General features: G+C 44.2%; 7 protein-coding genes across 8 annotated transcripts in view; 5 read left to right on the top strand and 2 right to left on the bottom strand.

Moving 5' to 3' along the window:
- The window catches only part of LOC311106102 (uncharacterized protein), a 23878-nt gene extending 17547 nt beyond the window's left edge, over positions 1-6331 (top strand). Inside the window, 6 exon segments of the mRNA XM_084148414.1 lie at positions 1-76; positions 4066-4180; positions 4508-4792; positions 4953-5025; positions 5165-5287; positions 5384-6331. The exon segment at positions 1-76 is cut by the window's left edge and continues 32 nt beyond it. Of these exon segments, the coding sequence (XP_084004540.1) occupies positions 1-76; positions 4066-4180; positions 4508-4792; positions 4953-5025; positions 5165-5287; positions 5384-5480 (769 nt within the window). The 3' untranslated portion in view covers positions 5481-6331.
- A 293-nt stretch (positions 6332-6624) lies between these two features.
- LOC311106074 (SID1 transmembrane family member 2-like) lies at positions 6625-27744 on the bottom strand. 2 transcript variants are annotated; one of them, XM_084148369.1, is made up of 25 exons: positions 26956-27744; positions 26465-26589; positions 22604-22768; positions 22253-22298; positions 21836-21937; positions 19151-19234; positions 18829-18994; positions 18478-18571; positions 18311-18369; positions 17304-17351; positions 16829-16903; positions 15974-16092; positions 15775-15848; positions 15350-15416; positions 15101-15174; positions 14877-15000; positions 11762-11879; positions 11359-11495; positions 10866-10974; positions 10537-10613; positions 9939-9985; positions 9258-9363; positions 7973-8083; positions 7604-7717; positions 6625-7367 (listed from the first exon to the last, which is right to left on the bottom strand). In XM_084148369.1, the coding sequence occupies exons 1-25, from the start codon at positions 27175-27177 to the stop codon at positions 7305-7307; spliced, it is 2526 nt and encodes an 841-aa protein (XP_084004495.1). In that variant the 5' UTR covers positions 27178-27744; the 3' UTR covers positions 6625-7304. The 2 variants fall into 2 exon arrangements, with proteins under 2 accessions (XP_084004495.1, XP_084004496.1); XM_084148370.1 differs by lacking the exon at positions 18311-18369 and having other exon boundaries at positions 18449-18571; positions 26956-27705.
- Positions 27745-35154: 7410 nt separating this feature from the next.
- Positions 35155-82740, top strand: LOC311105817 (serine/threonine-protein kinase SIK3 homolog). The gene is given in 26 exon segments (XM_084148021.1): positions 35155-35535; positions 56464-56580; positions 56815-56878; positions 57159-57173; positions 57176-57319; positions 57455-57579; positions 58050-58173; positions 58288-58406; positions 58572-58682; positions 58821-58955; positions 62674-62751; positions 63481-63590; positions 63743-63899; positions 64012-64161; positions 64729-64802; positions 65301-65435; positions 66671-66812; positions 75119-75238; positions 75423-75481; positions 75733-75836; positions 76019-76316; positions 77785-78485; positions 78690-78856; positions 79135-79264; positions 79837-79963; positions 80540-82740. Coding segments are annotated over 25 exon segments (3867 nt in total). The 5' UTR covers positions 35155-35169; the 3' UTR covers positions 79959-79963; positions 80540-82740.
- Positions 82741-85039: 2299 nt separating this feature from the next.
- Positions 85040-89388, top strand: tmem25 (transmembrane protein 25; the record flags this gene model as incomplete). The annotated part of the gene is made up of 8 exons (XM_084147999.1): positions 85040-85115; positions 85306-85659; positions 85955-86245; positions 86461-86595; positions 86702-86735; positions 87157-87260; positions 87463-87543; positions 89315-89388. 8 exons carry the CDS (start codon positions 85040-85042, stop codon positions 89386-89388), a joined length of 1149 nt encoding a protein of 382 aa, XP_084004125.1.
- Positions 89389-91795: 2407 nt separating this feature from the next.
- Positions 91796-98063, top strand: LOC311105666 (T-cell surface glycoprotein CD3 delta chain). The gene is made up of 7 exons (XM_084147881.1): positions 91796-91881; positions 92276-92352; positions 92560-92580; positions 95817-95990; positions 96193-96333; positions 96562-96629; positions 96850-98063. The coding sequence occupies exons 2-7, from the start codon at positions 92301-92303 to the stop codon at positions 96907-96909; spliced, it is 516 nt and encodes a 171-aa protein (XP_084004007.1). The 5' UTR covers positions 91796-91881; positions 92276-92300; the 3' UTR covers positions 96910-98063.
- A 2211-nt stretch (positions 98064-100274) lies between these two features.
- On the bottom strand, positions 100275-105731 carry LOC311105975 (T-cell surface glycoprotein CD3 epsilon chain-like). Its single transcript, XM_084148219.1, has 5 exons — positions 105497-105731; positions 102275-102490; positions 102036-102173; positions 101733-101788; positions 100275-101427 (listed from the first exon to the last, which is right to left on the bottom strand). Exons 1-5 carry the CDS (start codon positions 105567-105569, stop codon positions 101371-101373), a joined length of 540 nt encoding a protein of 179 aa, XP_084004345.1. The 5' UTR covers positions 105570-105731; the 3' UTR covers positions 100275-101370.
- Positions 105732-108820: 3089 nt separating this feature from the next.
- Positions 108821-139088, top strand: LOC311105974 (myelin protein zero-like protein 2). Its single transcript, XM_084148218.1, has 4 exons — positions 108821-109098; positions 137116-137285; positions 137597-137807; positions 138119-139088. The coding sequence occupies exons 1-4, from the start codon at positions 108972-108974 to the stop codon at positions 138292-138294; spliced, it is 684 nt and encodes a 227-aa protein (XP_084004344.1). The 5' UTR covers positions 108821-108971; the 3' UTR covers positions 138295-139088.
- Positions 139089-144179: the final 5091 nt, after the last annotated feature.

Below are 144179 nucleotides of genomic sequence, written 5' to 3'. Positions count from 1 at the left end.
TGTACAGAGGGGGAACTCGTTGCTACGCAGGAAGGAGGAGAGACTGCAACAGCTAGAGAGCTCTGTAGCTGAAGAGGTGCTTTATTACTACACCATAAAACCTTTATATACCACATATCCTGTCCCCTGTACACCACCTATACTACAGTTGAAGTCGGAAGTTTACATACACCTTAGCCAAATATATTTAAACTCAGTTTTTCACAATTCCTGACATTTAATCCTAGTAAAAATTCCCTGTTTTCGGTCAGTTAGGATCACCACTTTATTTTAAGAATGTGAAATGTCAGAATAATAGTAGAGAGAATGATTTATTTCAGCTTTTATTTCTTTCATCACATTCCCAGTGGGTCAGAAGTTTACATACACTCAATTAGTATTTGGTAGCATTGCCTTTAAAATAGTTTAACTTGGGTTAAACGTTTCGGGTAGCCTTCCACAAGCTTCCCACAATTAGTTGGGTGAATTTTGGCCCATTCCTCCTGACAGAGCTGGTGTAACTGAGTCAGGTTTGTAGGCCTCCTTGCTCGCACACGCTTTTTCAGTTCTGCCAACAAATGTTCTATAGGATTAAGGTCAGGGCTTTGTGATGGCCACTCCAATACCTTGACTTTGTTGTCCTTAAGCCATTTTGCCACAACTTTGGAAGTATGCTTGGGGTCATTGTCCATTTGGAAGACCCAAGTTTTAACTTCCTGACTGATGTCTTGAGATGTTGCTTCAATATATCCACATAATTTTCCTTCCTCATGATGCCATCTATTTTGTGAAGTGCACCAGTCCCTCCTGCAGCAAAGCACCCCCACAGCATGATGCTGCCACCCCCGTGCTTCACAGTTGGGATGGTGTTCTTCAGCTTGCAAGCAACCCCCTTTTTCCTCCAAACATAACGATGGTCATTATGGCCAAACAGTTCTATTTTTGTTTCATCAGACCAGAGGACATTTCTCCAAAAAGTACGATCTTTGTCCCTGTGTGCAGTTGCAAACCGTCGTCTGGCTTTTTAATGGCGGTTTTGGAGCAGTGGCTTCTTCCTTGCTGAACGGCCTTTCAGGTTATGTCGATATAGGACTCGTTTTACCTGTTTCCTCCAGCATCTTCACAAGGTCCTTTGCTGTTGTTCTGGGAATGATTTGCACTTTTCGCACCAAAGTACGTTCATCTCTAGGAGACAGGACGTGTCTCCTTCCTGAGCGGTATGACGGCTGCGTGGTCCCATGGTGTTTATACTTGCGTACTATTGTTTGTACAGATGAACGTGGTACCTTCAGGCATTTGGACATTTCTCCCAAGGATTAACCAGACTTGTGGAGGTCTACAATTTTTTTTCTGAGGTCTTGGCTGATTTCTTTTGATTTTCCCATGATGTCAAGCAAAGAGGCACAGAGTTTGAAGGTAGGCCTTGAAATACATCCACAGGTACACCTCCAATTGACTCAAATGATGTCAATTAGCCTATTAGAAGCTTCTAAAGCCATGACATCATTTTCTAGAATTTTCCAAGCTGTTTAAAGGCACAGTCAATTTAGTGTATGTAAACTTCTGACCCACTGGAATTGTGATACAGTGAATTTCAGTGGGGGAAAAAAGTATTTAGTCAGCCACCAATTGTGGAAATTCTCCCACTTAAAAAGATGAGAGAGGCCTGTAATTTTCATCATAGGTACACGTCAACTATGACAGACAAATTGAGATTTTTTTTCTCCAGAAAATCACATTGTAGGATTTTTAATGAATTTATTTGCAAATTATGGTGGAAAATAAGTATTTGGTCACCTACAAACAAGCAAGATTTCTGGCTCTCACAGACCTGTAACTTCTTCTTTAAGAGGCTCCTCTGTCCTCCACTCGTTACCTGTATTAATGGCACCTGTTTGAACTTGTTATCAGTATAAAAGACACCTGTCCACAACCTCAAACAGTCACACTCCAAACTCCACTATGGCCAAGACCAAAGAGCTGTCAAAGGACACCAGAAACAAAATGGTAGACCTGCACCAGGCTGGGAAGACTGAATCTGCAATAGGTAAGCAGCTTGGTTTGAAGAAATCAACTGTGGGAGCAATTATTAGGAAATGGAAGACATACAAGACCACTGATAATCTCCCTCGATCTGGGGCTCCACGCAAGATCTCACCCCGTGGGGTCAAAATGATCACAAGAACGGTGAGCAAAAATCCCAGAACCACACGGGGTGACCTAGTGAATGTCCTGCAGAGAGCTGGGACCAAAGTAACAAAGCCTACCATCAGTAACACACTACGCCACCAGGGACTCAAATCCTGCAGTGCCAGACGTGTCCCCCTGCTTAAGCCAGTACATGTCCAGGCCCGTCTGAAGTTTGCTAGAGTGCATTTGGATGATCCAGAAAAGGATTGGGAGAATGTCATATGGTCAGATGAAACCAAAGCAGAACTCTTTGGTCAAAACTCAACTCGTCGTGTTTTGGAGGACAAAGAATGCAGAGTTGCATCCAAAGAACACCATACCTACTGTGAAGCATGGGGGTGGAAACATCATGCTTTGGGGCTGTTTTTCTGCAAAGGGACCGGGACGACTGATCCGTGTAAAGGAAAGAATGAATGGGGCCATGTATCGTGAGATTTTGAGTGAAAACCTCCTTCCATCAGCAAGGGCATTGAAGATGAAACGTGGCTGGGTCTTTCAGCATGACAATGATCCCAAACACACCGCCCGGGCAACGAAGGAGTGGCTTCGTAAGAAGCATTTCAAGGTCCTGGAGTGGCCTAGCCAGTCTCCAGATCTCAACCCCTTAGAAAATCTTTGGAGGGAGTTGAAAGTCCGTGTTGCCCAGCGACAGCCCCAAAACATCACTGCTCTAGAGGAGATCTGCATGGAGGAATGGGCCAAAATAACAGCAACAGTGTGTGAAAACCTTGTGAAGACTTACAGAAAACGTTTGACCTGTGTCATTGCCAACAAAGGGTATATAACAAAGTATTGAGAAACTTTTGTTATTGACCAAATACTTATTTTCCACCATAATTTGCAAATAAATTCATTAAAAATCCTACAATGTGATTTTCTGGATTTTTTTTTCTTCTCATTTTGTCTGTCATAGTTGACGTGTACCTATGATGAAAATTACAGGCCTCTCTCATCTTTTTAAGTGGGAGAACTTGCACAATTGGTGGCTGACTAAATACTTTTTTCCCCCACTGTATAAGTGAAATAATCTGTCTGTAAACAATTGTTGGAAAAATTACTTGTGTCATGCACAAAGTAGATGTCCTAACCGACTTGCCAAAACTATAGTTTGTTAACAAGAAATGTGTGGAGTGGTTGAAAAACGAGTTTTAATGACTCCAACCTAAGTGTATGTAAACTTCCGACTTCAACTGTATATACCATGCACATAACGTTATACATACTGGAATAGATTGCTAATAAACAACACACTATACACTGAGTGGACAAAACGTCTTTCCATGACATTATCCCTTATTGATGTCACTTGTTAAATCCACTTCAATCAGTGTAGATGAAGGGGAGGAGACAGGTTAAAGAAGGATTTTTAAGCCTTGAGACATTTGAGACATGGATTGTGTATGTGTGCCATTAAGAGGGTGAATGGGCAAGACAAAATATTTAAGTGCCTTTGAATGGGTTATGGTAGTAGGTGCCAGGCGCACCGGTTTGAGTGTGTCAAGAACTGCAACGCTGCTGGGTTTTTCACACTTAACAGTTTCCCGTGTGTATCAAGAATGGTTCACCACCCAAAGGACATCCAGCCAACTTGACACAACTGTGGGAAGCATTGGAGTCAACATGGGTCAGCATCCCTGTAGAACGCTTTCGACACCTTGTAGAGTCCATGCCCCAATGAATTGAGGCTGTTGTCAGGGAAGAAGGGGGTGCAGAGCGAGTTGCAGTCAGTGCATTCAACTTAAGGTAGATAGCTAAGACAATCATTGTAAGTAAAACGTTCCTCAATAAAGCAGTTATCAGCTAAATCAGTGATAGTAAGAGAAGACAAGTGTTAGTGTTGGAAAGGGAAGTACAAAAGTATGGAGTTTGTTTTTTCTCTTGCTTTCCCTTGCCCAGGTCTCCCATCATCACTACTATGATGACCAGGACAGACTAGCGGCTGATAGGAAGTTGACCTTTGATGTGACTGAATCAGATATGACCAGCGTCAGCAACGGGCATGATGGCCCAGGTGAGAGAGACAGACATACGGGAATATTCATTCCTTACACACTCATAACAGGAAGGCCTGTACTCCTCTTCTGCCATATCCTTATCATAGTCTCTCTCCCCCTTCATTGTTCCTCCTTTTTTTCCCTTTCGCCCACTCTTTCCTTCCTTCCTTCCTTCCTTCCTTCCTTCCTTCCTTCCTTCCTTCCTTCCTTCCTTCCTTCCTTCCTCTCTTTCACACCTCATCACTTGCTTTTCTCCCTATTTCTTCTCGTTTTCTGACATTCGCTCCCTTTCTCTCTTGCGCTCTCTCTTCCTTTCTCTTTCCCTCTCTATTTCTCCTCTCCAGGTGGGGAGCCCACAGTGCCAGCTAAGGTGCAGCACTTAGCCGAGTCGCTTCAGCACATCTCTGGCCAGCTCAACACAGTCCTGGGTGCCCTGGGCTCCCTGACCCAACGCCAGACCCCTTACCAGCCTCTCCCCCTACCTCTGCCCCTCTCCCAGCCCCGCACCCCCACCTCAATGCCTCTTTCACAGCTCTCCATGCCTCTGTCTGGGCCCCTCCACAGCACCTCCACCCAGCCACTGAGTTCTGAGAACCTGCTCAACAGCCGCTGGGCCAAGCTCTTCCCTGGTACATCTGAACCAAAGAGATACAATATCATATATAAATATGTTATATTAAATATGCGTTTTATTTAATTCTGTGGTCTGAAGAACTCTCTGTTCAGTGTTGTCTGTGTAGTTTCAGGTAGGGTGAGTTGTTGGTCACTTCTTTGTCCCTTCTTCCATAGGGGCTGCTATTGAACCCATAGCCACCAGTTCCTTGAGGACCAATGCGCTTTATTCAGGGTACAGTCCTGCAAGGTAAATATGAAAATAACCAAACATTAAAATGATGGAAACACCTCTTTAAAAATAAAATCTCAACTGTCACTCATCCCTTTCACAGTAGTCTATCTTGTTGAATGAAGGTAGTAAAGACATGTGTGTTTGTGTGTGTTAGTGAGCAGGCTCGTAGTCTGTCCTCCATGCAACCTAAGTCAGTGGAGATGGATGGCCAGAGGCTACAGAGTCTGATAGACGGCAACAAGAGATGGCTGGAGACGCGCAGGAAAGACCCCAGTGTGTATCCTTCTGTAAACATGCTCACACACACCACATTGCACAACTTATAATGGAGCTTGGTTCAGTCTTGTACATTTCCTTAAGAGGCTTTCATCAGACCTCTGTTCACGCGTTATCGGACCCCTCCAACTATGAGTGGATTGGTCCAGCTGAGCCTGGATGACAACAACCAGATTAAAGTGTACCATTACTAAAGGGGGGGGGGGGGGGGGGGGGGGTGAAGTTACATACAGAGCAAGGATCAACACAAGCCGATAAAGATGTACTGTTACTGAAAAAGGCCTAAGGACAGATGGGTTTTTAAAATTCACTTTGAGTAATGCAGGGATCCCTCTAGCTCTGGTCCAGGACGTTACTAGAGGAACCCCCCTCGACTATGTGTGGACCAAAGGAACGCACTAACGCCCTGGACCAGAGCTAGATTTACATATCAGATTACTGTAAGAAACATTTTTAAGACACTCTCCTCTGGTGAACTCCTCGTCCTCAGGTTTAGCTGTGATTGTGTGACAGAAGAGTGAGAGGACACTAGGGCTGTTTCAGTGGTCTCTGTAATTTCATTCCATTGGCATGCAAGGGTGAATAGCTTGGGAGTATGGAGACAATAGCCCGGTAGTCAACAAATCAGTTTGTTTCCCAATTTCTTGCCTCTAGCTCTTTAAATGTTTCAAAAGCATAATGCAGAGTTGTTACATATACAGTAGGTGCTTCACTTTATTAGGAGACATCTTGAGGTTTATGAGTGAGATACTGTTGATATCTTACATTTAAGCCTCATATCTGATGTGAGGTGATAAGTGACTAAAGATCATTGTCATGGTATCAGGTTGTATAAGAGATGTTGTATCACTAATTCCACTGTATGAGAAGTTCAAGCCATACCATAATAACCACTACAAGGGCAAGACAATGACTTGTTAAGCATTCAATCTGTATGAAATTCTGGTAAGAGAGACAGTGTGTTTACTGTGCAGATTGCTGTGGAATTTTTACAGTATTTTTATACAAAATATTTGAATAAATGTAAAGTAGTGTATATTCGTAATGCTCATGTCAAGCTTTCATTCTTTTTCACGCTACAGCTTTTCAGTATTTCATTTGTCTGCATTACAAAGTAATCACCAGAGTGGTATTCATTGGGACACCCAACAGAAAGTTAACTTTTTGCAACAAAAATTTGAATTTCTTGGAGTTCAGGTAGTCCCTCCCTGATTGTCAATTATTTTCCATTTGGTGCCTAATGAACACAACCCAGGTCCTTACAAGTCTGGATATCCTGCTTGTCAGTAACTTCAAATGCAAAACCTAGAGACAGATTATACTAAGGAATACACCTTTATCATCGTGGACAAACTTTATTCAGTAACCGTTCCATCACATAGTCCCAAGTTCCTATCCTACAGTGCAAAATATATTTTCCTCACCAGCTAAGGACGTAGTTAGTAATTAAAATACAATCATTTATCGCTCAGGGACAGATCCATTCCCATCCGGCGTACAGTATCCGACTGAGCCATAGAAATACATACATACAGACCACGCACATGATTAGAACATTTAAGGCCACAGACAGACTGGACATGGAGTGTGTTCCCACACACACACACACACACACACACACACTTATGCTCAATCATATATACACAGGCACACACAGTCTATACATGTTTAAATGCATTGATGGAGTTGCAGGTCAATAATGATGCAATATAAAATAAATTCGAACTGTTAACATTATCTTTATCCGCAATAAGAAAACAACGACCACAGTAATATTGGATGGCAGCAAGGCGAAATGTCAGCATGTCCTGGTGAACCAGACTCATTGATTGGCACGCCGAGTGTCCATACAGATTCCAACTCGGGGGACGGCGCACCGTCCTTCCCCAGCTCTTTGATTGGCTGAGAGATGCCCAGCCCGCCTGCAGTCAGGGAGACAGGCCATTGGGTGTCTCAGTTGCCACTGTGTCACTATTGGCCAGCGAGAAACATTAAGGCGGAGCCAGAGAGTTGCTTTCTCAGAAGACGAAAATCTTGTCTCTCTGGACATTGTCCAAGTCATCGTCCATGGTGAGGAGAACCTGTCAGAAAGCAAAGGAGTCAGTCACTATCTGAGATGTTACTATCTGGGTATGTATGGTTCAGGAATGTGAGGTCTTCATCAATGCTCAGCCACTCATGATTTCCTATTACTGAATGACGTGTGCAATAACCATGGTGCGAAATCTGTGTATTCCCCTCCATTTTATAATACTATGAAATGAGTGTCACATGGTCCTCCCCAGAGGCGTGCACACACACACAAATACAAACTCACCAGGAAGGAACCAAACATGGCAATGGAAGACAGGAAGTGCCAGATGTCGTGGTCGTCGAAGAAGGAGAGCACGATGCAATCACGGTTGTGTTCCCGGGACTCGGCTGGGGTTTTCTACGGCGGGGGAGAGGGGACAAAGCCGTCAACGCCACAGTGACGTTTGAATGTTGGGGTTATGTGACCATGAACTCTGATGTGTAAACATGTAGTGTGTGAGCATGTGATGTTTTCAAGTGTGGTACTACAGATACCATGAGTCCCATAGGGCATGGGTTCCCAAACCTCTCCTCGTGTGGTGGAAGCCCCTGAGCTGTAAGGTCATAGTCTGTGTGTGTGTGTGTGTGTGTAGTAGGTGTGTGTGATGCTGACCTGCCAGGTGCTGAGGCCCTGGAAGAAGAAGAAGAGAGCGAAGCCCCACACTACGGCCGTGAAGAGGATACACACCATGGCCATGCACTGGATTCTCTCACCACTGCGGAGCTACACACACATTCACAGAAACACAACAATCTGTTATTGTACACCCATAACATGTTCTGTTGTTTCATGTGTCAGATGTGCACTTTCTATATACAATACTGTTAGAATACGTCAACAATCAAACAAAGCACATTTGGTAGAATGTTTGAATTTAGAATGTCTGTTGCTAAGAGTCAGAATCATTGATGATTTAAAATCATCTTTCATTCCCATGGTGATTCTAAATCATAAAAACACATTGACATTTTTCAACAATTGAATAGAGCAACTATAGTGGAATGTTTCGAATTGAGACTGTTTGGGTGTTAGGTGCCAATGTTGATTTGGAACTCAGTTTTGGTGGCAGCAACCTCAAGACTAGAAGTGTGACTTGCTCCTGCTTTCGAAGATTGATCAATTTCTCAATAATGAGCGACTATAACCATCAATTTGTCCAGGCTGTACCATGGATGGCACATGTGGAGGTGGGCGGCCTGGGGCTGTGGCAGTGCGGGCAGTACTGGACAAACCAGCTCAGACACATGGCCATGGTCCTTGAGAACAGCTAGCACCTGCCTGAGCAGGAGCAGAGCCGTCTGGTCGACTTGTACAGGGAGGTGAGGCGCTGTTTTCTCTTTTACAGAGTGACAGTGAGAGAGACCCTGAACATCATACACCATGAGAGGACTAAGGCTTTGGTGTGGGAGGAGTGACGAGCAGTGGCTCTTTGATGATGAGGCGATGGAGGAAACTGGAAGCTATTCTGAGGGTGTTGGAGCTACAGAGATGGGCTTCTTGTCTGCCTCTGAATCACACTGATTGACAGATCTTTATTTTGTAGAAGTTAGTTAAGATAATATTTATTATACATTTTTTAACCCTTAGCCTACAATTTCTAATTAACATAACAAAATCCCCATCAAAATCCATCTGTTTAAGCTAGAGACATCGTTTGCATGGGCTGTGTCTCAATCCGCCGCATCCACCAATATCGCCCTTCCGCATCTGCGGTGAAAGGTGGCAAAGCTAGAGCGGTGTTTGTCAGACCACAAGACATCCCAAAAAATAGGTATTCTAACAAACGTCTGTAGCGTCCGAACGTATTATGACTCTCACGAAGGCGTTCTCCAGTTTGCTCTAGGACGCCCACAAGCCGCATCTGAAGGCCCCCGGTACGCTCCCCCAGCACGCACACCTTCATGATGATGTAAAAGGCAAAGTAGAGTAGCAGGTTGCAGATGGCGATGGCCAGCAGGTAAGAGGCAAAGTCATTGGGCGTCTTTAGTAACCCATAGGCAGCTCTGGACAGACAGAACACAACAGTGATGAGTTGTCTACTCTACTAAAGTCTCCACCCACAGATGTGGGTGTGTAATGACTATTCTACAGAGCAAATGGATACCTTGCAATAAATCACATTGACAGAATGGGACATACATTCATCACTTAAAGTAGGTATGAAAGACCTTTGATAAAGAACACTGTATGATGATGTCAAACAATGTACAGATCTGCCATCTTAATTTGACCCCGTTTCTCACAGCAGGAAAAAAATCCTTCAGCAACAGGAAATGTGAATTATTATGTGGATTATAATTAATGGACATTTTTGTAGGGTTTGATACATTTTTCGTTAAGGCAAATCAAGTCTGACATTTTAAAGTGGAAATTACAAACTTAAGAAGCCTTTTTAAACCCTAATGCACTTTAAACCCTAATGCAATTTGAGTGATCAAATTAAGATTTCAGATCTGTATTGTACCTTGCAAACCTGACCGAAAACAAAATAATCAAAAAATGTGTCACATATAAAGAACACTGCAGTAAAGGCAGTCCAGTCTGAATAAGATCGTGAGTGAATGAAGGAAATACTCACAGAGACCAGTTCACTATGTTTCCCATCACCAGCAGAACCATTCGGTCCTAACACAGAGCGAGAGAGAGCGAGAAATGTTTACTTGAACGTATATATGAATGGACAAAGCCATCGATCACGTGACACCATTAATTCCTATGTGATGACTCAATAGTGTATTGAAGCCAAATTAAGTCGGTTAAGATGGCGTCTCATGGAGACATAAGATGCGCAGTTTGAGCTACTCTAGGAAGTGACGTTGCAGCCTAGCTCAGTGCTGCCCCCTCTCACGGAGTAACTCAAGTTGAAGGCCAACCGGGCTACAGAAGGCTGCCATTAGAAACTAAATTAAACTTCTTCTGTGTGTGATTTAAAAATAAAATCGGTTCAAGGACATACTGTACATCTGGTTCATTAGAAGCAATTATTGGTACCATGATTGTCTTCAAAACATTTGTATTTAGTTACACAAAGATTGACCACGAAGATTGCCATTTTTCCATTCACTATAATGGAGGATCGTGTTTTATGCAAACAATGCTTGCAGTAACGCGGTCGGCCTTGAACTTCCGGGTCTTCAATGAGAGGGGGCAGTAGTTCTCCCCTGATGTATACTCACAATATACATGGGGCCACTGCACTGGCGGATACAGTCGGTGTAGATCACATACACAATCCTGCGCAGGATGCCAGAATCTGAAACACAAACAAATAGACTGACACCTGTCCTTAGCCCCTGTAATGTTACTAGCCCTTACTCCTAGGTTTCTTCCTAGGTTCCTGCCTTCTAGGTCGTTTTTCCTAGCCACTGTGCTTCTGCCTCTGCATTGCTTGCTCTTTGGGGTTTTGGGCTGGGTATCTGTAAAGCACTTTGTGACAACTGCTAATGTAAAAAGGGCTTTTAAAAATAACAAATAAATAAATGTGATTGATTGATTGACTCCTTACCCAGTCTCCAGCGGCCCATGTAGTAGAGCTGGGTGCTGAGCAGCATGGTGGCCAGGATGTGGATGACAGAGAAGACGATCCAGAACACCATGTTGCCCTTCCCAAACACCTGGACACAACACACACAGGTAGACACACACACACCTCCATCATCAGGATACATCAGGAATTTCACACTTGCAGAAAGTCTACTGTTGGGTGTTTTGTGTGTCTGCCTGTCTCTGCCTCTCTCTGCCTGCCTGCCTCTCTCTGCCTGCCTGCCTCTCTCTGCCTGTCTGTCTCTCTCTGCCTGTCTCTGTCTGTCTGTCTCTGCCTCTCTCTGTCTGTCTGTCTCTGCCTCTCTCTGTCTGTCTCTGTCTGTCTCTACCTGTCTGTCTCTGCCTCTCTCTACCTGTCTGTCTCTGCCTCTCTCTACCTGTCTGTCTCTGCCTCTCTCTACCTGTCTGTCTCTGTCTGTCTGCCTCTGCCAGTGTCCATGCCCCTAGTCACTCACCACTCCTAGCACAGAGAAGAAGATGACAGCAGCCAGACAGGCGTAGGCAGTGTAAGCGCTGGCATTGATATCTGGGTGTCTCTTCTGGTATAGCTTTAGCACACAGAGCCCAGCTATCATATACATGAAGGAGGTGTCTGACAGACAGGGAGACAGAGGAGGAAAGGGTGACATTAATGACATTTCTTACAATACAGAATATCTTACAGTACAGTTATTGTGAAGTAGCCCGAGTCCCAGATCTGTTTGTGCCATCTTGCAGTCACAGCAATGCAGTTGGCAAGACAACATGAACCGATCTGGGACTTAGGCTGATTGTGAGTCCCATCTATTGAGGATTTGTTTTACAGTATCTTCAGGATCTCCCAATTATCCAACCATGACATTAGTCTCTCAGTCTTACCGAACTGGAAGTTGGTGTAGTTGGGGCAGACGTGGTAGCAGGCACTCAGCAGCCCCTCCATCATCAGAGCTGTGCCCATGGCGTAGAAAAGCCCAAAGTGCTTAGGGATGCCACACTCCTGGAGGCCGGCAGGGAGGGAGAGACAGAGGCTCGAAATTATATAATTGTCAGTCACTAGCTAGATTTCCATCCAATTGGCGACAGATTTTCATGCAAATATTCTAAAATCCGCATAAAAAAATATGCACATTTTCCCACCAACATTGGATAAAAGACTGTGTGATGATGTAGTGAAAAGAGAACAATATGCATATCCAATGTTTATGCCTCTAGAGGTTACAGTGGGGAAAAAAAGTATTTAGTCAGCCACCAATTGTGCAAGTTCTCCCACTTAAAAAGATGAGAGAGGCCTGTAATTTTCATCATAGGTACACGTCAACTATGACAGACAAAATGAGGAAAAAAAATCCAGAAAATCACATTGTAGGATTTTTTATGAATTTATTTGCAAATTATGGTGGAAAATAAGTATTTGGTCACCTACAAACAAGCAAGATTTCTGGCTCTCACAGACCTGTAACTTCTTCTTTAAGAGGCTCCTCTGTCCTCCACTCGTTACCTGTATTAATGGCACCTGTTTGAACGGGTTATCAGTATAAAAGACACCTGTCCACAACCTCAAACAGTCACACTCCAAACTCCACTATGGCCAAGACCAAAGTGCTGTCAAAGGACACCAGAAACAAAATTGTAGACCTGCACCAGGCTGGGAAGACTGAATCTGCAATAGGTAAGCAGCTTGGTTTTAAGAAATCAACTGTGGGAGCAATTATTAGGAAATGGAAGACATACAAGACCACTGATAATCTCCCTCGATCTGGGGCTCCACGCAAGATCTCACCCCGTGAGGTCAAAATGATCACAAGAACGGTGAGCAAAAATCCCAAAACCACACGGTGGGACCTAGTGAATGACCTGCAGAGAGCTGGGACCAAAGTAACAAAGCCTACCATCAGTAACACACTACGCCGCCAGGGACTCAAATCCTGCAGTGCCAGACGTCTCCCCCTGCTTAAGCCAGTACATGTCCAGGCCCGTCTGAAGTTTGCTAGAGTGCATTTGGATGATCCAGAAGAGGATTGGGAGAATGTCATATGGTCAGATGAAACCAAAATATAACTTTTTGGTAAAAACTCAAGTCGTCGTGTTTGGAGGACAAAGAATGCTGAGTTGCATCCAAAGAACACTATACCTACTGTGAAGCATGGGGGTGGAAACATCATGCTTTGGGGGTGGAAACATCATGCTTTGGGGCTGTTTTTCTGCAAAGGGACCAGGACGACTGATCCGTGTAAAGGAAAGAATGAATGGGGCCATGTATCGTGAGATTTTGAGTGAAAACCTCCTTCCATCAGCAAGGGCATTGAAGATGAAACGTGGCTGGGTCTTTCAGCATGACAATGATCCCAAACACACCGCCCGGGCAACAAAGGAGTGGCTTCGTAAGAAGCATTTCAAGGTCCTGGAGTGGCCTAGCCAGTCTCCAGATCTCAACCCCATAGAAAATCTTTGGAGGGAGTTGAAAGTCCGTGTTGCCCAGCGACAGCCCCAAAACATCACTGCTCTAGAGGAGATCTGCATGGAGGAATGGGCCAAAATACCAGCAACAGTGTGTGAAAACCTTGTGAAGACTTACAGAAAACGTTTGACCTGTGTCATTGCCAACAAAGGGTATATAACAAAGTATTGAGAAACTTTTGTTATTGACCAAATACTTATTTTCCACCATAATTTGCAAATAAATTCATAAAGAATCCTACAATGTGATTTTCTGGATTTTTTTTCTCATTTTGTCTGTCATAGTTGACGTGTACCTATGATGAAAATTACAAGCCTCTCTCATCTTTTTAAGTGGGAGAACTTGCACAATTGGTGGCTGACTAAATACTTTTTTCCCCCACTGTATTTAAGTAGGTGTGTTTCACAGTGGTGTATGACCTGACGAAGAGCCAACTCAGATGGAAACGTTGTCTTTATCGTGCGTCTGATTAAATCACCCTGGGAGCATACCAGAGTTGTGGCCATACATTTTTTCTTTGATGATGCAGTACACATAAAAATAACTTTTGCGGTTAAATTTGACAAGTTAAATGGGTTTCCATCACATTTTCAACTCTACTGATGGTTTTGTCACTAAAATTGTTCCTTTATATAGGGAATGTGCCCACTATGGTCTTGGCACGAGCACTCTAGCCAACAGCTGGCAGATACAGTGCGGGCATAGCCTACATGAGATTTTATCGACAAAAGAGCGAGAAATTTTACTTTTTTTTATTTTTACAGCCTAACATCAATCATCATATCACCAGAATAAGATAGTTATTGGAAAGGAGCCTCAAGCTCATCAAAACCCTGTGAAATTCATCATAACTTATTTAATCTGTAGCCTAATAAGCCGCATGCTTTCCCTAATCATAGTGGGAGGACCACACAACATATCATTGCATGACTCCAAGTTTACTTTGATATGATGGTTATTTTATCAATATTTGCTCATAAAAGGCATTTCCACCAAAATTTCTTACATAATTAATTTGACCTACACAAAACCCCCATAAAACCCACCTTGTCTAGCATATTTAGTTTCGTCGACATTTGGAAAGTTTACCGACAAATTTGCTGTTTCCATCAGGCATGTCGTGAAATGTACTTTACTCGCATAAAAAGTTTGGATGGAAACCTGCTTACTGGTATGGAACATTCCATAGTCTGTAGGAAATATCATTTGGACAAAACCCTAATTTCAACATCATGGGTGGTGATATGAATTCCATACATGGAAATACCAATATGTGTGCATTTCATGTTCCATTGTGCATCCCACTGCTATAACACACTATCTGTGCCAGGGGTTGGTTTAGAGGTTGTGCTGCCACCCCTGGACCACATATTGCCCCTGGAGGCAGCGGTTCGATCCCCCAGTTCCTCTGTACTGTATCCCTGTCATAGTTCTACCCGTCACATACTCTAATCTACACCTGTCAATAAAAGACAACTACAAAATACCCCCCAAAATATATAAAAACAAAAGCACCATTGCAGTTTGATCTCTCACCAGTGCGTTGAGGTCGTTGTGGTCCAGCGCTCTGCTGTGGATGATGTCTCTCTGCAGCACGATGAGCAGGAAGAGGAGGCCCAGCATCACGTAACCAAGGTTACTCAGTATGTTGTTGAAGGCACTGCACACCAGAGGGTAGAGAAGGAATGTCATGAATGATACAAGTCATACATTACATGCACAGCCATAGGCGTTTTCCGTTATTACACACACACACACACCTCAGATTCCCCAGGGGGTGTGCACACAGGAAGTTGTAGTAGCAGATGTCCTGATTTCCTGTCACGTTGACAACCTGGAGGAGAGAGGAACATATCAACAACAACACACTACCCACCATGTGTGGATTCTACAGTCATATCTACTCACTCGAAGGCAATTCCTTTACACACTACAAATGCACTCGTTATAACTCTGTAATAATGTAGTAAATCTGCAGTTGGAGTGTGAGTGAGGGTAGCACACAGTACCGTTTGATAAGTGATGACCAGCTGGATGACAGGGAGGGCGTAGAACACACCTATGGTGGCAATATTCCTGATGAGAGGAACACTGACATTAACCGCCATGACACGGATAGTTGTACAATTCCTATACACTCTGACTGATACAAAACAAACTTACTTCCCTATCCAAATAGCAACTGATCACAAGCTAATTGTTGTGAAATTGTTAGATATTACTTGTTAGATATTACTGCACTGCCGGAGCTAGAAGCACAAGCATTTCGCTACACCCGCTATAACATCTGCTAAACACATGTATGTGACAAATACATTTTGATTTGATTTGTTATCATGCATTTGACTAGAGTACTGATAGAGTGGAGGGTGCCATAGGGTTATAGCCCCAGCATTGATGTACAGGTTTTGAGGTAACTCTCCGTCCCACTCACCAGAAGTAGATCTGGTACTTTTTACTCAGAACCCTCTTGTCCTTGCGAGCGAGGTCCGACACACACAGGTACTTCTGCAAAAGGACAAGCGACCACAAGAGTTTCATTGGGAGGGAAAAAGTAAACAAAAACAACAGAAGATGAGTATAATATTGAGTGATGCACAGGGGAGGAGAGGTAGAGGGGGGACGGGCCAGACCTTGGTGCGGACGATGTTCTTGTCCGAGTCGATGTCGGCCAACGTGTCATAGTCATCCTCCTCTACTGAGCTCAGAGACTCCTGACGACTACGACCCGTAACACTCTCCAACGAACGCTCTGAGAGACGGAGAGAGAGAGAGAGAGAGAGAGAGAGAGAGAGAGAGAGAGAGAGAGAGAGAGAGAGAGAGAGAGAGAGAGAGAGAGAGAGAGAGAGAGGAAACAGTAACTAAGTTTGTCAGTGACTGAGGGTTATATTTCTCGATTTTATAGTTTTTATGTTTTACGGCTTAGATTTTTTTTGGTGATTCTGCCCAATGACGCATTCCTGATAATTGCAAAATGTATCATTGAAATCATCCTCAACATTCCATCATTATCTCCGCATACAGTCAAACATGATTGTTGACCATATGTGATCGTTTTGGTTGAGGTCTCCATCTGTGGTCATCAGAGCATTAAATTACATCAAAAGGCGTATAGATCTTGAACACATTCCAAAGTGATTGACATGGTGCCGATTCATACAGTGAAGGGATGCAATTGGCTGGCTGATTAAGGCAGTGAGTGTCACCAATGCAGATGGCTACGTGGTGGATGGCAGTTAGGAATGGTCTGCGTTTCAAAGTCTCCTGTCCTGATAAACAAACACAGATAAACCAATAAGAAACAAGAGCACTCTGCAGCCCTCCAATCAAGGGCCAGTTTGGTGGTGAAATGCTGTGCAACATAACTTGAAGACGGATTTTGTGCCATGTTGACCCATTGTGTGTATTTGCACATCGGTGTGTGTACAGTATAAGTGTGTGTGTGTGTGTGTAAATATGCATCTGTATTTGGTCATTCTGCTCCATACCCATGTATCCGTAGTTGGCATCTGATGCTATGCTGTCTGTGATGGCCTCTGAGCTCAACGTGCTGGCGTTGTCCGCTGTAGAAACAATACCAGAGGGAAACAACATTAAAGAGTGCTTGAAGTGGTGTAAGTATTCACTTTGGCTATGTCCCAATTATCTCTCCTTCCTCCCAAAGTGTGTGCTTGTTCACTTCCCTTCACTGATTTGAAAGGAAATTACTGGTAAAAGAAATATGGTGAAAAGTGCAACTAGTCCATGACTCCCCCAATCCAATGCTTTTAGATTTGTGGGAAGTAGGGAATGAATGCACATTCACGAGGAAAACCATGTGCAGAAACAAAGCAATGAGACAACAGAACTACAACAGTGGAATCCCTGTCATCCTCAGTTAGCTACATTGATTGACAATATTTTCATTCAAAACATTTCAAACATCGTCACACTTGTGAAGTAAATGAGCATACACTCACTCACCAAAGCAACCGTATCCATAGGGGGAGACTGGAGTCACACCTGGTTTTCCTGTGGTAACAGGTAGAGATAATGTCAAACAAACACACACACACACACACACACACAAAACACATGACACCATAGCAGTTAGTAGTCTACACACTACCACAGCATCTAGATGAATGGTTAGTTAGAGGCCACACCATGCCCTGTGGGTTCAGAGGCAAGGTTGAAAAGTGAGGCAAGGGTTAATGCAAGGGTGCTAATCAGTACCCTAGGGTGTGAGTCCAATGGGAGATAAGGAGTGACTATTGAAACAGAAGTCCTTTTCAGTCAGACTCCCATTGGAACCAAACCACCGTAACCATCATATCATCCAATGCATGACCATCCAATCCATGCACTGGACAATGCTGTGAAGTCAGGCAACTCAGGAAGTAAACTGAAATTCAAAATCAATAATTGAAAAAGGGGCTTGTATTTTCAATGACTTCTCAAACTGAGAAGGAGAACATATATATTTCAAATGTTTTTCCATATTTTAAAATGAAATCACTTCCTGAATTTGAATTGACCCCAACAGTGGTGCAGGTCATTCATTAGACATGCATGATGATGATGATTCCTCATCCACCCAGATGATAAGCTGTCATCCCTCCACTGGATGACATCATACTGGTGATAATGACTGAGATGGGTGTAATAATGTATATAGCGTGCACGAAGGGTAATAAGTAGAGTGAAACTGTGCGAGAAGCTCAGTCACAGGCAATATCTCACTACTCCAACTCCATTCTTACCCAGTAGAGAGGCTGAGCCAAAGATTAGCATGGGGAGAAAGCAAAATCGACAAATTCAAATATAAAACCTAGAGAAATAGATCAGTAATCCTTCATCTGATGGGGCAACTGTTAATGGTACGCATCCATCTTAAACACATTTTCAATCTTAAATACGGAGTTACAGAGATAGTTCTCTCCCCTGTACACCCTTCTGGAATGTGCCATTGTAGTGGGTTGCTGGGATACCTGTCTCCGTGGGCGACATGACCACTGGGTTCAGAAGCCCCTCCCTCCTCCTGTGCATCCTGACCAGAGAAAAGACCCAGAGAGACACACTTGAGTTCCAAAGCCTCTATATGACAGTGTATGAAATAATGTACTTACTGTATTTGACAGTGAAGCGATCAACAGACCTCTTGTTCTCCACACAAGCCACCAGGAAGGTGAGCAGGTAGAAGGACAGGAAGATGCTCAGGCAGAATAGCATGCCCATCACGTACACATCCGCTGAGACGGAGAGAGGGGGATAGAGAGGGAGAGCGAGAGGGGGAGAGAGACAGGGATAGAGAGAGGAAGACCGAGAAAGGAGAGCGGAAGAGAGAGCAAGAGAGAGAGGACGAGAGAGAGAGCGAAAGAGAGAGAAGGTGTTAGAGAGAAACAGAGATGAATAGAAAGAGAGTCCGACATTAACATTTCTCTCTGCTACATTGATGTACTGTTTGATGGCGCTGAAGTCCTTTGGCCTGCCTGGCTGAGTGACTCACAGTTGATAGCAGGTGAGACGACCACGTCCAGAGTTTTACTGCGGTTGCCGGCATCGGTGAGCTCATCTGGACGGAGGGGGTAGAAGCGCAGGGGACCCCCACATGCCTCGTCCTCAGTCTTCACCACCACCACCACATAGAAACTGTTACTAGGGAAGTCCTTCCTCTGAGAGCCACGAGAGAAGAAAAGGGGAGAGGGGGAACGAGAGAGAGAGAGAGAGAGTAGATTCAATGGTTGTCCATTGTGGCAAGTGAGTTGTAAAAATGTATTTATTGAACAATTACCTGATCTCTCCAGTGTGTGTGTTTGTGTGTATTTTACCTGGACAGTGATGGCAGCTGTCTTGGTCATGGTTTGATACATGCCAATGAAGGCCACGTTGTTATCCAAGTCATACACTGGGCACTGTTGAGAAGGTAGAACACAGAATTTCGCAATCAGAGAGGAACGAGTGTCTGTCTGTATGCGTGTGTCTGCCTGAGTGAAGAACAGGTGCAGCCAGGGCTAATGTGGTTGCCACGGCAACAGGCACCTCTGCACTCCCCATCAAGTGTGTAGAATGCAGATTTCTAGATTGGCCTATATTTCAGAGAACCCCCCTCCCCCTAGTGTGAGCTGATTACACACCAGACAGAGCTTTACATTGCGTTTTAGTAACACCTCTCTTTCACAGCTTCAAGCTGCTTTAGGGTAAAACAAGTGCATTTCACAAGTTAATTCGCAGCTGTTTAGTCAGTGGTTGCTGGGGTGCTCAGAATGAACTCAACACTGTCCTTGTGTGATGAATCGGAGGCTAGCCATTGGAGACAATAGGCTGAGGGACCACAGTTCGGTGATGTCATGTGAGGTCAGTAGATGCAGGTAGACTTAAGGTCATGGCCATATTCATTAGGGTACACCATAGCAAAAAGTTTTGCAACAGAAAACTAAAACAAGTGTTTATTTTAGCGTTTCTCAACAGTCCCTGTTTCAGTTTGCTTACTTCCGATTGGTGTCTAACAGTTGTGGACTCGAGTCACATGATGACTTGAGACTCAATATAAAATAAAATGACTTGACTTGGAGCCTCAAGACTCGGGACTCAACTTTGACTTGAGACTGATTACTTGAATTTATCTGGCCAGGTTTTGTAATGTTTTGTCTGTCACTCATTTTGTGGCACAGAGTCTACGTGGATTATTCCACACGCAGCCAGAGACAGTACCTGCAGCATCGCCCTTGCAAAAAAACCTAAAACAGATTGGCTAGTGAAACGCACACTCTGCACTCTGATTGGACCAGCAAACTCAATCAACACAGGTTGGGTGAGCTAGCAAACTGATTGCTGATTTGCTGTACAAGCTATAGGATCGGGTGCAGCGCAAACCTCAAACTGTAGGAAGAGGATTGCCATAATAAATAAATATGCAGCTCCAAAAATTGTTTGGTGATCAAGAATATTAACTGTTTACTTTGCAAGCTCATCAGCAATGGGGTAACAATGACTAGCATAGGCTTACTGGTCTTTTGGTATGTAACAATTGCTTGAAATTGATCATTTATTCATGAAGCTTGCATTTGGAATTTGTTGTTAAAATGAATTATTACTGTGGCGAAGACGCACCATTGGCGAGGCTCTTCAATTGCACTCTCCAAACTCCCGCCAGTGGCAAGTGCTTTTTTCCTCTTGTTGACATGTTTGCTGTTGCTTTCACACGTGCATAGGCCCTGTGGTTAATCTATATTCCATCTAATACTAAAATCATTTGAAATAATTCCAAACCCGTACCGTTTATTGCAACACATACACATTTCTGTTTCATAGGACTACGATACATTTTCATTTTGCCAACCATTTCTTACCCACTGAGTGGCGTGATGTTTACTGTGCCCATGAACATTCACAAGACTCATGAGGTAGAAGTTCTGTTTATTTAATTAAATATATGGTTTCCTTTGTACGGGTTCCGTGTCTTCCTATTGCCGCGTTCAAGACTACTGGGAACGCTGAAAAAAACGAACTCCGACTGGGAAAAATCGTTTTGAACGGTCATCCAACTCAGAATTCCATCTCGGGAACTCGGGCCTCTTTCTAGAGCTCCGACTTTCAGACCTGAAGATCACTGATGTCATGATTTGACCTCATATTTTTCAGAGTTCCCAGTTGTCTTGAAAGCACCATTAGTCTCTCTCATTCTGGTTGTGCGCGCCTCAGTGAGCATAGAAATAGGCTACGTTACCTGCGCTCCATGCTTTGTAGTCAGAACGTTGAATAAGATAAAATGATTGTTCCATGTATGCATGGTGTTGAAATATCATTAATAATCATTCAATCTGATTAAGACGAATGTACCAATGTAACAATGGATGTGGAAATTGCCTTCTACATTGTAGAACCAGTTTATTGGTTGTAATTGCCAATTGGGTAATTGTATGGTCCTGGGGTCCAAGTGCTTATATTATTCATGCAGGTCTACCTGTTTGAGCTCCTGTTAGACAGATTCGATTTGGTTTCTCAAGGCGAGGCTGCACAGTCTTGCCCTCTACCTGTGTCCATTCAGATAGGACAGGTTAATAAGCCTGATACAGAGGCTATTTCTTTTGGGCTATTGCCCATGTATATTTGGTAAATCTACTTGTATATTTTGTATGATATGGCACTTTCACCATTGGATCACCAAGACCTGTAAATACATCTACACTGAGCACTTCAACCTGCCTTGCCTTCCGCTGATTTCATGCCCTTACGACTGCTACAAGGTCCATATTTTACAATTACATAGGCTAATCAAAATGTGTTGTAGACTAAATAATGAAAAGGGCTGTCCTGTAGCCTCGATAAATAGTTGACTTGAAAACGTATCACTCGATTCGCTCTTAGAATGCACGACTTGGACTTGACCTGTTCTACTTGGGACTCGACTTGAGACTCGGACCTTGTGACTTGAGACTTGCTTGTGACTCGAATAAGAGTGACTTGGTCCCACCTCTGGTGCCTAATGAACAGGTTTGGTCAAGTTAGTTTACCTGTATGTCCTGGATGGACATGACAGAGCACGGGAAGGTCATCTCAGAGTTGACCTTGACGATGACCGTGTCCACTCCGTCAGGGAACACATATTTGAAGTACTGAGAGAGAAAAACAGAGTTATAATTAAAAAAGGGATCAAACGCACAACATGTGTACACACAAAATGTATGATGTAACAATATATATTTTCTCGACATCTCTGTTATGCAACACCTCAACAGATCACGCACACACATTCCTTCTTTAATCTCAATCCCCTTCTTGGCCCTGGCCTTTAGACTTAGGCACTGTAAGGAGGTAGTACCCAACCGTCTTCTCCACCCACACACACCTCTCATGGCCACATGTGCAGTAGAAGTGTTTTAAGGGAAATATGCTGTGTGCGTATGGGTGTGAGTGACTATGTTTCTTACCTGGGGTTGGGATGGTGAGGCAGTGAAGCTGAACTTTTTGTCTGTACTGTAATGAAGAAGACATTAGGTCAGGTCACACATACAGTACGCCATCTCTAATCTATGAGTGATGCTGCTGTAGAAATAGGCAGTCACGATTGTGTGTAGGCAAGAAGGCAGTATTCAATGCAAATTAGACCAACTCTGCGCAGTAGCATGATAGTGATATACACTATGATGACTGAGAGTATTGAATATGTACTGCTGTGGGAGGCTGTGTAAGTGATGCAGCTCCGCAACCAGATATCAGATATCACGTATTCGCTCGGCTAGCTAGCATGATGGTAATGATCCCTGATGAAGATGACTCACTGCAGGGTGAAGCTGTCCACGCGGCTGATCCTCAGCTGGTACTGGGTTCCCAAGCTGGACAAGGTGGACACGTCCACAAAGAAGTACTGGGTCTCGGTGAGGGTGCGGGTGGGGGGCTGGCACAGCGTTCGGCCCACATGGGCATAGGGGTACTTCCTCTGGTACCTGTGGCAAGGAGGGGGGGGGGGGCAAAGAGATACTTCTCCACTCATTTCTGTTTCCATTTTTATTCATCCAGGAAGTCCCATTGAGGTCAGAAGACCTCTTTTATAAGGGAGACCTGGCCAAGAGGGTAGCTCAATATACAAATCATGATGACAGACTTGAGCTCATAGAACATAAAAGGCCTGTATTAGACTAGGTCACGTCCAAAATTGCACCCTAATCCCTATGTAGTGTCATAATTGCACTACTGTACACAAGTACAGTGGGGAGAACAAGTATTTGATACACTGCCGATTTTGCAGGTTTTCCTACTTACAAAGCATGTAGAGGTCTGTAATTTTTATCATAGGTACACTTCAACTGTGAGAGACGGAATCTAAAACAAAAATCCAGAAAATCACATTGTATGATTTTTAAGTAATTAATTTGCATTTTATTGCATGATATAAGTATTTGATACATCAGAAAAGCAGAACTTAATATTTGGTACAGAAACGGTTGGGATGGTGTTCTTGGGGTTGTACTCATCCTTCTTCTTCCTCCAAACACGGCGAGTGGAGTTTAGACCAAAAAGCTATATTTTTGTCTTATCAGACCACATGACCTTCTCCCATTCCTCCTCTGGATCATCCAGATGGTCATTGGCAAACTTCAGACGGGCCTGGACATGCGCTGGCTTGAGCAGGGGGACCTTGCGTGCGCTGCAGGATTTTAATCCATGACGGCGTAGTGTGTTACTAATGGTTTTCTTTGAGACTGTGGTCCCAGCTCTCTTCAGGTCATTGACCAGGTCCTGCCGTGTAGTTCTGGGCTGATCCCTCACCTTCCTCATGATCATTGATGCCCCACAAGGTGAGATCTTGCATGGAGCCCCAGACCGAGGGTGATTGACCGTCATCTTGAACTTCTTCCATTTTCTAATAATTGCGCCAACAGTTGTTGCCTTCTCACCAAGCTGCTTGCCTATTGTCCTGTAGCCCATCCCAGCCTTGTGCAGGTCTACAATTTTATCCCTGATGTCCTTACACAGCTCTCTGGTCTTGGCCATTGTGGAGATGTTGGAGTCTGTTTGATTGAGTGTGTGGACAGGTGTCTTTTATACAGGTAACGAGTTCAAACAGGTGCAGTTAATACAGGTAATGAGTGGAGAACAGGAGGGCTTCTTAAAGAAAAACTAACAGGTCTGTGAGAGCCGGAATTCTTACTGGTTGGTAGGTGATCAAATACTTATATCATGCAATAAAATGCAAATTAATTACTTAAAAAATCATACAATGTGATTTTCTGGATTTTTGTTTTAGATTCCATCTCTCACAGTTGAAGTGTACCTATGATAAAAATTACAGACCTCTACATGCTTTGTAAGTAGGAAAACCTGCAAAATCGGCAGTGTATCAAATACTTGTTCTCCCCACTGTGTATATATATATATATATATATATATATATATATATATATATATATATATATATATATATATATTATATAGCACTTACGTAGCGCTTAGTGGTTAAGAGCGTTGTGCCAGTAACCGAAAGGTCGCTGGTTCTAATCCCCGAGCCGACTAGGTGAAAAATCTGTCGATGTGCCTTTGAGCAAGGCACTTAACCCTAATTGCTGCTGTAAATTGCTCTGGATAAGAGCATCTGCTAAATGACTAAAATGTAAAAATAGGGAAAATAGGGTGCCATTTCATATTACGCAGCCTAAGCCATTTTAAGGTTGAACTAAACAACCATGACCATTGCAGACAGCTCATAACAGTACCAATGGTGGGGAAATTATGATAAGAAGAACCACTGCTGAAAAAGGAACTGAGAATTGGCCTGTCAAATTGTGTTAACAAAAAAAATTGTGTAAATGACAAATACCCACGGTCTGCAACTTCCCAAACCCCAACAACCTAGCAAGTACTGTAATTATGGCTAGTGTCTATGGGAAATTAGGCCTATGCTTTATGCTTATGTGGAAGTGAAAGTTCAAGGTTCAACGATGACTCACTCTCAACTAGATGGCTTTATCACCTGACATGGATGTTCTGGTAAGTCCATGGATTATATTAAGCCATGAAAGACAGGCTACTGTAGCGTTTTCCAAACTTGGTCCTCGGGACCCCAAGGGGGGCACGTTTTGGTTTTTGCCCTAGCACTACACAGCTAATTCAAATGATCAAAGCTTGATGATTAGTTGATTATTTAAAATCAGCTGTGTAGTGCTAGGGCAAACACCAAAACGAGCACCGCTTCGTGTCCCGAGGACCAAGTTTGGGAGACCCTGGGATACTGTATGTTTGGGAGACCCTGGGATACTGTATAATTTTTTTTAAATGATACACTGATCCAACAGGTAGACTCCGCATTCAGGCTAAACACTTAGACCTAGGCTACATCATATAATAATTAGGGGGTGCTTATATAGTCGTGTTTCACTGCATATCCCACTCCCCCTGAGACACCCTCAGAGAGTGGGGTCAAGGCCAGGGATCATCCATTGACGGCAACCCTGGAGCGATTAGGGTTAATGACCTTGCTCAGGGGCAGAACGACAGATTTTACCATGTCGGCTTGGGGATTCGAACAGCAACCTTTCGGTTACTGGCCCAATACTCCTAACCGCCAGATAGAGGATTTGCAGTTATTTTTCTTTGTATGTCTTCTTGCCCTGCCACAACTCCCTTCAGTTGACCCATTCAGTACTTCTACTGCATATCTCTCTGTAATGGTTATCATACAGTGAGCTCCAAAAGTATTGGGACCGTGACATTTTGTTTTGGCTCTGTACTTCAGCACTTTGGATTTGAAATGATACAAGGACTATGCGGTTGAAGTGCAGACTGTCAGCTTTAATTTGAGGGTATTTTCATCCACATTGGGTGAACCATTTCGAAATTACGGCACTTTCTGTACATAGTTCCCCCATTTGCTGTTTGTTTTGGTTTCAGATTATTTTGTGCCCAATAGAAATTGATGTAATCATTGCGTGCTAGGATAATGGGACCAAATACTAAACTTTTGACTACTTTGATACACAAGTGAATTTGTCCCAATACTTTTGGTCCCCTAAAATGGGGGGGGGGGACTATGTATGGTTGAAAATACCCTAAAATTAAAGCTGACAGTCTGCACTTGTATCATTTAAAATCCAAAGTGCTGGAGTACAGAGCCAAAACAAACAAAAATGTGTCACTGTCCCAATACTTTTGGTGCTCATTGTATCTTCAACCCGCGACTAAGTCAATATATCTAGCCTACATAATGAAACACAGCAAAAACACACTCAAGGAGAAACAAAACCTCTACAACATCTAGGACGAGGCTGCACAACTGTATGGCCTGTTGGTTTCTGTTGTTTTCTTTGATTGAACTTGACAATTTAATACCAAACCATGTATCACACTTCCTCTCCACTCTAGATGAATATGCCCAGGTGCATCTCAAATGGATATTGACATATTAAAATGGTGTGGTGACATAATACAGGGACAGAACCAGGATGTGCCAGGGCTGCATTCAGTAGGGCACAACATTGTGGAACGTTGCAGATAGAAATGTCTTGATTAGAGCCGACTTGAGTCCTTATTCTACATGTCAGAGATGCATGTTTGTTCTACATATCATAATGCTTCGGTCTGAACGTTCCATGACATTGTGTCCTGCTGAACGCACCCCAGGTGTGCCAGCAGGGTAGGCTACTCACAGTCCACGCAGTATGAGGGGGACCTGGAAGGACAGCACGGCCTGCTTCTGTCTGACCACAAACAGGATGGGACTGCTCACTGCCCCCTCCGACAGTACGTCCACAGTCACACGGACCCCCTCCGTCTGCCAGGGCAGGGAGAGAGGGTTAGAGAAACTCACTGTATCTAAGTAAAACAACATACAATACATACGCGCACACACCCATCACAAACATACACCTGCACACTCAAGTTTTGTATTGATCACTTTTCGCAATCCTATCTTACTATAAAACCAAATTAGGCTACTCATAACAAGACAGTAGTTGAGTGTTCTTGAATCCTAGTACTGGGGACCGGATGCGCAGGTTTAATTGCAGCCTAGTACTAACATGATTAGTTGAAACAGGTGTGTTAGCACTAGGCTGCAACAAACGCCATACCGTGGGGGTTTGTGCAAAAGCAGGATCGAAGAACAAAGTGGGATTTGTGACCTGAACTATGTACTCACCTTGTTTCTGGAGACGGTGTGATTGAAGGCATAGATGGTTTGGTTGTCACTCGTAACCGTATCGTTGTAGGTAACATCAAACTCTGCATCTTTTTGGACCACCGTTTTAGTTTCTGCCCGTGCGCACCGAAAGTGGGTTACACATAACCACAACAGCACCACATAACCAAGTCGGAACCAGACTAAAACTTGGCCAAATGTACAACAGCTCCTCAAAACCATTTCCTTGCGATTTGTCAACAATAGCTGTGCTAGCTGAGCAACAGTTTGTCGATCAAAACGACCAAAATGCACTTATTGACACGTTGGATGACAATAATGGCAATGAATGGCAAACCTAGCTAACTAACGTTAACTAGACTAGAGAGCTCAGTTGTAATTGATCATTCACAACAGAACAGTTGATAGCGAAGGACTACCTAGTGTGATAATCTAGCCAGCTAGCTACATTTGCTAGCTAATGATTAATGTATTACATTCACACCGCTCCTCCTGTTTCACCATCACCAGCTGACAAGCTAGCCACTCCACCTCGGTAACAGTTACTGCGACTTAAACGAACGTTAGCTAGACGATAACACAGCTACTACTGGCTAGCGAGCTAGATCCCGAACGATTTAATATCATCCGCATTTTATCATTTAGGTTGACATATTCCTGTATAGTGTCGATCATATCAGGTACCGTAAAATGAACGTTGTTTGCATCTGTTGAATCGACTGGCCACGGCGTTTGAGGGGTTAAATCTGTGTCTCTCTCGCTCTCTCTCACACACTCCCCACGCACGCCAAGCACGGCGTAATGACGTCATTCTTTACAGCCCAAACATAGAAATAGAATGCAAATAACCAAATGTATTCCAGTAAATGTTGACATAACGAATAGATACAATATTGCTTTGAAATAAAGCAAGTATTAGATCTATTATTGTACTGAGGCAGCAAGGAGAAACACATTTTTCCTACTAGACTAAGCGAGGATATCTCAAGAAAGTGAGGTCTGACTCGAACTGTAGCGAACTCTCTAGGTGTAACAGGGAAATTGTAGAGATCAAAATTCTGCATAATTGAGATACAACCCTCCTGCATTCAAACGTTGACTTTGTCAATTACAGTGCATTCGGGAAAGTAATCAGACCCCTTTCCTTTTCCCACATTTTGTTACCTTACAGCCTTATTCTAAAAATGTCCTCATCAATCTACACACAATACCCCATAATTAAAAAGCGAAAACAGGTTTTTAGACATTTTTGCAAATGTAATAAAAATAAAAAACAGAAATACATTATTTACATAAGTATTCAGACCCTTTGCTATCAGACTCGACATTGAGCTCAGGTCCATCCTGTATCCATTGATCATCCTTGAGATGTTTCTACAACTTGATTGGAGTCCACCTGTGGTAAATTCAATTGATTGGACATGATTTGGAAAGGCACACAACTGTCTATATAAGGCAGCACTGTCAACTGTGTAACCTTATATAGACAGGTGTGTCAGAGCAAAAACCAAGCCATGAGGTCGAAGGAATTCTCAGTAGAGCTCCGAGACAGGATTGTGTGGAGGCACAGATCTGGGGTAGGGTACCAAAAAATGTCTGCAGCATTGAACGTCCTGAAGAACACAGTGGCCTCCATCATTCTTAAATGGAAGAAGTTTGGAACCACCAAGGCTCTTCCTAGAGCTGGCCGCCCAGCCAAACTGAGCAGTCGGGGGAGGTGACCAAGAATCCGGTGGTCACTCTGACAGAGCTCCAGAGTTCCTCTATGCAGCACTCCACCAATCAGGCCTTTATGGTAGAGTGGCCAGACGGAAGCCACTCCTCAGTAAAAGGCACGTGACAGCCCGCTTGGAGTTTGCCAAAAGGCACCTAAAGGACTCTGAACATAAGAAACAAGATTCTCTGGTCTGATGAAACCAAGATTGAACTCTTTGGCCGGAATGCCAAGCGTCACGTCTGGAGGAAACCTGGCACCATCCCTACGGTGAAGCGTGGTGGCAGCATCATGCTGTGGGGATATTTTTCAGTGGCAGGGACTGGGAGACTAATCAGGGTCGAGGAAAAGATGAACGGAGCAAAGTACAGAGAGATCCTTGATGAAAACCTGCTCCAGAGCGCTCAGGACCTCAGACTGGGGCGAAGGTTCACCTTCCAACAGGAACACGACCCTAAGCACACAGCCAAGACAACGCAGGAGTGGCTTCGGGACAAGTCTCTGAATGTCCTTGAGTGGCCCAGCCAGAGCCCGGACTTGAAAACCCGATCGAACATCTCTGGAAAGACCTGAAAATAGCTGTGCAGCGATGCTCCCCATCCAACCTGACAGAGCTTGAGAGGATCTGCAGAGAAGAATGGGAGAAACTCCCCAAATACAGATGTGCCAAGCTTGTTGCATCATACCCAAGAAGACTCGAGGCTGTAATCGCTGCCAAAGGTTCTTCAACAAAGTATTGAGTGGAGGGTCTGATTACCTCATGAAGCTGGTTGAGAGAATCTCAATAGTGTGCAAAGCTGTCATCAAGGCAAAGGGTGGCTATTTGAAGAATCTCAAATATAAAATATATACACTTTTTTGGTTACTACATGATTCCATGTGTTATTTCATAGTTTTGATGTCTTCACTTATTCTACAATGTAGAAAATAGTAAAAATAAAGAAAACCCTTGAAATGAGTAAGTGTTTTTTATAGCATTTTTTTAACAAACTTTTTGGGGTTTTGAAAACTTGTTGATAGATTAACTTAAATATCTGGTGGTGACCAATGATGTATATATAAATCATTGGTGGTGACCCACGGAATTGCAGGACTGATTATGTCAAGCAAGTCAGTTTATATTTGGCTTGGATAGCTAGCTAGCTTGCTATGATTTGAATGATGCCGCAACACCAGACCAACAGCATCGGCTTTTTGCCCCCTTGCCCCCGTTCCTAGAGGGAAGTGGACTGTTGTGTGAGGGGATGCAGAGGCTCGTAGGGGGCTTTTCTGAACCACTGCTGAGGTGTGGTGGTCTTATATTGGCGCTTTTACAGTCTCCGAAGCATCATCAAGATGTGTGCTACATTTCAGTAGTGGACAATCAAGCCTACCTACGGAGGAGGAGCTGTGACTATCGAAGACGACGAGGTGCCGGATGATGAAGAGCTCCGTTACCTGTCTGTCAGATGTCTCTACCTCCCTGCCTTGCTGTACCATATATGCTCCCTCCTCTCAAGATACTACCCTTCTGAACGGCCTATCATCTAAAGCTGTGGAGACCATTGACCAAGAATAGCCCTATTCCTACATTTGTTTTATTTTAATTGTTTTTTGTTTATTTTGTTTTTTAAGCGACTTTGAGATTATACTTGCAATGAAAGCCACTATATACAATAAATATATTCTTATTATTGTTACTGATGACAACATGACCAAGTGGGGCAGATTACTGTTCGATTTGAGAAGGGCGCTCCCTCACACTTTTTTGCCCATTCACATCACAGGCCATAGACGGGTGCAAAGCGGCTCAGGTTCCTAGAACTCCCTGAATGGGAGGGGTAGAGAATACATTCAGGGAAGTGCGATGACGCGAAAGCGTAAGAATGCCGCTGTTAAGATCAGAGATTGTCTCCCGAGTATACACCTTCGTTCGAGGTGTACATACCTACATCTCCTGATTGCAAACCAAGTAATCTTATTTATAGGCCTGCCTGCTCTCTTGAGAACCGTGATAATCTCGAAATGGAGTCAGTCGGCAGTGGTGAGCGCTCTGAAGTTGAGCCAGTCTAGGATATAGCCTAGTGGACCTACCTGCGACGAGAGGTGTGATAGAGTATTCCAACATTTGCCCTGAGAGTCCTACCAGAGATAATTTTGGACTGGTAGATTTTTTGGAAAGAGTGGATTCCTTCTTTTTGGCCGATCCATACGTTGTGTCAAGCAGGGTAAAAGACAAACTGGGAATGGTTACATCTGTGAATGTTTCGAGAAGTGGAATTATTATGTATTTTTTATTATTATCTGCGCTTCGAGTCACGCAGCTCGGGGCTTAACCTGTGGTGTGATTTGCTTTCCAGAGCAGGGCGCTGCTAAAAGGGGTGATCAGTGAGGTAGCGTTGAGTGTAGAGGTGGATCAAATGAAAAGGAATATTCCTAGTATTTGTGACGCCCGCCGTTTGGTGAGACGTAGACCCGATGTCTGTTTTGTTAAACTTTGACACAGAGTTTCTACCTGATAAAGTCAGATTAGGTTATATTTGCTGTTCTGTGAGGGCCTATGTTTCGAACCCGCTTCTGTACTTTAGGTTTAAAAGATTCGGACATGATGCAGCAGTGTATAGAAGGGAGATCCCATGATGCGAGAAATGTGCAGGAGGGCATAGTCAGAGGGAGTGTACAGTTGTGATAGAGAAAACACTGTGTGTCAACTGTGGGGGCGCCCATGCAGCTGGGGATCCGAAGTGCCCTGTGAGAGAGAGACAGGTTGAGATTGACTGAGTTCGAGTGGGGCAAAACGTTTCCTATGCTGAGGTAGTGAAGAGAGTAGAGGATAACCCAAGAGTGAGTGAATCGACTGGGATGCCCCCAGTGAGTAGGCCTGAAGAGAAAGAGCCAGAGAGGATGAGTTTTAGTAAGGTTGGATTGCCTTTATAGCCATGGTGATCAACTGCACTGCACTGATGGAGCGGAAATCACAGAAGCTAGATGTGGTGGTTGCAGCAGCAAATAAATATTTGGGTGTGAGAGATTTTAGTGCAGAAGATCTACAGGAAGTTTTGAGAGAAGGGGTTCCATCCTCCCAGGCAGACGGCCTGGTGTAGGATAGTTTAGAGCCAAGTAATGGGATGAGGGGGTTTTGGGGATAGTGGATAGTGGATAGGTGCAGGGTTAAATGTTGGTGCAATTTAAGTTATTCCCATTCCCCTTTTCCTGTAATTATTGGAACTCTGTTCATGCAACACATGACCGAAGCCTGTTTACACAGGCCTTTCCTGAAATAAATGAAATCTTGCCTGGATGCAGGATGGGTCTTACACCAGAAGAGGCACTGTTTCCAACTGAACTGCCTTGTCATGTTCAAATCAAAATCAAATCAATTGTTATTTGTCACATGCTTCGTAAATAATTGGTGTAGACTAACAGTGAAATGCTTACTTACGGGTCCTTTTCCAAAAATGCATAGTTTAAGATAAAAAGATAAAAAATATAAATAGTGATATGAGGAATAAAAACACAGTGAATAACGAATGACAATAAAGAGTAAAAATAACATGGCTATATACAGGGAGTACCAGTACCGAGTTGATGTGCAGGTGTACGAGGTAATTGAAGTAGCTATGTACATAGGTAGGGGTATGGCGTAGTTCAGTTGGTAGAGCATGGCGCTTGCAACGCCAGGGTTGTGGGTTCGTTTCCCACGGGGGGCCAGTATGTAAATGTGTGCACTCACTAACTGTAAGTCGCTCTCGATAAGAGCGTCTGCTAAATGACTAAAATGTGTAAAGTGATTAGGCAACAGGATAATAGACAGTAGCAGCAGCTTATGTGGTGAGTGTGAAAGTGTGTGTGTTAGTATATATGGGAGTGCGTATTATTTGTGTGTGTTGGGGTGTAAGTATGTGTGAGTGTGTAGGTAGAGTCCAGTGTGTGTGCAAAAAGGGGTAAATGCAGGTAGTCCGGGTAGCCATTTTATTAGTTGTTTAGCACTCTTATGGCTTGGGGGTAGAAGCTGTTTAGGGTCCTGTTGGTTCCAGACTTGGTGCACTGGTACCGCTTGCCTTTGTTGTTGAGGTGAGAGACATGGGCAGGTATACGTTTATTGTCATGAATCTTGACCTGGAGGCAGAACTGAACTAGATGGGCCAGCTGCAAAGTCAAAATTGGCTATATAATTATTTTTTTAATGCTTTTTGTTCTTAATTTAAGGTTAGGGCTAGGCATTAGGGTTAGCAGTGTGGTTAAGGTTAGGGTTAAGGTTACAGTTAGGGTTTAAAAACAGATTTTATGACTTTGTGGCTGTGTCAGCTAGTGACCACTCTCCAGAGCTGCCTCCAGGACAAGATTCATGACAATAAATGCCAACCTGCAAGAAATGGGTCTTCTAGAGACTTGACTGATCAGCATCCCATGGACAGCCCAACTAGGTCAACACCTGAAACTGGCCCTAACCGAACCTTCTTAACCCTTAACCCTAACCATAAACATTGGTTTTCTGGTCAGTCATATCCCCTTAGTTTTTCCAGAAATAAATTGTTTTATTAATAAGTAATAACAGTGAAATTGTGCTGTGTCTCTTTGGCAAGGTTTCTCATCAGTTATAATTCATCAGAAAAAATATGTTTACATTCTTTCTTTCTCCTTCTTCTCTCTCAACTCTTATATTTGCTAGCTCAGCTGGTAGAGCACGGCGCTTGTAACGCCAAGGTAGTGGGTTCGATCCCCGGGACCACCCATACACAAAAATGTATGCACGCATGACTGTAAGTCGCTTTGGATAAAAGCGTCTGCTAAATGGCATATTATTTTTTATTTTATTTTATCAAAGTAGAAAGTAGCCTCGGCCTCCAATTGTCATCGAATTCTTATTCTTATTATGCTACTTGATTTAGTGGTGGGCAAGAAAAATGTTATAATATTGATAAAGGAAATAGATCCATTTAGATTCAGAAAAGTGAATGGCCCTTGAGTGATCTAGATTCTAGCTGATTCTCTGATGGATGAATCTTATAGGCATGTAAGTAATGTAATCAATATATCCAGTAAAATAAAACCATTGTGTTAGCCTACATCTCTTTAAAATACATTTTGATCAATATGGTGCTCCAAGAATACAATTTTATACCCTTACTCCAACTCATAATACTAGGCATATTATGCATTAGTAAGAGATTGTTGAGGCCTATTATATCTGTTCTAGTTCACCATAAAGAGCTGTACTTTCAGGACTATTGGACTATTGCACCCTCCTGATAAAAATACTTTGATGCATGAGCCTGTTTAGGAGACTAAACTGTTTTTCTCCCAAAAGTCTAAATATAAAGCCAATCATCCAAGATGTGCTTTAGAAGATGCCCCCAGTTGTGCACTTTGCGTTTGCTTCACCCTAAATATTACATTTGAACATGTTCAGATATTCTTATGGCCTTGTTTGATTGATGTTTTCTTTCTGTATTGACTGATATGATATGTCCACTGCAGGCAGCTTGCAAGTGTTAGACAACTAGAACAAATCTACACTGTTGTCCAGCGGTGTCGAACTCATTTTGCCCCAGGGCGGTGTATTCGGTCTTCAACGAGGTCCGGAGGGCCGCACTGAAAATGTGTTATATTTACTTGCCATCAAAATATATATAAAACAATTTATTACTCCACTCATACAGGAGTAATAAAGGCCAAGTGCACTAATTTGGTGTGGGTTTTTTTCTTCGTCTATGCCTCTATCCATCGTTTTTTAAATATGTATGCATGCATGACTGTAAGTCGCTTTGGATAAAAGCGTCTGCTAAATGGCTTATTATTATTATTATTATTATTAAATGTTTGATGCTCCCTGACTGTCTAGTGATTATTAGCCAGCTGGACAGTCAAGAAACTGGACGAATATAGGTCCATCATTTCTACACACTTTCAATTTGGTTTTAGTCATTTTAAAGTATATTGAGTTAGTTCCCTTGTTTATTTTACTGAAGCCGGATTGGACACCTCACCATATATTTGACACCCCTGCTATAGACGATGGATCAGACATGACATCAAATCAAATTGTATTTGTCACATGCGCCGAATACAAAGGTGTAGACTTTATAGTGAAATGTTTGCTTACAAGCCCTTCCCAACAATGCAGAGTTGAAAAATAAAAATAAAAAATGTGTGTGTGTGCGTGTTTGTAGGTATAGGCCACCAGGTGTAAAATAATAGAATAGAATTGAATGAAATAGAACAGAATATAACTGTATTTTTTCCAGAGGGAACGTCTGAAGAACTACGTGACATTTTGCAGGCAATAAAGTATTTTCAGTGTCCATTGAATCCATCCAACCATGTGATGTACACTCGACAGACATGTGAAACTGCATCGCTGTCTTCCCGGTTAAGAAACACACACAGACCTGCACTAGTGCGATAATGCGCAGTTCTGTCGCCAAGGCAACCGTTTCTGTGGATGAAGTCATTGTTCCGCTGATAGTTGCTATAGTTACAACCTAGCGAGGGCGCTGCCGAGGGGCTGTCTACGTAATATGACGCAGGGCGGGGGCGTGCCCGTGATGCGGGCTGCGCAAGGCAGGTTGTTGTTCCCGCAGAGAGGCGAGAAGATGGCGGCCGTGTCAAGCGGAGGTGCAGCTGGGTCCGCTGCGGCCGGGATTACGCACTCTACCCGACCGGCCCACGCAGGCATGGGCGCCCAGAACCGAGCACAGCCATCCTCTGGGATCAGCCACTCCAATCGACCTACCCCGGCTGCGGGGTGCATCACCAACCCCGGCCAGCCCTCGGCCAGCAGGCCCCCCCCAGCCCGAGTGGGCTACTACGAAATCGAGCGGACTATCGGCAAGGGAAATTTCGCCGTTGTTAAATTAGCAACACACATCATCACCAAAGCAAAGGTACGATGATTAATAAAAGGCTTTTGAAGGGGATCAATTCCAGGTTGTCAACGATTTGTACTCATTTTACTGTGTCGCTGTCACTCTCATCCAGGCTGAAGATTGGGCCTTCGGGCTTGGGAACGAGTAACGTAACAACGGCTAGCCCGCTTTTGGTTGCAGTGCTCAGTGCGGGGGTGTAAACATGGGGCATCATAAGCAACCATTCGCCTTGTAGTTTTACCTATGAGTTTTTCACATTATATAATCAGTTCTAATGTAACAAGGACAGCGGGGGTCACTTGTCGACGTAGAGGAGGGTAACGCTGGGATGAAAGAGGAGAGGGGGACTTCGAGGGGAACGTTAGCTATTTGGCTGCGTTAGTTAACTAACGTTACATTTGGTCTATTTGGATTTTGCAATCCGTTAACTAGCTAAGCAGCTATTTTTGGCATTATGTATTAGCTAGGTAGGATCACACGCATCATGTAATCTATGTCATCTGTAGTTTACACGTATCATTAGCAAGCAACTATATATTTGTGAGATTTTGATGTGAATGTTCCTTTGGCAATCTAGTTAAGTTGGCTAGGGAACTAACAAAAAAAAAAACAAGCTGTCTTGACAGGCGGTAAACATATTGCTGGCTGGCCAGATCTGTTCCCTGAAAATGTGTTGACTAACAACGTATTTTCTCACTGAAAAAGTTGTCATGTTTTTAATTTTCTCATGGTGTATTTATTTAATATATAGGGGGGGTGGGGGTATATTCAAGGGCTGGTATTTTAGTTTGTGCTAGGTTATGTGGCATTTGGGTATAGGCTATGGGCTTCCTCAGATATGTCATACTCTATTGATATCCTTTTGAGTGTGCGTATGCTGTTGCATAGTGTGGGCGTCTGTAGACAGATGCATTGCTGGCGGATAGGCACAGGAGACTACAGATTTTGTCAATATTGAAACAAAAATCCATAATCACAGTAGTCCCAACTTTTACCTATATATCATTCATCCTTATAGTTGAGAGATGTTAGCATGAACAGTAGGCTACTTTTTTTGAATCCACATTTGCCTTTACACAAATTACCATTCAGTTTTATTTTCCCAGGTATCTTATTGAAAAGCGGTTTTATTTTTTCTCTCAATAACGACCTGGATGATCAAGGAGTAGAGAAGGCCAACTGATAGCCATGCTTTTAAACCTGTGACAGTGCCACTAAGCTGACAGATCTCCTACTAATAAGACTGTGGATCTGCAACACGCTCATGGAATCGAACTGAAATGGATAAACAGAAGGCTACCTGTAAGGGCATCATGATTGTAATGTGTGTATATAAGACAGAACACTTCTATGTGTGTTGTGTGAGGGAGGCTGACTATTCGGAGAAACTTTTTTTAAGTATAGTTTTTTTTTTTACCCCTTTTTCGTGATATCCAATTGGTAGTTAGTCTTGTCCCATCGCTGCAACTCCCGTACGGACTCGGGAGAGACGGCGGTCGAGAGCCTTGCGTCCTCCAAAACACAACCCTGCCAAGCCGCACTGCTTCTTGACACACTGCTCGCTTAACCCAGAAGCACCAATGTGTCGGAGGAAACACTGTACAACTGGCGACCGAAGTCAGCTTGCTAGAGCACGATGGGACAAGGACATCCCGGCCGGCCAAACCCTCCCCTAACCCGGACGATGCCTCATGGGTCTCCTGGTCATGGCCGGCTGTGACACAGCCTGGGATCGAACCCGGGTCTGTAGTGATGCCTTAAGCACTGCGATGCAGTGCCTTAGACCGCTGCGCCAGTTGGGAGGCCTCCTGATAGATTAACTCACATGGTGACATGGAACATGCTCAAAAACACATTAGGCTATAGCCTAAGCAGCTTAGACTAAGCTACAGAACTTGTGAAAATGCATTTGTAGGGAACCACATATTAGTGCCTTAAAGTTTCATAACGATTAATTGATAAAACACTGACCACTAAAAACTACAATCTCTCCATTCTTAGGCCAAGTTTTTTTGTAGAGTGATTCTTTTGCAGAGGGTCACTCCACACAGGCTGTGGTATTTTGCATTCTACTGGATTGGTAGAATGTATTGCATTAGTGCAATTTTAAAATGACCCTTTCAAGGCAAAGGTCATTGTCATTGCGAGATTGACATTTGAACTCTCTCATTTAATAAATGTGTAATTAAATATGCCACACTGAATCACAGGGGGCAGGTCGAAACACACATGAAACATTCATGGACATTTAGCTAGCTAGCTAGCTAGTTTTTCCTGGGAGATGAACTTTGGCCTGTTATTTTACCTGACATGCATGTGGTCCTCTTTTTAGCTGGTTCTTTGTAGAATTTTGACCCGGAGTCATACAAAATCTGGTGTTTCTCTACTCCGACGATTCATCCACAGATTAAAAGGGAAACCTAGTTAGTTTTTAGTTGGTTATCTTTAATGAATCTCTCCTTGTTTGTCTTTCAAGCATCCACGTGGGTTTGTATTTTCCTCATATCCGATAAGGAGGGGACTTGCAGCTTGTGGAGTGTCTCAAATAGAACCAATTCCTATTTTTGTGTTTTCACGCGCGTGAATGGTGTGGGTGAAATGATTGAATAACATGTACACTACCGGTCAAAAGTTTTAGAACACCTACTCAATCAAGGGTTTTTCTTTATTTTTTACTATTTTCTACATTGTAGAATAATAGTGAAGACATCAAAACTATGGAATCATGTAGTAACCAAAAAAGTGTTAAACAAATCAAAATATATTTTATATTTGAGATTCTTCAAATAGCCACCCTTTGCCTTGATGACAGCTTTGCACGCTCTTGGCATTCTCTCAACCAGCTTCACCTGGAATGCTTTTCCAACAGTCTTGAAGGAGTTCCCACATTGTTGGCTGCTTTTCCTTCACTCTGCGCTCCGACTCATCCCAAACCATCTCAATTTGGTTGAGGTCAGGGGATTGTGGAGGCCAGGTCATCTGATGCAGCACTCCATCACTCCTTTTTGGTAAAATAGCCCTTACACAACCTGGAGGTGTGTTGGGTCATTGTCCTGTTGAAAAACAAATGATAGTCTCACTAAGCCCAAACCAGATAGGATGGCGTAGCGCTGCAGAATGCTGTGGTAGCCGTGCTGGTTATGTGTGCCTTGAATTCTAAATAAATCACAGACAGTGTCACCAGCAAAGCACCCCCACACCACAACACCTCCTCCTCCATGCTTTAAGGTGGGAAATACACATGCAGAGATCATCCGTTCACCCATGCCGCGTCTCACAAAGACAGGGCGGTTGGAACCAAAAATCTCCAATTTGGACTCCAGACCAAAGGACAAATCTCCACCGGTCTAATGCCCATTGCTCGTGTTTCTTGGCCCAAGCAAGTCTCTTCTTATTGGTGTCCTTTAGTAGTGGTTTCTTTGCAGCAATTCGACCATGAAGGCCTGATTCTCCTCTGAACAGTTGATGTTGAGATGTGTCTGTTACTTGAACTCTGTGAAGCATTTATTTGGGCTGCAATTTCTGAGGCTGGTAACTCTAATGAACTTATCCTCTGCAGCAGAGGTAACTCTGGGTCTTCCATTCCTGTGGCGGTCCTCATGGGAGCCAGTTTCATCATAGCACTTGATGGTTTTTGCGACTGCACATAAAGAAACTTTCAAAGTTCTTGACATCTTCCGTATTGACTGACCTTCATGTCTTAAAGTAATGACGGACTGTAATTTCTCTTTGCTTATTTGAGCTGTTCTTGTCGTAATATGGACTTGGTCACTTACCAAATAGGGCTATCTTCTGTATACCCCCCCTATCTTGTCACAACACAACTGATTGGTAAAAGACCAAGTCCAACACAACTGATTGACTTAACTTTTAAGAAGGCACACCTGTTAATTGAAATGCATTCCAGGTGACTGCCTCATGAAGCTGGTTGAGAGAATGCCAAGAGTGTGCAAAGATGTCATCAAAGCAAAGGGTGGCTATTTGAAGAATCTCAAATATAAAATATATTTTGATTTGTTTAACACTTTTTTGGTTACTACATGATTCCATATGTGTTATTTCATAGTTTTGATGTCTTCACTATTATTCTACAATGTAGAAAATAGTAAAAATAAAGAAAAACCCTTGAATGAGTTGGTGTTTTAAAACTTTTGACCGGTAGTGTATGTGTAAATTTATTTTGCAACGCTCGCGCATGCAACGTGGCCAGTGCGGTTTGCATGTAATGTTTGGAGGAAGTAGCTGGTCCAAATATGATCGTTTTGGGTTAGTCATTAAATGTATCACCACCCAAAACATGTTTTTGTCACCTTTTTTTTGTATCCCTCCCATTGCATTATATGAAACATGACATATTTTTGACAGTTGACAGCCAACATGCTTCAGGTTCACCTGGTTTGTATGTACAATTTAAATGTGGCTAGCTAAGGTCTTTGAAAATAGATGCATAAGCATATGAAACCAGTGCCTTGTTGCTGCCTTCTCACCAACTCAAGATTATAAATGCTGCATGTTTATGAAATTCAAAGTCCAAACAAGGTCGTGTTATACAACCGAAGAGCTACTGACGTCCCGATTCAAGAGCAATTGCATGATAATGGAATAATAAACAAAAAAAGTAGCCTCTTCTAGCTACATCAACTAATTTCTACTGAATTCAACCAGTAGCCTATCTATTAATGTTGCTCACATACATTGACATGACACCCTCCCTAGCAGTCAGTTAGCCTACATAGAAGTGAGCCATTTCAGCATATTTGGACAGGTCTTCTAACTGCACACCTTCTCCGCCAGCATTAGTCATGCCTAATCAGTGGTGTGAAAGACAGGAGCTATAGCTCAGTGCTTCGGTCTGCAACATCAGTCAGGGAGAAGGGGATTGTGGAGCCTTGGTGTTAGACTGAGCCAGGCATCACAGCTCTGGAAGAGGGACAGTCCAAGAGCCGCTAGGTCAGACCTGACACGCTTGGGACGAGGTCAACAACAAAACACACACACACCTGAATAAAAAAGTGTTTATAAACCTAAATGTGTCTGCCAACTGCCTAGCTCCCTCCCTCCCCCTCCATATCAGTAGACTAGGCACCTCCTCTTAGCTCCACTACAGTCAGACAGGTATGGTTAAAGATGGCAGCCGGCGTGCTCTATATCACTTCATATCTGAGTAAGCTGGTTGGTAGTAGGCTAGCTAGATTATGGTGAAAAAACATTCTCACTCATATACAGTAGACCAGCCATACTCAACTGGCGATCTGGACCCAGAACGGGGTCAATACGGACCACTGGTCCCGAGGTAAAAAAATAAATAAAAATAGGTTAGCCTTCGACCCATGGTATCATACACATAAGACATGGAAAAATGTGTAGATTTCCAGGAAATGAGCTTAAAACTGCAAAATGTTATCTGCCAACAGGGCTGTGAACAGTTTGGGGTCATATGGGTAGCGAGGTGTGGGTTTGTTATTACACTGATAATTGACAATATCCACCCGGACCTTTGCCACCTAGGAAATGTGTATGACCGGACGTTCTCAAATAGTCCTTGACTACCCCTGCAGTAGACTATTCCTTCTGCTACTTAATTAAACATTAGGTCTTACTTTTTTGATAGTCACAGAGTTGATACCATTGTCCAAACTTACCCCCTTTTACCACAGAAAGGTCACTAGTAGGAGTCCCCATAATGGAAACGTTCACCTACATTCAGGTCTTACTGACTGTATGGTCTGGGTCCATGCGTTACAACACCGTATCATCAGCTATATTTAGCCTCTTGACTAATAGCCCCACGGCATCGCCTGTCCGCGTGTGCCAGTCCCCTCCTCGAGAGTCAGTTGGCAACGTTGACGACATTATGCGTCTTTCACAGAGACTTACACATTGGAGTCACTTAACGTTAGTGTGTTATCAACGTCACGCTCCCCGGGAAATGTAATTCCATTGGAATCTTGTTGGTATACATAGAGACGTTGGCCCTGTGTTAGTGAGAGAAGGAGGACTACAGAGACTTGATGCTCATCATGACCCCTCTCCATGTATGCCACAAGGGTACCACACTCATTGGCTGATCTCAAGATCCAACGTAAACTCTTGTCTACAGAAAAACTATTCTCATTGGTTTTCAAATGGAGGTGCCCCATATTATCAGATGGAGATTTTAGTTTATGTGGGTGGTTTAATCAGATGGAGGTTTTGGCCTATGTGACCGTGGACATTGAAGCCATAAGGCACTAGAGACTGTGGTATATCGTGAATAGGCTATATCATGATTATACACACGATTGGAACCCGGACTCAACCAATCAGCATCCAGAACTGGAACTACACATTTTTATGATACAGTTTATCCTCTGGGTTGTATCTGTTGGTGTTTTACGCCTCTCTACTCATCTGTTTTGCTCGTTTGCTTTGATTTTAGAAAGACTGCGTTGTCTTCTTGATTTTCCCAATTTGTCCATTTAGGGTATTGGCTGCCTCACCTATTCACGGTTAAATAGCACATGCAATCCTGATGAGCACCTACATGAATAGGCTGTTACTTTGGTACACACACTCTACAGTACAGACACATGCAGGAATATCTGAACTTGGACTTATGACTTAGCTGAGTCACCCACATGCGTGACACATACACACACACACACACACAAACACACAGAACAGTCTTTCTCCCTGGGCAGGGTGACCATTTGATGGTAGCTACCAAGTGTTGATACGACGATGCCACAGCCGCCGCCACACTGGTTTTCCCCCTCAGGTCAAAGTCTGAGTCTCTCGTTACTGGTAACCTTGCACCGAGTCTGGAGATCAATTGAACTTTCACCCTGTGTGGTGACCCAGTCTCCATGATGATGACAGAACGTTGAGCAGCAGGGGTGAGGACCTCCTGCAAGCAGTGCTGCGTAGTGTTGCCGCTGAAAGGAACAAGCAAAGGAAACTAACAACATGGGTTGAATAAATGATGCAGGCTTATTTGTGTGATCATGTGACGCTTACGGCACACGTTAACCTCCACATAGGGAGCTTGATTGGAATAGAAGGGCAACCCTCTACAACAGGGAACCCAGCGGGCAAAGCTGATATAAATAAAGTTATTATAACCAGTTTATAGCCTAACCAGTTCTTGTTGTTAACTGGTTGTGATGACATAATTTCAACCATTTTTAGCCAGTGGAAATTTGAATGTTTTTGATGTCAGTGTTGGCAAATATACACTGCTAAAAAAAATTAAGGGAACACTTAAACAACACAATGTAACTCCAAGTCAATCACACTTCTGTGAAATCGTGGTCCTCTGTAGCTCAGCTGGTAGAGCACGGCGCTTGTAACGCCAAGGTAGTGGGTTCGATCCCCGGGACCACCCATACACAAAAATGTATGCACGCATGACTGTAAGTCGCTTTGGATAAAAGCGTCTGCTAAATGGCATATTATTATTATTATGAATCAAACTGTCCACTTAGGAAGCAACACTGATTGACAATAAATTCCACATGCTGTTGTGCAAATGGAATAGATAACATGTGGAAATTATAGGCAATTAGCAAGACACCCCCAATAAAGGACTGGTTTTGCAGGTGGTGACCACAGACCACTTCTCAGTTCCTATGCTTCCTGGCTGATGTTTTGGTCACTTTTGAATGCTGGCGGTGCTTTCACTCTAGTGGTAGCATGAGACGGAGTCTACAACCCACACAAGTGGCTCAGGTAGTGCAGCTCATCCAGGATGGCACATCAATGCGAGCTGTGGCAATAAGGTTTGCTGTGTCTGTCAGCGTAGTGTCCAGAGCATGGAGGCACTACCAGGAGACAGGCCAGTACATCAGGAGACGTGGAGAAGGCCATAGGAGGGCAACAACCCAGCAGCAGGACTGCTACCTCCGCCTTTGTGCAAGGAGGAGCAGGAGGAGCACTGCCAGAGCCCTGCAAAATGACCTCCAGCAGGCCACAAATGTGCATGTGTCTGCTCAAACAGTCAGAAACAGACTCCATGAGGGTGGTATGAGGGCCCAACGTCCACAGGTGGGGGTTGTGCTTACAGCCCAACACCGTGCAGAACGTTTGGCATTTGCCAGAGAACACCAAGATTGGCAAATTCGCCACTGGCGCCCTGTGCTCTTCACAGATGAAAGCAGGTTCACACTGAGCACATGTGACAGACGTGACAGAGTCTGGAGACGCCGTGGAGAACGTTCTGCTGCCTGCAACATCCTCCAGCATGACCGATTTGGCGGTGGGTCAGTCATGGTGTGGGGTGGCATTTATTTGGGGGGCCGCTCGCCAGAGGTAGCCTGACTGCCATTAGGTACCGAGATGAGATCCTCAGACCCCTTGTGAGACCATATGCTGGTGCGGTTGGCCCTGGGTTCCTCCTAATGCAAGACAATGCTAGACCTCATGTGGCTGGAGTGTGTCAGCAGTTCCTGCAAGAGGAAGGCATTGATGCTATGGACTGGCCCGCCCGTTCCCCAGACCTGAATCCAATTGAGCACATCTGGGACATCATGTCTCGCTCCATCCACCAACGCCACGTTGCACCACAGATTGTCCAGGAGTTGGCGGATTCTTTAGTCCAGGTCTGGGAGGAGATCCCTCAGGAGACCATCCGCCACCTCATCAGGAGCATGCCCAGGCGTTGTAGGGAGGTCATACAGGCACGTGGAGGCCACACACACTACTGAGCCTCATTTTGACTTGTTTTAAGGACATTACATCAAAGTTGGATCAGCCTGTAGTGTGGTTTTCCACTTTAATTTTGAGGGTGACTCCAAATCCAGACCTCCATGGGTTGATACATTTGATTTCCATTGATAATTTTTGTGTGATTTTGTTGTCAGCACATTCAACTATGTAAAGAAAAAAGTATTTAATAAGATTATTTCATTCATTCAGATCTAGGATGTGTTATTTTAGTGTTCCCTTTATTTTTTTGAGCAGTGTATGTATATATATATATATATATATATATATATATTATTTTTATTTTATTTTTTTCTTCTTCCCCATACTAGAACGCTTGGTAGCACTCAGTGCACCCAAACCAACCCTGTCCACAACCCCACTCATGCTGACTCATACGGACTGTCATATGTTTAGATGCACAGTGTGTTTCTGTGTGTGTGTATGTGTATAGGCTATGTTTGTCTGTGTGAGTGTGTGTTTGAGTGTCTCTGTGTGTGTCTATATGTTTGCGTGTGTGTGTGTGTGTAGGGGGGGAGGGGGAGTCTAGTCTCCTCTCAGATGACGACACAGCGCTGGTCTGTTAGCATAGCTCCTGAGCAAATCGGCCTGACTGACTGACTGACTGACTGACTGACTGACTGACTGACTGACTGACTGACTGACTGACTGACTGACTGACTGACTGACTGACTGTTGCAGTAAAGATTAAAGAACTTTGACTATCCTCATTGCAGACGGCTGAGATGGTATCTTTATGGCGCGTTTACTGTTAACACTGAGGCTGTACCCGCTTTAAGTTACTGTTTTAACAGTGGCCATGTAGGCTACTGTGGCTATTTGATCATAACATAGGCCTACCATCAAAAACAATGGAGAAAATGCATTCCATAACATTTTAACATGGAAATTGCTGTTCTATCATTCAGCCTACAGTAGCAGCCAATGTGTGGTGTTCAATGTAGGCGTACATTCCATGAGACTTTTGGGGGGGAAAACATGCAGGGCTTGACATAACTTTTTTATCCACTTGTCCTTCAGACAAGGAGGTGACTGAAAATGTTGTTGTGTTGTTTGATGCAAGAAACCACTTTACAAAATAAAAGGCATTATTATTCCCATACCATAATTAAAGAGAATCAGACAAATTATGCTACCCTCTGCCTATTGGCTACTTAGCTTATTCAAGCCGGTCTCAAAATACAACACCCCCTTTAAGACAAAAAAAAAGCTCTTTACCTGACTTGCTTTTCAAAGATGTCTAGAAATGTACACGTTTTGTGCTCTTGTAGGAAGCAATCACTCCCCTATTGCTGACTACAAATGATCTATAACTGGGCTAATAACTCACTAACTAGCAAAGGATATTTTACATTTACGTCATTTAGCAGACGCTCTTATCCAGAGCAACTTACAAATTGGTGCATTCACCTTAATATGAACAAAATGCGCACACGTGGCTACATGCAGCTCTCGCTTTGATCTCAAAACAAGTACATCTACTCACGACTGCTCATGCTGTAAACACAGTCCAGTTCAAAGTAAATGGCACAGATCCATATATGACAATGGTCTATTTGCATATAGGCCTACTGCAGCTCTGATTGTTTATGCCTCACCGGTCTGTGTAGAGTACGGGCTGAGTAGTCCGTGTCAATGCAAAATAATTGCTCCGATGTGTTCTGCTTACAACAATATTTTACATACAGTGCATTCGAAAAGTATTCAGACCCCTTAACTTTTTCCACATTTTGTTACATTACAGCCTTATTCTAAAATGGATTAAATCCTTTTTTCCCCTCAATCTTCGCACAATACGCCATAATGACAAAGCAAAAACAGGTTTTTAATTTGTTTTGCAAATTTATTAAAAAAAATATAACACTGAAATTTCACATTTACATAAGTATTCAGACCCTTTACTCAGTACTTTGTTGAAGCACCTTTGGCAGCGATTACAGCCTTGAGTCTTCTTGGGTATGGCGCTACAAGCTTGGCACACCTGTATTTGGGGAGCTTCTCCCTTTCTTCTCTGCAGATCCTTTCAAGCTCTGTCAGGTTGGATGGGGAGCGTCGCTGCACAGCTATTTTCAGGTCTTTCCAGTGATATTCGATCGGTTTCAAGTCCGGGCTCTGCCTGGGCCACTCAAGGATATTCAGAGACTTGTCCCGAAGACACTCCTGCGTTGTCTTGGCTATGTGCTTAGGGTTGTTGTCCTGCTCGAAGGTGAACCTTCACCCCAGTCTGAGATCCTGAGTGCTCTGGAGCAGGTTTTCATCAAGGATCTCTCTGTACTTTACTCCATTCATCTTTCCCTCGATCCTGACTAGTCTCCCAGTCTCTGCCGCTGAAAAACATCCCCACAGCATGATGCTGCCACCACCATGCTTCACCGTAGGGATGGTGCCAGGTTTCCACCAGACATGACGCTTGGCATTCAGGCCAAAGAGTTAAATCTTGGTTTCACAAGAGAATAAGAGAATCTTGTTTCTCATGGTCTGAGTGCCTTTTACTGAGGAGTGGCTTCCGTCTGGCCACTCTACCATAAAGGCCTGATTGGTGGGGTGCTGCAGAGATGGTTGTCCTTCTGGAAGGTTCTCCCATCTCCACAGATTAACTCTGTCAGAGTGACCATCGGGTTCTTGGTCACCTCCCTGACCAAGGCGCTTCTCCCCCGATTGCTCAGTTTGTCTGGGCGGCCAGCTCTAGGAAGTGTCTTGGTGGTTCCAAACTTCTTCCATTTAAGAATGATAGATTCTTAAAGGCCAATGGAAAGGATGCACCTGAGCTCAATTTCAAATCTCATATCAAAGGGTCTGATTACTTATAAGGTATTTCTTTATTTGCAAAAATCTGTTTTCGCTTTGTCATTATGGAGTATTGTGTGTAGATGTATGATTTTTATTCATTTAATCAATTTTAGAATAAAGCTGTAATGTATCAAAATGTGGAAAAAGTCAAGGGGTCTGAATACTTTCCGAATGCACTGTAGTTTGTTTTGTTTCGGTATGTTGCATTGAAAGTGGCTAATATTGCGTTGATTCGATCACAATTTCCACATTAATGGGAAACGTTGATATTGTTAACAGGGAAAACTCTAGAACAGTGGTCACCAACCTTTTTCTGAGTTAAGATCACTTTGAGTCAAAATGCAAGCCGAGAACTACCGCTCAGATTTTTTTTTTACATGAAAAACGTAAGCCTATGCAACATTAACCAATTAAAAACAGTACTGTAGCAATGAGGTTTGTGCAGTAAGCTATAGGCCCAGGACATTACCACCGCATATTGGCTTTGCTTGAATTGCCCTGCCAATGCATTGTTGTTCGGGACATAAAAATAACAAATGAGGTAGGCTATATGATCACACCCGTAATCGATCAGTTGTTGTATTGCTTGTGAGGCACAGCTGAGTGAGCATACATTTAAATCATTTGCTTTTTATTTTACTGGGCTGATGGTGCCTGCATCTGATGGTCAGTCTCAGCGGAGGGAGAGAGCAGCATACTGAGGGTCCGCCTCTCAACATCCCTCTGCTCTCTCGTTCCTCCAGATGATGGCGAAACTCGAGTCGCACCGCATTATTTCTGCCTCATGCACAAGTTCATGTTGTTACTCCTGTGAACAGAGAAAGTTAAATATTCCTCGATATTAAAAAAGACCCAAGCCGCTAATAATAACAACAACGCAAGCCTATAGATACACTTTCCTACTCATTCATTAATGCTGCAGTGCTTGTAGCGCTGAGTGGACACAGCGCGCATTTTATGGCTTATAAAAGTGTTGAATACAAAGTGTTGACAGTGCTGAGTAAGAACTTAAACATGAACTCACTCATAAAAACAGCATCTCTTTGCTGAAGTCATTGACAGTCTGTCTAGTCATGGTTTTAAACATTTTGAAATCTCACAGTATCAACTTTGCTGTAGCTTTCTTTTATGCCTGCTACGTTACTGCAGACACGGTCATCTGAGCCATCCGATTGGCCAGCGGTAGGCATATAGTGCACTTGATTTGCTCTCTGGGCCCGCCGGGAATGCAGTTTGTACCTTCAGACACTTGAAATGGTTCAAACTGGCAACAGTTCGCCTACCCGGCGAGCAGGGCAGCTGAATCGGATGCACCTACTGGTAACAGCCTGAGACGAAGAAAAAAAGAACACAAGGCTTTATCGTTGGGTTTTTTACAGAAATGTTCAGCGATCGACTAAGAATGCCTTAGAGATCGACCGGTTGGTGACCACTGCTCTAGAAAGTTGAGTGAAGTTCAATGTCATGCTTCTCTCTGTGGGCTGATAGTGTCGGGGCTACTGCGCATGCCACGTTCATAGTTTAGGGGGAACATTGCTGTTAGCCTACTTACTGGTAGCCCACATGTTGTTATTATTATAGGTTAGGCTTAATCCACACATGACACCATCACCAATCTGTTTCATTTAGTTTCTGATAACAACCTTGTGGTCCTCTGTAGCTCAGCTGGTAGAGCACGGCGCTTGTAACGCCAAGGTAGTGGGTTCGATCCCCGGGACCACCCATACAAAAAATTTATGCACGCATGACTGAAAGTCGCTTTGGATAAAAGCGTCTGCTAAATGGCATATTATATTATTATATATTATATTATTTTATTATAACTGTTATATATCATTTTTTTCCCATCTTCGATCTCCAGATTGCGTTTTTGTTTTTCATATTCGACTCTGAGCTATCCACAGTAATACATTTACATCATTTAGCAGACGCTCTTATCCAGAGCGACTTACAAATTGCGCTGTTATATAAAACATAAAAGGAATTTCATGATGACAAAGTTGTCATATTTATATGAAACTTAAAGTCATTTTGTCTGCATTCCATTGATGTAATTGTCAGCAGCACAGTCGTGTTGTTTAGAGTGCCTGGCCCCAAATAATCCCAGTTTACTGGTCTGCTTGTGTCATAGGCCTGTCTCTCTCTCCTATTCATTGTGTAGGCCACTTGTCTGTTCTGGTTGCTAAGTATCAGCAGTGGCGCGGTGCTATGGTTAGGTCAACAGTCTTGTGATCACAGGGGCTATGTGACACTTCAGCTTAACTGACTCTCTGTATCCGTATCGTTCAATGGAAAATTCCAAAGTAATGCAAGCCAGACACGTCACCCCTCCGAGTAGATTACTGTAACTATAACTGTGCATTAAGAACCAGCCAATAGTTCCAACTACAACTGGCTATTGAATTGAGTGTGTGAGGAAATGAGTTGTGCTAGTCATTAGGATAGTGTGTCCAAACTCCTCTATTTGTGCTCAGCTTGTCAGGCTTGCCAAATGATGTTCTATCAAACATGCTGCTGGCACCAGCTTTTATAGGCCAGCATAGCTCTCTCATCCAGTTTTGATTTCGGGTGGGGGGGGTTGCTAGAATACCATGTGCCTGACTCTTCCTTTTCCTGTCCGCTAGCCGGAAATGGGCCCGGAGCTTGCTCGCAGATGGCCCCATTCTATTATCTCGGCCAAGAACAGAGAGGGGGAAGTAGCTTCAGAATAACAAGTATTCCCAGAATGTGAAGCCAGCTCACGAGGATGTTTAGGCGCGTGAGAGAGCAGGTTTTCATCTCATTCTCAACAGATCACCGCATTACACTGTTAGACTAATTTATTCATTAGCCTAAAACCTGATGTCGGGCTGACACGTCACAGTTATTGGTAAAAGTAAGCACAGTCAGAATTGATTAGATCAGCATGGTGTCAAACTCAATTCCTGGAGGGTTGTGTGTTTGCGAGTTTTCACACCTCCCTTGTATTTGATTGATCAAAAAAGGTAATTGATTAGTTAGGAACCCCTCACCTGGTTGTGTAGGTCTTAATTAGACACAAAAGGAAATAACAAAAACAAGCAAACACATACAGTGCCTTCAGAAAGTATTCATACTCCTTGACTTATTCCACATTTTGTTGTGTTACAGCCTGAATTCAAAATGGATAACAAAATAATAATCTTGCCCATCTACACACAATACCCTATAATGACAAAGTGAAAACTTGTTTTCAAATGTATTGAAAATGAAATACAGATATATCTAATTTACATTAGTATTCACACCCCTGAGTCAACACATGTTAGAATCACCTTTGGCAGCAATCACATTTTCTATTCAGGACAAAAAGTAAATTGTTTTGCCACATTTTTTGCAATATTACTTTTGTTTTGGTAAGATTTTATTAATGATTTTTTAAACAATACAAAACATTCACACGACAACATACAGACGCACACAAACATCCAAAACATCACCCCTGCCCAGAACCACCTGATCACACCACCATCTCCAGCGCCAGTATCACTCTGCCGCATGGCCTCGAACTGCACCATTTTGTTTCTCTCTGTCGCCCACGCACTTTCAACATTTAGATAAAGCATTTCACCTTTCCATTGTGTTAATGATGGAGAATTGGTTGATTTCCATTTAAGTATAAGTTTTTTCAAGATTATTGATGAGAAAGTATCGCCCAACCCAAAGGGTATCTAACTGCACCCTCATATGCCATGTCTTGAAATATGCAGACAGATGGATTAAAAGTACATTTACACTGTAATACACAGGCAACTTTCGAACTCCGGCCATATCTTGGACTTTATAGCATTCCTAGAATGCATGGATTATTGAGTAATTGTTAGTTATACACTTAATACATGACTGCCGTTGTGCTGTAGAATTTGTGGATTTTGTCTCGTGTAATAAATTCTATACATTAGCTTATACTGAATTCAGTGTGCATTTCTGTTAACTGTATGTTGTTAGTTAGGTTCTAACATTCCCTCCATCTTGTGCCAATATCAGTTATTTTTAAGTCTTGGTTCCAGTAGTTTTATATTTTTTTCTAAGATATTGTCAGTTGGATAGGCTCTGCAAGCTTTTGTACAGTTGAAGTCGGAAGTTTACATACAGTTTAGCCAAATACATTTAAACTCAGTTTTTCACAATTCCTGACATTTAATCCTAGTAAAAATTCCCTGTCTTAGGTCAGTTAGGATCACCACTTTATTTTAAGAATGTGAAATGTCAGAATAATAGTAGAGAGTGATTTATTTCAGCTTTTATTTCTTTCATTACATTCCCAGTGGGTCAGAAGTTTACAGACACTCGATTAGTATTTGGTAGCATTGCCTTTAAATTGTTTAACTTGGGTCAAACGTTTCGGGTAGCCTTCCACAAGCTTCCCACAATAAGTTGGGTGAATTTTGGCCCATTCCTCCTGACAGAGCTGGTGTAACTGAGTCAGGTTTGTAGGCCTCCTTTGCTCGCACACGCTTTTTCAGTTCTGCCCACAAATTTTCTATAGGATTGAGGTCAGGGCTTTGTGATGGCCACTCCAAAACCTTTACTTTATTGTCCTTAAGCCATTTTGCCACAACTTTGGAAGTATGCTTGGGGTCATTGTCCATTTGGAAGACCCATTTGCGACCAAGCTTTTACTTCCTGACTGATGTCTTGAGATGTTGCTTCAATATATCCACATCATTTTCCTTCCTCATGATGCCATCTATTTTATGAAGTGCACCAGTCCCTCCTGCAGCAAAGCAGCCCCACAACCTGTGCTTCACGGTTGGGATGGTGTTCTTCGGAGTGCAAGGAACCGCCTTTTTCCTCCAAACATAACGATGGTCATTATGGCCAAACAGTTCAAAAAAAAAATTTCAGACCAGAGGACATTTCTCAAAAAGGTACGATCTTTGTCCCCATGTGCAGTTGAAAACCGTAGTCTGGCTTTTTTATGGCGGTTTTGGAGCAGTGGCTTCTTTCTTGTTGAGCGGCCTTTCAGGTTATGTCGATATAGGACTCGTTTTACTATGGATATAGATACTTTTGTACCTGTTTCCTCCAGCATCTTCACAAGGTCCTTTGCTGTTGTTCTGGGATTGATTTGCACTTTTCACACCAAAGTACGTTCATCTCTAGGAGACAGAACGCGTCTCCTTCCTGAGCGGTATGACGGCTGTGTGGTCCCATGGTGTTTATACAGTGGGGAGAACAAGTATTTGATACACTGCCGATTTTGCAGGTTTTCCTACTTACAAAGCATGTAGAGGTCTGTAATTTTTTTATCATAGGTACACTTCAACTGTGAGAGACGGAATCTAAAACAAAAATCCAGAAAATCACATTGTATGATTTGTAAGTAATTCATTTGCATTCTATTGCATGACATAAGTATTTATACATCAGAAAAGCAGAACTTCATATTTGGTACAGAAACCTTTGTTTGCAATTACAGAGATCATACGTTTCCTGTAGGTCTTGACCAGGTTTGCACACACTGCAGCAGGGATTTTGGCCCACTCCTCCATACAGACCTTCTCCAGATCCTTCAGGTTTCGGGGCTGTCGCTGGGCAATACGGACTTTCAGCTCCCTCCAAAGATTTTCTATTGGGTTCAGGTCTGGAGACTGGCTAGGCCACTCCAGGACCTTGAGATGCTTCTTACGGAGGCACTCCTTAGTTGCCCTGGCTGTGTGTTTCGGGTCGTTGTCATGCTGGAAGACCCAGCCACGACCCATCTTCAATGCTCTTACTGAGGGAAGGAGGTTGTTGGCCAAGATCTCGCGATACATGGCCCCATCCATCCTCCCCTCATTACGGTGCAGTCATCCTGTCCCCTTTGCAGAAAAGCATCCCCAAGAATTATGTTTCCACCTCCATGCTTCACGGTTGGGATAGTGTTCTTGGGGTTGTATTCATCCTTCTTCTTCCTCCAAACACGGCGAGTGGAGTTTAGACCAAAAAGCTATATTTTTGTCTCATCAGACCACATGACCTTCTCCCATTCCTCCTCTGGATCATCCAGATGGTCATTGGCAAACTTCAGACGGGCCTGGATATGCGCTGGTTTGAGCAGGTGGACCTTGCATGCGCTGCAGGATTTTAATCCATGACGGCGTAGTGTGTTACTAATGGTTTTCTTTGAGACTGTGGTCCCAGCTCTCTTCAGGTCATTGACCAGGTCCTGCCGTGTAGTTCTGGGCTGATCCCTCACCTTCCTCATGATCATTAATGCCCCACGAGGTGAGATCTTGCATGGAGCCCCAGACCGAGGGTGATTGACCGTCATCTTGAACTTCTTCCATTTTCTAATAATTGCACCAACAGTTGTTGCCTTCTCACCAAGCTGCTTGCCTATTGTCCTGGAGCCCATCCCAGCCTTGTGCAGGTCTACAATTGTATCCCTGATGTCCTTACACAGCTCTCTGGTCTTGGCCATTGTGGAGAGGTTGGAGTCTGTTTGATTGAGTGTGTGGACAGGTGTCTTTTATACAGGTAACGAGTTCAAACAGGTGCAGTTAATACAGGTAATGAGTGGAGAACAGGAGGTCTTCTTAAAGAAAAACTAACAGGTCTGTGAGAGCCGGAATTCTTACTGGTTGGTAGGTGATCAAATACTTATGTCATGCAATAAAATGCAAATTAATTACTTAAAAATCATACAATGTGATTTTCTGGATTTTTGTTTTAGATTCCGTCTCTCACAGTTGAAGTGTACCTATGATAACAAATTACAGACCTCTACATGCTTTGTAAGTAGGAAAACCTGCAAAATCAGCAGTGTATCAAATACTTGTTCTCCCCACTGTACTTGCGTACTATTGTTTGTACAGATGAACGTGGTACCTTCAGGCGTTTGGAAATTGCTCCCAAGGATGAACCAGACTTGTGGAGGTCTACAATTTTTTTTCTGAGGTCTTGGCTGATTTCTTTAGATTTTCCCATGATGTCAAGCAAAGAGGCACTGAGTTTAAAGGTAGGCCTTGAAATACATCCACAGGTACACCTCCAATTGACTCAAATTATGTCAATTAGCCTATCAGAAGCTTCTAAAGCCATGACATCATTTTCTGGAATTTTCCAAGTTGCTTAAAGGCACAGTCAATTTAGTGTATGTAAACTTCTGACCCACTGGAATTGTGGTACAGTGAATTATAAGTGAAATAATCTGTCTGTAAACAATTGTTGGAAAAATTACTTGTGTCATGCACAAAGTAGATGTCCTAACCGACTTACCAAAACTATAGTTTGTTAACAAGAAATGTGTGGAGTGGTTGAAAAACAAGTTTTAATGACTCCAACCTAAGTGTATGTAAACTTCCGACTTCAACTCTATATCTTACCTATCATATGAATATCCTTTTCTGACTCAAGTAGAGTTCCCTCAAGATTAGATTTCAATATCAATACATTTATTTTAAACTTTTAAGTTGCATATATTTGAAAATATCTACATTGGTCAGTCCAAAATTGCTTTTAAATTATGTCGTGCAAATGCATGTATTTCCTATCACCAAGTAATTTATGGTTTCTATACCTTTAGTTTTCCATGTAGACACATTTATCTGTGAATTCTGAAAAGCTATCCAAATATTGTTCCATAGGGTTGTGTGTTTAGGGAGTGATATTGGTTGTTGTAGAATACGTTTAATTTTCTTCCATATTGTTATGATGTTCTTAACTATGAAGTTGTTAATGTTCTTAGCTTTATCCTTAGAAAATAGACACGTACACATCTTCAATATCTACCCATTGTTCCTCTTTAATGCATTGAACTATATGTCGCAAGTAAAAGCCCTGGGTGGCAAGTTGATACAATTCCATGTCTGAAAGGTTAAACATGACTGTAAGTCGCTTTGGATAAACGCGTCTGCTAAATGGCATATTATTATTATTATTATTATTAAAACCACCGTCAGACTCAGGAAGATGTCAAACTTTCCTTTTTATTCTATGAGTTTTATTTGCCCTTTTTTGAAGAATGTCTTCAGTGGTGTAATTTTTTGTGCCTTATTGCAAACAGGATGCATGTTTTGGAATATATTTTATTATGTACAGGCATCTTTCTTTTCACTCTGTCAATTAGGTTAGTGTTGTGGAGTAACTACAATGTTGTTGATCCATCCTCAGTTTTCTCTAACTGTTTTAAAGTCACCATTGACCTCATGGTGAAATCCCTGAGTGGTTTTCTCTCCGTCAACTTAGTTGGGAAGGACGCCTGTATCTTTGTAGTGACTGGGTGGATTGATACACCATCGAAAGTGTAATTAATAACTTCACCATGCTCAAAGGAATATTCTACCAATAGGTGCCCTTCTTTGCGAGGCAATGGAAAACCTCCCTGGTCTTTGTGGTTCAATCTGTGTTTAAAATGCACTGTTCTACTGAGGGACCTTACAGATAATTGTATGTGTGGGGTACAGAGATGAGGTAGTCATTCAAAAATCATGTTAAATACTATTATTGCACACAGAGTGAGTCCATGCAACTTATTATGTACATTGTTAAAGACAGTATTACTCCTGAATTTATTCAGGCTTTCCAGAACAAAGGGGTTGAATACTTATTGACTCAAGACATTTCAGTTTTTCATTTTTAATTAATTTAGAAAAACATAATTCCACTTTGACATTATGGGGTATTTAATTCAATTTAAATTCAGGCTGTAACACAACAAAATGTGGAAAAAGTTATGGGGTGTGAATATTTTCTGAAGGCACTGTAGCCCTCAAGGAATTGCGTTGGACACCCCTGGATTATATACACTGTCTTGTTATTTTAGTGGCGTTATGTAGTTAAATTATCCCCTCCCCTAAGGTCACTGATACCTGAAGCATTGTCTCTGTCAATGTCAGGTTAGCTGGGGGGTCAGCTTAGTTGTAGGAGTGCGCTGTCGTTGGGTCTTTGACAAGGCTATTTATAAAACCCATGTATTATTTAATATATGATGAACATATTAGGCTAATTCCTAGAACCTATTAGGCTAATTCCCTGGTTTTTGCGGATGGTGTGAGATGAGATAGGTGGGAATCTTGGCTTTCTATTTCTCAGTATTGGTGTTTTTGAGGTTCTTTATCTAAGCCAAAGGAAGTAACTGATTGTCTGATATGAACACTCAGGCTGAGTTCCAAATGGAACCCTATTACCTATACAGCGCACTACCTTTGACCTGAGCCCTTTGAGCCCTAAACAAAATTGGTGGAGTAAGTAGGGAATAGAGTGCCACTCTGTCCCTGATCAGTGCTCTGACCTTTGACCTCCTGTTGTTGAGTCAAGTATGGTCACTCATTGATGAATCATTTCGCTCAAATGGTTTTGGTTAGCTTGAAATGGTTCAATAGATATCTTGTACTAACTCTCATTTTTACATTTTAGTCATTTAGCAGACGCTCTTATCCAGAGCGAGTTACAGTTAGTGAGTGCATACATTTTTCATACTGGCCCCCCCATTGTCTTCCTGTCTCTGATCAGGTGGCCATCAAAATAGTGGACAAGACCCAGCTGGATGATGAGAACCTGAAGAAGATCTTCAGGGAGGTGCAGATCATGAAGATGCTGAGGCACCCCCACATCATTCGTCTCTACCAGGTCAGTAGATCATAACTCCGGGGTGGAGTTTGCCCTAAGTACAGCTCTAGGATCAGCTCCCCCACCCCCCCCAACCATAACCTTAACCGTTTGTATGGAGAATGCAAATCTGACCCAAGATCAGTGTCTACGGGCAACTTCACCCTAAACCGGATCCACACTGCTGATGCCGTGTGTTTAGTAATGTTGACTGCAGCGGTTATATTGTCAATGCAAATGTCTGTCTGTCATCAGGTGATGGAGACCGAGAGGATGATCTACCTAGTAACAGAGTATGCCAGTGGCGGGGAGATTTTTGGTAAGGTTCTGTCTGTCTTTTGTAGTGAACCGTTGTCTTTTTGTATGCTCACATAGTCACATTTGACCTCTCCACTTGCACCCAATTGTATGTTTTTGCTACCTATGTCAATGGCTCTGACTAGTGACTGTTTGTCTGTGATCCTGGGTTTGACGTCGTCAATGTTTCAATGTTGATTTGGGATGTGACGTGGTGGAGCTCGAGGAAATGCAAAGCAAAACCCCTGTAAAAGTCAAATGAACTGAATTTGAACATTGACCTCCCGCCTGTCTGTGTTCAGACCACCTGGTGGCCCACGCAGGATGGCGGAGAAGGACGCGCGGCGGAAGTTCAAGCAGATCGTGGCGGCCGTCCACTTCTGCCACTGCCGCAACATCGTCCACCGAGACCTGAAGGCCGAAAACCTGCTCCTGGACCACAACCTCAACATCAAGATTGCAGGTATAGGTTTTCACTTGATTTCTAGGAGTGTGTTGGGATAGATCACGGAATGACAAGGCTGATTTTCCCTCACTTATCTCTTTTTTTCACCCTCTCTTTTTCTGAATTTCTCTCCTCCTCCTCTGTCCATGGTAGACTTTGGCTTCAGTAACCTGTTCTCCCGAGGCCAGCTGCTAAAGACCTGGTGTGGGAGTCCTCCCTATGCTGCCCCAGAGCTCTTCGAAGGGAAGGAGTACGATGGACCCAAAGTGGACATCTGGGTCAGTGTCCTAGTCTTAGTAATCCTAGTTCCTATAAGAAACAACCACAGCTACTCCTCATAGCCTACACTAGACCATGGCTACGTCCCAAGTTTCCACCCTTTTCCCAATGTGTGCATTTATCTTGCACTCTTCCTGGCATTGATTTAACTACGGTGGACATTCCCTCCAGCCAATACTTACACCTCAATCCAGTGCTTTCAAATCCATGACAGGGAGTGTGCAAATGCCCACTTTTGGAAAAGGGTGGAGAATCTCACCTATGAGGGATTACTTCTCCTCATCCTCCTTTTCCCCTCTTTCTTTCGCTCTCCCTCCATCTCTCTCTCTCTCTCTCTCTCTCTCTCTCTCTCTCTCTCTCTCTCTCTCTCTCTCTCTCTCTCTCTCTCTCTCTCTCTCTCTCTCTCTCTCTCTCTCTCTCTCTCTCTCTCTCTCTCTCTCTCTCTCTCTCTCTCTCTCTCTCTCTGTAGAGTTTGGGCGTGGTGCTGTATGTTCTGGTGTGCGGTGCCTTGCCGTTTGACGGCAGCACCCTCCAGAACCTAAGAGCCCGGGTGCTGAGCGGGAAGTTCCGCATCCCCTTCTTCATGTCCACAGGTGAGACCCGATGCCAGCACTAATACCTTGCAAGTTGAAACAATGGTGTCTTCTATGGGTTCTGACTGGCTGCTGTGAAGTGTGTCGCTTCTGACGTTGCGTTCTGTCTGACAGACTGTGAGTACCTGATCCGACACATGCTGGTGCTGGAGCCTAGCAGACGCCTCTCCATGGAGCAGATCTGTAAGAACAAGTGGATGAAGCAGGGAGACCCCGACCCAGAGTTTGAGAGGGTGAGTTCCCAAACTCTGGGTCCATCAAGCTGCTTTTGGATGGTCTCGCAAGACTTTGATTTCAATGGACTCAATGAAGAATGGACCCAACGTTTTAATGGATTTTCTCTCCCTGTCTCTCTCTCACTCATTCTCTCACTTTCTCTGTCTCTCTTTCTCTCTCAGTTGATAGTGGAATGTGAGCAGGTGAAGTCTGAGCGGGAGACAGAGCTCATCAACGAGCAGGTGCTGATGGCCATGTCTGAGATGGGACTGGACCGCGAGCGCACGCTCCAGGTGGGACCAACACACACACTAGACACAAGATTGTTGCAGTAGACAAACGCTGTTGTGCATATGAAATGCCATTGGCTTACGGTTGTCTTGGCTGACCGGCTCTCTCGTTTCACCCCTATTTCGCCCCGTTCTCTCCAGTCTCTGCACACTGATGCGTACGATCACTACAGCGCCATCTACAGCCTGCTCTCTGACCGCCTGAAGAAACACAAGACCCTGCGTGTGGCCCCGCCCACACCCCGCCCCATTGGCTACCCTCTTAACGCTGTACAGGTAATCTTTTGCCCCTAGGATCTACAGATTCTAAGGAATCTGATTGATTGGTTACTAAGAAGATACGAAACAGATACCATATCACAGTTTAGTTATAAAATTAGGTTTCTTTTTGGGGGTTAGAATTATGTAATGTGTGGAGCAAACTGGCCTAATATAGTTTACTTAATAAATAAATAAAATGTATATTTGTAAATTACTCCCATCCCCCTTCGGTCGGTTCACTCTCGTGGCTTGCTCCAGTAGCCACTTCCAGTCACTACATTACCTCTGATGCCTACTTATGTCAGTGAATGATGAAGCCTACAAGAGAGGAATTGGAACATCTCGTTGCAGCCAAGGACCCATCACTAACATTAGAGCCATTCAAAGGAAAGAGCGATGTTTTAGCTAAATTTGATGGTTGTCTTTGACAACGAAGAAACTGAGTAGAAGGCTTGTTAAAAATACTGCGGTTTAATCAAATGCCAACCAGGGAGCGGGACAAGCGGCATAGCTGCTCTACTACCAACAACGTTACTAAACAACTACGTTGCGTATTTAACTAAAACCGTGCCATCTGAGGTGAAGAGTAGGATTGCAGATACTACGACAGGGTGGAAGATATGTGCACCAAAAAACTCAGGCCATTTAATCTGGCCAATAGGTGCCCTTCTTTGCGAAGCATTGGAAAACCATCCTGGTCTTTGTGGTTGAATCTGTGTTTGAAATTCACTGCTCAACTGAGGGACCTCAGTACAGAGATGAGGTAGTCATTCAAAAATCAAAGACAGAGTGAGTCCATGTAACTTATAATGTGACTTGTTAAGCACATTTTTACTCCTGTACTTATTTAGGCTTGCCGTAAACAAAGGGGTTGAATACTTATTGACTCAATGCATTTCATCTTTTCATTTTTAATTCATTTGTAAAAATGTCAAAAAACATTATTCCACTTTGACATTATAGGGTATTGCCAGTGACAAGAAATCTCAATTTAATCCAGTTTAAATTCAGGCTGTAACACAACAAAATGTGGAAAAAGTAAAGGGATGTGAATACTTTCTGAAGGTACTGTAAGTGGCTTTGGATAAAAGTGTCTGCTAAATTGCATATTATTATATGACACATTATAGTAAAAAGGCAAGTTTGAAAAAAGGATGGCTGTGAGTGACAATACTAATTTCTATCCGTTACGTTGAGGTGAACTGAGTGACCCTATCAACAGGCCAGAGCAGGTTGCTAGCCAATCAGGGCAATCATTGAGTGACCTTACCTCAAATCAAATGAAATTGTATTTGTTACATGCACCAAACACAACAGGTGTAGACCTTACAGTGTAATGCTTACTTACAAGCCATTAACCAACAATGCAGGTTTAAGAAAGAATACCAAAAATGCAAATAGTCTGCGATAGCAGAGAGAACAGTCTATGACTAGGGTGGCTGGAGTCTTTGACAATTTTTAGGGCCTTCCACCGCCTGGTATAGAGGTAGAGGATGGCAGGATGCTTGGCCCCAGTGATGTACTGGGCCGTACGCACTACCCTCTGTCGTGCCTTGCGGTCGGAGGCCGAGCAGTTGCCATACCAGTCAGTGATGCAACCAGTCAGGATGCTCTCGATTGTGCAGCTGTAGAACCTTTTGAGGATCTGAGGACCAATGCCAAATCTATTCAGTCTCCTTAGGGGGAATAGGTTTTGTCGTGCACTCTTCACGACTGTCTTGGTGTGCTTGGGCCATGTTAGTTTGTTGGTGATGTGGACACCAAGGTACTTGAAGCTCTCAACATGCTCCACTACAGCCCTGTCGATGAGAATGGGGGCGTGCTCGGTCCTCTTCTTTTTCCTGTAGTCCACAATCATCACCTTTGTCTTGATCACATTGAGGGAGAGGTTGTTGTCCTGGCACCACACGGCCAGGTCTTTGACCTCCTCCCTATAGGCTGTCTCGTTGTCGTCGGTGATCAGGCCTACCACTGTTGTGTCATCGGCAAACTTAATGATGGTGTTGGAATCGTGCCTGACCATGCAGTTATGAGTGAACAGGGAGTACAGGAGGGGACTGAGCACGCACCCCTGAAGGGCCCCCGTGTTGAGGATCAGCGTGGCAGATGTGTTGTTACCTACCCTTACCACCTGGGGGCGGCCCGTCAGGAAGTCCAGGATCCAGTTGCAGAGGGAGGTGTTTAGTCTCAGGGTCCTTAGCTTAGTGATGAGCTTTGAGGGCACTATGGTGTTGAACGCTGAGCTGTAGTCAATGAATAGCATTCTCACATAGGTGTTCCTTTTGTCCAGGTGTGAAAGGGCAGTGTGGAGCGCAATAGATATTGCATCATCTGTGGATCTGTTGGGGTGGTATGCAAATTGGAGTGGGTGTAGGGTTTCTGGGATAATGGTGTTGATGTGAGCCATACGGGTCGGTAGTCATTTAGGCAGGTTACCTTAGTGTTCTTGGGCACATGGACTATGGTGGTCTGCTTGAAACATGTTGGTATTACAGACTCAGACAGGGAGAGGTTGAAAATGTCAGTGAAGACACTTGCCAGTTGGTCAGCGCATGCTCGGAGTACACGTCCTGGTAATCCGTCTGGCCCTGCGGCCTTGAGAATGTTGAACTGTTTAAAGGTCTTACTCACATCGGCTACGGAGAGCGTGATCACACAGTCGTCCGGAACAGCTGATGTTCTCATGCATGTTTCAGTGTTACTTGCCTCGAAGCGAGCATAGAAGTAAATTAGCTCGTCTGGTAGGCTCGTGTCACTGGGCAGCTCGCGACTGTGCTTCCCTTTGTAGTCTGTTATAGTTTGCAAGCCCTGCCACATCCGACGAGCGTCGGAGCCGGTGTAGTACGATTCGATCTTAGTCCTGTACTGACGCTTTGCCTGTTTGATGGTTCGTCGGAGGGCATAGCGGGATTTCTTATAAGCTTCCAGGTTGAAAGCGGCAGCTCTACCCTTTAGCTCAGTGCGGATGTTGCCTGTAATCCATTGCTTCTGGTTGGGGTATGTACGTACAGTCACTGTGGGAACGACGTCATCGATGCACTTATTGATGAAGCCAGTGACTGATGTGATGTACTCCTCAATGCCATCGGAAGAATCCCGGGACATATTCAAGTCTGTGCTAGCAAAACAGTCCTGTAGCTTAGCATCTGCTTCATCTGACCACTTTTTTATTGACAGTCACTGGTGCTTCCTGCTTTAGTTTTTGCTTGTAAGAAGGAATCGGGAGGATAGAATTATGGTCAGATTTGCCAAATGGAGGGTGAGGGAGAGCTTTGTACGCATCTCTGTGTGTGGAGTAAAGGTGGTCTAGAGTTAATTTTTCTCCCTCTGGTTGCACATTTAACATGCTGGTAGAAATGAGGTAAAACGGATGTAAGTTTCCCTGCATTAAAGTCCCCGGCCACTAGGAGCGCTGCCTCTGGATGAGCGTTTTCCTGTTTGCTTATGGCCGTATACAGTTCATTGAGTGCGGTCTTAGTGCCAGCATCGGTTTGTGGTGGTAAATAGACAGCTACGAAGAATACAGATGAAAACTCTCTTGGTAGATACTGTGGTCTACAGTTTATCATGAGATACTCTACCTCAGGCGAGCTAAACCTTGAGGCTTCCTTAGATATCGTGCACCAGCTGTTGTTTACAAATATACATAGACTGCCACCCCTTATCTTACCTGTGTGTGTGTCTTTGTGCTTGTCTCTGTGTGTTTGTGTGTGCGCATGTCTTTTTCCTGCAGACGGATCAGCAGGGTAATCCCGTTAGCATGAATGTCCCTCACGTCCAGCTGATCAACCCAGAGAACCAGATCGTTGAGGTTAGTGAATCCACCCACGTCATTACACAATCCTGCAATGCAGCTGCTGTAGTGACACTGACATGGTGGCCTGTTTGCAATGATCACTTTAAGCTTAGCCTCATAGCACACTTCTTTACGGTCCAAGGCAGCTGTTTATATCTCAATATCAAATCATTTCTGGGTAACATTTAAGTACCGTACTGTGATTGTTTTCAATTAAAATGGTCAAAAATAAACAAAAATAGCTTCTTAGCAAAGAGCAATTTCTCAAACAAGAATTTAGCTAGGACTGTGGTCTGATTGGGGAGGGGGAAACTGAAAACTAGCTGTTATTGGCAGAGAGGTTTGGAACTCTCTTTCTTATTGGTCTATTAACTAATTTACTAGGCAGGCCAGAACTCCATCCCACCTAAACACGCAGAAATTTCAGGCATTCTTTTCAAACAGCTCTTACACTAAAAGGACATTATCATAATTTTCACAATTTCACAGTATTATTCCAACCTCCTAGTGTTGAAATCTATAAAACTGCACTGGGCCTTTTTAAGTAGGAATTTAGGAACTTTTTATCTAGGCTGCACAGCAATGGTGTTGTTTTGTGGGATCCTACACTAATATAACCTTGTGATTTCATATATATCCAACTCTGAATTGCTCAGATACACAGGCATACACATACCACATACGCAAATGCAGAAAATAATGTATTGTTACACATACAGATATTGTTTGTCCTTTGCTGTGTAGCCGGACGGAAACATGGCCCTGGACAGTGATGACGCAGAGGAGCCGTCTCCAGAGGCCATGGCTCGCTACCTGTCCATGAGGCGGCACACTGTGGGCGTCCCAGACCCCAGGTACTGTATGCACCTTGTCTCTCCTGTCTTGCCGTCTGTCTGGCTGTTTGTCTGGCTATCTGTCTGGCTGGCTGGTTGTCTGTCTTTTATCAGTGTGTGTGTGCGTGTACATGTGTGCTTGCATCTCCTTACTGACTGTTCTTCTCTATCAGGATGGAGATGCAGGAGGAGCTGCAGAAGCTGCCCCCTGGGTTCCCCCGTGTGGCCCCCCAGCCCCCCTTCCCTATGCCCCCCACCATGGGCCAAATGCACACACTGATGCCCACCCAGAACCCACACCTGCAGCCCACACAGCAGCTGGAATACAAGGTGAGGGATCGGAAGGCATGTGTGTTTCTTTTTGTGTGTGTGGTATGACAGAGTATAGTTACATAGTCCATGTATATTTATATATGTGTGGGCCACACTGATGTCCCTCCAGGAGCAGTCCCTGCTGCAGCCCCCCACCCTGCAGCTGCTGAATGGCATGGGACCCCTGGGCCGCAGGGCCTCAGACGGCGGGGCCAACATCCAGCTGCATGCCCAGCTACTGAAGAGGCCACGGGGACAGTCCCCTCTGGTCGCCAACCCTGTGAGTCCCTGCCCCCCCAGTGTGTGTGTGTGTGTGTGTGTGTGTGTGTGTTTAAGAGCAGAACTGGATTCAAATACATGTGTATTTGTTATTTAAATACTTATTTTCTGTGTATAATGTAAATATACATAAATAATGTAGCCGGAATCAACTATTTTCAAATAATTTCCTATTAAAAGCCAAATATTTGAAAATATTTGAAAATACTTATTTCCAAATCCATTATTTTAAATACATGCCAGTACATTCCCAGTGTATTTCCAAATACATTCCAGTATTTAACTACTTGTGTTAAAAAATCTAAAATAAAGTACTTCCAAATGTCTTTTAAAGTTATTGACATACCCTAAATAGTATTTGGACCAAGGTCTGTTAAGAGCATAGTTTTTGTCTAGTCCAGTCTGCTATGCCTTGTGCTCTGTCAGTGCCTATGTACCTGCTCTGTCTACTGAGGTGATAGTGGTTTTATACACCCCCCACCTGTTTTCAGAGTGTCACTGTCCAACATTGTTTTTGCTCATGTTCTCTCCCTTCTCCTCCCGTTCTCTCTCTCCCTCCCTCTCGCAGCACCCCGTTCCGGCTGTGGCTCCGGTGGATGAGGAGGGTTCTGACGGGGAGCCCGACCAGGAGGCGGTGCAGAGGTAAGCCTGGGAGGGGGACAGGGACAGGGGGGCTTTGGGGCATGACAGTAGAAGCTCTGGTGTTCCTGGGTTACTGGGGAGTCGAGGTGCAAGTAGGCTGCAGCACTGCTTTCTGCCACCGGGGGGCCTGCCCACTGTCGTTCCGGTGCCTTCTCTCTCTCCCCCCTCCCCCCTTTCATCACACAACTGGCTTTCATAAGGCAATCAATCAACTCCTCTCCAACTTCTACCAAATCTACCTCTCTAAATCTCTTAAAATATCTATCTCTCTCATTTCAAATAATGCCGCCAAATTATCTCGCCACGGCTTCGCTTACACTAAGCTTGCTCAAACAATCCAATCCTCAAATTGGAACGGGGGGTTGTGGGAGTTATCTGATGTGTGATTCATCCTGCCTGATGGAAGGGGGAGGGTGTTTTTTCCCCTCCCCCACGCAAGGGCCAATGAGGACAGAGAGCTGACCAGTGCTGCTTCCTGTCTCCCTCCCCGCGGCCCAGGTACTTGGCGAACCGCTCCAAGCGGCACACGACGCACGCGCTCATGAGCACAGCGCATGGCGGCGAGCCGCTGGCAGACTCGCAGAGGCCCCAGGGCTCCCGGCAGAGGGGGTGGGCCCCGGAGCAGCACTGCCGGTGAGGGGCCCCACTCTGAGGCTGACAGACAGACACCCCACCCCAGGCCAGGGGGGGCATGCATGGGCCCCAACACACAGCAACAGTAACTAGAGATAGGGACACAAGCGCTAAGACGCACAGACACACAAACACCCCCTTCACTGAGCCAGAAGTCCACACCAGGGGGGCATGCATGGGCCCCAGCCAGCACACAGGAGCAGGGACCTGGACACCAGTGTACCATGCAGGTTACACTATCACAGTCACCAGCTTGAAGCATACAATATGAGGACTTCTAGTGATCCAGGGGTAGGCTAGGTAACAGAACAGTTATCAGAGCCTTGCGCCGGGCTCTGAGTTCTCTTCCTGAGCTGCAGGCCAGCCATTGGACAGTCTGGGTTGTGGAGAAGTTGCAATCTCATTGGATGAGGTCCATCTGGCCAGGACAGGGGCTGTATCAAGCATCTCAGAGTAGGAGTTCTGACCTAGGATCAGGTCCCCATCTAATCTCATTCATTCTTATCTAAACGGCAAAACTGATCCTAGATCAGCACTCCTACTCCTACTCTACATACGGCCGGCCGCTGTTCTTCTGATACTGATTGAACATGTTCAACTCTGTTTAGGAGAAACCTCTTTATCATCATTATTCCAAACTGTTCATTCTACAGCCAGTTTGAGTTAGCCTAGCTATTCTCTGATTTCTCTAGCCAGCTATTCTCTGGATAAAAAAATAATAATTAACGTTTGGGTTTTTTGACTGCAACTGAAGGACGCTTAGATGTTAGCTACGTGGTCCTCTGTAGCTCAGCTGGTAGAGCACGGCGCTTGTAACGCCAAGGTAGTGGGTTCGATCCCCGGGACCACCCATACACAAAAATGTATGCACGCATGACTGTAAGTCGCTTTGGATAAAAGCGTCTGCTAAATGGCATATTATTATTTATTATTATTATTATTATGTTACAGCCAGGTATGGTATTCTCCAAATGACCCTGTCGATCAGGTCTTGGTTTGGACTGGGTATGATGACACAGTGATGCAGTCCTGCTGTGTGTTGCTGTGGTCCTCTGGTCACGGTTCTAAGTTCAGCTCTTTGTTTACAGTGACGTTATGATGATGATGCAGTGAGACCAGAGGAGCTCATGTAAATGTTTTTTTCTGTCTGTGTATGACTGTGTCTGTATGCTCCGGTCTATGCATCTGGATCTGTGTGTCTATCTGTGTGTGTGCGGCTCTGCGCGCCTCTCCAGGTCTAGTTACAAGGACTGTAACACCCTGCACTTGCCCATGGAGCGTTTCTCCCCCGTGAGGCGCTTCTCTGATGGAGCCACCACCATCCAGGCCTTTAAGACCCACCTGGAGAACAGCAGCCTCATCAGGCAGCTCAAACAGGTACTGTACACCCCCACCTGGTTCTATACACCCCCACCTGGTTCTATACACCCCCACCTGGTTCTATACACCCCCACCTGGTTCTATACACCCCCACCTGGTTCTATACACCCCAACCTGGTTCTAGACACCCCCACCCACCGGGTCCTATACACCCCCACCTGGCTCTATACACCCCCACCCACCGGGCTCTATACACCCCCACCCACCGGGTTCTATACACCCCCACCCACCGGGCTCTATACACCCCCACCCACCGGGCTCTATACACCCCCACCCACCGGGCTCTATACACCCCCACCCACCGGGCTCTATACACCCCCACCCACCGGGTTCTATACACCCCCACACACCGGGTTCTATACACCCCCACCCACCGGGTTCTATACACCCCCACCCACCGGGTTCTATACACCCCCACCCACCGGGTTCTATACACCCCCACCCACCGGGTTCTATACACCCCCACCCACCGGGTTCTATACACCCCCACCCACCGGGTTCTATACACCCCCACCCACTGGGTTCTATACACCCCCACCCACCTGGTTCTATACACCCCCACCCACTGGGCTCTATACACCCCCACCCACCGGGCTCTATACACCCCCACCCACCGGGTTCTATACACCCCCACCCACCGGGTCCTATACACACCCACCGGGTCCTATACACACCCACCGGGTTCTATACACCCCCACCCACCGGGTTCTATACACCCCCACCCACCGGGTTCTAGACACCCCCACCCACCGGGTTCTAGACACCCCCACCCACCGGGATCTATACACCCCCACCCACCGGGTTCTATACACCCCCACCCACCGGGTTCTATACACCCCCACCCACTGGGTTCTATACACCCCCACCCACCGGGTTCTATACACCCCCACCCACCGGGCTCTATACACCCCCACCCACCTGGTTCTATACACCCCCACCCACCGGGCTCTATACACCCCCACCCACCGGGTTCTATACACCCCCACCCACCGGGTCCTATACACCCCCACCCACCTGGTTCTATACACCCCCACCCACCGGGCTCTATACACCCCCACCCACCGGGTTCTATACACCCCCACCCACCGGGTTCTATACACCCCCACCCACCAGGTTCTATACACCCCCACCCACCGGGTTCTATACACCCCCACCCACCGGGTTCTATACACCCCCACCCACCGGGTTCTATACACCCCCACCCACCGGGCTCTATACACCCCCACCCACCGGGCTCTATACACCCCCACCCACCGGGCTCTATACACCCCCACCCACCTGGTTCAATACACCCCCACCCACCGGGTTCTATACACCCCCACCCACCGGGTTCTATACACCCCCACCCACCGGGTTCTATACACCCCCACCCACCGGGTTCTATACACCCCCACCCACCGGGCTCTATACACCCCCACCCACCGGGCTCTATACACCCCACCCACCTGGTTCTATACACCCCCACCCACCGGGTTCTATACACCCCCACCGGGTTCTATACACCCCCACCCACCGGGTTCTATACACCCCCACCCACCTGGTTCTATACACCCCCACCCACTGGGTTCTATACACCCCCACCCACCGGGTTCTATACACCCCCACCCACTGGGTTCTATACACCCCCACCCACCTGGTTCTATACACCCCACCCACCGGGTTCTATACACCCCCACCCACCGGGTTCTATACACCCCCACCCACTGGGTTCTATACACCCCCACCTACCTGGTTCTATACACCCCCACCCACCGGGCTCTATACACCCCCACCCACCGGGTTCTATACACCCCCACCCACCGGGTTCTATACACCCCCACCCACTGGGTTCTATACACCCCCACCTACCTGGTTCTATACACCCCCACCCACCGGGTTCTATACACCCCCACCCACCGGGTTCTATACACCCCCACCCACCGGGTTCTATACACCCCCACCCACCGGGCTCTATACACCCCCACCCACCGGGTTCTATACACCCCCACCCACCGGGCTCTATACACCCCCACCCACCTGGTTCAATACACCCCCACCCACCGGGTTCTATACACCCCCACCCACCGGGTTCTATACACCCCCACCCACCGGGTTCTATACACCCCCACCCACCGGGTTCTATACACCCCCACCCACCGGGCTCTATACACCCCCACCCACCGGGCTCTATACACCCCCACCCACTGGGTTCTATACACCCCCACCCACCGGGTTCTATACACCCCCACCCACCGGGTTCTATACACCCCCACCCACTGGGTTCTATACACCCCCACCCACCTGGTTCTATACACCCCACCCACCGGGTTCTATACACCCCCACCCACCGGGTTCTATACACCCCCACCCACTGGGTTCTATACACCCCCACCTACCTGGTTCTATACACCCCCACCCACCGGGCTCTATACACCCCCACCCACCGGGCTCTATACACCCCCACCCACCTGGTTCTATACACCCCCACCCACCGGGTTCTATACACCCCCACCGGGTTCTATACACCCCCACCGGGCTCTATACACCCCCACCCACCGGGTTCTATACACCCCCACCCACTGGGTTCTATACACCCCCACCCACCGGGTTCTATACACCCCCACCCACCGGGTTCTATACACCCCCACCCACTGGGTTCTATACACCCCCACCCACCTGGTTCTATACACCCCCACCCACCGGGTTCTATACACCCCCACCCACCGGGCTCTATACACCCCCACCCACCGGGTTCTATACACCCCCACCCACCTGGTCCTATACACCCCCACCCACCTGGTTCTATACACCCCCACCCACCGGGTTCTATACACCCCCACCCACCGGGTTCTATACACCCCCACCCACTGGGTTCTATACACCCCCACCCACCTGGTTCTATACACCCCCACCCACTGGGTTCTATACACCCCCACCCACCGGGTTCTATACACCCCCACCCACCGGGTTCTATACACCCCCACCCACTGGGTTCTATACACCCCCACCCACCGGGTTCTATACACCTTATTTACGTAAGTATTCAGACCCTTTGCTATAAGACTTGAAATTCAGCTCAGGTGCATCCTGTTTACATTGATCATCCTTGATGTTTTTACAACTTGATTGGAGTCCACCTGTGGTATATTCAATTGATTGGACATGATTTGGAAAGGCACACACCTGTCTATATAAGGTCCACAGTTGACAGTGCATGTCAGAGCAAAAACCAAGCCATGAGGTCGAAAGAATTGTCCGTAGAGCTCCGAGACAGGACTGTGTCGAGGCACAGATCTGGGGAAGGGTACCAAAAAATGTCTGCAGCATTGAAGGTCCCCAAGAACACAGTGGCCTCCATCATTCTTAAATGGAAGAAGTTTGGAACCACCAATACTCTTCCTAGAGCTGGCCGCCCGGGCGAGAATTGCCTTGGTCAGGGAGGTGACCAAGAACCCGATGGTCACTCTGACAAAGATCCAGTGTTCCTCTATGGAGATGGGAGAACCTTCCAGAAGGATTGGCCCTTTAGTAGCTCAGTTGGTAGAGCATGGCGCTTGTAACGCAAGGGTTGTGGGTTCGTTTTCCACGTGGGGCCAGTATGAAAAATGTATGCACTCACTAATTGTAAGTCGCTCTGGATAAGAGTGTCTGCTAAATGACTAAAATGTCAATTGGATCACACAAAATAATAATACAACCAACTCTGCATCACTCCACCATAGTAGAGTGGCTAGACGGAAGCCACTCCTCAGTAAAAGGCACATGACAGCCCGCTTGGAGTTTGCCAAAAGGCACCTAAAGGACTCTCAGACCATGAGAAGCAAGATTCTCTGGTCTGATGAAAACAAGATTGAACTCTTTGGGGACAAGTCTCTGAATGTCCTTGAGTGGCCCAGCCAGAGCCCGGACTTGAACCCGATCGAACATCTCTGGAGAGACCTGAAAATAGCTGTGCAGCGACGCTCCCCATCCAACGTGACAGAGCTTGAGAAGATCTGCAGAAAAGAATGGGAGAAACTCCCCAAATACAGGTGTACCAAGCTTGTAGCGTCATACCCAAGAAGACTCAATGCTGTAATCGCTGCCAAAGGTGCTTCAACAAAGTACTGAGTAAAGGGTCTGAATACTTCTGTAAATGTGATATTTCAGTTTTTTTAATACATTTGCAAACATTTCTGAAAACCTGTTTTTGCTTTGCATGTAGATTGATGAGGGAAAAAAACAATAAACTATTTTAGAATAAGGCTGTAACATAACAAAATGTGGCTAAAGTAAAGGGGTCAGAATACTTTCCGAATGCATCTCACAGCCTCCCGAAAGACATAGCATTTTTATGTTTTCTTCTTTCACGAGAGACTAGTCCTGATTTACCCCTACCTGCAGCTCCTAAGCATAGTCTTGCCTAGTCCTGCCTTACCCTGTACCTGCTCCAATGTATCTACCTGCTGCTCCTACATAGACTGCCCACAACCCCTGGGGCGCAAGTGTGAATGCCACACAAGCCTCCCTTGACGTCATCCACTTACTTTCCACGTACTTCCTCTTAGTTTGTTTTCATACACAGTGAAAGGACAGACGTGCTGGGTTAGATTCAGAGACTGAGCCTCTTTAGAGTAGATTCGGTGTAGAGTCAGTGTGTACATCTCCACCTGGTACTGTACTGGTGTTTAATGCCTGGCCCCTGACGTCCTCTATCGTCATACCAAACAGTCTGGCCTCATTGGAAAGTATTTTGTTAATGCATTCGGGGAAAAGAGCGGGTCTTACTGTGATTCAATTAATGCCTTTGTCACAATACAATCACTTGCAAACGCACGTAGCTAGATCGCTTGCCAAGTGCTCTACTTTTACCTCTGGAAGTTCCAGGTGGTGTGAAACACATTAACTGGTTCTTCATTGAGATCCCATCGTTTTATATGCCTCTTAATTCTCATTCTCTCACATCCGTGCTGGTCCTTATTTACCCTACCCACCTGATCCTGCTGGTCCTTATTTCCCCTACCCACCTGATCCTGCTGGTCCTTATTTCCCCTACCCACCTGATCCTGCTGGTCCTTATTTCCCCTACCCACCTGATCCTCCTGGTCCTTATTTACCCTACCCACCTGATCCTGCTGGTCCTTATTTACCCTACCCACCTGATCCTGCTGGTCCTTATTTACCCTACCCACCTGATCCTGCTGGTCCTTATTTACCCTACCCACCTGATCCTGCTGGTCCTGCCTTACCCTGTACCTACCTGCTCCATTGTATCTACCAATGTAGAGATGGGGTGCAGACACCAAAACGCAAGTTTGTTCTTGCTTAGTATGTAAACTTAAAGACCCCTCTCTCCCATTCATCTTCTTTTCCCAGAAACCATACCATTCTACCATTCCCAGACACCAAAGACATTTTTAACTTCATTCAGTATTTTTCCATGTAAAGAACAAGTCATCAATGTACTTTTTCCAGCTTTTTTTGTCCAGCTGTTTTCTACATTCTCTCACCTGCACCTCTACACAACGCTGAGGCTGGCTGAACTATATTGAAATATGTAACTTACCAAAAACAAACGTTACTTATTTGGGTAAGCACTGCAGCTCCTAAGCATTGTCCTGCCTTACCACATATGCTTCTGTTTTATTGTATCTTCCTTCTGCACCTAATTGTGCAGACAGCAGCCTACATAAATGTACAGGCTGTAGATGCCCAAGTGTGAACAAGTGTCCGTTGTCATCCACTTACTCCCACTTAACCTTCAATTAGTTTGATTCCATACACATTTAAAGGACAGATCGTGTAGTGTTTGATTGAGACACTGAACTGCTTTAGCCATAGAGTCAGTATGTCATAGGCATAGATCCAAGGTGGGGGCAGCGCGGTGGGTATCAAGAGGTTAGAGGTCCCTGGCAAAGGCAGGATGGATATAGAGGGCTTAAAGGCAGGTTGAAGGGGATATTGGGACTAGCCTAGGGTGCTGGCGTCACTAGGGCGGTAATTAGGGGTAATCTCACAGACTCAAGTTTCAGATGGTGATATGGTCAGAGTAAACACTAGGCTGCTGGGTCACGGTGGTGAGCGTCAACACAAAATCAGCTGCCATTGATGTTGACGGCACCTCTGCCCTCAGTCAGAGCTAAAGTCATCTCGGCACCCAGAACCAAAACAGCTAGCCTGGTCCCAGATCTGTTTGTGCTATCATGTCAACTCTTTGTCATGCCAAAAGGATAGCACAAACAGATCTGGGACCAGGCTAGATATCAGCTAATCGATTTAACAGTTTAATGTCAAGGCTGTGATGAGAGACTAGCACTAGAGAAGTAGCGGAGGGATCTCCAAGGTCATTTTAACAGTGCACAACAAAGCAATAGGGAAAATTCTATATTGACGATTTCAGAACCTGTCTGTATTATGGCGTTAACAACGATTTTAGAAGTGTAAGGAAGGACAACATGCCTTATATACAAACCTCATAAACTCTGAAATGGATTCAATTAAATTCAAAAAGCTTTATTGTCCATCAAATATACAGTTGAAGTCGGAAGTTTACATACACCTTAGCCAAATACATTTAAACTAAGTTTTTCACAATTCCTGACATTTAATCTGAGTAAAAATTCCCTGTCTTATGTCAGTTAAGATCACCACCTTATTTTAAGAATGTGAAATGTCTGAATAATAGTAGAGAGAATTATTTATTTCAGCTTTTATTTATTTCATCACATTCCCAGTGGATCAGAAGTTGACATACACTCAATTAGTATTTAGTAGCATTGCCTTTAAATTGTTTAACTTGGGTCAAACGTTTCAGGTAGCATTCCACAAGCTTCCCACAATAAGTTGGGTGAATATTGGCCCATTCCTCCTGACAGAGCTGGTGTAACTGAGTCAGGTTTGTAGGCCTCCTTGCTCGCACACGCTTTTTCAGTTCTGCCCACAAATTTTCTATAGGATTGAGGTCAGGGCTTTGTGATGGCCACTCCAATACCTTGACTTTGTTGTCCTTAAGCCATTTTGCCACAACTTTGGAAGTATGCTTGGGGTCATTGTCCATTTGGAAGACCCATTTGCGACCAAGCTTTAATTTCCTGACTGATGTCTTGAGATGTTGCTTCAATATATCCACATACTTTTCCTTCCTCATGATGCCATCTATTTTGTGAAGTGCACCAGTCCCTCCTGCAGCAAAGCACCCCCACAGCATGATGCTGCCACCCCGTGCTTCACGGTTTGGATGGTGTTCTTCGGCTTGCAAGCAACCCCCTTTTTCCTCCAAACATAACGATGGTCATTATGGCCAAACAGTTCTATTTTTGTTTCATCAGACCAGAGGACATTTCTCCAAAAAGTACGATCTTTGTCCCCATGTGCAGTTGCAAACCGTAGTCTGGTTTTTTTATGACGGTTTTGGAGCAGTGGCTTCTTCCAGGTTATGTCGATATAGGACTCGTTTTACTGTGGATATAGATACTTTTGTACCTGTTTCCTCCAGCATCTTCACAAGGTCCTTTGCTGTTGTACTGGGATTGATTTGCACTTTTCGCACCGAAGTACGTTAATCTCTAGGAGACAGAACGCGTCTCCTTCCTGAGCGGTATGACGGCTGCGTGGTCCCATGGTGTTTATACTTGCATACTATTGTTTGTATAGATGAACGTGGTACCTTCAGGCGTTTGGAAATTGCTCCCAAGGATGAACCAGACTTGTGGAGGTCTACACATTTTTTTCTGAGGTCTTGGCTGATTTCTTTTGATTTTCCCATGATGTCAAGCAAAGAGGCACTGAGTTTGAAGGTAGGCCTTGAAATACATCCACAGGTACACCTCCAATTGAGTCAAATTATGTCAATTAGCCTATCAGAAGCTTCTAAAGCCATGACATAATTTTCTGGAATTTTCCAAGTTGTTTAAAGGTACAGTCAACTTAGTGTATGTAAACTTCTGACCCACTGGAATTGTGATACAGTGAATTATAAGTGAAATAATCTGTCTGTAAACAATTGTTGGAAAAATTACTTGTGACATGCACAAAATAGATGTCCTAACCGATTTGCCAAAACTATAGTTTGTTAACAAGAAATGTGTGGAGTGGTTGAAAAACAAGTTTTAATGACTCCAACCTAAGTGTATGTAAACTTCCGACTTCAACTGTACATAAGAAGGAAATGGCCTTTTGACATGAGACAAAGAATTGATTTGAATCGATTATCGTTGGATGGGGTATTCTGAGTGAAAGCGACAGCAAATAATGCTATTCATTATATTTCGGGTTCCACTGTCTTTCTTTGTGTGGTCTCTAACGACAATATGTTTGTTGTGTGTTTGTGCGCGTATGTGTACCAGGAGTGTGAGCAGCTGCAGAAGATGTACGCTTGCCCACAGGACGAGAGGCTGCTGGAGCACACACAACAACAACATTTCCTGTACCAGCAGGAGCAGCAGATTCTACACCAGCAGATACAGGTCACTGCGATACACACTACATGGACACACACACACATACATACACTGCATGGTTCGTATCAGCGGGAGCAGTGTTTTCTACACCAGCAGATGCCAGTCACTATGACCCTTTTCTGTAAACACATGCCATTATGCGTTCCTAAATTGTTTTTCCATTGGCTGAATCGTTCTCTCCATTCTGCAGGCCCTGTCTTTAGGGCACGGCGAGTGCCAGCCCAGTCATCTTACCCACCAGCTCCAGAGGTGAGAACAACACGCACCCTGAGTTGTCAGCACCCGCACACTCTGAGCGAGAGACTAATGATAATCATTAGCGACTAAAAACAAGCATTTATTTTTAGGCACTTAGGTTCAAAATAACACACTCAATGGCAATAGTCTGCTAAACACATGGAGTTTAGCTCAGAGAAGCTCTACCAACAAGCCAGGCTTTTGTGCAACTCTATTGATTTGAGTGTTACTTACATCCTTGTCTGTTCTCTCCCTTCCCTCAGGTTGCATATCCAGCCCTCCAGCCCACCGCCTACACATCCCAGCAACCACCTGTTCAGACAGCCCAATCAGAGTCCCCCTCCAACAGCGATGATGCAGGGGCATGGTGAGTTCTAACTCCACCCCTTAGCCTTACTTGTCTTTTTATTGGACTAAAGGACTGAATGATAAGTCAATATGACTAAATTGTTAAGGATCCCTTATTAGGATTAAGTGATGGTTGAAATAACCCGTTTGTAGGTACAGTAGCTCTCTCCTGACTGACTGATCTCTCCCTCCTCCCCCCAGGTGTGCCATCAGTGGTGCAGTACCAGCACGCCCCCGCCCTCTACCAGCCCTCCAGCGGGAGTCCCCCCCCCTGCGGCCTCCGCCCCGTCACCCTGCCCCCCCAGCAGCAGCAGCCCAGCTCCTCCTCCTGTGGCGGGGGCGTCCCCATGCCCCAGCAGCAGGTGACTATCCAGGTGCAGGAGGTGGAGCTGGGAGGGGGCGGGGCCCTGCAGCGCCAGCAGCAGGCTTTCCTTTCCACGCCGTGCACCCACCGGGTCCTGGGGAAGCAGCTGAGCGCAGACAACGCCGAGACCCACAGGTGACCTTCACGCTGCTGCTGGCCTGTGGGTCTGACCCGTCATGGCTGTTTCCCTTTGCACTTATTGATTTCACTTTTTATTTTCCTGCCATCACTTTTCTTAAACTTTCATGTTCTTCAACTCTGTGTTTTGGACTTTCTCGCATGTCCTCACACTGTGAATACCTCCATTTCATCTATTTAAAATAAAAAACACATTTAGTTTTCATCATGTTCAGTTATTGTACATTTCAGTCTCTCATAACCCTAGGAAGCCATGTTCCTGAGCCCAAAACTCACTCACAGTACAGTTTTATAAACCGTGTTGCCCGTGGTGTGAATATTTTTGTTTTGGGCTTGTATTATTTGGGAGGGGGGGGTTTAGAGGCAGCACAGGGTGCATCCTAAATGGTAGCCAATTCACTATATACTGAACTACTTTTGACCATGTGCCCTGGTCAAAAGTACTCTATATAGCAGGAGTATCAAACAAACAGACCCGTAAGACTATTCAATACAGCCCTTTCGAAAACGAAAGCTAGACAGTCAGGGAGAAAAAAAAATAGAGGGTTATGTTATCTTTTGCACATTTTGACTGCGAGGAAATATAATCAATATTAGGTGCGGCCCTCGGGGCCTCTGCGAAGACCGAATGCAAACTGCGGCGCAACATTTGTTTGACGCCCCTGCTATTTAGGGACACAGAGGGTCTTACACCTGATAGGTTAGTGGATTTCAGACAAATTCTTGTGGGTTTTTACATTGAGAAATACCATTGTTACCAAAGTGTTTTGAGAACCCCAAAAACCTACTTGGCTGAAAAAGAAGACATGTCACCGCTGAATCCTCCACTGAGATTGGCTGTCTAAATGGACGTAGGTGGTGAGATGAATACTAGTGCTAGAAGTGTCACTCCAGCTGGTAGCAACACTGTAGGAACTAGGAATTTCTACAACCAACAGTCTGTGTGTTGTATTTCTATGTTTAGCCTAGACCACGTTCACTGAGAGGTGGTGACAAGCTTGGCGGTTACCTCATTTGATTTTCCTGTCATTTCCTCTGGCAAAGCAACATAATGTGTGTGTGTATTTCCCATGACTACTTGCACACCCCTCAGTGGACTTGTGACCTTTAATCCGGAAGGTTTTATGTGCTGATTATGACCCATAATAGTGGGTCAAAGTGTTGTAATTAAGATGTAGAATTGTATTGTCGTGTTAGAATCACGTAGACATATGTGTTTTGTCATACTTGTCACCTCTCATACTGTTTATAAATAACTCATTTCAGTTTTATCCTACTAATAATAATAACTCATTTATTTATTGTATACTCCCTTAGTCCAAAATACTTTATCTCAATGGTGTATTAGTTTTTTTTCCTCTCAGAACTCTCTCAGTATTTGCAAGAGTTTGTCTTGGATGATACATTTTGTTGTTAGTGGCATTAGCTGACTATCCCCCCTCTCCCCTGGTCCCTCCCTCCCCAGTCGCAGCCTCGGACGGTTCAACACATACGACCAGGCCGCCTTCAACCCCCATCTGTTCGGCGAGGGGTCTCGGCCATCGGGGGTGGTGGGGGGCTACAACCCCTACCTCCAGGGGACCTCCCTCAAGGTGCCAGGGATGGAGGGCTACCAGGGTGGGGTGGTCGGTGGGGCCGGAGGCGGGGGCTACGGGAGCCCCTCTGCCCTGCAGCAGGCTCTCCTCTCCCCCACCCCCCTGGAGTACCGGCCCCAGCAACACATCACCCCCACCCTACAGGGTCTCCTCTCCCCCCGCCACTCCCTGACGGGCCACGCCGACCCCCGCCTGCCCCCCCAGGACCTGGCCTCCCTGCTGAAGAGGCAGAGCCCTCGGCCAGCACCCCCCACGCCCCCCAACGTGCCCCAGGACTACACGGAAATGCTGCTGCTGCGCCAGCTCGGCCAAGGGGAGTCTCTGGAGCCAGGGAGCTCTTACCACCACCACCTCCAAATCAGGCCCCCAGACGCCCAGCCCCCCAGCCTGCCCCACTCGGAGAGCATGGAGGAGGATAACCTGCCGCCCGGCTACCATGAGGGCCTCCTGGCCAAGACCCAAGGCTGTGGGGACGGCCATGACCTGCTGGGCCCCCCCCGGGGAGGGACGCCCCCCTACAACTCCCCAACACACAGACACGCCTACATGAGGAGCACCACCACAACCAGAGGTAAGGGCCAAGCAGGCTCAACCACAGGAATAGAATGACTATTTAGATTCTGTAGATTCTATTTCTATGGTCTCACACAGCTTTCATATCCCTGTATGCTGATATTCACATGCTTTTTACACACTCCTGCTTCGGTCACACAAACTACGTTCTACATTGTTAACTTAGCAACTTCAGTAATCCCTCCCTCCCTCCCCCTTCCAGACAATGAGCATGTTGACTGCAGGACCCAGGGGCAGCAGGGTATGGAGCAGGGCGTGCCTGACCGTAACGGAGTGGGTTACTCCACCAGGGGCCCCCAGGGGGACGGCTATCGGCCCCGGGGCCAGCTACAGCGCCACCACACCATCCAGACCTGCGACGACGCCTATGTGAGTCTCTCACGGTGCCGTCTGGGACCTTAGAAATAGAATCTATAGAATCTCTCAGCCTCTTGTGTAGATCTCAAAGGATTGGATAGTTTCAATGGATAGGTCTTAGTTTACCTAGCCTATCTGAGGGCACGATGGACCGTGTTGCTCACACCTATCCTTTCAGATCTGTATGACATGCCTAGGGGTAGGGACTAGGGGTTGATTTGGAATTGAACATTGTGTGTCTGTGCGTGCGTGCATTTATGTACTTAACGTGTCTTTCTGTATCACCTCAGGACCAGGCTGAGCCCATGTCTGGGATGAGCCTATTGGCTGGCAAGGCTCTGAGCTCCGCCCGCATGTCTGACATCCTCAGCCAATCATCTCTGACAGGAAGCCAGCAGCTCCACCAGCGGGAAGAGTCAGGTCAGTGTCATGTGCACATACACACACACACTAAACGGGGTAAAGTGAGTGAAACGTGGCAGACTCGGTCTGGTCTAAATAAAATGTGAACTCTTTAAAATAATCTCGATCACATTACTAATATATAGTATAATAGTATATACCATTTTAGCAGATGCTTTTATCCAAAGCAACTTACAGTAGTACGTGCATATATTTTCTATTGGTGGTCCCAAAGGGAATCGAACCCATAAGCCTGGCGTTCTAAATATATATTCTATTGTGAAATACACCGGATAGGTGCAGTGAAATGTGTTGATTTACAGGGTCACCCATAGTAGTACGGCTTTTAGGGTAAGTGCCTTGCTTAAGAGCACATCAACAGATTTTCACCTTGACGGCTTGGGTATTCAAACCAGCGACCTTTCGGTTACTGTCCCAACGCTCTAACCGCTAGGCAACCTGCCGCCCAACTGAGCCACGAGGATCATACACATGCATTCACAATACCCACCAAATACCAATACCTGCATTGAATATGGAGGAGTTCTTCATACTGAAAGGCTGTGTATCTGTGTGTTTTCTCCTGGCAGTGTGTGACGTGGAGGGAGAGCTCCACGCTGCAGTCTGCTACCCGTCATCCTGCACCAGCAACATCCTTCATAGCTACAAACCCCCAGACCTGCAGTACAGCATGGAGCAGGCCGGGGTCTAACACAGGTAAGCACATGGGCTTAGGCTGCATCTCAAATGGCACCCTATTCCCTATATAGGGCACTACTTTTGACCAGGGCTTTTGACCAGTAGTGAACTATAAAAGGAATCGGGAGCCATTTGGGACGAACCCTACAGTATGACTCTGTTACGCTACGCTCAGTCTACACAGTCAGTGACTGTCTTTACCAATGGTTGTCCATACCGTTGCCACTGTTTGTTAATGCTGTTCTTAGATCAGTTTGTCATTTAGTTAAAGCCTTCATTTAACCAGGCTGGTCATTTAGGACACGATTCTCATTCACAGTACTGACTTGGTTGGTCAAGAGGTGAACATGATAAAGCACAGTACTAGAACTGTTAGTGCTCCGAGCTAGGGGATATCGAGGGTGGTATTACCTTGATTCCTCACCTCCTCTCTAAGTGCATTGGAAGAGAAGGACCGTGGGGAGGAACCTCAGATCTGCTCTTTCAATGCATTTTGAGATGGAGGCAAGGAGAGAGGGCAAAAGGAATCAAGGAAAGACAATTGAGATTCACCCCTAGTGTTAACTCTGTCCCTCTGTGTTCTCTCTCTCCTAGGACCGTCTTCTGTGTATAAAGGTCCATATCAGCCACCTGTGTTGAGCAGCATCACACCAAACCGCCATTGTCTGTCTGGAGGGGGCGTTGTCCGTCAGTCCTGGGGCCTTGGGGAGGGCAGGCAGCCTGTAGGCTGCAGCCCGGGGTGGGTGGGGGGGATTGGCTGGGCGAGGGGTGTGGGTCCAATGCCAGTATTCTGTTCTGCACAGCCATCTAGCAAGCATTGCCATCATTGGCTCTCTCCATTTCTGCTCTTCCATCCGATTGGATAGATTGGGCTCTGCCTCCCCCATTCACTTCTTCCTTCCTACCCCCTTGTGGTCCCACCCCGCTCTCCTGCCCCCCTTAACCCCCCCCCCCCCCTTAACTGTTGCCATAGCAACAAACTCATGCGCCTCAATGTCCCAGACATTCATACAGGCAAAACATATAGATAACATAAACTTACACATGCACACACTCAGCCACAAACCCAAAGTATTCACACCAAGTCTGTGCGCGGGGATTCCTGTGAGGTTCTGTCCGCTCCTCCCTCTCCCCTCCACTGTATTCCAGTGGACCATTCCGGAGCGGGCTGTGATCTCAGAGCCTATGAGGCTCTCTCTCAGTGACCCATTCCATTGGGCTTGCGGGGGTGGGTTTGGGTCAGGCTCAGGGGCGCTAAAAAAAAACAATGGAGCTCAGTGACATCGAGATCGCACAGCACAACCAGCTCTCATTTTTTATTTTAATTTCCTGTTCTGTCGTTCTTTTTCTTAATTGTTTTTAAAATTCATTTTTACGGCTAATGTTCATCTAGAAATTATAATAATTATTGTTACTATTATTGTTATTACTGTTTTCTGTAAAATACGTTTTATTGTTATTATGATTATAATGAGAATTATTATTAAAGGAAAAAAAAATGTTCTGTGTTGCAAGGAAGACAACATTTTCGTTTTGATTACTTAAGTAATTCTGCACTTTCGGTTCAAGCTATCTTTTATTCTTCTCCCTGTTTACCCTCATACTGCCTTCTCCTTTTTCCACTCCCCATCGCTCCCCTGCCCCCTCTTGTGTCAGTGACAGTGTGGCATTGTGGGTAGTTTTAACAGACATTCTTCCCCTTCCTCGCCTGTACAGCGACACCATGTATAGACCCCAATTGCAATTTCTGTATCACATTTTTTGGGGGGCATTTTTATATTGTTATTATTTGTGCTTTTGGATGTCTTCAGATCTTTTTTTTCTCTCTTCTGAATATTGAGATTTTTTGCCAAAAGAGTACTGGGAGAAGTCTCCTTCATTGTCATAAAAAAAGTTCTTATTGTTTTATTATCGAGACACTTGAAGAGGAGAGTAATTATTTGTGTTACTTTTTTATCATTTCAATCATTGATCTCGTCGTTGTTGTTATTGTTCTCTTTTTTCTGGGGTAGATTTAGCAGGCAATGGGTTATGGGGTGGTTCGGTGCTGGGAATGCAGTCATTGAAACGGAGGGGAACTAATATAGCTGACATATCATCACCATCATCATCGTAAGACATTTAGAGGTGGAGATGGACAGACCCCTTCTCCTCTCGCTTCCCAATCTGCAGTGGTACCCTCCGTCTCTGACCTCGTCGCCCCCTTATTGGCCGACACACAATGGACATTGCCTCTCCACCCGACTCTGGCCGCGCTACGGCCACATCCAAGGAGGAGACTACTACTCTGCACATGTGCTGCCCCCCTTTTCCATCTCCATCTCGTTCCCTACCTTCGTCACATGATCAGCGAGTGAGACCTACTCCAGCCCCAATACCGAATTCAGTCCTCCATCGCTTCAGAAATCAGGAACTGACCAGAAACAGAGCGGTTGCTTGAGTTTGAACGCAACGCAGTATGTACAGTTCAGATAGTGAGCGGAGGGGGTGGGAGAATGATCTGCCCCCTTATCCCTCCCTTGTCCGTAGGACTCCCAGTGCACCATGGTCCAGCGAGGGACTGTGAGTGTGTTGCTGATGAGTGACCACCTCATCGTTGTCCTCGTCCTTCTGTCTGGCATCCCTCTCATCGTCTGTAAACCAGCTCTCTGCTCGGCACCTGTATCCTATGTTCTCTTTTTCTAACGTTTATTTTGTTTTTGGGAGTACAAAAATACTAAAGTGCAACAACGATGATTAAATAGAATACCAACTGAAATGAATTAAATAAATATATATAAATAAATAATTTAAAAAGACAATGTGTTTGGGTGATGTTCAATACATTTAAGGAATCTGTATACCACCTGTGTATTTATGCTTGTTTTTTGTCAGTCTGAATGTCATACTGATTTTCTGACTCAATACAAATGATACAAGTTATTATAATGCAGCTGCTTGTAGTTGAGGAGCAGACTTAATGATGGTCAAACATGTATAAACATCTTTATGCATTATAGCAGGGTTGCGTTCCATTCAAATTCAGGAAGTAAACTGAAATTCCCACTAGAATTTGACTTTCAGTTTACTTCCACAATTGACTGAATTAAAAAATGATCAACCCTGCCATATACTCCAGATTTGACAGTCTATGTGATAGATGGGGCACAAACCTGAAATCCTCATGGGTAAGAAGAATAACTCCACAAGTTGTATTTGTGAGAGGTAAGGAAAGGACCTCTTTGCCCCTGACGCAGGAATCACTGTAGGGATGAATGGGGATCATTGGGTAAGCTATTGATCTACATCCCTCTACCTCAGGGCTGCAGTGCTCTGTGATCAGCTTCTTTGGTCTGTCTGTAGAGCTGCACTGCAGTGGCTTTTCAGGCAACGGTAGCTGAGCACAGATCTAAGGAGCCCTATAGTATGTAATAGGGGAGGGGCTGCGATTGGAAGATTGACAAGATTAATGGATAAGTGGATAACATCTAGTCCCTGTGCCTTAGTAGACTGACACCTTTCCCCCTCATCACTCCTTCCATCCATCCCTTCATTTTTCTCTCTCTCACACCTTGGAATACATGGTTACTGGCTCATTAAATGACAGATGCATTGCGTAGCTTGTCCTGTTTTCCTCTCTCTCCCTCTTTCCTCTCTCTCCCTCTTTCCTCTCTCTCCTCTTTCCTCGCTCCCCTTCTCGTTGTCTGTGTGGCGACAGCATGACTGCCTGCGTCAGCCACTAAATGCTGCTCGCTGCAGTCAGAGGATCGTGTGTGTAGTTCAGTGAGCCAGGGGGGGCTGCCTCCCGTCTCCTCTGCTACCCTACCCAGCATGCATGGAGGACCGACAGGCTGAATCATCCCACCACCATCTGCAGACTGTGCCAAGGTAACACACTAACGTGTGTGTGTGTGAGAAAGAGGGAGAGATAAAGAGAAAATAAAGAATGGGGGAAGACAGATTAGGACTGTTACGTGTGTGTGTTGGTGTATCTGTGTTTGAAAGACAGTGCTGTGTGCATTGCTGTGTATGTATTTGGGCATGCATCCCTGCACAGCAGATTTAGTGTGTTGCGCAGAGTAGCCCTGGAGGTCTCACTCCTCTTGTCCATTACTCCCTTCAATCCAACATGCCTGTGCTTGTTATGATAAGCTTCCAGTCTTCTCTTTACTAGACTGACTGCATCATTGTTTATTTGGGGAATACTATTCCCATGCTGTCAGCTTTATGTATTGATGTCATGCTTACATGTCTGCTTTAGTGGAAGGCGCTGACACATTGATCATGTGACTATGATAATCCGTGATTAATAGCATCAGGCGTTTGTAATTTCTGGTGCTTTTTCACAAATTGATTTGCATATATGTGGTGTGAAATCACTGATTTCTCCTTTAAACAGGCCTGTGTTTTTCATCTACTGATAGAGATCTACTCAGATGGTGTCCAAATCAGCGCATTACACTGCAGCTCCTTACAAATCAAAGTTAGACCGCCAGCAAATTATTGAATACTCTAGAGCCAGGGTCTATTTGTGAAGAGCATAATCAACTCTTTCTCTACCGCTCATCATTGTGTGTCTATATCCCCGTCGCAGTTTGGCTATTTGTGTCTTTCATCGACTGTTGTATCCTTTCTAATTGGCTGTTCCTGTGTCTTTTCATGGATTGCCCAGGAAGCTACTGCTCCTCTGTTGACATTGTCTGTTAACACTAGTTGTTTATCTGTCTCAACTTGTGTTCACCACATTCTCTTTGTCTCTCTTAGTGATCTATACTCTTTATCCCTGTGTGTTTTTACTGTCTTCGTCCCAGTCTCTTTCCTTCTGTCAGTGTTTTCTTGTCTTTCTAGGGCTAATGCAATTCTTATATGTCCATGTTCTCTCTCTCTCTCCATAGCTGACACACTGTCCTATTTCACTGTCGTGTTTCTGTCTGGATGTCTGTTTGTTTGTGCACCTCCTTGGCATTCTCTTGTCTGTGAAATAGCTCTATTCAGTCACTTACTGCCAGTCTCTCTATCCCTGTGTGTGTGTGTGTGTGTGTGTGTGTGTGCGTGTGCGTGCATGCGCACGTAATGGCAGATAGCAGGTGTGTGTTGGTGGTCCTGTGGACGAGCATGGAGTGTGTGTGTCTGAGGCAGGGGCCAGGCACCACTGTCCTGCTGCTACACACCTTGGCCTGGGCATGGACAGGTCAGTAACAAGACTGGATCACAAAAACTAAGAGATGGAAAATATACCACCTCACAGAGTATACTACACAGTTCTTTATGAGTTACGTTATGTTGATGAAGATTCTCATGAGAAACCGATGAAAGGTACATTGAAATAGACACTGAGTTTCAAGTGCACATATTTTTTATATATCAACTTCTCTATCCAGGTGCCATCGAACATGCACCCAAAATTGATGGACGGCATCGAGCTGCACTAACACTGAAAGAGAATGTCACCCACAAGTTCAACTGCCAATCAGAGGGTTGGAATCCTCATGCACCGCCCCTGCTGACATGGTACCTCAACGGGGAGCGACAGAGACAGCCGTCGGACAAACGGACACCTGGGCGCCTGGTGGTGACGACATCACAGGAGGAGTCTGGGCTGCTGAAGCCAGACTCCAAGCACAACAGCACCTTCTCTCTGAGAGCCAGGAAGTGGGATAGAGAGCTGGTGTGTGCCGCCTCCAGCCCTCACAGTGGAGAGAGCTACAACGCCACCGTCACCCTCAATGTGCAGTGTGAGTAGGCTTGTTGAATGATCTACTGATGTTTTGTGGTGTGGGAATGTGTTTATATGATTATCTGTTGTGGCTGTTAAGGTTTCACTTACTTCTTGAATTAAGGTCACATAACCAAATACAGTATTAACCCCAGTCCTTCTGCTTACTCAGATATTGTCATTGGCCACAGTGCTAATATCAATATCCAATATGACCCCACTACAGTAGGTTATTTAAACCCAGTAGTATATTGAACTGATGTGATGCTCAGTTTCCCTGTATTTGTTCTGTTCCCCTACCTTTTCTATCCCAGTCCAGCCAGAGATTCTGCGTGTGAACGCTCACTACACTGAAACCTCAGACCCTGGCCTCTCCCTGGTCCTCTTTGCCTTGGTACGGTCCAACCCCCCTGCCCACATCACCTGGGTGGACCAGTCCGGTCAGCTGGTGGCAAACACTTCAGACTTCCTCATCCTGGACTTGCGGAGCTACCCCTGGCTGACCAATCACACGCTGCGGGTCGCCCTGAGCAGCCTACCAGGGAACGTCTCCGTAAACGCCAGCAACAGTGTCGGTGCAGCTCAGAGCAACCTAGCTCTGGCAGGTCTGACATGTCAATATCACTTTTACCCTTTTCTCACTATCATGACGGCACGAACCAAACTGTCTTGCATATTTTCTTTTCAGCGAAGGGTGGATGCGTAACCAGGCCAGCTGAGCATAGCTTGGTTTGGCCCAGCTCGGTTAGACTTAGTAGTGTAAAAAGCCTATTTTTCACTGCAGTCCAGATCATAGGCCCCCTGTTTCTGTATTTTCCAGAGTTCCTCCAGTCCAGGGTGGAGGTGCCGGTGCTGGGCATCCTGACAGGGGGCGCTGTGGGCTTCATTACCCTCCTCTTCCTCAGCCTTCTGGTGCTCTGCCTACTGCACAAGAACAAGGGCAAGGCCGTCATCGGTGAGACATGGGAGCAAGGAGGGTGGGAGGAACTGTTGTATTTTGATGATACAATGAATGAGGTGCTTTAAGTCTCTGAAGAATGTCTGTGCCTGTTCTTTTTCAGATGAGCCAGTCGAGATTATAATGGCGCAAAAATGGTAACGTACATTATTTGGTTAGTCTGTCTGTTTGTGTCAGTTGTCAGCATAGTTATGTGTCTAAATGTGTCTTTCTTTGAATACGAAAACAAGGGGGAAAAGTATGAAAATGTATGCACTCACTGCTACTGTAAGTCGCTCTGGAAAAGAGTGTCTGCTAAAATGACAAATGTAATACCTATGTATTGTATTCATGCTCCTCTTTATATATTTACAGTACAGTACATAAGGCAAGTGTCTGTATAATAATGTACTTTACATGGGTGTATTAACTAGGAAACAAACGGAAGCAAACAGGCCAGAATGGGGATGGGTATACCTGAACTTATCCAATAAGAGACTGTCATTTTCGTTGCAAAGCATTTCGCTATGGTTTGCTACGGTGTGCACTAATGAATACACCCCATGATTCTTGTTTCAGTATCGAATCACCTAGTGTGAAGGTAGACAAGATAAACCTACCCAGAGAGAACATGTCTCTACCGTCCAACATGCAACTCAACGACCTCAGCACCCTGCGTAAAGGTAAGACACTACTGTTGAGAGACAGATACCTCATTAGAACCGAGGCAGAAATCTCATCAATGGTGCAAAGCAATTACAGAACAGGTGCAGGAAACAGTGGCCATTTTGGTGCCCTGGGCACTGGCACCTGTCCCTGTGGTCTTCTCCATGTCTCCGTCCCATCTGTTACTCTACTCTACATCCCCATGCTGTCTCTCTATAGCACGAGAGGCCGCCAAACACCACCTTGGGGAGAAGATGAGAGAGGAAGAGGAGGATCTTTCTGCTGCCTACGCTGCTAGGGGTAAGACAGGGTTCAGAGGTTTAAGGTTAGCTTGCCTGTCGAATGGAAATGAGTTGGCCCAGTCTACACTTTCCACACTAATGTAATGTGTAACATATTCTCAGGCTGTTACGAAGGGTGTGAATGTGTTTATATATTATTGGATGTGTGTGAGCCTATAATTCTCGTTTGTGTGTATATACTGTGCACCACATACAGTACCAGTCAAAAGTTTGGACACACCTACTCATTCAAGGGTTGTTCTTTATTTTTACTATTTTCTACATTGTAGAATAATAGTGAAGACATCAAAACTATGAAATAACACAAATGGAATCATGTAGTAACCAAAAAAAGTGTTAAACAAATCAAAATATATTTTATATTTGAGATTCTTCAAATAGCCACCCTTTGCCTTGATGACAGCTTTGCACACTCTTGGCATTCTCTCAACCAGCTTCACATGGAATGCATTTCCAACAGTGTTGAAGGACTTCCCACATATGCTGAGCACTTGTTGGCTACTTTTCCTTCACTCTGCGGTCCGACTCATCCCAAACCATCCCAATTGGGTTGAGGTCGGGGGATTGTGGAGGCCAGGTCATCTGATGCAGCACTCAATCACTCTCCTTCTTGATAAAATAGCCATTACACAGCCTGGAGGTGTGTTGGGACATTGTCCTGTTGAAAAATAAATGATAGTCCCACTAAGCCCTAACCAGTTGGGATGGCGTATCGCTGCAGAATTCTGTGGTAGCCATGCTGGTTAAGTGTGCCTTGAATTCTAAATAAATCACAGACAGTGTCACCACACACCATAACACCCCACACCATAACACCTCCTTCTCCATGCTTTATGGTGGGAAATACACATGCGGAGATCATCCGTTCACCCACACCGCGTCTCACAAAGATACAGCAGTTGGAACCAAAAATCTCCAATTTGGACTCCAGACCAAAGGACAAATTTCCACCGGTCTAATGTCCATTGCTCGTGTTTCTTGGCCCAAGCAGGTCTCTTCTTATTATTGGTGTCCTTTAGTAGTGGTTTCTTTGCAGCAATTTGACCATGAAGGCCTGATTCACACAGTCTGCTCTGAACAGTTGATGTTGAGATGTGTCTGTTACTTGAACTCTGTGAAGCATTTATTTGGGCTGCAATTTCTGAGGCTGGTAACTATAATGAACTTATCTTCATGAGAGCCAGTTTCATCATAACGCTTGATGGTTTTTGCGACTACACTTGAAGAAAGTTTTTTAAATGTTCCGTATTGACTGACCTTCATGTCTTAAAGTAATGATGGACTGTCATTTCTCTTTGCTTATTTGAGCTGTTCTTGCCATAGTATGAACTTGGTCTTTTACCAAATAGGGCTATCTTCTGTATACCCCCCTATCTTGTCACAACACAACTGATTGGCTCAAACGCATTAAGAAGGAAAGAAATTCCACAAATAAACTTTTAACAAGGCACACCTGTTAATTGAAATGCATTCCAGGTGACTACCTCGTGAAGCTGGTTGAGAGAATGCCAAAAGTGTGCAAAGCTGTCATCAAGGCAAAGGGTGGCTACTTTGAAGAATCTCAAATATAAAATATATTTTGATTTCTTTAACACTTTTTGGTTCCATATGTGTTATCTCATAGTTTTGATGTTTTCACTATTATTCTACAATGTAGAAAATAGTACAAATAAAGAAAAAACCCTGAAATGAGTAGGAGTGTCCAAACTTTTGACTGGTAGTGTAAGTCCTTACATTGTTCTAAAGGTTGTTGTTGACACCCCCTCCAGGCTTTGCCCGGTACCCCATGGTGGGCTACATCTATAAGGTGAACAGCAAGAGCAGTGATGAGATCTGGCTCTGACTACTACGCCACAGTCCCACCACTGGGTGGTCAAACCACAGTGCAACCGGCCAATAGGAACCTGTGAACGACTGCCAGTCAGCCAATCAGCCGATCCCGTCTTCAAAAAGGACCAATAGAGATGTTGAGATGATTACAGGCGCAGACTAAGGGGAACCTATCAGGAAGATACTGTAGGTAGCTATCTCACTCTGATGTTGTCTAGATGAACCTATTACAGCAGGTAATCACATTCCAACTTGATTCAGTGAAAATCAGAAACTCAGAATATCAAGTCCTATGTTGATTGGTTAGTATATTTCAAGCTGACAGGTATAAATCTGTAGCCTGGTTCTATATCTGTTTGTGCTGTCTGTCTGTTTGGTGTGACAATATGTCACAAACAGATCTGGGACCAGGCTAATAACTCTGACTGCCATGGACTGAATTATCAAAGGGCGCAGTTGTAGAATCAAGTTAATACATTTAGATGGCTCTAAAAACCTAAACCGATACTCAGTGTGGGAAGTATACTGTACCAGTGCTTTAGATGGTTTACTGACACCTACCACATCTCCATATACTACAGTCTGTTGATCACATACCATAACCATGAACTCCTGTTGGATTACGGAATGCTTAATGTTCTTTGTATATCATAAGAATGACCAAAACAATGTATGTGAACTGATATATTTCTATGGATATATACATAAACAATAGATATTCCTCTAAAAGTATATAACATGTGTATATGTATATTTGTATTCATATGTGTATGTGTATAAAATACATCTAATAAAGATTAATATGACTATGGATATGACTATGGATGGTAAATTCTGCTTTTGTTTTTATTCAACCAGCAGGGGCACTAATCTTACCCTGTCAAGTACCATAGTTAAGATGGAGACTGAAGGATCAAATCAAATCAAATCAAATTGTATTTGCCACAGGCGCCGAATACAACAGGTGTAGACCTTACAGTGAAATGCTTACTTACAAGCCCTTAACCAACAATGCAGTTTTAAGAAAAAAAGTGTTAAGTAAAAAATAAATGACTCAAAAGTAAAAATTATTAAAGAGCAGCAGTAAAATAAAATAACAGTAGGGAGGCTATATACAGGGGGTACCGGTACAGTCAATGTGCGGGGGCACCGGTTAGTCGAGGTAATTGAGGTAATATGTACACGTAGGTAAAGTTAAAGTGACTATGCATAGATAATAAACAATGCAAATAGTCCGGGTAGCCATGATTAGCTGTTCAGGAGTCATATGGCTTGGGGTAGAAGCTGTTAGGAAGCCTTTTGGACCTAGACTTGGCGCTCCGGTACCGCTTGCCGTGCGGTAGCAGAGAGAACAGTCTATCATTAGGGTGGCTGGAGTCTTTTACAATTTTTAGGGCCTTGATTTACACATAATGGTCTGTCTTCTTGTCATATTAATGCTGTCACCAGAGGACATTGGGCTTTGCAGGTCAGGGCTGGGGGTCAGTTGGGACAGTGCAGGGCTGGCCTTGTTCACTGGTCCTGCTGTAGTAGAGCCCAGGCTAGTGTTGGCCCATTTCAGTGTGCTGAGCCAGTGGGAGGAAATGCAGCCTTAGCCTGATGGAAATTGTAATGACCTTTACATATGATAATTATATCTCAGATTGTGTTAATTTGACACTGATGAGAAGGAAGTGATGCGGTCCTATATTTTATGGTTCTGACACTGCTGACTGGGTAGATGTGATTGTATGTAGATTTTTACCAGAAAAACGATGTTATGACCCCCAACATTTTGTATACTGCAATTCTTCCATGAAAAGTGTTTTCTGTCTTACCTGTGGTAAGTGCATTGTTGTTTTTGTCGACATAGGGGTGGTAGTGTTTGAGGCATTGTGTCTTAGTGCCTGGGTGAGAGTGTGAGAGTGTGACTGCGTTCCAGGTGCCAGTTGTAGGTTGCAGGGTGTTGTGGTCTACCATTGCCAAGCAGGAAACTGCTTTGTGGGATCATCTCTTTGTCTTTCTCACATGGCTCCTCTACATTCTGCAGAGCACTAGGGATTTTAGGTTTTCAACAGAATCATTGGGACATAACTTTCTTAAAGAAATGTGATTATGATCATAATCATGTTTTACTACGTCGTAAAAGCATACTCCATACTAAAACCAGTAGACTCTCTTAAATTATGTTTAGCAATTTACTGTAGGCCCATATGTAATTATTCTTACCCTTATAAAAAATATGGTATTAAACATTGGGACATTGTTGTTTCAAAAGTGAAAGTACTTGCTAAAGCAGCATGTTGAAGTTATGTCGAGCTGTGGCCTCACCCATAACCCAACCCAGTCTAATTTCAGAGAAGTTACAGAGGTACCAGATAGAGACAGATACAGCCCCTTGTGTAACGGAAGATAAACCAATCATACTCACTTCCTCCTCATAGACATAGAGACAGACAGACCCATAGAGAAGGTGACATTTTGAAGACTTTTTGGAAACATACAGGGGAACGGATTCAATATTAAGGTATGCTTTTATTTTGAACTCCTATTCTAAAGAGTTGATAGAGACGCTTAAAGAGTTGGCATCACTGGCATGAGAAATATTTATTTACAATATTTATTGTTTGTTAGAGGCCAAGGATGTGTAAAATTACACATGAGACACAAAACAACAATAAATCAATATATTTGTGTAAAGGTGTTATTTCTTGTAATATTTCATGCCTCAATTAAGTAAATAAAGACGTATTTATTTTTCTATTATGATACAAAATAGAAGTTTGAGTAAAATTAAAATGGCTGACTAGGGACAGAAAATGGTTTCTTTCCTATTTTTGGGGATGGACGTAGGGGCTCTTTAGGTTACACCGCCTACAATGGCAGTGTATGAAATGATACACCAGCTGTAATTTCCCCAGGAGAATCAAGAGAAGAGTAAGCAGAATGAAGGGGACCATACTCTTGGCTCATCTGTTGGTGATTTGGACCATGACTGGTATGTTTTGGGATTCTATGAAAAAAATGGATTGACAGACTGCATAAAAAAATGTATGTCAGAAATTATTCAACACACCAGTTTTTTCTGATCACTTCTTGATTATTCCTGACTAGATTAATCAGCTGGATGACATTAAAAAGTACAAGATCACTGACGTCAAGGTCACAAATGCCTAACTGATGCTTTCCCCCATTCTTTTTACAGTACCTATAGATTCAGAGAAAGGTAAGTGGCCAGATTAGTTCAGTTCCTGATTTGATCTAACTATGAATTCTAGGGCATTATCTGGGCATATATCAGGTTTTCTCCCAACTCTCCTAATTTAATTTAGTATTCAAAACTATCTAACTGAACTGACTAAAACCCACCATAATTATTGGCACCATTGATAGAGATGAGCAAAAAAGACTGTATAAAATAAATAATACAAAAACATTTTTTCACCTGACCATAGGACCACCTGGAGTTTGATACATGGTGTTGGCACTTGGATTGGAACCAGTGCTATGGTCAGATTACATGAAAATAGACCTCTTTGGCACACCAGTGTTGAGTTTGGTGTTGAAAAACAAAAGCATATGCAGATAGTATCTCATACCTACGGTAAAATATGTTGGTGGATCTCTGATGTTATGGGGCTATTTTGCTTCCACTGGTCCTGGGGCCCTTGTTAAGATCAACGGCATCATGAATGTTGACCAAGTACGAGGACATTGTAGCCAAAAACCTTGTTGCCTCTGCCAGGATGCTGACACTTGGCCGCAAGCAGATCTTCCAGCAAGACAATAAAACCAAGCACTAATCAAAATCCTCAAAGAAATGGTTAATTGACCACAAAATCAGTCTCCGGACTTGAACCCCATTTAAAAACGTGTGATTTGAATTGAAGAGGGCAGTCCGTAAGAGCAGACGAAGGATCTGGAAAGATTCTGTATGGAGGAATAGTCTAACATCAAATAAAATAAAATGGTATTTGTCACATGCTTCCAAAACAACAGGTGTAGACTAACAGTGAAATGCTTACTTACATTCCGTTCCCAACAATGCAGAGAGAAAGAAAGAAAAATAATAACAAGGAATAAATACACAACGAGTAACGATAACTTGGCTTTATATACGGAGTACCAGTACCAAGTCAATGTACAGGGGTATGAGGTAATTGAGGTAGATATGTACATATAGGTAGGGATAAAGTGACTAGGCAACAGGATAAATAATAATCACTAACAGCAGCGCATGTCATGAATGAAAAGACTTAGTGCAAAAAGGTTCAATGCAGATAGTCCGGGTAGCTATTGGTTAACTACAATATTTAACTAACTATACTGAACAAAATTATAAACGCAACATGCAACAATTTCAAAGATTTTACTGAGTTACAGTTCATATAAGGAAATCAGTCAACTGAAATAATCTATGGATGTCACATGACTGGGAATTCAGAAATGAATCTGTTGGTCACAGGGGTGTGGATCAGAAAACCAGTCAGTATCTGGTGTGACCACCATTTGTCTCATGCAGTGCGACACATCTCCTTCACATAGAGTTGATCAGGCTGTTGATTGTGGCCTGTAGAATGTTGTCCCGCTCCTCTTCAATGGCTGTGCGAAGTTGCTGGATATTGGCGGGAACTGGAACACGCTGTCGTACACGTCGATCCAGAGCATCCCAGACATGTTCAATGGGTGATATGTCTGGTGAATATGCAGGCCATGGAAGAACTGGGACATTTTCAGCTTCCAGGAATTGTGTACAGATCCTTGCAACATGGGGCCATGCATTATCATGCTGAAACATGAGGTGATGGCGGCAGATGAATGCCAAGACAATGGGCCTCAGGATCTCATCATGGTATCTCTGTGCATTCCAATTGTCATTGATAAAATGGAATTGTGTTCATTGTCCGTAGCTTCTGCCTGCCCATACCATAACCCCACCACCACCATGGGGCACTCTGTTCACAACGCTGACATCAGCAAACCACTCGCCCACATGACCCCATTCACGTGATCTGCGGTTGTGAGGCCCGTTCGACGTACTGCCAAATTCTCTAAAACGTGTTGGAGGTGGCTTATGGTAGAGAAATGAACATTCAATTCTCTGGCAACAGCTCTGGTAGACATTCCTTCAGTCAGCATGCCAATTGCTCCCCCCACTCAAAATTTAAGACATCTGTGGCATTGTGTTGTGTGACAAATCTGCACATTTTGGAGTGGCCTTTTATTGTCCCCAGCACAAGGTGCACCTGTGTTATGATCATGCTGTTGAATCAGCTTCTTGATATGCCACACCTGTCAGGTGGATGGATTATCTTGGCAAAGGAGAAATGCTCACTAACAGGGATGTGCACAAAATTTTTGATAGATAAGCTTGTGCGTATGGAACATTTCTGGGATATTTTATTTCAGCTCATGAAACATGGGACCAACACTTTAAATGTTGCGTTTATATTTTTGTTCAGTTTATTTAGCGGTCTTATGGCTTGAGGTTAAAAGCTGTTCAGGGTCCTGTTGGTTCCAGACTTGGTGCATCTGTACCGCTTGCCGTGCGGTGGCAGAGAGAACAGTCATTTACTTGGGTGGCTGGAGTCTTCGACAATTTTTAGGACCTTCCTCTGACAACGCCTGGTATAGAGTTCCTGGATGGCAGGGAGCTCGGCCCCAGTGATGTACTGGGCCGTACGCACTACCCTCTGTAGTGCCTTGCGGTCGGATGCAAGCAGTTGCCATACCAAGCGGTGATGCAGCCAGCCAAGATGCTCTCAATGGTGCAGCTGTAAAACCTTTTGAGGATCTGAGGGCCCATGTCGAATCTTTTCAGAGGGGGAAGAGGCATTGTCGTGCCCTCTTCACGACTGTGTTGGTGTGTGTGGACCACGATAATTCCTTAGTGATGTGGACACTGAGGAACTTGAAGCTCTTGACCTGCTCCACTATAGCCCCGTCTATGTGGATGGGGGCATGCTCGGCCCTCCGTTTCCGGTAGTTCAGAATCAGCTCCTTTTTTCTTGCTGACGTTGAGGGAGAGGTTGTTGTCCTGGCACCACACTGCCAGGTCTCTGATCGCCCAACGTTTTCTCCAATCTCATAAAACAATTTAGAAAAAGGCTGTGTAATTATCCTCGCAAGGGGAGGTTGCTAAAGTATTTACATTTTGACCCCTATCTTTTTTAGATGTTTTAAAAATGATTTCTCTGTGCAATTGTATTCGTATAAAATATTATAATTCGTTTGAGCATACAATACCTCACACTATTTGTATTATTTATTTCATACAGTCTTTTTTCTTTATCTTTATCAAGGGTGCCAATAATTATAGACATTGACTGTATGTCTGCCTATATGCCTTTGCTTGAATAACAGAAACAGAGCATGATGGAAATGTAGATGGAGAGAAACATTAATATAATGAAAGGGCATATCAGTCTATCTTATCTAATGCTGGTGTTTCTATTTCTTTAGCTCAGCTGAAAATAGACGTGGTCGAATCCTCTGACAAGATCACACTAAAATGTGCTAATGGTGTGTTTTCTAATAATGAAACGTCTAAAGAATTGGAATACAAGGACGAAAACACAGGGGAGTATGTATGCAACATTAAAGGAGAAATGCACAACATCTTTGTGAAATTCCGGAGTAAGTACAGTACTACCATTTCCCTCAATGTATAATTAAATGGCACAAGAATATAAGAAGTCAATGTTTGTTTTGTGTTTATGCCATTATAACACCCATTTCATTATAATTTACGTACTGTGTGTGTGCGCGTGTGCGTGGGATGCGTGTATTGTGTGTGTGGGTGGCGTGCTTGTGTGTGTGTGTGTATGTGTGTTCCCAGCCTGTGATAACTGCATCGAACTGGATGTAGCTGCGGCTGTAGCGATGGTTATGGGAGAATTGGTGGCCACTGTCCTTATTGGAGTAGCTGTCTATTGCATTGCCTCACAGCCCAAAGCAACACTGACCACCGGCAAGAAAAGTGAGTGACCACACAAAGGAGAAAAAACATGGGTGTATGTGAAATTGAAATTTTAATGATACCTGACGAGCCTCTACCCACTTTTCTTTATTTTTATGTTTATGAAGTGAACACTTCTCATTTAGCTATTCTTAAAAATAAAATGTTTTACAGTAAACATACAAAAATAACACACGAGGACCATAATCAATAATGTAATGCAATTTCATTTCTCTCTTTCACCCCTAGCATCTAGCAAAATGGGGCTCATCCAAAATGAGGCGAGTGCAAACCTAGACCCCATTGGCCACTATCAGGTAGGTGTTTCCTGGCTTCTTTAAGCCACAATCCTGACATGAACTAAATAACATGTCAAACTCATTAAGTTATAGGGATGGATTGATCCATTTGTGTCTGTCTTTCTTTCTTTCTTTCTTTCTTTCTTTCTTTCTTTCTTTCTTTCTTTCTTTCTTTCTTTCTTTCTTTCTTTCTTTCTTTCTTTCTTTCTTTCTTTCTTTCTTTCTTTCTTTCTCACAGCCTCTGAATAAAAGGCGCATGGACAAATCTGAATACAGCACTCTGCCGGAAAGGAGATAAAGAGAGAACTAAAATGTAAATAACAAGAAGCTCCGCCCACTCTTTACGCTCCGGTCGAAGATCCGTTTCTGATCGAAACGTGGTCATTAAAGCGGTGAATTGGGAGCTTTAACAGTGTGCAGGCCTTCTTGTTCTTCACTAGTATTCTTTATTAGCCCAGCACCTATGTTTTTTAAATCATGACAAGTCCCTCAATTGTCCATTTGATGTACAGTCATTGACTGTTTGCTCAGTTGCTTTGTTGAGTTTGCTCTACTGCTTTGCATGAACTAAGATTTCCTTCTGGTACCATTTATTTGGCATGATGACTCATAAGGTTAATATTACTGTATATGGACATACATGCATTTTCCATGTATTTATTTGTGTATTAATTTAGGCTGTATTGTCAGTCCATGTAGTAACATAATTTGTGATTTGCTTTTATAGTCCTAGCAGATACTTTTTTTCAACATGTGTACAGATAATGTTGTTTGACGAATTTAGGGGTACAATGGGGAGCTGAGGTTTGTTACTCACTCCAAAGCTCTCACTCATCACTGTACCCTCTTTATGAGAGTGGGCTGGCCTTCCTTAGCTCTTTGGAAACATGGTCATTGGTACGTCTTCATTTATAAGGCCATACTGAGACCGCTCCCCTTTACCTGTAAAACACTGTCTAGCAGACAAATGACAGCTATCGGCTACCCTCACAGGACTCTGTCTTGTTGACTGTGCCCGTACAGAGCTGGGTAAAAAAGCATTCCAGTTCTCTGGCCCTTCCAATTGGAACGAGCTACAAAAGGACATGAAATTGCAGGAGCTTGTGTCCTTGAATTAGTTTAAAGTTAGGGTCAAATCTATGGTGGAGAATAAAGTGTGTGGGGGGGGGTCAATGTTTTGACCCCTAGATGCAACACACCTCCCCAATTAATTATTGCCTGTTTTTAAATTGTAGTGCTTTGTGTTTTATGTTGTAATTATGTCTGAAACTCTGTGTGCTTCTATTATGGCCAGGTCTATCTTGAAAAATAGGTTTTTAATCTCAATGAGACTAACCTGGTGACTAAAATACAAATAACATATATAAATAATGAAATGCAAATGAAATGGAAAGTTGGTCACAAAATAACGACTGCCATTGTAACAATAAATCATTTTACTTTTATATGTTCACTGATTGTGACTTGTTATTTCTGGTTTCCTCCTACTTTTTATGAGATCACCAAGTGTCAGTCATTTTGTTCTGACTTTCCACTTGTTTACTACCACACAGAGAGCAACTTTAGTGGAGGGTTTGCTCTACAGGAAGACTGAATGTGTCAGATATTCTAATGGAACAGAGAACATGATACAGTGGGGAGAATAAGTATTTGATACACTGCCGATTTTGCAGGTTTTCCTACTTACAAAGCATGTAGAGATCTGTAATTTTTATCATAGGTACACAGACGGAATCTAAAACAAAAATCCAGAAAATCACATTGTATGATTTTTAAGTAAATAATTTGCATTTTATTGCATGACATAAGTATTTGATACATCAGAAAATCAGAACTTAATATTTGGTACAGAAACCTTTGTTTGCAATTACAGAGATCATATGTTTCCTGTAGGTCTTGACCAGGTTTGCACACACTGCAGCAGGGATTTTGGCCCACTCCTCCATACAGACCTTCTCCAGATCCTTCAGGTTTCGGGGCTGTGGCTGGGCAATACGGACTTTCAGCTCCCTCCAAAGATTTTCTATTGGGTTCAGGTCTGGAGACTGGCTAGGCCACTCCAGGACCTTGAGATGCTTCTTACGGAGCCACTCCTTAGTTGCCCTGGCTGTGTGTTTTGGGTCGTTGTCATGCTGGAAGACCCAGCCACGACCCATCTTCAATGCTCTTACTGAGGGAAGGAGGTTGTTGGCCAAGATCTCGCGATACATGGCCCCATCCATCCTCCCCTCAATACGGTGCAATCGTCCTGTCCCCTTTGCAGAAAAGCATCCCCAAAGAATGATGTTTCCACCTCCATGCTTCACGGTTGGGATGGTGTTCTTGGGGTTGTACTCATCCTTCTTCTTCCTCCAAACACGGCGAGTGGAGTTTAGACCAAAAAGCTATATTTTTGTCTCATCAGACCACATGACCTTCTCCCATTCCTCCTCTGGATCATCCAGATGGTCATTGGCAAACTTCAGACGGGCCTGGACATGCGCTGGCTTGAGCAGGGGGACTTTGCGTGCGCAGCAGGATTTTAATCCATGACGGCGTAGTGTGTTACTAATGGTTTTCTTTGAGACTGTGGTCCCAGCTCTCTTCAGGTCATTGACCAGGTCCTGCCGTGTAGTTCTGGGCTGATCCCTCACCTTCCTCATGATCATTGATGCCCCACGAGGTGAGATCTTGCATGGAGCCCCAGACCGAGGGTGATTGACCGTCATCTTGAACTTCTTCCATTTTCTAATAATTGCGCCAACAGTTGTTGCCTTCTCACCAAGCTGCTTGCCTATTGTCCTGTAGCCCATCCCAGCCTTGTGCAGGTCTACAATTTTATCCCTGATGTCCTTACACAGCTCTCTGGTCTTGGCCATTGTGGAGAGGTTGGAGTCTGTTTGATTGAGTGTGTGGACAGGTGTCTTTTATACAGGTAACGAGTTCAAACAGGTGCAGTTAACACAGGTAATGAGTGGAGAACAGGAGGGCTTCTTAAAGAAAAACTAACAGGTCTGTGAGAGCCGGAATTCTTACTGGTTGGTAGGTGATCAAATACTTATGTCATGCAATAAAATGCAAATTAATTACTTAAAAATCATACAATGTGATTTTCTGGATTTTCGTCTCTCACAGTTGAAGTGTACCTATGATAAAAATTACAGACCTCTACATGCTTTGTAAGTAGGAAAACCTGCAAAATCGGCAGTGTATCAAATACTTGTTCTCCCCACTGTACGTGCAATGCTTTTCGAGTGTGGTTATGGGGGTTAACTGCTGCTAGTCTACAAAGTGCGGTTTCCTAACGGAGCTTAGAGAGGTGATCAAACGGAAGCGCTGAAACAACACAGAGCTCACAGCATACACAACCAACCCCCACACATCCAAGCTCACATCACTCCCACACACACACACATAAACGTACACACTCACACACACACAAACAAATCAACCAAACTTGAAAACATACACATTTAACAACACTCAAATTCCCCAAAGTAACGACTGTTGATCAGATCTAACAGATACCATTCACTCCAGTGTTCCAGGTGTGCACACACCATGTTCATGGTCTTCACTCTGGACCATAATTAGCTGAATCAGCTGTGTAAGTGCAGGGCTGGATTGATCTATCTAGTCACTCATTGATGCAAAACTGTGGGAAACAACTATAGACACCTACACTTGAATGTCGTAAGGTCTTTATTCTTGTCAAAAGAGAAAAAAATACATCAAATAGACATTGTTTCCACTACATTCTTGCAATACAAAGTTTGTGTAAGGCAGAAAAAAACATTTTCTTTCCACTGATGAGGGTAAGTAAAGTCTGCCTACACTCATATGTGAAATGTTTCCGATGAGAACCTCATGATTAGCAACAGAGAGACCTGGCCAATCATCCACCATCATTTACTGTAGGCGTAAGGGGTGCAGGCATCTGCGGCTCAGATCATGAGAGCCGACTGAAGATAAAGAACCGCAAACTACATAGACTCTTTAGTCGAATGACACTACACTTAATAAAACAAACATTTCCTTTGTGTCACAATGAAGTAGATAGGATCAATGCAAAATAGAACTGTATATGTGCTAATACTCTAGGTGTACAAAACATTAAGAACACCTGCTCTTTCCATGACATAGACTGACCAGGTGAATCCAGGTGAAAGCTATGATCCCTTATTGACGTCACTTGTTAAATCCACCAATCAGTGTAGATGAAGGGAGACAGGTTAAAGAAGGATTTTTAAGCCTTGACATGGATTGAGACATGGATTGTGTGTGTGCCATTCAGAGGGTGAATGGGCAAGACAAAATATTTAAGTGCCTTTGAACGGGGTATGTGCCAGGCGCACCGGTTTGAATGTGTCAAGAACTGCAACGCTGCTGGGTTTTTCACGCTCAACAGTTTCCCGTGTATCAAGAATGGTCCACCACCCAAAGGACAACAGTTGATCACAGCTATGTACAAGTTGTTTTCAGTACAGCAAACATCTTAAAGTATTTACAAAGATCTTCCTATCTTTATATCTCTATTTTCCAGAGCAACACTACATTGATCACTATTATCACTAGTTACAGTAATTCTAAACTACAGTTTTAACTAAATCATAATATCACACTTTTTACACATCAAGCAAAAATAAGAAGCTCTTTAAGTCTAAGCTAAGCACTACAGAGCCTTCTCCCCTCCTCTTTGATGGCAGGGTGAGCTGAGGTCTGCTGGTCTGGGGCATCAGAGTGGTCCTAGAGAACAGGTGTGGTCTGGTGAGAGGACAGTCTATCCAGTCCTGTGGGTAGCGTAGATATCTCTGCTGCGGGTTGCCGCGCTAAGGGACTGTCAGGGGGAAAATAAAGGCTTTAGGTGAAGCTATTTGTTGTTGTTAATTAAGTCAGATACACAGATCAGTTTAAGTTAGATTCACAGACCAGTTTAAGTCAGATTCACAGATCAGTTTCCATTGCAAAACCACACTTTTTTATGCATCTTCACCAGAAGTAGAGTGAATAGCTAGCCTAGATCATCTCCCTAAAATACTGACAGACATTAGCTAACCAGGAGATGTGGAATGAAGGATAGGTAGCAGATACGGATGGAGAGATGTAGAGCTGGAGAGATAGACAAGGAGGTAGACGGCCTACCTCATAGTCAGGACTCGGCACCACTGGTGGGCCAAGGCCTGCTGAGTGGGAAGTCGCTAAGGGGAAAACCAAATATAAATTACTATTAATTAATTAATTAATAAACGATTCACTGTACTGAACGTTTATAACAAATGATCAATACTCTGTGTTTACTATGTCACAGGGAATGTACATTTTTATGATCTCTGAATACTTTGCTGTTGAACAGTCATGGGCATGGTCAAATTAAATAGTCGAGAGCGTTCCTTATCACCAAGTGCCACTGGTGGCTGATGGATAATCAGATGGTAATAGCATTACGTTTTTGGGGTGCAGCAGGTCCAGACTTCTTCTGAGCCCAGAGATAGACAATGAGGATGACCCCTCCTGTCACCAGCAGGTCCCCAACCATGACCCTGACAACCAGAGTCGCATCCAGCTCAAAGCAGTTCTCACACACTGCAATACCAAAAACAATACAGATAGGGTAAGTAATTAAATTCTGTTAAAACACGGGAAGGGTGTATGAAGGGAAGAAGGTAAAAGAAGGCATTTCTTACCTTTTCCTTTGATGTAAATGTGATAACTTCCATATTGAGGACTTAAGTTTGTATCACAGTAATAATGTCTATTATCGTTTTCCACATAGTCCTTTATGATTGTTTTATTTTCATCACCCACAGCATGATATAATGTAATTGAGGAGCCATCCTTATTCCTTAATCCACCCTCAGGACATGTCATAGTAACAGTTTTTCTCCAGAAGGATACAGACCCTGAAAAGAAAAACAATTGACATTTTCTACATACAAGACTCATTATACTTATTTATTTAATACATAGGAACAATTATTTACTGAACAGCTAACTTTTTAAACTAACATTGAATCATTGAATTGACACCAAACAAGACATTCAAACTTACAGTTTTTCTCAATCGCGTACAAGCATTTTTTTGTAACAATGTTGTCGATTTTCAAAACAGAGTCCACAGCACACAGAACTCTATGGCCTTTTGCAAAACAGTAAATGGGTTTTCAAAATGTAGTTGCCTTCTCAAAACATATACAGTACATTTATCAAAACCATATTATACCGTCAAAATTACAAATACATTCAACAAAAGAACACGACTGCCTGCAAAATGAATAAAGCAACTATACTTACAGTGAGGGAAAAAAGTATTTGATCCCCTGCTGATTTTGTACGTTTGCCCACTGACAAAGACATGATCAGTCTATAATTTTAATGGTAGGTTTATTTGAACAGTGAGAGACAGAATAACAACAAAAAAATCCAGAAAAACGCATGTCAAAAATGTTATAAATTGATTTGCATTTTAATGAGGGAAATAAGTATTTGACCCCTCTGCAAAACATGACTTAGTACTTGGTGGCAAAACCCTTGTTGGCAATCACAGAGGTCAGACGTTTCTTGTAGTTGGCCACCAGGTTTGCACACATCTCAGGAGGGATTTTGTCCCACTCCTCTTTGCAGATCTTCTCCAAGTCATTAAGGTTTCGAGCCTGACGTTTGGCAACTCGAACCTTCAGCTCCCTCCATAGATATTCTATGGGATTAAGGTCTGGAGAGTGGCTAGGCCACTCCAGGACCTTAATGTGCTTCTTCTTGAGCCACTCCTTTGTTGCCTTGGCCGTGTGTTTTGGGACATTGTCATGCTGGAATACCCATCCACGACCCATTTTCAATGCCCTGGCTGAGGGAAGGAGGTTCTCACTCAAGATTTGACGGTACATGGCCCCGCCCATCGTCCCTTTGATGTGGTGAAGTTGTCCTGTCCCCTTAGCAGAAAAACACCCCCAAAGCATAATGTTTCCACCTCCATGTTTGACGGTGGGGATGGTGTTCTTGGGGTCATAGGCAGCATTCCTCCTCCCCCAAACACGGCAAGTTGAGTTGATGCCAAAGAGCTCGATTTTGGTCTCATCTAACCACAACACTTTCACCCAGTTCTCCTCTGAATCATTCAGGTGTTCATTGGCAAACTTCAGACGGGCCTGTATATGTGCTTTCTTGAGCAGGGAAACCTTGCGGGCGCTGCAGGATTTCAGTCCTTCACAGCGTAGTGTGTTACCAATTGTTTTCTTGGTGACTATGGCCCCAGCTGCCTTGAGATCATTGACAAGATCCTCCCATGTAGTTCTGGGCTGATTCCTCACCGTTCTCATGATCAATGCAACTCCAAGAGGTGAGATCTTGCATGGAGCCCCAGGCCGAGGGAGATTGACAGATCTTTTGTGTTTCTTCCATTTGCGAATAATCGCACCAACTGTTGTCACCTTCTCACCAAGCTGCTTGGCGATGGTCTTGTAGCCCATTCCAGCCTTCTGTAGGTCTACAATCTTGTCCCTGACATCCTTGGAGAGCTCTTTGGCCTTGGCCATGGTGGAGAGTTTGGAATCTGATTGATTGATTGCTTCTGTGGACAGGTGTCTTTTATACAGGTAACAAGCTGAGATTAGGAGCACTCCCTTTAAGAGTGTGCTCCTAATCTCAGCTCGTTACCTGTATAAAAGACACCGGGAGCCAGAAATCTTTCTGATTGAGAGGGGGTCAAATAATTATTTCCCCCATTAAAATGCAAATCAATTTATAACATTTTTGACATGCGTTTTTCTGGATTTTTTTGTTGTTATTCTGTCTCTCACTGTTCAAATAAACCTACCATTAAAATTATAGACTGATCATTTCTTTGTCAGTGGGCAAACGTACAAAATCAGCAGGGGATCAAATACTTTTTTCCCTCACTGTATCTCTTGAGTCCAAGCAGACAAAACAGAAAGTTAGTCTGTCTTTTAAAGATCACATTTCCTTTGCGGTCACTAAATTATGATGATCAAAATTTAAGTACAACTATCTAAAAGTGCAGAATTATGGGCAATTATTATCCTTTTACACATTTCTCCAAACAATTTCAGACATAAAATATTATTCCTGATTATGTTTTTTAATTTTTAATTTTTAAAGCACATTGTGTGCAGGATTCATTCATCGGTATCATCACAATCCAATTCCATGTATTCAATACAAAGGTTGGTTTGCTTATAGTTTTGTAGACTTTTCATTGGTGCACCGAAACACAATCCACAATAGAAATAAGGCAAGGTGAATACAATGGAGGAACACACCTGATATGAATGTATAGGCCTAAATCCACATCAAAGCAAAGCTCTATAATGAAAGGACACAATGTTAGAGATGATGACTTAGGGGTAACCCAAAGTTACGTAAAAGTAACCCAACTTCATCATCTGCATCTCTGCATGTCTGCAATATTGTGAAAAATCATAACAAGTACACAGTCCCCATTGCCAAGATCTTTCCATATATTGTACATGATCTGACACTGATGGGAGACTTTCGTGCGGTAGTAGTTACTGATTGCCGGAAACATTTATCTTCCGATGAAAACAATGTGTTAATATTCTTTAACAAAACACTTAACAGTGAATTTTGTATTCACTGATGACATTTTTATTTAAAGTTTTGCAAAAAGTGATCTAAGATATGCAAGTCAGGTACTAAGTCAATAAACAGAAGTTCTGTAAAGATATTTGAGTATTTGATCATTGCTGTTCTGCTATAGATACATTTCAACACAGATCCCAGAATTGCTTGTACACTATTGAGAAAAACTGTAAATACTTTCAATATATAACTAAACCATTTTATTTTTTTCATACAACCAATCTCTACATTGTAATAAATGTATATATAGGACAACTGATTTGAACAAAGACAAACATAGAAACCATCTCAACCTGATTTGTGTCCCTCCACAGCAATGATGGCGAGCATGAAGATGAGCACACCATTCATGTTAACTCTGTTCATGTCTTCTCTGTCTCTCAAGGTAAGTCAAGTGTATTTTTATTACTTTCTTCTGTCTGAACTTAATTGCTGGAGTACTTCTTATGTGAATATAGGCTGAAAATGTTGTATTTAGAAAAATCAACCGTTCTCTCAAATCCAGCTCTCTCTTTGCCTCTCTCTCTCTCTCTCTCGCTCTCTCTCTCGCTCTCTCTCTCGCTCTCGCTCTAACAGGAAGACATTTTGTCAAGATTAGGTTTTGATTGTTCTGTTGTTACACACATCTTTCCATAGGTTTACACTGAATATAGAAATATTGTAATTTAGTAGTTAACTAAATGATTTTTAAAAAGTATAATAATTGAACAGCATATTCATTATTTTGAATGTGTGATCCAACTTCAAATCACATTTACTATATTGTGTCTTTGAAGGTGTTTTTTTATGTTGTGTAGTAATAGCCAATATTTAGACAAAATATATTTATATATGTATACATATATAATGAAAAATACAGTATGTACTATAAAGAAGAAACTGGCAACAGGGGTAGGCCAACTTAATATTGAGAATCTTTGGATGGTGACACAAGCCACACCATAGGACAGTTGTGCCCCCTGCTGGATTCAGTCAGTGAACTACTGTAATGATGAGTACATTTACATTTACGTCATTTAGCAGACGCTCTTATCCAGAGCGACTTACAAATTGGTGCATTCACCTTATAGCCAGTGGGATAACCACTTTACAAAGTTTTTTTTTTTTGGGGGGGGGGGGGGGGGGGGGGGGGGTAAGGGGGGGGGTAGAAGGATTACTTTTCCTATCCCAGGTATTCCTTAAAGAGGTGGGGTTTCAAATGTACTCAGTACTGTAAGTGAAAAGGTTGAAAAATGTCATATACAGTAATAAATATGACAATGAATACTAATTTTCATGTGATGTTCATAAACATTGTAGGCTACATTCCTAATTATTTGTTATTTGACAATTCCGTTACGCTAGCTTTGATTTGTGAAAGAAATAAAGAAATGCCATGCATGACCTATAGCCTATACAGAATTGTATTGGCACAAAGGCTGGTTACTTGGTTGGTGAATTGGTAATAAAATACTTATTTTAGCTGCATAGCTAGTAAAAATGTAAACTGTACTAGGTGGCCATCAAAACATCAAACATATGGCCTATTCATTAATATTTCAAAGGTCAGCATTCTATTCCAAACATTTGCAACGAATGTCAGTTGAAGGGACAGGGAGGTATGATGAGGATATGGAGAAGGTAGGTTCTAAGTAGGCATGATAGTGGGCCTACAGTGCATTCGGAAAGTATTCAGACCCCTTGAGTTTTTCCACATTTTGTTACGTTACACCCTTATTCTAAAATTGATCTTTTTTAAACAATCTCATCAATCTACACAAAATACCCCATAATGACAAAGCGAAAACAGGTTTTTAGAAATGTTTGCACATTTAAAAAATATATATATAATAAAATACCCCTTTGCTATGAGACTTGAAATTGAGCTCAGGTGCATCCTGTTTTCATTGATCATCCTTGAGATGTTTCTACAACTTGTTTGGAGTCCACCTGTGGTAAATTCAATTGATTGGAAAGGCACACACCTGTCTATATAAGGTCCCAAAGTTGAAAGTGCATATCAGAGCAAAAACCAAGCCATGAGGTCGAAGGAACTGTCCGTAGAGCTCAGAGACAGGATTGTGTTGAGGCACAGATCTGGGGAAGGGTACCAAAACATTTCTGCAGCATTGAAGGTCCCCAAGAACACAGTGGCCTCCATCATTCCTAAATGGAAGAAGTTTGGAACCACCAAGAGCTGAGCTGGCCACCCAGCCAAACTGAGCAATTGGGGGAGAAGGGCATTGGTCAGGGAGGTGACTACGAACCTGATGGTCACTCTGACAGAGCTCCAACGTTTCTCTGTGGAGATGGGAGAACCTTCCAGAAGGACAACCATCTCAGCAGCACTCCAGCAATCAGGCCTTTATGGTAGAGTGGCCAGACGGAAGCCACTCCTCAGTAAAAGGCACATGACAGCCAACTTGGAGTTTGCCAAAAGGCACCTAAAGGACTCTCAGACCATGAGAAACAAGATTCTCTGGTCTGATGAAACCAAAATTGAACTCTTTGGCCTGAATGCCAAGCGTCACGTGTGGAGGAAACCTGGCAACATCCCTACGGTGAAGCATGGTGGTGGCAGCATCATGCTGTGGGGATGTTTTTCAGCGGCAGGGACTGGGAGACTAGTCAGGATTGAGGGAAAGATGAATGGAGCAAAGTACAGAGAGATCCTTGATGAAAACCTGCTCCAGAGCACTCAGGACCTCAGACTGGGGCAAATGTTCACCTTCCAACAGGACATCGGCCCACAGCCAAGACAACGCAGGAGTGGCTTTGGGACAAGTCTCTGTATGTTCTTGAGTGGCCCAGGCAGAGCCCGGACTTGAACCCCATCGAACATCTCTGGAGAGACCTGAAAATAGCTGTGCAGCGATGCTCCCCAACCAACCTGACAAAGCTTGAGAGGATCTGCAGAGAAGAATGGGAGAAACTCCCCAAATACAGGTGTGCCATGCTTGTAGCGTCATACCCAAGAAGACTTGAGGCTGTAATCGCTGCCAAAGGTGCTTCAACAAAGTACTGAGTAAAGGGTCTGAATAATTATGTAAATGTGATATTTCAGTTTTTTTTTTGTGTTTTTAAATACATTTGCAAAAAATTCTAAAAACCTGTTTTTACTTTGTCATTATGGGGTATTGTGTGTAGATTGATGAGGGAGGGGCAATTTAATATATTTTAGAATAAGGCTGTACGGTAACAAAATGTGGAAAAGGTCAAGGGGTCTGAATACTTTCCTAATGCACTGTACATGGAACAAAAACCTTTTTTTTACTATGGTCTGGTCTCAATAATGCATTAGCAAGTAGCCTATCATTGATGAGAGGAGAGAAGAGGAGACCTGCTATAGGATTTACTCAACAGTGCACTCAGACAAAATCCAGAAATAGCACCAGAAATGCAGTCTTGGAATGGAATGACAGTAAAAATGACCACTGGGCACAGACGTCAATTCAACGACTATTTCACTTTGGTTCAAACAACGTTAAGGTTGATTCAACCAGTGTGTGCACAGTGGGTGGAATCCGAAAAGTTTAGTGTCTCAACAGGATGGACAAGAAGATTAGTCACCTTCAACTTCATAAAAATGGAGTAAATGTTATAACTGCCTGGGAAAGGTCACGGGTGGGAGGGCGTCGAAACGATGAAGGCAGTGGCAGGTTGAGACGTGTCCCACATCGGCTGAGACCGCTTGTCAGTGCGGTTTGGATTGGGGTTTACAGACAGTCTAAACTACAGGTCCAGAAGAGTTCACCGAGTTTATAGAATCGAAGTGTCCAGTCCATTTAGATGTTATTCAGGGGGTTGGTGGGGACTCCACAAGGGTCTGGGCAATTGGGTCGACTCCGGACACCTTTTCCAATGTGCGTAACGCGGTTTAATCTCCTCGTCCTCTTGTCCGGACTAGCAACTTCAGGTGAGTGTGCTGAGAAATTATTTTGAATTTTAGTCCTTCTCTACTAACTTTGAATGAATCCATACAATGGAAACTAGTCCAAGAGAATAGTAATTGTGGGTATTATTAATCTCTGGTTATAGCAGTTTAGATCATATGATTAGGTTATGTTGGATCAGTAATTATTTTGTTACATCCCTCACTCTACACATCATTACGAGGGTGTCGTGAGATGTGGGAGTAGCTGTGCTATGCATGAGAACAGTAAAGTGTTGAAAACATTTACGCATACCGGTTTGTCAAAGTGAAGTGGGAACTTGGCAACATGCGCTGGCATAGGGTTGGTCGTCTGAGCAATCCGACGTGATTATAAAATGCAATTTGACTATCCCCTTAATGACTTTACCGTATTTGTCGGTATTGAGGCAAAGACGCATTGTCTTGAGGCTTCATGCAACAATTCGTTTCTTGCTTTTGATCATGTGTATCCGTGCTTGCGTGCTAGCAAATGGCTCCGAGATTTTGACTGCCCGGTAGGAAGTTCCACCTGTTTCCCGTGAACAAGCCAAAGGATGTCACTAGTGGCTCAAATGAGCTACTATCTTGGCAGATACACAAAGACCCTCAGTGGATATGTAATAAACAGATGACAATGAAAATAGGTCAAACTTTAGGCTATTTAGTTAACATGTATACAACTGAGCATGCTGGACTAATTGCAGTTAATTCACAGGTTTTTAGTTTCATGCACTGGTGGGCATCACTGATATTCCTCTGGAGAACTGTAGGCCTATTTAACCTTGACATAATCTCTGGAAGTGTCCAACTGTATGCTATAAATGGATTATATGCATAGGTGCAAAGCAGCAAGCTGCTTAGGTTTACATAGACATCATGTGGCGAGCATTAATTCATTCATATTAACAGAGTGCCTGACTAATTGTGCAAATAAAGATAGACAATATTGAGCAATTTACTGGCAATATTGAACAACAAACAATCGCTCACTCAATTGTATAAACTCTCACTCTTTCAAATGTTCACATACATTTTCTTGATCACAGACATGACACCCCTCCCCCCATGGGAATCATTTACAATTGTTCAAATATCTTGCATTTATATTCAGAATCAATCTCATGCCTGTCGTCTGCATTATAGTAACCTAGGCGGTAGCTGTCACGGTTTCGGCCGAGGCTGCCTCTCTCCCTTGTTCGGGCAGGCTTCGGCGTTCGTCGTCTCCGGAATTCTAGCTGCCACCGATAGATGTTTCATGTTCGTTTGCTTTTGTCTGTTTGTTTCCACACCTGTTTCTGTTTTACGTAATTAGTGTCCTATAAGTTTCTCGTTGTGTTTGTCTAGTGTTGTGTATGATTGTTTCCGTCAGTGTTGTGTGTTGCTCGGTTGAGCGTATTTCTCCACTGTGCTGGAGCTTAGTTGCACTTGTGTGTGCACCGTTTCATTTTGTCGCACCTGTTAGTGCGCATTTGCCTTTTGCCTTTCGCCTTCGTGCGTGGTTTTGCTGTCGGGCTTAGTTGTCCTGTTGCCTGTGTTGGGCTAGAAATACAGCTTTTGGAACATTCAGTCTGCGTCCTGCATTTGATTCCTACACTACACCATACTACACGCCCTGACAGTAGCAGCACTATGCACAACTGTTGAGGAAAAATCTTATTTTAGACCTATAAAGAGGAGCTCGTTAATTCACTCTAGGCTGTTTAGGACTACTCCAGGCCAGAGAGAGAAGTTGTTTAGATATTGTAAACATCCCTGTTTCCCTGTTTAGCTAAAACATCAACAGGAAGCTGTCACAATACTCTCTTAACCATTTACGTGATATTCTGCCATTGGTGATAAATGTTATTTCTCGCCATGACTGGGTTTCCTTTCTTTTCTTTCCTGTCAACCAGCCTATTGCGGAGCGTGAGAGCTTACAGACACACAATCATGCATGTGTCGGCTTGCCTTGACATTCACGTGTACCATCTTGACACACACACACACACACACACACACACACACACACACACACACACACATGACTTCAGAGCAACAATGAATTGCCTGTGCTGGTTACGTAACCTCCAGATATTTGGTTGGCCATTTTGGCATAGTTGATCACATCTAATTTGCCATAATAGAGAAGGGCCACTTCTTTTGCACCACTGTTATTAGTACAGGGTCAATATCACTAAGGAAAGGTTTTTGACATGCTAAACAGTCAACACACTTTTCTATGCATGAAGTGAATGGGCAGCCCAGGGGCACAGTTGATAGTCACTTGGTCTATCTCAAGTTCCACCCTATAAGCTAACCTCATGAAGTCAAAGGGTGAAACTGCTTTCCGTGGCTTTCAATGCAAAGCCACTCTTAAAACTCCTGATGATTTTTTTATGAGAATGGGTTTGGCCCTAAGCTGAAACAATTATTTGATTTCATATCCACGTCCCTGTGCAAGATAAAGTTGTTGTGGGAACAGTTCTGTTGTTCTCAAAACTATTTGTCAATAATGTAAACAAAAGGACTTCCAGTTAAATCTAGTGGGTTTCCTCAGGAAAAATAAACCAGTTCCAGTAATTTCAGATTGCTCATCTGACTCATCTGATGTTGTTTATTAATTAATCAGGAAACAGCTAAATAATGTACCATGTTGGTAACACTGTACTTGACACCCAGCATCATAACACGTTGTGACATGGTCATAACCATGTCATAATATGTCATAACAGCTGACATAACTTGTCATAACCTGTCATAACCTGTTATAATATGGTCATAACACTGTCATGACATATATTTAGATATATATATATTATATTAGACCTGTTGTGACATATATTGCGTTATTTTATGGCTGGTTATGACACCTACATAAGAGTGTCAAAACCCACAAAACCTACCACACAAGGCAACACATTCCATTACACAATAGCCTACGTATCAACAGTATGTTTATGTTATATAACATTTTCTGAAATTGTCCATATGAAATTATCATTATAATTGCGCACGCATTGATGTCAGACATGCATCTACCTCAATGCTCTGCTGCCTGGAACTCGGATTTCAGGAGCAGGACAAGACACCCTCTTTTTGACTGATGACTGACATAAGGGTATGTACGTGATAGGCCTATCTGGCTTATATGATTAGGATTGTCATAATGCTTCTGAACAGTGTCATGAAGTGTTTTCTTAGTCCAAGTAAAACAAGACAGGATGGTCATAATGCTTCATGACAGTATCATGCAGTGTATGATTAAAAAAACAGGACTGTAAAGAATTCATTACAGCAACAACAAAGCATTTAAGAAACAAACTTTTTCTTGGCAGGGAAAAAATAATGCAATATATGTCACAACAGGTGTAAATATATTGGTCATGACTATGTTATCACAAATTATGTCAGCTGTTATGACATATTATGACATGGTTATGACCATGTCATAACGTGTTATGACACTGGGTGAAGTAAAGTGTCACCAATATGTTTTATGGAGTCCCTGGGGCAAAATTACATATAATATCTGCTCCAAAGTTATCCACACCCCGAAAACTTTTCTTCTGAGTGTTATGGGTGTGGGCGGTAGTGAGTTTGTTGGGTTGGACCTAGGCCCACTTAAAATACTTTCAAAAAATGCACTTTACTCCAAAACAACAATCTGTGGAGAACTGCTTGAGTCAGCGTTGAGGCCGAGGTGGGAGACGAGGTTTGATGGATTAAACTTTTATCCTTTCTTATCGTAAACATACTTCTCCTGGCCAATACTACAAGATTAATTGTAGTCTGACATTTCACCCCTGAATTCAGAAAAAAGGGGGAGAGAGGGATGGAAGTAAGAGAGAGAGAGAGAGAGAGAGAGAGAGAGAGAGAGAGAGAGAGAGAGAAGGGGGTGTAGAAAGAACGAGAGGGAGAGAGGGAGAGAGCAATAGTTTGTGTGTGGTGTGTGTGCAGTGGCATGTATTCATGGCTGCCAAGGGAAGCCATTCTATCCCCAAAAATTGACCAAGAAAATTTTTTTACTAAATTATTTTTCTTGTTTGGATTTGGCTTCAGACCAATCACATTATTGACAGAAAAAATAAATAATTGTTGCATCTCGTTGTGTAGTTGTCTTCCGGTGGCTAGCTAGCTAGCTAAAATCATCCCTTTCCTAAATTAGCCATGGACGGAGATAGGAATTTGGACTTGTGGTTTTGCTTAATTCTCTGTACTGGAGAATTAAGTACATTTATTATAACGGCGATTCTGATCCAAACATAAATTCATACATTGTGCCCCTGGCCTGAGAGGATGGAAGTTCAACATGTAGCTAGATGTAGTAGGCTAGTGTTAACTAGCTGGCCTGGTGTATGAAAGGAAGGAAGTTAGGCTAGCAAGCAAGTATTTTAGCCAGGTAGCCTAGGACAACAAAAACTAAAAGTGTGTACTGTATGACAGAGTCATAGACTGTTTAGGCAATAGGAAATAGTGTTTTTCTACAAGTAGGGTGATTCAACATGTTTTTTCTACTTGCACGACACACACACACACACACACACACACACACACACACACACACACACACACACACACACACACACACACACACACACACACACACACACACACACACTCACATACACACACACACACACACACACACACACACATACACACACACACACACAGAAAATAAATCAATACCATGGATAGCCACATCATATTTAGCTTCAGTTGATTGGACTAAATCGTTTTTGGTATCTTTTAGTTTATCACTGTATTAGACTAAGCATAGGTGAGATGATTTTGAAATGTTGAAGTTGAAATGGTGCTGGAATAGTGGAGGCAGCTGTAGGTCATGTAACTGTTTGTTACATGCAATATGTTTTGTGGACTACAACGGACAGATGTTGCTCTCCGGTTTTGTAATGAAACAAATGTGTGATTGAATTTATTCTGCCACTGTTTCTTCTTATTGTCTCGGCCTTAGGCCTACATAGCACAGTGTCACGGCATATGAACTAACAGGTTATAGAGCAAACAACTCAATTATGACAACACATAGGTTGTAATATGGCTTATTCTTTCTGGATTGGCTTCCCCGGTGATTTTACCCATACACCGCTACTGTGTGTGTGTGTGTGTGAGAGACAGAGAGAGAGTGAGAGTGATAGTGAGAGTATGTAGCGAGAGTATGTAGCCTGGCCTGTGAACACAGGTTGTTACCTGAACTCAGCTCCTCCCTCCCACTATGAAAGAGCTCTTGTAAACGTAACCTGTGCTTGTGAAATCTCTGCCCACAAAGGAGCGAAGAGAAACCCGGCCCTAGTGTTTCTTCCTCCAAACCTGTAAGAGAGTCAGGTTTCCTCCAGTGGACTAGGAGTCTGGTCATAAAAGGGGAAGAAAAACCAACACAGACATGATCTAGGAAATAATGTAATGAACACAATTTCCCGAGTCCGAGGGAAGAGCCGTGCCGATTGGTTGAGTTGCCTTACATTGTTCTTCCAGATCCAATGTAAATCTCACCGTTGATGAAAGAGGCAACCATTCCTTGTATTCACATTAAGTAACAACAACTCGTTAGATTTGCACCTACAGTACATTTAATCAAATAGTGAACTATTGGTAAGGAAGGGACTCTGTACTGTGTTGATAACATTAATCAATCAATGACTATAATGCAGCAGATTGATTGATTGAAGTTATTTGATGATTATAAACACATATACAGCCATAACACCAATTTAATTGCTACTGTATGCAGGTATTCACAGAGACCTTATAGACTAATTCCAACAGCAGACAATCTTCACAACAAAATATTTTATTTGATGACCCCCTCAACCAAAACAGGTCCAGCACAGCTGTAGAGAGAGAGAGAGAGAGAGAGAGAGAGAGAGAGAGAGAGAGAGAGGGAGAGATAGAGAGATAGAGAGAGAGAGAGAGAGTGGGAGAGAGAGAGAGAGAGAGAGAGAGAGAGAGAGAGAGAGAGAGAGTGAGAGAGAGAGAGAGAGAGAGAGAGAGAGAGAGAGAGAGAGAGAGCGAGAGAGAGAGAGAGAGAGAGAGAGAGAGAGAGAGAGAGAGAGAGAGAGAGAGAGAGAGAGAGAGAGAGAGACTAATTGATAATATAAACTGACCTCGGGTTAAACGATATGCAGGGAAAAGTTAATACTGACAGATTCAAGCAACCGAGTTAGAGCAATTGAAGGAACATGTTAATTCATATTGCTAAATGCCCTGAGAAAGTAATATGTAATCCCAAAGTGCGTCACTGCTGTAATAAATTATATCTACACAAGGATGACAATGACTCACAGAATGTGGATTATTCATACTTCTTTAGCATGGGTATTCCTACTTTTTCACTGGACAATGGGTGTGGTCAGTAGACGCTAGAAATCAATGTCCCGATTCGAATCATAAACAAGCAAACGAGCCCAACGGACAGAAAGACGGACAAACAAATAAACATCCCCTTAACATCATAATCTCCAATCTCTCTGGCTGTTCCCAATGATTTCCCCTACAGTGTCCCAGCTAGCACATTTAGTTCCTTGGAAGTTGTGGAAACGTATGTTTTTGGTTTCCCATTGGTTCTGGGAACGAAGCCAAACGTTTCCTGATCAGTAAAATGAGAAGGGTTTAATTACAGACCCCTTCTTGATATCAAGTTAAATCCAATGATGCTTGCCATTGGTCCATGGCCATTTATTTCGTGTCGGGGACAACAGTTGTTGACAACTGTAGCATTGTAGCTAAGCCTAACCCTAACTATTCTCCTAACCTGCCACACTAATTCACCTAACTTGCCACGTTAATTATCTTAACCTGCTATGTAAACAAATCATCTGTGTCGAGAAACCATCAGTCTCATAACACCGGAACTGACCAATGGCAGGTACCAATGGCCGTTTCTTGTTATCGAGGAATGACCACGTCAAGAATGCCCCTAATTGTGGTCTGCAATTACACCATATTGGGTAATACAGATTTTTTTGTTGTTGTAAACATTCTGAGAATGGAAGTGAACATTTTGCCTGTTCTGGGAACACTCATTTTTAGGTTGCAGGGAGATTCTAACAAAGTTTTACTATGGTTTCCTAAAAGTTTTCCTGGGAGGTTTTATTAATGTTCTGAGAACGCAACTTATAGGTTATTTGAAAGTAATTAAATAACGTTCTCAGAACATGTTTTAATAAGACTTAGTTTGGGTTAACTGTTTTGATCTCCTAGCACAGATAGGATACATGGAAATTAATTTGCTTAGGCATTAATCATGCGAACACATGTATTTTTTATTGCGGCACGGCATCAGTGAGATTCGACCCTATGTTCTCTATCCATGGAATTACTCATTAAGATCAGGTGTGGCTAATTAGTAGGCGCGGTCAACACACCTGAACACACTTAAAAAGATAGAGGATTGAGAGAGTTTTGTTGATGCTGAGCATGGAATGTATATATATATTTAAAATAACATTCTTAGAACATTCTCTGAACGTTACTAAAGTTTTATAGTGGTTTTTATGGAAAGTTTTTTTTTAAATGACTGAGTGGCGCAGTGGTCTAAGGCACTGCATCGCAGTGCTAGCTGTGTCACTAGAGATCCTGGTTCGAATCCAGGCTCTGTCGTAGCCGGCCGTGACCGGGAGACCCATGGGGCGGCGCGCAATTGGCCCAGCGTCGTCCAGGGTAGGGGAGGGAATGGCCGGCAGGGATGTAGCTCAGTTGATAGAGCATGGCGTTTGCAACGGCAGGGTTGTGGGTTCGTTTCCCACAGGGGGTATGAAAAAAAATAAAAATAATGTAAGTCGCTCTGGATAAGAGCGTCTGCTAAATGACGTAAATGTAAATAGAACCATGAGAAAAACTGTAGGAAACGTTATGCTGAAATTCTCAGCGTTGTTTCATAACGTTCTCGGAACAATTTGAGAACATTATTTTAAATAGAATCATCTGGAAACCTGTAGGAAACGTTAGGCTGAAGTACTGAAATTCCCACAGAAGAAGGTTGTTTCTTAATGTCCTCTGAACTATTTGAGAACATTCCCAATGTCAAACCAGTTGGAGAACGTTCCTAGAACATTACCAAAATTGAAATTAAATGTAATCATGTTTGAACTTTTAGGAAATGTTCTGTTAAAGTAATGAAATACCAAGAAAATACGTTTTTTTTGTCAAGTTCCTTAAATGTGCTGAGAATGTTCCAAAGCCAAGCAACTATCCTGCAACATTCCCAGAAAGAAACGTTAGGCTGAAGTACTGAATTTCCCACCTAAGAAACATATGGTTCTCAGAACATTATGCACTAGCTGGGTATCCTGCACCATTCCCAGAACCTTCTGGGAAGGTTGTATACAAAATAAAATTATAGGACAACCATGCTCTCACCAGGCTCTAAGAAACATATGGTTCTCAGAACATCCCACAAGGTTCTGGGAATGGTGCAGGATACCCAGCTAGGGCATAATGTTCTGAGAACCATATGTTTCTTAAGTGGGAATTTCAGTACTTCAGCCTAACGTTTCTTACAGGTTTCCTCATGGTTCTATTTAAAGTAATGTTCTCAAATTCTTCTGAGAACGTTAAAAAACAATGTTCTTCTGTGAGAATTTCAGTACTTCAGCATAATGTTTTCTGCAGGTTTTCTCATGGTTCTATTTAAAGTCATGTTTTCAGAACATTAAGAAAACATTCCATAAAAACCACAAGAAAACATGAGTAATGTTCAATGAACATTCTAAGAATGTTATTTAAAAACATATACTTTCTGTTCTCAGCGTCAACAAAACTCTATCCTCTATCTTGTTAAGTATATTCAGGTGTGTTTGCCGCTCCCACTAATTGGCCACACCTGATCTTAACCTTTTCACATGTGAGTTCCAAATATCTCTAACGGTCGCCCCAGTGTGAGTTGTTTTATGCACGTGATGTCAGAATGCACTCACTGTTCCAAAATGTGATTGTTACGCAACAGGACAGTTAACACGCGCTGCATGCTAATTACCTATAGGCTATGTTTCAACTTGTCAATTTCAAGTTTTATTTTCTAACAACAGTTTGAATTGATGTGTTTGGCCTCCTCATTAAGTAGCCTATTTTTTTGGTATTTGGTATTTTATTAGGATCCCCATTAGCTGTTGCAAAAGCAGCAGCTACTCTTCCTGGGGTCCAGACAAAACATGAAACTGTCACGATCGTCGACAGATGAAGCGGACCAAGGCGCAGCGTGATAAGCGTACATTCTTTATTAGTACACACACGAACCAAAACAATAAACCAAACGATACGTGAAGTCCTAGGTTATACACAAAACCTAAACGGAACAAGATCCCACAAAACTAACATGCCAAAAGGCTGCCTAAGTATGGTCCCCAATCAGAGACAACGAGCTACAGCTGTCTCTGATTGGGAACCACCCTGGCCAACATAGATATAAACGATCTAGAACAAAAGCATAGAAAATGTAACAGAAACTCCACACCCTGGCTCAACATTTAAGAGTCCCCCGAGCCAGGGCGTGACAGAAACATGACATGATACAGAACATTAATAGACAAGAACAGCTCAAGGACAGGTAGCTTAGTGGGTAAGAGCGTTGTGCCAGTAACCAAAAGGTCGTTGGTTCTAATCCCTGAGCCGACTAGGTGAAAAATCTGTTGATGTGCCCTTAAGCAAGGCACTTAACCCTAATTGCTCATGTAAGTCGCTCTGGATAAGAGCGTCTGCTAAATGACTAAAATGTAAAATGTAAAATGTTCAATTCCTCATCATTCCATGGAGCCTTAACTGTTCTAACAGTCAATTTCTTAACAGGTGGATATTTATCAATAATTGGAAGAAGCAATTTCATAAATGCATCAAGTGCGGCATCTGGATGCTCCTTATTAAACCACATCAGACCAACAAATATTTTTAACATCATCCACATAAAAGTCACAGCAAAATATTTTGTATGATCTCTTATACACTATTTTAGGCCCAGCTGTTGGAACTTTGGCTTTCCTGGATATAACCACTATATTGTGATCACTGCATCCAATGGGTACGGATACAGCTTTAGAACAAAGTTCTACGGTATTAGTAAAAATGTGATCGATACTTGTGGATGATCTTGTTCCTGTGGTGTTTGTAAACACCCTGGTAGGTTGATTAATAACCTGAACCAGATTACAGGCACTGGTTACAGTAAGAAAACGTCCTCTTGAGCGGAGAGCTTGAAGAAAACCAGTCAATATTCAGGTCCCCAAGAAAGTAAACCTCTCTGTTCACGTCACATACACTATCAAGCATTTCACACATATTATTTAGATACTGACTGTTCGCACTTGGTGGCCTATAGCAACACCCCAAAAGAAAAGGCTTTAGATGTGGCAAGTGAACCTGCAACCACAACACTTCAATAACACTTGACATAGGATCTTCTCTAAGCATTGCAGGGATATGGCTCTGAATATATACAGCAACACCTCCCCCATAAGCATTTCTGTCTCTTCTATAGATGTTTTATTATTGTATTGTTACTGCAGTATCATCAAATCAAGCGAGTCTCAGAAATGGCTAATATATGAATGTTATTTATTTCATGAACCTTATTTCTACGGCTACATATATTAATATGGGCTATTTCAGCCCTTTCCTGGGTAGCTTATCAGAGATAGACATAATACTGAAAAGAGCAAACAAAGCAAGATAAAACAATATACATTCAGCAGTCCATTAATCAATTGGTGTGTGTGTGTGTGTGTGTGTGTGTGTGCTGCGGGGTTGAAGCTACGAACCCATAGGTTTGGCTCTCTCATCCCTTCCAGGCTTCTGGGAGGGAGGGTGGACAATGAGCTTGTCATAGCGGATGTAAGCAATGTCCCCACGCGCTCTGGCAGCTTTCATGGCTGAGATAAGTTCTTTCCTCTTCTGGCGCACAGCTTCAGGATATTCCTTGTTGAGGAAGATATACGTTCCTCTCAAGTTCTTGGCTCTTTCCAGAACAGCTACCTTGTCCTTGAACCTCAGGAACTTGACCACTATCGGCCTGGGCCTGTCACCTGGGCCGGTGGTGGGTTTTGCAGTCCTGTGGGCGCACTCCACCTCAATCTTCCTGTGGAGCAACCTATACGTAACCTCGTACACTCTCCTCAGGACTTTGAATGGCCCCACAAACCGCGGGCCCAGCTTCTGGCAGGGCAGTCGGAGGGGAAGGTTCCGGGCCGAGAGCCAAACCCGATCACCCGGTACAAAGACCGGGGCCTCACTGCGGTGGCGGTCAGCGTTGGACTTTTGGCGACGCACGGCGTGCTGGAGGTGGATGTGGGCGGTGTTCCACGTCTCCTCTGCGGGCCGAAACCAGACGTCCACCGCAGGAGCTTCGGTCTGGCTCTAATGCCACGGTGCCAGGACCAGCTGATAGCCTAAAACACATTGAAATGGTGACATGTTAGTGGAGGAGGGGTGGAGAGAGTTCTGGGCATATTCGGCCCATGGCAAGAACACTGACCACTCCCCCGGCCGGTCCTGGCAGTAGGACCACAGAAACCTACCCACATCCTGATTCACCTGTTCCACCTGCCCATTAGATTCTGGGTGAAACCCAGAGGTCAGGCTGACCGAGACCGCCAGATGTTCCATGAACGCCTTCCAGACCCTATACGTAAACTGGGGACCCCGGTCAGACACTATGTCCTCTGGCGCCCCGTAGTGCCAGAAGACGTGAGTAGAAAGGGCTTCCGCAGTTTGCAGGGCCGTGGGGAGACCGGGCAGAGGAAGGAGGCGGCAGGCTTTGGAAAAGCGGTCCACAACGACCAGGATTGTCACGCTCTGGCTCCAGGACTTTGTGTGTTGAGCCAGGGTGTGTTCGTTTCGTGGTGTTTTGTTTGGTTGGGTGGTTCTTTGTGTTGTATTTCTTTGTTTGGTTGAGTGACTCCCAATCAGAGGTAACGAGTGTCAGCTGTTGGCTCGTTGTCTCTGATTGGGAGCCATATTTATACTGTCTGTTTTCACCTTGTGTTTGTGGGTTTTTGTTCCTGTTCAGTCATTGTCACTTTTGGACTTCACGTATCGTCATTTGGTTTTGTTGTTTTCGTGGTTGCTTTATTTAATAAAGTCAACATGTTCGCTACAAACGCTGCGCTTTGGTCCACTCCTTCCTTAGACGGCCGTGACAGAAAAACCCACCAAGATGGGACCAAGCAGCGTGTCCAGGAGCCATCGCCAGGGAGATCCCTCACAGATCTCCTTCGCCTCCTGGACTGGGTCAAGCCGAGGGAGGAAGACAAGGGCTTGACGTTATGGCAGAAGGGCGAGAAGCTGGCGAGGGATATGGAGAAGTGGTCCACGGGTAGGAGAGACGCCCCGAAAATTTTTAGGGGGGGGGCTCACGACGGCGGACCAGCAGGAGGCCGCGATAGAGCGGTCCAGTGGGTTGCCGGAGAAGGCCGCCGGGTTACGGGGGCCACTGGTAGAAGAGGGGATGGAAGGTGTGGAGGCACGGCGAGAGGTACTGGCGTGTGTTGCCAGTCCGGTCCGGCCCGTTCCAGAGCCCGGTGTAGAACCAGTGGTGTGTGTCCCCAGTACGGTCCGGTCTATTCCTGCTCCCCGCATCGAACCTGCGGTGCGCGTCGCCAGCCCAGTCCGGCCCATTCCTGCTCCCCGCATCAAGTCTGTGGTGCGTCTCGTCAGCCCGGCTTTGCCCGTTCCTGCTCCCCGCACCAGGTCGGGGGTACGCATCGCCAGCCCGGTCCGGCCCATTCCTGCTCCCCGCGTCAAGTCTGTGGTGCGTCTCGTCAGCCCGGCTCTGCCCGTTCCTGCTCTCCGCGCCAAGTCTGTGGTGCGCGTCGCCAGCCCTGTCCGGCCCGTTTCTGCTCTCCGCACCAAGTCTGTGGTGCGCGTCGCCAGCCCAGTCCGGCCCATCCAAGCTCCCCGCACCAGGTCAGTGGTGCGCGTCGTCAGCCCGGTCCGGCTCAGTCCTGCTCCCCGCACCAGGTCAGTGGTGCGCGTCGTCAGGCTGGTCCAGCCCGTTCCTGCTACTCGCACCAAACCAGGGATGCGAGTCGTCAGCCTGGTCCAGCTCATTCCTCCTACACGCACCAAGCCAGGGGCGCGTGTCGTCAGTCCGGCTCCGACCAGCGGGGCTAGACAGGACCAGGGGTACTTTGGGGGGTTGAAGAGGAGGTGGGGATCAGGGCCGGAGCCAGAACCACCGCCGAGGAGGTATGCCCACCCAGCCCTCCCTTGTTTAGCCTTATTGAGGCGCGGTCGCAGTCCGCGCCTTTAGGGGGGGGTACTGTCACGCTCTGGCTCCGGGACTTTGTGTGTTGAGCCAGGGTGTGTTCGTTTCGTGGTGTTTTGTTTGGTTGGGTGGTTCTATGTGTTGTATTTCTTTGTTTGGTTGAGTGACTCCCAATCAGAGGTAACGAGTGTCAGCTGTTGGCTCGTTGTCTCTGATTGGGAGCCATATTTATACTGTCTGTTTTCACCTTGTGTTTGTGGGTTTTTGTTCCTGTTCAGTCATTGTCACTTTTGGACTTCACGTATCGTCATTTGGTTTTGTTGTTTTCGTGGTTGCTTTATTTAATAAAGTCAACATGTTCGCTACAAACGCTGCGCTTTGGTCCACTCCTTCCTTAGACGATCGTGACAAGGATGGTGGTGTTACCCTGAGAGAGGGGAAGATCAGTTAGAAAATCGATCGATAAGTGGGACCATGGCCGTTGTGGAACTGGTAAGGGATGTAACTTACCCGCTGGAAGGTGCCTAGGTGCCTTACTCTGGGCGCACACCGAGCAGGAGGAGACATACACCCTCACGTCCTTAGCCAAGGTAGGCCACCAGTACTTCCCGGTAAGGCAGCGCACTGTACGGACGATGCCTGGGTGACCAGAGGAGGGGGACATGTGTGCCCAATAGATAAGACAATCACGGACACTAGACGGCACATATACCGAAGCCCAGCTGGGCACTGAGGTGGAGATGGCTCGGTGCGTAACATCGTGCCCGTGTCCACTGCCCACACCACCGGCGCCACAATGCAGGAGGCCAGGAGTATGGGGGTGTTATCAATGGGCCTCTCCTCTGTGTCGTACAGCCGTGACAGTGCGTCTGCCTTCACGTTCTTAGTGCCTGGTATATAGGACAGCGTGAAATCAAACCAGGTGAAGAACAAGGCCGTGGCGAGGGTTCAGCCTCCTCGCTGCCCGGATGTACTCCAGGTTACGGTGGTTATTCCAGACGAGGAAAGGGTGTTTCGCCCCCTCGAGCCAGTGCCTCCACGCTGTCAGGGCTCTGACAACAGCCAACAGCTCCCGATCACCAACGTTACAGTTCTGCTCCGCTGGGCTGAGCTACTTAGAGAAGAAGGCACAGGGGCAGAGCTTGGGTGGCTTTCCCAAGCGTTGGGATAGGACAGCGCCTACCCCTACCTCGGACGCGTCCACCTCCACTACAAACGGCAATGAGGGATCGGGATGGACCAGTACCGGGGCTGAGGTGAACAGAGCCCTCAGGGTGCTGAAAGCCCTGTCAGCCTCAGCAGGCCAGCGGAGCCAGGACGGCCCACCCTTCAACAGAGAGGTGATGGGGCTGCGACCTTGCCAAAGCCCCGGATAAACCTCCGATAGTAATTGGCAAAGCCAATGAAGCGCTGCACCTCCTTAACCGTGGTTTGAATCGGCCAATTACGCACGGCTGAAATGCGGTCTCCCTCCATCTCAACACCTGAGGTGGTAATGTGGTATCCTAGGAAGGAGACGGATTATTGGAAGAACAGAAATGTTTCTGCCTTGGCATACAGGTCATGCTCCAACAGTCGCCCAAGCAATCTGCGAACCAGGGACACATGCTCGGCGCGCGTAGCGGAATACACCAGGATGTCATCGATGTAGACAACCACACCGCGACCAAGCATGTCCCGAAACACCTCGTTCACAAAGGACTGGAAGACTGACGGAGCATTCATCAACCCGTACGGCATCACCAGGTATTCATAATGCCCCGTGGTGGTGCTAAATGCTGTCTTCCATTCGTCCCCTTCCCGCCACGCACCAGGTTGTGCACACTCCTGAGATCTAATTTAGTGAAGAAGTGCGCCCCATGCATTGATTCGATCACAGAGGAAATGAGGGGTAGAGGATGACTATAGCGAATTTTAATTGTATTAAGTGCATGGTAATCAATGCAAGGGCGCAGACACCCGTCTGTCTTCTTCACGAAAAAGAAACTTGAGGAGGCGGGTGAAGTGGAGGGACGTATGAACCCCTGACGCAGGGACTCAGAGACGTATGTTTCCATAGCCTCTGTTTCAGCCTGCGACAGGGGATATACATGACTCCTGGGCGGCACAGCATCTAACCGGAGGTTTATCGCGCAATCCCCCAAGCGATGGGGTGGTAATTTGGTCACCTGCGTTTTGGAAAAGGCGTGCGCCAAATCGAGGTATTCGGGGGGAATGCGCACGGTAGAGGTATTGTCTGGACTTTCCACCGTGGTCGCACCAATGGAAACAGCTAGACACCTACCCTGACACTCTCGCGACCACCCAGTGAGAGCCCTCTGCGGCCATGAAAAGGTGGGGTCGTGTAGTGCTAGCCAGGGAAGGCCCAACACAACTGGGAATTCAAGGGACTCCATAACATGAAACGTGGTTTGCTCATTATGGGTCTCCTGCGTAATCATAGTGACTGGTGCGGTAACCTCCCTAACAAAACCTGACCCTAATGGTCGATTGTCAAGTGCTTTGACGGGCAATGGAATAGACAGGGGAACCAATGTAATACGTAGACTAAGAGCTAAAGACCTGTCCATAAAGTTCCCAGCTGCGCCTGAATCTACCAGCGCCTTACACTGGGGAACTACCGTGTAATCAGGGAAGTTGACGTGGATGGTTAAATGCGCAGCAGAGGGCTCTGAACGAGTGTGGGTTTGTGCTACCTAGGGTGACGCGAGAGTGCCCTGCCTGCCGCCTCCAGAACCAGAAGAACTCTGATGACATCATGCAGCAGAATGTCCTCTTCTGCCACAAGAGTGACACTGGATCTATCGTCCACCGTTCTCCCAGAACGCTGCACCACCCAGCTCCATCGGCACGTGAGCCGAAGTGAGGGGGGGTGAAACAGGCAGGCCCCTTCCAGGACGTCCTCTCGAAGCCAGCAGGTTGTCCAACCGGATGGCCATGTCCACCAGTTGGTCGAAGGTCAGAGTGGTATCCCGGCAGGCTAGCTCCCTTCGGACGTCCTCACGCAGGCTGCATCGGAAATGGTCAATGGGGGACCACTCGTTCCACCCGGACCCAGCCGCTAAGGTTCTAAACTCCAGGGCAAAGCTAGATGGAACAGACACTCGCCCGCCTCTCTTCCTTCGGGGAGATGATCAAAGACTGCACGGAAGAGGCGAGCAAACTCTCCATAGCTGTCCAACGTGTCTCCACCTTCACTCCAGACCACGTTGGCCCACTCCAGGGCCAACGCTGAAGCCTGCCCGAACAAGGAGAAGAGGCAGCTTCGGAGGGAGTCGTGACATAGGACTAATGTAGCCTACATTTTCCGGTTTCGATGATTGTGTTATGCTATCGCTACTTCTGTGAATGTCTGAACATCGCATCCAAAAATAAACTGGCCACATTCAGGACATAACTTTGTAAGGACTGTGTTTGTGCAAAATGTTTCTGTGAAAAACAGTGTGGCCAGCTCAAACACTGACTGTTGCGTCAGTCGAAACTGGACATTCTAAATAAGTGTTCTAATCACACCGGTTTGAGCGTACGCTGCAGGGACCACTGTAGAATGATCACACCCGTTTGTTGGTAGGTGTCAAAGGGTTAATGAGTGCTTGTTTCTTTTGAAAAAGGGTCTGTTTGAATAGACCAAAATTAACAACTTTGTATAAGTAAAACGAAATTCATGGCATGCTAGCTCCATCCTGGTGGCGCAGTGGACTGTTTTCATAGATACAGAACAGAAGATCATAGGTTTGAAGCTCACTGATGCCGTGACACAATAAAAAATAAAAGTGTTTGCATGATTAATGCTTAAGCAAATTAATTTCCTTGTGTCCTATCTGTACTTGGAGTTAAAAACAGTTAACACAAACTAAGCTAGCAGTGTGTTCTCAGAAAAGGGTTTAATTACCTTCAACTAACCTATAATTTATTAAAACCTCCCAGTAAAACTTTCAGGGAACCATAGTAAAATGTTGTCAGAACCTCCCTTCAACCTAAACATGAATGTTCCCAGAACAGGTGAAATTTTCACTTCTGTTCTCAGAATGTGTAATAAACATTCAGTTTTACCAGTCAGGAAACGTATAGCTTCATTCCCAGAACCAATGGCAAAACAAAAACATATGTTCCCACAACTTCCAAGGAACCAAATGTGCTATAATGTCAACAATTGCTTTCACTTGAGTAATGTGCCATTTTGTAATTGTAACTGCCACTAATTCCTCATTAAATAGCATTTATGCTCTAAATGTGAAAGGCATAACATATAGGACATGCTATTAAAGTAATTGGTACACACTTTACAAGCTTTTTTTATCTCTATTAAAACCCACATTAGATTCAGAAACCCTTATGAGAAGTAATTGTTAATCAGTAACACTGGCATCAGAAAGCTACTGCAGCAGCAGAAGGCATCATCTCCGAATGAAATCAGTGTCAATTATTTAGTGCCACAGAAATAAGTGATATTTATGCTTCTAATAAATGAATGGAAATATGATAAAGAAATGCAACACAAATTCAAAAGGTGTGCATGTCATAGTGTGGTCTTTTAGATGATTACCTAACGTACTTGAGTTTGGATGAACCAACTGTAAATAAGTACTGTGTGAGAACCAATTTAGTCTACGTCCCCCTCCCCTCCCCTTCCGCTCTCCTACTCCCACCATCCTCCAGTTTCCTGGTGGAAGATAAATGTGTTGGGGAAGGAGGGTGATGCCTGCCTATGTGCGGTAGCCCCATTCCCCTCACAGCAAAAGCCAGTGTGGAGTCGGTCTGCTGTGGACAGACAGAGTGATTGGCCTAGGTCTGAGCCTCCTTCTCGTCCTCCTTCTGCTAGCCACGATCATTTACTGGGACAGATATAGGCCTAGCTAGCCAGCTCGGATCTCCTAAATAGAGGCATTTTTCTCATCCCTGAGAATTTTGAGTTTCCCGAGGCAGGCCCTATCAGTCTGCCGATACCAACCCCCAATTTAAAACACATTAGGGCCAGGGAGAACTGGGTGCTCTCCTCTGATGTTGGTGAGGAGAGAGGGCCCTCTCTGTCTAATGTACAGTGGGGCTGGTTACTGGTAATGTGGCCTACAGGAAGCCCTCTGTGCTGCTGATAAGGAAGAGACAGGTTCCTGGGGAGCCGAGCCCAGCAGCTATTTTCCCAGCTACATGAGTGAACTCATTAGATAAACAAGCATCCAGTCTATATGGGCCCATAGGCTTATAGCCATATCAAAAACCCTCTCAGCACAGGAGGGATGCGTGCATTGTGAGGAGAGATCGGAGCGATTAGTATTATGACTGTATTTGGTTGCGTGCCATATACAGTAGTTATCCAGTTGAAGGGAAGATCACATGTAGCTGGTTCAAGTGCATAAAGGACCTTATAGACCTTAAAGACCCTGGGTCATATTCATTAGGCACCAAACAGAAGGAAACAAACTGAAATAGGAAGGGACTACCTGTAAGCCTGGCGGGTCGGAGCGTTGGGCCAGTAACCGAAAGGTTGCTGGATCGAATCCCCGAGCTGACAAAGTAAAAATCTGTCGTTCTGCCCCTGAGCAAGGCAGTTAGCCCACTGTTCCCTGGGCGCCGAAGACATGGATGTCCATTAAGGCAGCCCTACGCACCTCTCTGAATCAGAGGGTTTGGGTTAAATGCGGAAGACGCATTCAGTTGTACAACTGACTAGATATCCCCCTTTCCCTTACACACATTTTATGCACACATTTTGTGCACAAATGTATTCACATCCCTGTTAGTGAGCATTTCTCCTTTGCCAAGAGGATCCATCCACCTGACAGGTGTGGCATATCAAGAAGCTGATTAAACAGCATTATCATTACATTACAGGTGCACCTTGTGCTAGGGACAATACAAGGCCATACAACACAATGCCACGGATGTCTCAAGTTTTGAGGGAGCTTGCAATTCGCATGCTGACTGCAGGAATGTCTACCAGAGCTGTTGCCAGATAATTGAATGTTAATTTCTCTACCATAAGCCGCCTTCAAAGTTGTTTTAGAGAGTTTGGCAGTACATCCAACCGGCCTCACAACCGCAGACCATGTGTATGGCATCGTGTGGGCGAATGGTTTGCTGATGTCAACTAAGTAAAATCTTTGAAATTGTTGCACCCTTTTGGAACCCTTTTTTCTAAGAGTGTAGCGTTGTCTGGAGACTATTGTAAGTGTGCAGAACACACACACACGCACACACACACACACACACACACACACACACACACACACACACACACACACACACACACACACAGACAGACAGAACGCAAAGCAAACAGGGCAATCTTAACTCGGACGACACCTGAACAGAATAAGCAGGGCTTCTGATTTAACTGGGGACAAGATCGTTTAGTACAGTTTTTTGTAATTCGCTTTGGTGCTGTGTGAATTTTCAAAACTCTTAGTATAAAACTCCAAACTGGTAACACTTGTAACGCAGCAAGTATTTTATTAAAAACCTTTTATTGTGCATACATTTTGTTTGTAGACATCTTTCACCACATAACAATTTATCTAAAATATAAATGGACTGATAAACAGTGGGGAGAACAAGTATTTGATACACTGCCGATTTTGCAGGTTTTCCTACTTACAAAGCATGTAGAGGTCTGTAATTTTTTATCATAGGTACACTTCAACTGTGAGAGACGAAAATCCAGAAAATCACATTGTATGATTTTTAAGTAATTAATTTGCATTTTATTGCATGACATAAGAATTCCGGCTCTCACAGACTTGTTCGTTTTTCTTTAAGAAGCCCTCCTGTTCTCCACTCATTACCTGTATTAACTGCACCTGTTTGAACTCGTTACCTGTATAAAAGACAGCTGTCCACACACTCAATCAAACAGACTCCACAATGGCCAAGACCAGAGTGCTGTGTAAGGACATCAGGGATAAAATTGTAGACCTGCACAAGGCTGGGATGGGCTACAGGACAATAGGCAAGCAGCTTGGTGAGAAGGCAACAACTGTTGGCGCAATTATTAGAAAATGGAAGAAGTTCAAGATGACGGTCAATCACCCTCGGTCTGGGGCTCCATGCAAGTTCTCACCTCGTGGGGCATCAATGATCACGAGGAAGGTGAGGGATCAGCCCAGAACTACACGGCAGGACCTGGTCAATGACCTGAAGAGAGCTGGGACCACAGTCTCAAAGAAACCCATTAGTAACAATTGTTTATGGTTCATTGAAAAAGCATGGGAAACGTTTAAACCCTTTACAATGAAGATCTGTGAAGTTATTTGGATTTTTACGAATTATCTTTGAAAGACAGGGTCCTGAAAAAGGGACGTTTTTTTGTTGCTGAGTTTAAGTATACTGTAATAAAATTAAACAAATACAATTAATGGGAAAAAAACATAACATTTGGATGGTACTAGTTTTCATCAAGCCTGTCTTGAGCATTTTACCATTGGTTCTCATCTACATTGCAGTAAATGTCCTGACCTCCAGGGGGCCCCCAACCCCCCCAAAAAATGTAAATTCGCCATGCCACTTTTGGCATCCAAGCCTGATATATCCAAGCCCGATATAGGTCTGGATTGATGTCATTGGATGCCTTACCCATGGCCTGAAGGAGGGTGGCATGCTTATGTCTTATGTGGCTCAGTTCACCAGAGTTGTGGGTTCGATTCACACTGGGTCACATACACAAATGTGTGGACTCATTCACTGCGTAAATGGCATATAAATAGCGTTTTCCAAGGCAATTTTAGTAAAGCAGTGTGAAACCCCCCCCATCAAGAACTTCATTTTGGATACATGTTTACTGTAATGCCATTTGTTACCTACCTTTGCTACATACAGTTATAGCTGTGCACATAATCCTAATACTGCTTCATGGACTATAACTGAAGATTAAATCAGATCAAATCAAATGTTATTTGTCACATACACGTGTTTAGCAGATGTTATAGCGGGTGTAGCAAAATGCTTGTGCTTCTAGCTCCGACAGTGCAGTAATATCTAACAAGTAATATCTAACAATTTCACAACATATACCCAATACACACAAAACTAGTAAGGAATGGAATTTAAGAAAATATACATATATGGACAAGCAATGACAGAGCGGCATGGACTAAGATACAGTAGAATATTATAGAATAGAATGCAGTATATACAGTGAGGGAAAAAAGTATTTGATCCCCTGCTGATTTTGTACGTTTGCCCACTGACAAAGAAATGATCAGTCTATAATTTTAATGGTAGGTTTATTTGAACAGTGAGAGACAGAATAACAACAAAAAAATCTAGAAAAACGCATGTCAAAAATGTTATAAATTGATTTGCATTTTAATGAGGGAAATAAGTATTTGACCCCCTCTCAATCAGAAAGATTTCTGGCTCCCAGGTGTCTTTTATACAGGTAACAAGCTGAGATTAGGAGCACACTCTTAAAGGACACCTGTCCACAGAAGCAATCAGTCAATCAGATTCCAAACTCTTCACCATGGCCAAGACCAAAGAGCTCTCCAAGGATGTCAGGGACAAGATTGTAGACCTACACAAGGCTGGAATGGGCTACAAGACCATCGCCAAGCAGCTTGGTGAGAAGGTAACAACAGTTGGTGCGATTATTCGCAAATGGAAGAAACACAAAATAACTGTCAATCTCCCTCTGCCTGGGGCTCCATGCAAGATCTCACCTCGTGGAGTTGCAATGATCATGAGAACGGTGAGGAATCAGCCCAGAACTACACGGGAGGATCTTGTCAATGATCTCAAGGCAGCTGGGACCATAGTCACCAAGAAAACAGTTGGTAACACACTACACCGTCATGGATTAAAATCCTGCAGCGCACGCAAGGTCCCCCTGCTCAAGCCAGCGCATGTCCAGGCCCGTCTGAAGTTTGCCAATGAACATCTGAATGATTCAGAGGAGAACTGGGTGAAAGTGTTGTGATCAGATGACCAAAAAATCGAGCTCTTTGGCATCAACTCAACTCGCCATGTTTGGAGGAGGAGGAATGCTGCCTATGACCCCAAGAACACCATCCCCACTGTCAAACATGGAGGTGGAAACATTATGCTTTGGGGGTGTTTTTCTGCTAAGGGGACAGGACAACTTCACCGCATCAAAGGGACGATGGACAGGGCAATGTACCGTCAAATCTTGGATGAGAACCTCCTTCCCTCAGCCAGGGCATTGAAAATGGGTCGTGGATGGGTATTCCAGCATGACAATGACCCAAAACACACGGCCAAGGCAACAAAGGAGTGGCTCAAGAAGAAGCACATTAAGGTCCTGGAGTGGCCTAGCCAGTCTCCAGACCTTAATCCCATAGAAAATCTGTGGAGGGAGCTGAAGTTTTGAGTTGCCAAACGTCAGCCTCGAAACCTTAATGACTTGGAGAAGATCTGCAAAGAGGAGTGGAACATAATCCCTCCTGAGATGTGTGCAAACCTGGTGGTCAACTACAAGAAACGTCTGAACTCTGTGATTGCCAACAAGGGTTTTGCCACCAAGTACTAAGTCATGTTTTGCAGAGGGGTCAAATACTTATTTCCCTCATTAAAATGCAAAACAATTTATAACATTTTTGACATGCATTTTTCTGGATTTTGTTATTGTTATTCTGTCTCTCACTGTTCAAATAAACCTACCATTAAAATTATAGACTGATCATGTCTTTGTCAGTGGGCAAACGTACAAAATCAGCAGGGGATCAAATACTTTTTTCCCTCACTGTACATATGAGATGAGTAGTGCAAGATATGTAAACATTATTAAAGTGACTATTTTCCATTTCTTAAAGTGGCCAGTGATTTCAATAGGCAGCAGCAGCCTCTAATGTGCTAGTGATGGCTATTTAACAGTCTGATGGCCTTGAGATAGAAACTGTTTTTCATTCTCTCGGTCCCAGCTTTAATGCACCTGTACTGACCTTGCCTTCTGGATGATAGCGGGGTGAACAGGCAGTGGCTTGGGTGGTTGATGTCCTTGATGATCTTTTTGGCCTTCCTGTGACATCGGGTGCTGTATGTGTCTTGGAGGGCGGGTAGTTTGCCCCCGATAATGCGTTCGGCAGACCGCACCACCCTCTGGAGAGCCCTGCGGTTGCGGGCGGTGCAGTTGCTGTACCAGGTGGTGATACAGTTCGACAGGATGCTCTCAATTGTGCATCTGTAAAAGTTTGTGAGGGTTTTCAGTGCCAAGCAGAATTTATTCAGCCTCCTGAGGTTGAAGAGGCTCTGTTGCACCTTCTTCACCACACTGTCTGCGTGGGTGCACCATTTCAGTTTGTCGGTGATGTGTATGCCAAGGAACTTGAAGCTTTCCACCTTCTCCACTGCGGTCCCATCGATTTGGATAGGGGGGTGCACCCTCTGCTGTTTCCTGAAGTCCACGACCATCTCCTTTGTTTTGTTGACGTTGAGTGAGAGGTTATTTTCCTGGCACCACACTCCCAGAGCCCTCACCTCCTCCCAGTAGGCGGTCTCGTCATTGTTGGTAATCAAGCCTACTACTGTTGTGTCGTCTGCAAACTTGATGATTGAGTTGGAGGCGTGCTTAGCCACGCAGTCATGGGTGAACAGGGAGTACAGGAGGGGGCTGAGATTTAGATTTTAGTCATTTAGCAGACGCTCTTATCCAGAGCGACTTACAGTTAGTGAATACATATATATTTTTAAAAAAAAATTATACTGGCCCCCCGTGGGAAACGAACCCACAACCCTGGCGTTCCAAACGCCATGCTCTATCAACTGAGCTACATCGCCTGCCGGCCATTCCCTCCCCTACCCTGGACCAATTGTGCGCCGCCCCATGAGTCTCCCGGTCGCGGCCGGCTGCGACAGAGCCTGGATTCGAACCAGGATCTCTAGTGGCACAGTTAGCACTGCGATGCAGTGCCTTAGACCACTGCGCCACTGAGCACGCACCCTTGTGGGGCCCCAGTGTTGAGGATCAGCGAAGTGGAGATGTTGTTTCCTACCTTCACCACCTGGGGGCGGCCCGTCAGGAAGTCCAGGACCCAGTTGCACAGGGCGGGGTTCAGACCCAGGGCCTTGAGCTTAATGATGAGCTTGTAGGGTACTATGGTGTTGAATGCTGAGCTATAGTCAATGAACAGCATTCTTACATAGGCATTCCTCTTGTCCAGATGGGACAGGGTAGTGTGCAGTGTGATGGCGATTGCATTGTCTGTGGATCTATTGGGGCGGTAATCAAATTGAAGTGGGTCTAGGTTGACAGGTAAGGTAGAGGTGATATGATCCTTGACTAGTCTCTCAAAGCACTTCATGATGACAGAGGTGAGTGCTACAGGGCGATAGTCATTTAGTTCAGTTACCTTTGCTTTCTTGGGTACAGGAACAATGGTGGCCATCTTGAAGCATGTGGGAACAGCAGACTGGGAAAAGGGAGAGATTGAATATGTCCATAAACACACCAGCCAGCTGGTCTGCACATGCTCTGAGGACGCGGCTAGGGATGCCGTCTGGGCCGGCAGCCTTGCGGGGGTTAACATGCTTAAACGTCTTAATCACGTTGGCCACGGAGAAGGAGAGGCCACAGTCCTTGGTAGTGGGCCTCGTCAGTGGCACTGTGTTATCCTCAAAGCGGGCGAAGAAGGTGTTTAGCTTGTCTGGAAGCGAGACGTGGCTGGTTTTCCTTTTGTAGTCCGTGATTGTCTGTAGACCCTGCCACATACGTCTCGTGTCTGAGCTGTTGAATTGCGACTCCACAATATCTTCTTTTAGGGTGTGAACTGGGATGGTCAGATTTAATTAAATTGTTATTTTAACAATGCTGGTTATGTATCTTATTAACATTCATCCAAAGACACCTTGACTTGCATTACACACCCTCACTGCAGAAACACTTCTCATGAAATCATGTCACTTATAGTTAGAGAAAAATATTCCTTTAAACGCGCCATGCTACAAGCAGGAAACAAATGATGGACGAAACAGAAATGTGACATATCTGTTTGATAGTAACCCTGAATAATGAATGTATAGACTATCTTGTAGTCTTTTTGGCTAACCACATTGGAACATTCTAGTTTTTAAGGACAACTAATCAAAAGGTCAACAACTAATATTTAAGGCAGAACAGGTTTAAGCACAGTGCCATTGTTTTCAGGAAAGCGTACCCATGGCGATAGGAGAGACAGGAGGCAAACTAAGGGCAAGGGCAGGACAGCCACCTGAACTGCCCTACAAAGGCAAAGAGCAGTCTTATTCACCTTATTTAGGCTTGCCGGAACAAAGGGGTTGAATCATTATTTACTCAAGAAGTTTCAGCTTTTCATTTTGAATTAATTTCCACAACTTTCTACAAACAAAATTCCACTTTGACATTATGGGGTATTGTGTGTAGATCAGTGACACAAAATCTCAATGTAGCCCTTTCCTGCAGTCAAATGACGTAGTGGCCACATGGGTGGAATGTTATTAATATTTTTCATAATTTCATAATTAATAGACATTGTATTGTTTTTACACATAAAATCCGGTGTTTCTATGTCAAACAGTTTTGTTATAATTCAGTCTTCTGTGATGTGTATAAAGTGTAATACTGGGATGCAAACTCAAAATGGAATACATTTCAACTCTACAGTATATCTTACATGGTACAGGTGTCTTTTTTCTAAGCCCATAACCATGTGTGTGAGGTGTATACTTTTGTTTCAAAGTAGATTTATTTAATACTACCAAGAAATACTCTGTTTGACCCTGATTTAGCCCACTGCAGTAAAAGGATCATTATTAACATCTCCCTCAACATCAGTAAGACAAAGGAGCTGATCAATCAATCAATCACATTTTATTCATAAAGCCCTTTTTACATCAGCAGATGTCACAAAGTGCTATACAGAAACCCAGACTAAAACCCCAAACAGCAAGCAGATGTAGAAGCAGATCGTGGACTACAGGAAACAGAGGGCCGAGCATGCCCCCATTCACATTGACTGGGATGTAGTAGAGCGGGTTTGAGAGCTTCCAGTTCCTCTGTGTCCACATCACTAAGAATCTATCATGGTCCAAACACACCAACACAGTCGTGAAGAGGGCACGACAACGCCTCTTACCCCTCAGGAGGCCGAAAACATTTGGATTGGGCCCTCAGCATCTCAAAAAGTTCTACAGCTGCACCATCGAGAGCATCTTGACTGGCTGCATCACCGCTTGGTATGGCAACTGCTTGCCATCCGACCGCAAGGCACTACAGAGGGTAGAGCGTACAGCCCAGTAGTTCACTGGGGCCAAGCTTCCTACCATCCAGGACCTCTATACCAGGCGGTGTCAGAGGAAGGCCCAATTGTCAAAGACTCCACCAACCAAAGCCATAGACTGTTCTCTCTTCTACTTCACAGCAAGCGGTCTGGAACCAACAAGACCCTGAACAACTAATCAAATGGCTACTTGGACTACCTGCATTGAGTCTTTTTTGCACTAACTCTCTTGCACACACATGCATACTGACGCCACACACACACTCACACATTTTCACACTCACCACATACACTGCTGCTACTGTCTATTATCTATCCTGTTGCCTAGTCACTTTACCCCTACCTATATGTACAGTAAATAGCTACCTCAATTACATTTTAGTCATTTAGCAGACGCTCTTATCCAGAGCGACTTACAGTTAGTGAATACATATCTTTTTATACTGCCCCCCCGTGGGAATCGAACCCACAACCCTGGCGTTGCAAACGCCATGCTCTATCAACTGAGCTACATCCCTGCCGGCCATTCCCTCCCCTACCCTGGACCAATTGTGCGCCGCCCATGAGTCTCCCGGTCGCGGCCAGCTGCGACAGAGCCTGGATTCGAACCAGGATCTCTAGTGGCACAGTTAGCACTGCGATGCAGTGCCTTAGACCACTGCGCCACAGCTGGCCGCGACCGGGAGACTCATGGGCGGCGCACAATTGGCGGCGAGAATTACCTCGTACCCCTGCACATCGACTCGGTACTGGTACTCCCTGTATATAGCCATGTTATTTTCTACTCCCTAAAATATATAGCCATGTTATTTTACTTGTTATTTTTATTAGTTATTCACTGTGTATTTATTCCTCGTGTCACTATTTCATTATTATTTTTATTTATTTTTTATCTTTAACTCTGTATTGATGGAAAAGGACCCGTAAGTAAGCATTTCACTGTTAGTCTACACCTGTTGTCCACGAAGCAAGTGACAAATAACATTTGATTTGATTAAGTAATAGTAAAATGTATTTTAACAAATGAGATGACAATCATATCAAAAGTAATGTATATGAACATGTATTGCAATGTGAAACATGTATTTCTAGATAAAATACTGATTACGTTTTGTGAAAAAGTGACTGTATGATTGATTTTGTGTGTTGTACTTAGTCAATTGAAAATGTGCTCATAGTTTTGAAACAACTGCCTTTTTGATGATCTGTTTTTAGTTTTGTACTAAGAGTCGTGAAAATGTATCACATACTTGTGAAAATTGCACTAAAGCGATTGAAAACAAATGTAAAATCAGAGGAAAACAGACACGATCAGCCGAGCATTGATGTAATGTTGTTTTGTAGTGAAACAGGAACTGTTGAGCGATTAAGAATGTCTCTTCCTGGGACTGTGTGTGTGTGTGTAGACCACACTGCAGACTCCATTCTTTGGGTGTCACTCAATCCGTTATCTGGAGCCGGGAAAATGCAGCCAATTTTCTTCTCTCTTTAATTCCCAGCGTTTTCTCTGTAATGTTTGGGTGTGAGGGTCTGTTGGTACACAAACATCCATAACATACACTATTGATGTTGTATGTATGTATGTTTAGCAGTGTTTCTTTTGCATAACTACTGTGCTGTGCTGTGTTCCTGTGGCTTCAGGCGTGTTACCGGTCAGTGGGATGAGGGTGTACACGTCGGGGGAGGTGGAGGCGGTGAACGGCACAGATGTGCGGCTGAAATGTACCTTCCAGACCAGCTCGCCCATCACCCCAGCAATGATCACGGTCTCATGGAGCTTCCGCCCCCTCGGACATGGCCATGAGGAGTCAGTGAGTCACCCTGACTGATTGTAGAACCCTCTGGGCATCCTCGAGATGAAGTTCAGAGACAGTGTGTGTGTGTGTGTGTGTTTCTAATCTGCATTCTGTTGTTTGTCAAGGACCTCTGAGTCAACCATCAACTTCATTGTCAGCGTCATTTTGGAATCTGGCTGAACCGTTTAGAAAAATTACATTGTTTTGGAAATGCTATTGTTGGAGAAAGTCAATTAGAGGCGACAATTAAGTAAATGAGATGCAATTAGCTACCCTCTAATGAGATGCAATGTGATCTCATTAAGCATTGTGCCCATCTATGCCAGGTGTTCTACTACCATGAGAGGCCTTACCCTCCCCCAGACGGGCGTTTCCATAAGCGGGCGACATGGGCGGGTGACATCATGGGGCGGGACGCCTCCATCGTGGTGCATGAGGTCAAGTTCACCTACAACGGGACATTCAGCTGCCAGGTGAAGAACCCTCCAGACGTCCACGGCAACGCGGGGGAGGTGAAACTAAACGTGGTCACCACAGGTAGTTTCTGTCTACTGTGAAGCGTACAAGGGTGCTGGGTTAAAATATACTGTAGACGTGTCTGCTGTCCAATCTTTGGCCTCAGGCTGTGAAAACCTCCCATCAATCTTTACAAAACCAATCTGGCCCATTTGTCATTTATTCCATCCAGCAGCTCCTTTCTCACAGTAACAAGAGGTACTAATCCTAACACATCCCATAAAGTCATTATCATGTATCTCCCCCTGGGAACCAGCCATCTAGTCATGTTTGAATAGATAAAGTGACAGTTTCCTCTTTGTCTATTTAATTTCCCCCTCTTTTCTTTACAGCCTCCTTCTCTGAGATTGTCATTCTGGCTGCAGCCATCGGGGGCGCCATCATGCTGATGGTCATCTTCCTCGTCATCATCATGTCAATAAGGCGATGTCGCTATAAGAGACAGGAGGAGGAGGAGGGGGTGGAGGAACTGCCTCGCAGAGAGAGAAAGGACCCTACCGTGTGGTAAAACAGAGAGAGAGAGAAGGAGCGCGAGAGAGTGGGATCTGTGGTGGCTGGGCTCTGTGGTGCTCACCTCTGGGACTGGGCTCAGCCAAACGCTCTGTCTGCGTGGACACTCTCCTCTGAACCTAGCTTTGGAACCAAAACCTGGACCTATCGTTGGGCAAATGTTTTTACAAAGAGCAAACTTAAATGCTAAAAGTGCCTTAGACTACTACTGTAGATTATCCATCTACTGGATCCTGTATCTTACCACCATGCTCCTTTCTGGAAAGACAGTATGCCTGCATTAATCTTCTCCTGTATATCAAATGGGCTTCCGAACACATTTCTCCTGTTTAAGTATAGATGTTTTATAAGATAGTTATGGAAAATAATGTTCTGTTGTGATTTACTACTAACCAGTTTCAAACTCTAACATCTACCCAATCAATTTCCAACCGCATAGCACTTAGGAAGCCAATGTCCATGGTTGTATAGGTACCAGCGGTCTCTCTCTCATCTGGTTCAACAAGATGTCTTTACATTTCTGTCTTAGTTTACTGCTGATCAATGATATTATTTGGTTTTGTTCAGAAGTGATTTTGTATTATTTGTAAACAGAAGTTGTGTTTTTTATCAGTGAAAATGTTCAACTACTGCAGAAATACTCAAAATGCTGTCAATATTCACTGCAAGACCTAAGGCACTTGCATAAAGCCGACATTTCTCAAGTATTATAATCAACATACAGTTGATTATATCAACAATGTTAAATCATTATGTTCAAATTATTAAACATTTCAAATAACTATTTCACTATGACTGTCACTGTGTTGCAGTTTTTTCACCTTTAGACAGTTGAAACCCCATGTATCTGTTGTCTGTTTTAGACAGTTGAAACCCCATGTATCTGTTGTCTGTTTTAGACAGTTGAAACCCCATGTATCTGTTGTCTGTTTTAGACAGTGCAACTATGGTCAGTTGAACACATCAGATTCTTTTTGACTTGGTGTCTATGGCATACACAGTATATCAGTAGGGTTCTATATTTTCAGATCCCTCTGCATTGGGTGCTAATTTAGGTTTCAATTTAAACAACATAATGTGTAACCACATATGCCTCACCAACAAAAGCCAACTCTACTATTTGGCGATGGAAGGATTTTTTTTTTACAACAACAAAATCCAGGCCAATGATTGATCCCGATCAAACATGGTGTTCCAAGATGGCTTCGCTTGAAGAGTTGTTATTTTCCTATTCATTGAAGAGGTGGCTGCCCCTCATCTAACAGGGACATTCATTCTCAACCTTTCCCGATTTTGACCTCGGACCTCTGCGGCTTTGTCTGTGTATGTGTACAGTTGAAGTCGGAAGTTTACATACACCTTAGCCAAATACATTTAATCTCAGTTTTTCACAATTCCTGACATTTAATCCTAGTAAGAATTCCCTGTCTTAGGTCAGTTAGGATCACCACTTTGTTTTAAGAATGTAAAATGTCCGAATAATAGTAGAGAGAATGATTTATTTCAGCTTTTATTTATTTAATCACATTCCCAATGGGTCAGAAGTTTACATACACTCAATTAGAATTTGGTAGCATTGCCTTTAAATTGTTTAACTTGGGTCAAATGTTTCGGGTAGCCTTCCACAAGCTTCCCACAATAAGTTGGGTGAATTTTGGCCCATTCCTCCTGACAGAGCTGGTGTAACTGAGTCAGGTTTGTAGGCCTCCTTGCTCGCACACGCTTTTTCAGTTCTGCCCACACATTTTCTATAGGATTGAGGTCAGGGCTTTGTAATGGCCACTCCAATACCTTGACTTTGTTGTCCTTAAGCCATTTTGCCACAACTTTGGAAGTATGCTTGGGGTCATTGTCCATTTAGAAGACCCATTTGCGACCAAGCTTTATCTTCCTAACTGATGTCTTGAGATGTTACTTCAATATATCCACATAATTTTCCTTCCTCATGATGCCATCTATTTTGGCAAACTCCAAGTTGGCTGTCATGTGCCTTTTACTGTGTAGTGGCTTCCGTCTGGCCACTCTACCATAAAGGCCTGAGTGCTGCTGAGATGGTTGTCCTTCTGGAAAGTTCTCCCATCTTTACAGAGAGCTCTGTCAGAGTGACCATCGGGTTCTTGGTCACCTCCCTGACCAAGGACCTTCTCCCCCGATTGCTGAGTTTGGCAGTGCGGCCAGCTCTATGAAGAGTCTTGGTGGTTCCAAACTTCTTCCATTTAAGAATGATGGAGGCCACTGTGGTCTTGGGGACCTTCAATGCTGCAGAAATGTTTTGGTACCCTTCCCTAGATCTGTGCCTCGACATGATCCTGTCTCGGAGCTCTACGGACAATCTCTTCGACCTAATGGCTTGGTTTTTGCTCTGACATGCACTGTCAACTGTGGGACCTTATATAGACAGGTGTGTGCCTTTCCAAATCATGCCCAATCAATTGAATTTACCACAGGTGGACTCCAATCAAGTTGTAGAAATATTTCAAGGATGATCAATGGAAACAGGAAGCACCTGAGCTCAATTTCGAGTCTCATAGCAAAGGGTCTGAATGTTTATGTAAATAAGGTATTTCTGTTTTTTATTTTTAATAAATTAGCAAAAATGTCTAAAAACCTGTTTTTGCTTTGTTATTATGGGGTTTGCTGACATTTTATTTTATTTCATCCATTTTAGAAACGGCTGTAATGTAACAAAATGTGGAAAAAGTCAAGAGGTCTGAGTACTTTCCGAAGGCACTGAGTGTACAAAACATGCCCTTTCCATGACAGACTGACCAGGTGAATACAGGTGACCTGTGATTTCTTAATCCGGCGCTCCCACTGAGCATGGCAGCCGGGACGACAGAACAGCAGGGATAAGGAGAAGAGAACATGAGGGGAATGCCTTTACAGTATTTTGAAGAGTCTAGAACAAGAATACATCAGAGAATCCTATTGGATGAAGATGATGGTGAAGTTTGAGAGGTGCAATAGGAAGCACCTAGTACGGCCCAATGCAGGACATAGGGAGAGGGAGAGGGACAGAACACTGCTACCTGAATGAGTTGAGAGGAGCTGTAGAAAGAAAAAACTGAGATCTCACTATGCACTTTACCAAAGAGAATGAATTATATCTAGAATGTTGGACTGATTTGAATAGTGTTACATTTATACTAAATAACAACAAGTATCCAAAGAGCCAAGGCACCTGTCTCTGTTGTTGAAAATATCCGTACTGTACGCTAGGATGGTCCTTCAGTTTTTTCCGCTCTGTCAATGGATCCTACAGTTACAGTAACCACTGTTAAGTCAAGCTGTTAGTGCTGCACTCCCTAATGAGGCAGAGAGACCTCAATGTCTACAGACTGACAACCTGACACTGCCCGAGACAGCCTGATGGTGATTACGTGTGTCTGTCGATTGGTGGATTAGGTAGATGCCGTGGATGTTCATTGATCTGGCCAATAAGAATCTTATGTATGATTCACACTATAGGGCTGACTTGAACCATACTGTACTGATATTTTATTTTCATATTCTCCTTTTCAGCCAGTTCCCGCAACTATAGATGCGCAACCAGGCCAGCCCAGTAGAGCTGGGCTTGGTTCGGTTCGGTTTGGCTTAGTAGTGTGAAAAGAGTATTAGAGCAAGGAGAGTAACTTTTTACTTTTTACTGTACTGCCTTCACAGCCAGTGAAACTGAGTGGCAAATACCCATGGTCCAATCGTCAACAGAGAATCTTCAAATGGTCTTATATTACAGTCTTATAACTAAGATGAAATGTCCTCAGTGCTCGCCGGGGTGCGTAGGAGTTGAAAAGATTTGCATGCAGTCAGATCTGAAAACCCTTTGATTCCAAAAATGTCCTTGAGACTTTTTTTTTATTAATGGAGGATGCATCCTACTAACATTTTACAGTGCCACTTTTTTTACAGATTTTGTGTTGTTTTGTAAAACTGAAAAATGTGTTTTTTATGTCTCTGAATTTTAGACATGCAATAAATATTTTATTATGTCGTTTAAAAAAATCCAAGTTAATGTTACTGTTTGATTTATAGAGGTTTTATAATAAAATTAATTTTACTGAATTATCGCTGGTCTTGAAGCTCGATGATGCATCTCTGCTGAACTTTGAACCTCAGCAACTATATCTGTTAAACTGATGATTGCTGACATCACATACATAGCAGCTAGACAAATAGCATTTATTATCTAATCTATTATGCATCGTAATCAATCATTTGTTGTCTCTAGTGGTCTATCAACTGATGTTTATATGCGATGGATGTGCCTTTAGCTGTAAATGTTGCCCAAGTGCAATGCATTGTTTGAGCTGTAATCATGAAGTATGCTTGTCCATGCGTCTGCAAGTTGCGTTTGTGTGTGCTTGTTTGTTGGATGAGAGTGCTTGCATGTGAATGTCGGAGAGTGTGTGTGTGCATTGATCAAAGTCTATCTCCTCTGGTGCTGCTTTGGTTACTGACTGACAGAGCAGGGAGAGGAGGGAGGGAGGGACTTGGGGGCTAATACTCTAGAAGGGAGTCTAATGATCCAAGATAATTGGATCTGTTGTTGCATTCTGTAGTTAAGAATGGCAGCTCTGTTGAATGAAAGGCAACACTGGTGTAATCTGAGCTCTCTCCAGTATCTCCAGGTGATTATCCACTCAAAGCTAGGTTCACTCCTAATTTCATCACTTAATCATCTCTGTAGGTTGGGAATAAACAGGTTTTCTCCTCAAAAAGTATTGGAGAAAAAAGTGATGGAAGAATGGCGCCGGAGGGGATGGCTGCCGTTTTACGGGCTCCTAACCAATTGTGCTAATTTGTGTGTTTTTTCGCGTTGTTTGTAACATATTTTGTATGTAATGTTGATGCTATCGTCTCTTATGACCGGAAAGAGATTCTGGATATCATAACAGCGATTACTCACCACGAACTGGATGAATATTTTTTATTTTATGAGTCTGACGCGAAGGATATAATGTTGCTCCCGGACAAGGCCCAAATCCCTGCCATTCGCATGAAGAAAATAAGGAAATACAGGGAGAGCAGATCAGGGTGCCTTGTGAGAATTCGTCGCCGAGTGGGTAACCCGCCTCTATCATCCGTTCTATTGGCCAACGTGCAATCACTGGAGAATAAACTGGATGAGCTCCGTTCAAGCTTATCCTACCAACGGGACATTAAAAACTGTAATATCTTATGTTTCACCGAGTCGTGGCTGAACGACGACACGGATACAGTTGGCTGGGTTTTCCGTGCATCGGTAGGACAGAACAGCTACAGTGGGGGAAAAAAGTATTTAGTCAGCCACCAATTGTGCAAGTTCTCCCACTTAAAAAGATCATAGGTACACGTCAACTATGACAGACAAAATGAGATTTTTTTTCTCCAGAAAATCAAATTGTAGGATTTTTTTTTGAATTTATTTGCATATTATGGTGGAAAATAAGTATTTGGTCAATAACAAAAGTTTCTCAATACTTTGTTATATACCCTTTGTTGGCAATGACACAGCTCAAACGTTTTCTGTAAGTCTTCACAAGGTTTTCACACACTGTTGCTGGTATTTTGGCCCATTCCTCCATGCAGATCTCCTCTAGAGCAGTGATGTTTTGGGGCTGTCGCTGGGCAACACGGACTTTCAACTCCCTCCAAAGATTTTCTATGGGGTTGAGATCTGGAGACTGGCTAGGCCACTCCAGGACCTTGAAATGCTTCTTACGAAGCCACTCCTTCGTTGCCCGGGCAGTGTGTTTGGGATCATTGTCATGCTGAAAGACCCAGCCACGTTTCATCTTCAATGCCCTTGCTGATGGAAGGAGGTTTTCACTCAAAATCTCACGATACATGGCCCCATTCATTCTTTCCTTTACACGGATCAGTCGTCCTGGTCCCTTTGCAGAA

This window comes from Coregonus lavaretus (assembly GCF_964263955.1).
Source record: "Coregonus lavaretus genome assembly, chromosome: 30".
Classification (NCBI taxonomy): Eukaryota; Metazoa; Chordata; class Actinopteri; order Salmoniformes; family Salmonidae; genus Coregonus; species Coregonus lavaretus.
Note: the sequence above shows the minus strand (reverse complement) of the source record. Positions and strands in the feature narration are given on the sequence as shown.

Coding starts and splice junctions, on each gene's coding strand:
- LOC311105974 (XM_084148218.1), top strand. CDS start 108,972: ATGTTATTCAGGGGGTTGGTGGGGACTCCACAAGGGTCTGGGCAATTG. Junction 109,099..137,115: donor GTCCGGACTAGCAACTTCAG/GTGAGTGTGCTG, acceptor CTGTGGCTTCAG/GCGTGTTACCGGTCAGTGGG. Junction 137,286..137,596: donor GACATGGCCATGAGGAGTCA/GTGAGTCACCCT, acceptor CATCTATGCCAG/GTGTTCTACTACCATGAGAG.
- LOC311105666 (XM_084147881.1), top strand. CDS start 92,301: ATGAAGGGGACCATACTCTTGGCTCATCTGTTGGTGATTTGGACCATG. Junction 92,581..95,816: donor ACCTATAGATTCAGAGAAAG/GTAAGTGGCCAG, acceptor CTATTTCTTTAG/CTCAGCTGAAAATAGACGTG. Junction 96,334..96,561: donor ACTGACCACCGGCAAGAAAA/GTGAGTGACCAC, acceptor TTTCACCCCTAG/CATCTAGCAAAATGGGGCTC.
- LOC311106074 (XM_084148369.1), bottom strand. CDS start 27,177: ATGGTTTTGAGGAGCTGTTGTACATTTGGCCAAGTTTTAGTCTGGTTC. Junction 16,904..17,303: donor CTATGGATACGGTTGCTTTG/GTGAGTGAGTGT, acceptor TTGTTTCTACAG/CGGACAACGCCAGCACGTTG. Junction 7,718..7,972: donor AGGGCCTCAGCACCTGGCAG/GTCAGCATCACA, acceptor CCCCCGCCGTAG/AAAACCCCAGCCGAGTCCCG.
- LOC311105975 (XM_084148219.1), bottom strand. CDS start 105,569: ATGAACAGAGTTAACATGAATGGTGTGCTCATCTTCATGCTCGCCATC. Junction 102,174..102,274: donor CATTTACATCAAAGGAAAAG/GTAAGAAATGCC, acceptor TTGGTATTGCAG/TGTGTGAGAACTGCTTTGAG. Junction 101,789..102,035: donor ACCTGCTGCACCCCAAAAAC/GTAATGCTATTA, acceptor TTTTCCCCTTAG/CGACTTCCCACTCAGCAGGC.